Here is a 144,179-nt window from a genome sequence, read left to right on the forward strand (position 1 = left end):
TAATATGTCACCTCAATGTACAATAAATCTGTGACAATTGTTTCCCACAGGTATAACAACACAATCATATTTGGCCGATTACAAATAACCTAACAGTCCATGCCTTATGTTAGTAGCATATTTCCACATTCTTTACTGCTCTATAAACTCTAAATTTACTTCAGCACACATCCACATTTAAATTCTTAACCTTCATTTTAGTCTAAGTGTGCCTCACTCACACTCCACATCTGGTGTCTCTGCAGCATTTTAGGTCTCTCTGCACCTTCTTCCAGTTTCAGATTGAATTTAGTTCTGTATAAGGCTTGAGCAACTTCGTAAGTTCCTTCTCTCTAGTATTAATCTGCCACATGCTGTCATCATCATAGCAGCCTCCCTGCTGTGTATTCTTAATTTGCGTAACTGCACATACCACTTCTTGTTTTTGGACTTTTGTGCAGTATCATTCTCTGGAATAAGGTGGTTTCTGAAGGAAATAGTTAAAACATATTATGCAATCAGGTAATCAATTAACAGCTTTGGGATTTGCTGCTTGCACAGTAATTTTGCAATATACAAAAGAGTAGAGGGTAGCATCAAAGGATGACTTCCAAATGTGAAAGTGCAAAACAACCATCACTCCATTTTCTGCCAAACTGTAACAAGGACATCAAACACTCTGAAAATGCTCCAATTTGCCTACCAATTTTATCATTCAGATGACAGAGCTACAAACTTTCTTCCCTCCTCATCATTCCACAATTATCTGCACTTCAGCAGTTTACAACATTCAAGCTCTCTTTAGGATGGAAGCACATACAAAAATTCAAAATTGACAAAGGCTTTTCTTGCATATCTGATTATGGATGGTGTCAGTTAAATAGGTACAATATGTAGTAAAATAATGATTGTGCGCATAAAAGCCCTTTAATACACCACTACCCACAAAACAACTAATACTGGTGAATCTTCATAATTGGCACGGGTAACCAAGTGCTTTCAATTTTTCCACTACCAGATAAGGTATAAAGTTAATAGTCAATTCATTCTGTACTATGATAAGCAGTGTGTAAAATCAAGCAGAAAATTGTTCCTATATACAGCAACTTACCATGGCTACAGCATAGCTGGTGAAATTCTGTTGTGCTACCTTAACTGATATAACTGTGCAATTAAGTGTCTGTAAAGATAGTTGAGATGGAATGTGTAATAAGCAGAAAGATCTGGTATTATGCCACATGCATTTATTAGCCATACATCAGACTGTTAGCAAATTTCAAACTGGCAAAGAAAACAAAATTATAGGGATAAAAACCACATGTAAGCCAGTCGTCATATTTACATGATATCACAGTCTTTATGAACTCTGAAAATTCAGAGTAGGTAGGTACTTGCAATTACACTGCTGCATAGAATTTTATGGTGTGCAACTCTCAATGTTTTTATGCAACAGTTTATGGATTTACACAATGAACATAAGTGCTAAGCCAGTGTTTGAGGGGGATGCGGGTGGGGCTAGGGGAGATGGAAAAATAACCAACTGTTATGAGATGAGTTATCTTCAGAGTAGCAGCTAAACAAAATCTCTCACTTTAAAATGTCTTGTTTTGCTTCTCAGTTTACATACACAATGAACATAAAAAACTTGTCACCACAATATTTAGGCAGAGATAGCAACTTGCCTACATATTCCAAGGGATCTTAAAACGAATATATCTGATTACACTGTCCTTAAGCAGACTGCAGACATACTCTCACAAAAATGGCATACTGCAACAAAGGACAGTGTACTCATGAAAACATAGAAATATGACAAAAAGTTTCAAACATATCTATTAAAAAATTCTGAAATGTTATAGCACCTTCTACAGTTACAGGAAGGCACAACTGGGCCAAGAATTGGTGTTTTCCACAAAACAGATAAAGCTGGTAAACACTCTTACTGATTGTAAAACACACACACACACACACACACACACACACACACACACACACACCTCTTTACCTAGTCTTTTATTAATTAAAAATCGTGTCAAACAATACGTGAATGGTCTACATCTAAATTGTAATGGCAGTAATCTATCACACAGGCAGTATACATTTACAAATTTATTGTATATGCAAAAGTATTTATTGCAGTATTTAGAAATTCAATGGAGGCAGTTCTGTTCCACTAATTTTTCAACCATGTTTACACATGTATGTGATCTTAAAGTTCTAGATTTTTTTGTAAATAAATAAAGTAAAACAAAAGATATAATGTTAACATTGCAGCAGACTGCAATATAACATTTGTAGCAGAATAATGGCAATACATTTATGCCTCTGTCCTTCTGAAGACTATCTACTGCCTGTTAAATATCTCTAAAAGAAAACGATAAATACACAAGAACAAAAGCACAAACAGATTAGGCATAACAAAACTTTAATCAATATAACTATAAAAATATACAACTAAATATGCATAATTTTGGAAAGGAAAGAACAGATTTATAACATAAGGTCACTATATGATAAACAAACAACAGAAAACTGAAGCATAAACATATTAACAAAAGTGTATGGTGTTTGTGTTTTACTCAAGAGCACATACTGTTTGTCAACATAACTTTACCAACAATACCTCTTTTAAAATATCACAGAGTGGGTCACTGAATATAAAAACTTACAAATTCCAGTATAATATTACAGCAGAAGAAAATATAATTGTAATAAATCAACTGCAGTACTGAAATGAAAGGAAGAAGCAGAAGCTTATCTTCAAGCAGCCTGAAAAAATTATATAAGTGCTGAAATTTAATTTCAACTGAACTCAAGAAAATCAAATAATGCTCTCACTAATTAAAAAATACAATCAACTTTTTCTTACACCCCTCACTTCACACTTTTCAGAGGTATATAATTCAGAGTGTCTTCGATGTTCTGTTTCATTGGGTGAAATTTGAAATTACATACACGTGATAAACAAATTTAAAATACAAGTATCAGAAATTTATACATTATTATGCTGTTCATATTAATCTGATTACAAAATGATATGTCACAGAACTCCACGAATACAGTAGAAACAATGCTGGTGACTGAATTCGTAACTTGTTTCCATGTTTTGTTAGATAGTTATTACAAAAAAAAGTTGACAGACAACAACGTATTTTCTGCCAAATTTAACAACTTTTAAGTCACTTTTTTCTGTTTTAATGCACTTCACTCCACAAAACTGATTCTAAACTGATGTCTTCCCTATAACACAGAACCTGAAAATTGACAGGCAATCCTGAAAATTGACAGGCAACTTCATGCTTTGCCGAAATGTTACACTCTTAATTTTTTAAGAAAAGTTAAGCAAATATTATGCCTATAATTTGGCTGCAAGTCATAGCTAACTACAATATGTTGTTAACCAGTATTTACAAATGATTACCTTAAGAAAATTTTAAAAATTAACATTCAATTTGCAAATCTTACATAATACCATTAGGTACAAAAAGTATGACAAAATTATATCTGTGCCACAAAAAAAGATTAAAATGGTCTTTTTTACCACAGTGATGATTATGTCTTATACATATCCACACACGATAGATGCCTTGCTTCAAATTTATGAATTTACAAAATTTTCCATTAAGCTGAAATATATCACAGAAACTGATAAATAGAGGAAGATCCATACAACACACACACACACACACACACACACACACACACCCTAATAATAAACCAACTGTAATCCAGAACACCTTGAAACTGAAGGAATGTTTAAGAATTAATAAAAAAAATTGAGGAAGTACCAAAAATAAAAGTAATACACGACTGATACCTGTCAGAAGCAACTGAAGTGAGCAATATTCTGCTACAAAAATAGTGTAAAAATAAATGCGAGGTTTTTAAGTTTGCTGTCTAGGTCATTAGAGCCTTAGTGGAAGCTCAAATTAGACAAGAATGAGAAGGAATTGTTCATGGTTAAGGAATCACACCAGCATTCCCCTGGAATTGGGCGAGGGAGTCCCTGAAAAACCTGCATCAGACTGGTTGGATAAGAATATGGACACAATCTCTCTCAAATACAAGTGAAGGTGTGTGTGTGTGTGTGTGTGTGTGTGTGTGTGTGGGAGGGGGGGGGGGTGGGAAGATACAGGGACCATTAAGAGTAAGAACAGATTAAATGTGTCACTCTGTGCAGAAAGTGACAAAACTAGTTACATGTAGAACAAATATAATTTTTATGATATTTTGATGAAATCTTTCCACAAAACTCTCAAATCATTTGAAACTGTCCCCATAAGACCCACAGCTTCAGGTAATTGAGAAGAGAAAATATAAGAGAATGCTGTTTGACAATAGCGTGTATAGCAATGAGATCACAGGATAGCATAATTTCAACCGATACAGAACTGTGCTCTTGGAAAAGACAAAGACGACAGGGAAATATAATTACCACTGATGGAAGCAAGTACAGTAATTGTATAGAAAAATGCTAACTGACACGTTAATGAAACAGTACAAAGCGATTAGAAAGTCCTCTAAAATCATCCAGCTCATACAAAAACGAACTGAGAACAGTATGGTGAAATAAGTGACTATAGCTGTGGCAATATTCACTTTAGCACACAGCTAAAAGCAAACAGAACTCTATAAAGTCTAGAACCATGAAGTCTTACCTCTGTTCTCTGAAGTAGTCTTTATAAACAATATGAGGCAACTCATCCATAAATGGATATTGTATGAAGTTGTTACATCCACAAAGCTGCAACAACCTTTCAGGAAACTGGGGAACTGTTTGTACAGATGTCAAAGCAGGTTGCCATATTCCCACAACTACTTTTTTCCCCTCTCGCCCACAGCTTGTCCAACCTTCATCACTACACAATATCCCACCTCAACTGCAGCACCAAATTCTGTATCTTAGATGGTGCTCAAGGATAAACAGAAGGCTTAAAGATTGTTTCATCACACACTGACCTTCAAATTCTGTAACCTATGAATGTAATCGGCAAAACCATGGATCTCATTAACAGTGTCAGTCTCACTCAAGTACACAGACACAGCAATAGAATTAGGAACTGATCAATCTGATAATGACATATGCTGTTTACCTGTAAACAGACACTGACACAAGAATGTAGAATGTCAATTAACCACAGCACTTTTTGAATGCTGTACTTTTACAATTAGATAAACAAATTTAACTTAGATCAAACTTTACCAAACCACAATAATTAAAAACCGATATATATTTTTCAAATCGATGCTATTGCAAGGTACGTATACCAGTCAAAAGTGATACATTGAAATCTGAAAAACTTAATTGAATCACTGTATTATGATTACATTTCATTCTTCTTGTGACAAAATACGTGGAGAAAATATTATAAAAGACCAAATGGGAAAATACAGATAAGCATACAAAAAGGTAACTAAAGCATGTGTAAGGAACATTTACAGCAATAATGGATATACTGTAACGGAACAGATGTAAATATCCAAAGACATCTGATAGACTGAATTACAAGACCTCATACCCAAGCACAATGTAAAAGATTTTTAACTATTTACAGCAAACGAATGTCCCTAAGAAAGATTTAATTTAGTTGGGTAGAATAGTTGTGGCCTAATTTATCATGGCCCGATTGTCTCAGCACTACTGTGTGGAGTTAAAATGGTCAGAGGACCAATAAGCTATTAATATTTTGGGGAACCAGCCAGTAATTAACAAGACAATGATATAACAGAACCTGCAAAAACTCATCTAAAATCCTGGGCGAAGAATTCTGAATGTTGACAGTGCCCAACATAACAATACAGCAAGGGCTTAGCACCAACCGTGGGGACATCGAAAACCAAACACGAAATTTTGATAGATACCGGTCAATCATTACTGTGAGTTTTTTCAAAAATAAAGTAATTCCAGATTCTCTAGTATAACTGCCTAAACTTATTACTGCTCCACAGCACACATTAACTGAAGAGTGTTTAAAACATGTCCTACAAAATTCAACACTACTTATGAGAAACAATCAACCTGTTGTTAGTACTGTACACTTACCTATTCCTAATGACAACAACAAGCAAAGCACATTATAATATCAATTTATATTCCATTTTCTTCCTTCCTATCTTGGTGTCTATCTTCACATCATTCGATTACAAGATTCTTTCAGCAACAATTCTGAGTACTACATTCTTACCACCTGCCTGCTGTCATAAGCCTACCTACTTGTTTTACCCCTCTTTACTGGTTAATCTTTAAATTCACAGAAGTGATTGTGATGGTCAGTCACCTTCAATTACAGAAATACAGCCTGCACGTCTGAGTTTGTCAAAATTTTCTTTATTGCATTTCTTAAAAAGTAAATAGCTGATACTGATTTTTCATCACTGTGATTCATAACTGCCAGAATATGTAAATGAAACTTATAACAACAACATAAATAACTTCTAGTACTGACAAATATTAGCAATTTTATTAATCTGTGACTATTGCTTTTGAATGTATGTATTTATGTATGTAAGGTTTGCTTGGTACTTGAATGACACTTTTATCACAAAATTTTCTAATCATTATCTGGTAAACATGATTGAAAATTGCAGGATAATATGTGATCACAACCACAATGCTTTCTAAGCTTCCTCCAGACTTTTCGAATAACCCCTAGGGGTTTACTCTAAAGTTGATTCCTCAATCATGGCTAATTCATAATGATCAGATGATTATTTTCACAAATTATTCCTCTTATTTGAAAAGATAGCAAACTCTAAATGCAACTAATCGTTGCAGCATGATTATTGTACAATAAAGTTATTAGTCTTATACTGATTAGTGTAACCATTACTTCATATGAAATGATATGAAAGACTGGAATTGATGGATCTTCTTAAATGTCTGAAAGGGACTGGCTATCCCAGTACATCACAGTGACAAATTGTTTAAATCCAGAACACAAACCTATTACAATGCAAGTGATGAAAAAATGGTAATGTCTCATATTTCACTTAATTTGATCTGTTATTTTATGCATGTCACAACTCCTTGCAGGTTTTGTGCTCTGTTTCCGGAACTATCTACACTTTTGCACTATGCTTATCTGCAAAAACTTTTGCTAATATATTTTAATAAGGCAGCTGCTTTTTCAATTAGTTTTAAGTAAATGATTGAAGAATACATGTCTTTCTGCCACAACACACTTTCACATGCATGCACACACGCATGCTCACTGCTGACACTCTTACAATATGCTGAGTTATTTGTTACCGTGATGTCGATGGTCGGTTACTGTCTATAGACTCTTGATCATTCATCTCTTCTGGCCCTCGTTGTTTCTTTAAGTTATCCATGTATTCCTGCTGTGAAGTAGCTAATACTTGTGCCAAAATGTCAGCATCTTCCCATTCAGTCAGCCCTGTAACATATCAGTTGAATAAAGTAAAAAAGATCTGATATCAGATTAATAATAGTGATGAATAATTCAGACAACCATTATAGACAATACTTTGTACACCCTACATGATGTAACATGCTTTTGCCTCCATATATTCTCAGGCATATGAGCCACCGTCATCCACTCCCCCCCCCCCCTTTTCCTCAAACCACACACACACACACACACACACACACACACACACACACACCTACCTTTTCTAACATTTCACTTTTATCAACACACATAATTCATAATTGAATTACACATAATCTTCATTTTTACAAACCAAAAAGCTCAGGCGACAGATGATTCATGAACGATGCTGTCTCCAACAGCTGAAACCCTTGGTAATGTGCAGCCCGCTTGTGGTCACCACATGAGTTATTGCTCTCAGATGAAGATGCTACTGCTGCATCTAAATGAGTTTCACCAGTCTTTGGAGAATTGCGTGTTAAGTCTGAACGTGGTGGTGATCCGTGTCCTGGAAATCTGCCTCTAGGAGATGACCTCAGTTCTGATGAAGTTACAGTTGCCGAGCTGCCAGTCTCTGTAACTGGAAGCTGCAACAGATATGTCCAATTACACACACATTTTTTTTAAAAAGTTGTGTAATGTAACACTAGAAGACATATTTCTATACCAGAAAAAGTTTAGAACAGAAAAAACAATTACCTTTGATTTGTTTCTTTTCTCATTGTCTCGTAACCATTGTAAATAGCTCTCCCTAGCCACCTGCTCCTCTATAGCTTCATTTGTGGCTTCCCAGTCAGTAGCTCTTAGTTTATCCTCCAACATTGTCTGCAAATAAAAATTCATTAGCATCTGTCTAGTAACAGTTAGATATATATTGTGAATATTAAATTCCATACCTGCTCAATATGAAAATCTTCACTAACACTCACAGCTTCCTTCATTAAATTTTTTTCTGCAAGTCCTGGTGTGTAGCTTGGTAAACCCAAGCCAACACCTATTGTTGCTTTATAAGGATCAACAATGCTGTTATAGTGACTTCCACGGTGGTATGACAATCTTATAGGCTCATTATCTGTCTTATGTTTTCCATGGAAGATATTTATGGGTTCTGAAAATGTTATTAAAGTTAAGAGTTAATTTGTGAAAGCCTATGTTAAAATTGATTTGTGTGTGTGTGTGTGTGTGTGTGTGTGATACACTTTTTAATATATCAATTAAAATTTGAATCTTATCACCTACTCCAAGTCAAAGTGAAATTTATACCTAACAGACAAATCAAGAGAACCAACAGAATTTTAAGAACATATCCAGAGTATATAGAGTAAAAGAACAAAGAAACAACAGAAAAAAAATCAAGAAAATCTAGAGTAATGACTGGGCAGAACTGTCAAAAAATGGAAGACCTGATAAAACTGGAGCAACCACCACAAAAAAAGGAAACACACATGGTATAAAGTGATGTGTGACAAAGCCACAGAATAAAGGATAAAAGCCTGTAAAAATTTTAACAGCCAAAAAATTTGAAAAATGGGAAGAAATCATCAAGTTACGGAAGACTTCTTTGAAAATAATCTACAGAGAAAAAAAAAGACATTAGGAAAATAATAGGATTAAGGAGATGGAAGAGGATTTCAATAGAAACACAACAAAACTTAACAGAACAGTCAGAGAAAATATTACAGGACTAGCGAACCAGATAATGCTTCGTAACTGCTAAATCAGTGATATGTCCTCATTTTCCTGTCTCTGCCCCTCTCCCTGTTATCCTCCCTCCTCCTCCCACTCTCTCTTCCCACTTTATGTTCATTTCCTCCTCCTCCCCACCCGTCTCTCTCTTCCCCGTCTTCCCTGCCCCCCCCCCCCTCCCCACCCCTCTCGGACCTTGAGCCTTGATCACTGTTTTTGCCCATGAAAGCTCCATTGGGAAGTAAAGTCACTTAAAATGAATGGCTAAATCAGTTGGGATCATTGGTATACAGGGTAAGAGAGAGACCTGCTCTCGCTGGATCTGTGAGAATGGTAGCTTCAATGACAGTATTTTGCATAATTTTAATCTGCAAACAGGTAGGATTACAAAGTCAGCCACAAGTAGAACTTCTCCATTTTCAGTTACAACCAACCATGAGGAAGAAAATTAAACAACACATTGTTTTGCATATAACTTTAGTGTAAAATTATATATAAAGAAAAAATATAGATGGGAGAAGCGATATGTCTAATAGTTTAAATGCCCTACTATTATAATTAAAACTCAGTGAGAAAGAAAACGAAACTGCACATATCCAAAGCACAGCACAGCATTTTCTTTCTCACAGTGGGTTTTAACAGGAAACCTGTACATTGTTGTTTAAAAACTGTAGTCTATGTCTCTCTGAATGTCTGTTACAGTATTATGTAAAAATTTGAAGCAAACTGGTCAAGAACTATGAGATTTTTGGTAACACCATTAGAACAACAACTTACCTTTATATAGTAGTATAGATACTACTGAGATTATGCTTCAAAAGGACAAGATGGAACACCGGATATGAATGTGAAAAAGAACTGAGATATTGGCACAGTACTTTTATACAGTACTCAACTGTGATATGCCGACATATATGACTCAAAATGGCTCTGAGCACTATGGTTGTGGTCATCAGTCTCCTGGAACTTAGAACTACTTAAACCTACTAACTAACCTAAGGACATCACACACATCCATGCCCGAGGCAGGACTTGAACCTGCAACTGTAGCAGTCGCAGACAGAAATTTGTGCAAACAGAAAAAGAAGGAAAGCAATAGACAAAAGAGAGGAAGCAGAAACACAATGAATATATGAGAGGTTTTTGGGCAGAAAGAACAGAGGGCGGGAGAGGGAGCGTCCCATGAAAATTAACTGTGTGTTAGCATTCTGCTTACAGGGCAATTACTACTGATGCTGCGGCTGATGATGATGGTGATTCTAGTAATATGTAATATTTGTTGTACTTTAATAACTTGCTCTGCAAGAGAAATTCTGCACACTATTACACCTAAAAATGTGCACAATGACAATTTTTTGAATTAATCTCATCTTCCCTACTGCGACTACCAGTATTTGAGAAGTCTTTATCTCGTCTGTTCCATGTAAAAGTTTTCTGCAAGTCTAACAAATATAAACTGTACATTAAGTCTCCATAATTTGTCTATGTGAAATGAGTTTGTCATAATGCGTAGGACATGCAGGATACAAGAGTAAAACCCATATGGAAGCAACATACAGAAGACCACCGTGAGATCTACCATGTGATGTGAGCACACACAATTGTTCGTGTGGGCATAATGAATTGCAGATTTTGCATACATACCATCTCTGCAATGCCTTTTGTGCACGATACCCTAATACGATACAAGGGGTGGCACTCACTCTGCACGAGAGGGAATATCGACAGCCCTAGCTCATTCTCGACTGAACCTTCTATGTGATTAGCTTGGAGTTATATTCTCTTAACAGAAGAATGGAGACGATATTTGGCCAACTCTATAACTGTCTGACACACTTCTAATCTACTGACAGTTCTCCATCACTTGTTGATTAACTATCTGGTCACATTGCACTATTAATGGAAATAAACAGTGTAGCAACTTACAGTTCTGAAGCACGTTCAGACAAAGCAGTGGAGGTTATTAATGGCACCAGTATACAATTTTTTAAGAAGTAGTTAAAATAGGTAGCTAAGGATGAAGTACATATAGAACGATATGCTAATGTGAAATTAAATTTATTCCATAGTAAATTTGTATCAATACTTGAAAGTAGCAATCCTAAAAAGGTATCCAGCAAAGCCCATTACACTGATGTGCAAAACAGTCATCCTGGTGGGCCAGGTGTTACGGTCTGGGAAGGCACAATGTTGTGTGGGTATACTGACCTCTAAATCTTTGAGCCCAATACGTTTACTGGTCAACATTATTGAACTCCTTCCCCGTGTGTGCTTTGTCAGGGGTACACTAGGCACCGATTTCATTTTTAGGGATGGCACTATACTACAACTCCGAACAGCCCAGGAGGAGCAGCTATCAGAATGAGAGGATATTCAGCGAATGTCCTGGCCTGCCCATTCCTCCCCTCCCCCCCAAACTTAAATCCCATCGAGCATGTGTGGTATGCACTGGGGAGAGGTACTGCAATATGTACACAGACAGCATCAACTATCCAAGAGTTTTCACAACCACCCTGGTGGAGGAATGGAATAGCCTACCACAACTACTCCTTACCAATCTTGTGGCCTGCGTGGGAGCACATTGCTGAGCACACATTGTGGTGATTTCATCATGTCATGCTTTTTGTAATGCCCAAGGGACCATCATGAATTGCAGTAACTTCAGTATAATTGTTCTATTTTAATAAAACTGTTATTTTTGCTCATCTTATTGTATAGTTCTTTCAATTAATTTCTGTACTACACTATCTTAGTTCTTTGTATGTATGGTACCTTAATATGTACACACATTACACATCAGTGTGTTTGTCATTTCTGCTCAGCATCTAACAGCCTTCCCACAAACACGGCACAAACTTTATGACCTGGGTTTTCAGCACAGTCATAACTACACCTCTAAGCGGACTATGCCTGTCAGTTTGGGCTAGCTGTTTTGTGCCACACTTCCAAAACCTGACCTGCTGCCCAGGGAAAAATAAGCACTAATAGCTTGTTCTTGCTATATGTGCTTGGAAGTGCTAATCAACCTAAAAACATACTACTACTAATGGATATTATTGTTAGTCTGCAAATGAAGTAAATACTGCTATAATTTGTTCAGTGCACTGTCCTCTATCACCAATAAAAATATCTGCACTTATAACCCATGTAAGCTAAGGATAGCTACAGGGATTCAAAATCTCCTGCAAGAAGGGAAGTGAAATTTATATAAAGGTCAGGATCTGACACTGCAGTGTACAAAAAATACTGTATCATTTTAAAGAAAGTCATTAAAATGAGAGAAATCTGCACATCCTGACAAATTAATACTGCAGAGGGTAAGATTAAAACAAAGGAGAGGACAACCAGTCTCCATCACAAACTACACAACAAGGTTGTGACACATTCACAAGTTGCAAGTATTTTTAAGAATCACTTTCTAAACATAGCAAAAAAGGATTAAATTGTTCAGTTGAGAAAGCAACAGAATATGCAATGCCTACTTCTCATGTTGGCAGCTGTTCTCAATTCAAATTCTGGAATATTTACTTCGCCTTCTTTGGTGGTGGAGTAGTTTTGGAAGGCTTTGTTTAGTAACTCTGCTTTGGCAGCACTGTCACCAATAGCATTTCTATTGCTATTGCACAGAGAAGGCATTGACTGCATCTTGCTGCCTGCATATTTTAATATATGGCCAGAATCTCTCTGTATTATCTGCCAGGTTTCAAGACAAAGTTTCATTGTGGAAACTATTATAAGCAACTCGCATTAAAGTCCACGCTAAATTTCGAGTTTCTGTAAGAGATCATCAATCTTGGGGATTTCAGTGCATTTCAATTTGGCATGCTTTTTTTGTTGTTTCTGCAACAGTGTTCTGACCCATTTTGTGTACTAAGGGGGATCAACTCCAACATTTGTTAATTTATTTGGTATAAATCTCTCAATTGCTGTTGATAATATTTCTTTGCATTCAAGCTACATCTGGTCTACACTTACATTGTTATTTTGGAAGGCATGGAGATTGTCTCTCAGGAAGGCATCAAGCAAATTTTTATCTGCTTCTTTTGAATAGGTATTTTTTTTTTTTTTTTGGGGAGGATTTAGGAGTTACGGTATTCAGACTTGCTACAACAACCATGTGTTCACTACTCCCTGTACCTGTTTTGATGCTCATTATTAGCTCAGGATTATTTGTTGCTAAGAGATCAATGTGTTTTCACAACACATGAATGGATCGCTAGAAATTATTTCTAGAGAATGCATTTAGCACAATTCTGAATGATGTTTTATGCATACCTTCAGTTTTAAACATGTATTTTCGTCAACGTATCAATGGTAAATTGAAGTCACCACCAACTATAATTATATGAGTTGGGTACGTGTTTGAAATTAAGACTCAGATTTTCTTTGAACATTTCAGCAATTTTATCATTCGAGTTGGTAAAAGGATCTGATTATTATTTTATTCTGGTTGTCAAGAATGACCTCTATCCATATTAACTCACAGGAACTATCTACATCAATATCGCTCCAAGATAAACTACTTCTAACAGCAACAAACACTCCACCACTAGCTGTGTTTAGCCTATCCCTTCTGAACACGTGAGGTCTTCACAAAAATTTCAGCTGAACTTATCTCTGGCTTTAGCCAGCTTTCAGTGCCTGTAACGATTTGAGCATCATTGCTTTCTATTAGGGCTTGGAGCTATGGTACTTTCCCAAAACAGCTACAATTTGCAACTGTCATACTGATGGTTCCTACATCTACGTTCTTCCTTTGTTCGACCTACACCCTTTGAGGCTGAAGCCCTTTCTGTGTTTCCCCACGACCCTCTAACCTAAAAAACTGCCCAGTCCATACCACACAGCCCCGGCTACCCGTGTAGCAAGCTCCTACATGTAATAGACTCCTAACCTATTTGGCAGAACTCTAAGTCCAACCACCCTATTGTGCACATGGAGGAATCTGCAGCCTACATGGTAGCACAACCATTTAAGTCTCTGATTCAGACCCTTCACTTGGCTCTGTACCAGAGGTCCGCAATCAGGCCTGTCGACTATGCTGCAAATGGTGAGCTCTGCTTTCATCTCACAAGCAAGACTGGCAGCCTTTACCACCTCTGATAGCCGCTTGAAACCAGAAATAATCTCTTCCATTCCAAAGCGACACACATCACTGGTATCGACATGAGCCACCACCTGCAGTTGGCTGCATCCTGTGCTCTTCGTGGCATCTGGAATGATTCCACTGTGTACGTACAGGGAATGCAAACTGGCTGTCTTCCCCTGCTGTTGCTGTATAATGATATCCATACCTACAACACTAAAGCAAAAAGATCTTTATTACACATTATCAAAGCTATCACTGGCTAGGAAAGGAGTAGTTTTCAAGTGTAGTTGCATATGAATAGGGCTGACAAATATACTCATTAACATTGAAACTAATCATGTATACACATCCTGTAAAGTGACTTCTTCCACACCAGTCTAATAAAAGAATCATTCAAATGATGCATGGGTCATTAACTAATCTAAATCACTAACACAGCAACAAGTGCCATCCTATGCTCTAACTTATATTCATGCTACGTGTGGCTGGAGGCTTGTTTCTCATACATTGTATGTATTATTGAGGTTGCTACCTTTCCCAAAATCCAACCAGTTACACGAAGTGCACCTTTCTGCAGAAAACATCAATTTCAATCTTTGCTCTCAACTGGTATTGGTTAAGCACAAGCAAAGTTTCTAATGATAAATAGCAGGCAGTGTTTACTATTCTCCAGCTCAGGAACCCTGGGTATATGAAACCAAGGTAGAAATAACTGGTCTTTCAAACATGTTCATAATTTAGCATCTCTCACACCCAAACCTCCATATGTCAGACAGAGACTGATACAAAATGTTGTATACCAACAGAGTATCAACCAAAACTCCGATATAGTTTGTGCTACGTGCTGTCATCCAGGAGCGTGTATGTAAATGATAAATAAATAGTAACACCTGACTTAAGGAGCACAGGAAAAGTTCCTGTGAGAAAGTCAGTAGAGCATTAGTTTGCTGTACAAAGGGTAACGAGTTTGAGTTTTACTGTAGTACATGTGAAACTGTTACATGGGACAACATGTTCCTGACATGTAAAAGCAATGTTTTATTGGAAGTCCACTTTCCCTTTATTTATTTGAAAAGAGCGAACCTATAGAGTACATTTGTAGTTTCACAGAATAAACAAACAAATGGAACAGAAAAATAAAGAAACAATTGCATCACATATGTGAATTATTATTATTATTATTATTAATACTTCCACACATGATGTAACTGTTTGTTTATTCTTCTGTTTTGATTGTTTACATTTATTCTGTGGAACTATAAGTGTACTCTGTATGTTTCCTACTTTCAAATAAATTAAGCGAAAGTGGACAGCCAATAAAACATTGCTATGAACTCCAAACAGGCCTTTTACATGTCAGGAACATGTTGTCCCACATAACAGATTCACACCTACTACAGCGCAGAAACTGTCATGATCAGGGCTCAAACTCAGGACCCTGGGTACGACGATCTAATGCTCCACAGACTTCCCCACAAGAGCTCTACAGAACATATGCTCACAATTATGCATTTCCTGTGCTCTGTACTTCGGATGTTACTTATTAGTTATTGTTTATGCATATTCTCCTGGACGACAGCACATGGCACAAACTATATCGGAGATTTGTTTGATACTCTGTCAATATGTGACATTTACTACCAGTCTGACTGTTTGACATCTGAAGGTTTGGGTGTCAGAGGCACAAGCAGTGTAAGGGATACTACGGACATGATGAGCATTACATCACCATAGTTTTACAAGTGATAAAGATGTGCCCAGGATAAGTTTTACAGAGGGTGTTACCAAAAATCACAGTTCAAGGACATTGGTAGAGGAGAGGGTAAAAGGCTTGTTAAATTACTGAACTACTTTACATCCTCCCACGTGTTCACTTGTTATTCAAGTGCAGAATTACTTTACTAGTTTGTGTCAACTTTAGTAGATGTATATCTCTCTGCTGAGTAGAAGCTTTTGCTGTCATTATTTGATTGTAACTATATTTAGATTCTGTTCAGAGATCCATATTTCCAGGAACATAAAAATTAACAGGACAAAATAAAATAATCCCAATAAAGGGAAAAGCCAACAGCCATCAAGCTTCAACTTCCATTTACTATGTGGAGCCACTAACTAACTCTGTCGACAGTTTCAGGGAAAGAATAGTAATAATGCTACAGTACTTCTTCTGAAAAGGAAAGTTTAAGCAGCCAGGTCTTCCATTAGTAGAATGGCACAATAAATCATTCTGCGGATTGAGACTTTAGACAGAAATTACTCTTAATTTTAAAGAGATGTTGATGTCTTACCTGTTCCATAACAGAATACTTCGACAGTACGATTGTACATCTCACTCATTGCTTGCATCTCTATGTGATTTCCATGAACATAATCACGTCTCTTCCTGTTAACGTACCTGTCAAAATCCTCTGTGACGTAATGAGAGAAATAATCTCCGTTAGCAGCCTGGAAAAGAAAAAAAGGGGGAATTACTCTCTCTCTCTCTCTCTCTATCTCTATCTCTCTCTGTGCGTGTGTGTGTGTGTGTGTGTGTGTGTGTGTGTGTGTTTTTGTTTGTTTGGGGGAGGGGCAGCAGCACTAGTTTGCGCGCATGACCAGCACTGCAAGTGAGAATTTAAAAAACAGTGTTTATTTAAAGATTACAATTTAAGGAGTGCTGAAGATCAAAACAAAACGGTATACCTGAGCTGTTCTCCTCGCATATTGCCTTACTCAAATCCTTGGTGCACTGCCAGCTTTTCATAGAAAAAATTATTTAGGCTGAACTGGTACGTTTGTAAGCTATCTTGTTGTGACAATAGCAGAGAAATAAAAGTACAAACAAAACTATGGATGCTAAAACAAATTAATTATAAGTCATACAAAGAAATTGGCTCTAACCAATGGTTCCATTGACTCAAAAAGCAAAGGCTACTCAGAAAGTGAACTAAAATCAGTGAAATCACTTCACTTCTTTAAATTAACTTACACCACTCTCAGTTAATTCTACCATCTGCAACCATGATTCTTTTCTTACCAAGCTCTACATGTTCATCATCCAAGAACTGTAGGACCTGTTCACTAGTATAAAATTGCACTCTTTTTGAACTTCAGTTGCAGAAACACGAAGAAAATTATGTCGAACAAGGTCAAAAAAATAATTTTATGTTGCCTGACACTGATATTTAATGTTTTGAGGAGAACACAACTTTGCACCTTCTACATCCATATCCTTGTTTACAGCTACGCTTACATCTACCTCTACTCATATACTCCATAAGCCACCTTATGGTGTGTCACTTCCGTCCTCTCCTGCTCCAGTTGCAGCTCTAATTTTACTTTCATGATCTTTTTGCTAAATGTAAGTGGGAAGAAGCACTATGATGACTGATTTTTATACGAAAATACACTCCTGGAACTTCACAATGCCAAATGTCTCTCTTTCTGTGTCTGCCACTGGAATTGGCCGAGCCTCTCCATGACCCTTTCAAACTTAATAAGTGAACAAGTAACACAATGTGCTGCTCTTCTTTGGATCGCCTCTATTTCCTCCATAAATACTATGTGGCACAGATCCCAAACTGATGAGCAATATTCAGGTAACAGTCAAATGAGAGTTTTGGAAGATACCTCCTTCCTGGTTGGACTACACTTCCTGACAAATATTCCAGTGAATCTCTGTCTGCCACCTGCCTTATCTGCAATTAGTTTTATGTGATCATTCCACTTTAAATCAGCTCATATGCATACTCTTAGGTATTTTATGGATGTGACTGATTCCAGTAACTGTTCTGCATTAGTGTAATGATACAATAATGGGTCTTCCACATATTTATGCCCCAAATATTACATTTATGTTAAGGGTCAACTACCAATTTGTGTCCAAGCACTGACGATACTCTGCAGGTCTTCCTGCATTTCACTACAGTTAGCTTGTGCTGCGACTTCTTTGTACACAACAGCATCATCCACAGAAAGCCTCGTGGAACTTCCAATGTTATCCACTAACTCATTTATGTATACACATTCCAGTCACATCAGCATGACCACCAACTGATGTTCTATGTCAGTGTGCAATAATCACTCACAGACTGGAGGTGGCAGCACTACCAGTGGAGGGTATACAAAGCATGTCATGGAGCTGCAGAAAACATGCAGTCATTCTGAAATTTAAAACTTTTTTTGTGTACACTTTCTATAAAATGTCAAGAGGACTACCAGATGTCTATAACTTACTGGTACAACATTTCGGCACAGTCTTCTGGCAAATACTGACGAGCAATACTCTAAGATTCCCTATTTAAAATCCAGCCGGCACATGAGTGGTGTCCTAGTTGGTAATGTGCACGTTGCTCAAGCGCATGTACTTCTGCTGTAAGTCTGTGCACAGCTCTGTGGATCCTCTGTGGTGGAAGCTTGCCTCTTTGATATCAAAACGACTGTCTTCACATAATAAGATCTCAGGATGATGCCAATTATGCAGAGCACCGGTTTTTATATAATCAGGTTCCGTGCAGAATTTAACTGGAAACTGCCATCTTGATTCATAAGTGATTCAGACAGTCTTATTTCCTCAGCTGTTTGACGTATGGACCACAATTTTTGTTCCATTATATTTAATTGAATGACCAGTGGAAATACAGTGTTCAGCGATAGCAGACTTATTTGCGCGAAGAGGACGCATATGCCACTGATGTTCTATAATGCAATCCTGAAAAGAGTGTGTTTTTTGCCCTATGTAAGATCTGCTGCATCTACACAGAATCCTGTAAACACCTGCTTTGAGCAACTCTACATAATCTTTAACAGATCCCAAAAGCGCTGGTATTTTGGAATGAGGTCGAAAGATTACTTTAATTTTGTATCTTCTTAATATTCTGCATATTTTAGCTCATACATTCTCAATATACAACAAACAAGCAGTTGTTTTGAAGGCCTCATTCTCTTCCTTGTTAAGTTGTTTGTACATCGTCTGTAGCTCTCTCTGTACTTGTTAAGACAATTATCGGTTGTTCAGGAACACAGTTTACAGGTGTTCCAATTCACTTTCCAGGCTAAATACATCTGAAATAGTATGTGCTCATTGGTTCAAGGTCTTTAGAATTCCCATCCTGTTTTGTGCATAACGGTGGCAACCAGTACATTTAAATAAAGGTCAATATGAGTGGCCTTCCTAAACACTGAATGCCAAATTGTGCCCTCACTCTTACATCACATCAAGACGTCTAAAAATGGCAAGCAGCCATCTTTCTCCAGCTCCACAGTAAATTTCACTTTTTTCCAAGTATGGAGTTCAGAAAATGAAGGAACTCATGGAAACTGTCCATGTGGCCAAACTATAAAACTATCACCAACATATCGCCAAAGTAGTGTCGGTTTTGAAATAGCCAAGACAAATGTTGGTTTCTCCAGATCTTCGATGGAAGATTTGGGGCTCGGTTATCAGTGGAAATACAACCATGTGAATCCCTTATGAATCGAGACAGCAGTTTCCAGTTAAATACTGCATGGGAGCCGATTACAGAAATGCTTTGCGCTCTGCATAATTGGCGCTGTCCTGTGATCTTACTGTGCGAAGACAATCATTTTGATATCGAAGAGGCAAGCTTTCACTATGGAGGGCATGCAGAGTGGCACACAGATTTACAGCAGAAGCACATGTGCTCAAACAATGCATGTGCAATGCCAACTAATATACCATGCATGTGCCAGTGGGATTTTAAATAGGGGAGCTTAGTATTGCTCATCAGTATTCACCTGAGGATGGCCAGAACACTCTGCTCCAAAATATCATACTAGCAAGCTACAATCAGCCATTCTCCCAAAATTTTATAGAAAAGTGCAGTCATCATCATAATGCGTAAACAGAGTGAGTCATCTGACATCCAAATGGGCATGATCTTGGGCTATCGGGCCAAGAGTGGAAGCATTTCCAAAATAGCTAACTTATCTGCTGAGCCCGAGTTTGAATAAGGTCATGATATATTACCATCTTTATATTTTTAACTCAATTAGCTGCAATTTTTTTTATTTCTTCTTGATGGTTCACAACAAGCTTGTTTTGCCACATGTGCCATTTTCAAGTGTTCCTGTTGACATTACATTTATATATATTTTTATTCTATGTCTATTTAATAGTACTATGAGTTTCTATCTTACATGACATTTGTCTCTAGATGGGGTTACATCCATAAAACATCTTGGAACATAAGTTATTTTAGGTACTACATTGTTAACATAGGTCACTTATTTACTTTCTATAGAAATTTGTTTTTAACAGTTATCCATTTACTTTTTCTATTATGTCAATAAAGTTTTCCAGATAATTTTTGTGTTTGTTTAGGGTGTCATTTGGATCTACATCTGTGTGTGCATAAATTTCTAGATCTTCCAAAATGTTCACGGTTTGATCTTTCGGTAACCAGTGTAGAATTTTCAAAGCACTTTTGATTGTGTTCATTCTATGATTTTTATTTTGTAAGTGTATGTAAAAACTGGATTGATCACTTTCACAAGCTTTTGTGTGGTCTTCAGATCTACATCTACATCTACACTCAGCAAACCACCGTGAGGTGCACGGCAGACAGCATGTCCTACTGTACCAGTTATTAGTGTTTCTTCCTGTTCCATTCTTGTATGGAGTGCGAGAAGAATGACTGACTGAATGTCATTGTGTGTGCAGTAATTATTGTAATCTTATCCTCATGATCTCTATGTGAGCGATACATAAGGGTTGTTGTATATTCCTAGAGTACTCATTTAAAGACAGTTCTTGAAACTTTGTTGACAGACTTTCGTGGGATAGTTTATGTCTATCTTCAAGAGTCTTCCAGTTGAATTCCTTCAGTGTTTCTGACACACACTCCCATGGATCAAACAAACCTGTGACCATTTGTGCTGGCTTTCTCTGATACTAAAACTTCTCCCTGTTAGTCCAATGTAAAAACTGTTGCAGTCACCACAGGAAATGCTGTATACACCTGAATTAGGAAAGATAGGGATGTTCCTCTTTCCTAATCTCATCTTTCTTTGTAAGTTATTGATTGTGCGAAATGCTAGTTGTACTTTTTTGTATTCCTTAACAAAACAATGGTTCAAATGGCTCTGAGCACTATGGGACTTAACATCTATGGTCATTAGTCCCCTAGAACTTAGAACTACTTAAACCTAACTATCCTAAGGACAGCACACAACACCCAGTCAGTCATCACGAGGCAGAGAAAATCCCTGACCCCGCCGGGAATCGAACCCGGGAACCCGGGCGTGATTCCTTAACAATTTTTTTATTTTGTGAGATATGTTGGCTATATATGTTGTTGGTACATATGTCAATCTGGCTTTGGTTTTGCCCAATCTTTTCAATGTTACATCTTTATGTATGTTGTCTGCTTTAGGTTTAGTATGGTCTTTGTAGATTTTGACTACTATAGCTGGCTCGAAATTGTTTTTTGTGCTAAATATTGTAGTGATGTAATTTCATTTTTTATTGTGTGTTCTTCAAGCGGTAAATTTACGATTCTATTGATCATCAATTTAAAATATGCATACTTACGCAACCTGGGGTGTCAAGAATTTTTATTGATGATGCCTGTAGTTTTGGGTTTTCTGTCACTTTCAAATTTGTATTGATTATCATCATTGGTTATTTCTACATACAAACAAAGTTGAGATCAGGAAAGGGCAACATCCTTATCTAATCCATGTGTACACAAAATTTCCTGTAATGACTTCTATAGTTTTCACATTGGACAAACAGGGAGAAGTTTTAGTATCAGATTTAAAGAAGACACAAGAGATCATGAAAGCAACCAATCAAGTTTTTACCTACATTTAGTAAACAGAAACCATAGTGAAACATAATCGAAAACACTTTCAAAATTCTATATAGGATATCAAAAGATAAAGGTTTAACAGTCCGGAGGAACTAGAAATTTATCCACACAGAAATATGTATCAGAATGACTTTCTAAACAGACGGACATCAAACATAAAAAATACCTGTAAAACTTTATTGGCATAATAGGCAAAGAAAAGGGATGAACACTACACAAAAAACAACAAACAACATTATGATTGCACATCTAAGTAATACACAATATCTCTAGCAGAAAATATTTCTGACTACTTAAGATATAACTTACTAGTTAACATAAAACATCATTGGAATGCTCTGTCATTTTACAGCTGTCAAAAAATTTCCACTGAATTTAAGTGTGTGTCCAATGTTAACAGTAAAAGAACTGGCTTCCCAAGAGGTTTTAGGTTTTGTTTTGGTATAGGGTACAAAAACAACTAAGACCATACACGCCATTGTGAGAACCATAGAACACAAACACGAAGGAGGAGTTACAAGTGACTACATGGTAAGCCTAATCGACAGAAGGAAAGACAGCTGAAAACAGGGACTTTCTCTTGGAAAAAAGTCCATAAAATACACCATAGAGACAACAGAGGTCCTGAACTGAAGATTAAATGTCCTTCGCGATATTGTTATGATGGATAAAAAGTAAAACGAGGCTGATAGCTGTGAGTCCTTGCTAAAATGGCCGATAACTCAGACAGCAGACATAAATAAGAACCCACTGACAGACAGCAACACAGAAATTGGAAGGAATGGAAGAAGTAGCGGGTCGAGGTAGGACGACTGCAGCCTTGGCAGCCGTGTCAGTGGCCTCGTCTACCGTCAGACCAATGTGATTAGGGACCCACATAAACATCACAGTGGCGCCATCAAGAGTGGGCAAGTGAAAGTTCTCTTGGACCCATTGCATTAAGGGATGGACGGTGTACAGCACACAGAGACTCTAAAGGGCAGTGAGGGTGTCAGGGCAAATGACAAAATTGGAAAATACTTAGCAGTGTTCCGGAAGCCAATATCGAAAATCGTCGGTGCCAACGACGAAGGCACATCCGACACCCAACACCACAGTCAATTGGAGAGCTATCAGTGTACACAAAGGTACTATCGTGACGTTCCGTACGAAGGTCAAGAAACTTACAGGGATAGAGTGAGTCTGGAGTAGTGTTCTTAGGAAGTGAATAAAGTCCAAGGAACACAGGCCGCCGTGCGAAGCCAATGTGGGGAAGGGTTCGCACCCATCAGGAAAGTGGCAGGTAGCATGAAATTAAGCTTCTGGAGCAATAGCCGAAAGTGAACTCGAGGAGGTAACAGAAGAGAGATGCGCCCCATACCGGTGGTCAAAGGAGTCAAAGGAGGCGGCATAGGACGGGTGGACAGGCATGGCAGACCAACGGCATGCAAATCTGCTGATGGGAACATCACGTCGGTATGACAGCAGTAGTTCGGCAGCTTCTGCATATCGACTCTCAACCGGGCTAGTGTAAAGGTGCCAGTAGCCAAACAGATGCCACGGTGGTGGACTGTATTGAGATGGCATAAGGTGGACAGACGTGCAGACGTATAAATGAAACACCAGCGGAAGAGCAACAGGCCCAAGATGTAAAGACTGTGGAAGAAACCCACTGCACTGAAAGAAATTCATACAAGCAATTCTGTCAGTGGACAAGCAAAAAACATTGTTGATGCTCCACGAGTAAAGACTATCAAGACAACGCTAAAGACACTGCTCACGGACATAAGTCTGTGGAGAACTGCAACAGATGGCAAAATCGTCAATGAAAGTGGAGCCGGGGATGCCAGCGGGAGACAGGCCACAAGAGGGTTTACAGCAATACCAAATACGATGACCCTCTGGATGAGGCATTGAGGCACACCGTTTTCCTGGATAAAGGTGTCCAACAAGGCAGAACCCACTCATACCTTGAAAACATGGTCTTTTAAACATTCCTTAAGGAAATGGGGCAGGCAGCCTCAGAAGCCCCACATGTGAAGAGTACGGAGGATACTAGTCCTCCAGCAGGTGTAGTAGGCTTTCTCCAAACAAGAAACGTGGCCACAGTCTGGTATTTCCGCAGAAAACCATTCATGACATTGGTTGACAAAGTAACATGCACAGTGCTGTGCTCGAAATCCACATTGTGCATTGGTTAGTAAATTGCGAGACTCAAGCCAGCATACCAGGTGGGCGTGAATCATACATTCAATCACCTCACAAAACCAGCTGGTGGGAGAAATGGGGCAGTAGCTAGATGGAAGGCTTTTGTCCTTACTGGGCTTAGGTATGGGTATGACAACAGCTTCACTCCAGCATCTGGGAAATGTGCCCTCTGCCCAGTTGCAACTGTATGTATGAAGGAGAAAGTGATTGCCCGCAAGAAGAATGTGCTGCAACATTGGAATGTGAACACTGTCCGGTCCTGGGGCAGAGGATTGGGATGGAGTGAGAGCATCACGATCTAGGTTCCTAATAATAAATGCGGCATTGTAGCACTCACAATTATGAGAAAAGAAGGGAATTTCCCAAGCCTCCTCCACTCGTTTCCAATGGAGGGAGGCAGAGTGATAGTGGGTGGAGCTCAAAATCTTCGCAAAATAGTAGCCCAAGGTGTTGGAGATAGTAATAGAGTCCACTATGAAATCATCTGCTACGGTCAGGCCGGAAAGTGGGGAATCGATCTTGGTCCCAGAGAGCCATTCGAGTTTGGCCCACATGACGGAAGAGGGAGTGGAACTGTTAAAAGAATCAGCCAATGAAAACCAGCTAGCTTTTTTGCTATCCCGAAGAATGCAACAACACTGCACATGTAACTGTTTATGATGAATACAGTTTGCCATCATAGAATGATGGTTAAAAATATGGAGAGTACATCTCCATGTGTGAATTGTGTGCCACGTCTCAGTCCACAAAGGGACTGAGACACGGAATGGTAAAGATGAAGTGCAAAGAATAGAACATACTGCGGCGGTAAGGATAATGTTTGTAAGGTATTCTACTTGTCCATCACAACTGGGGAAAAGTTGTTTGTTATAGGCTGCCAGAGAGGGGTAAAGCCTCCAGTCGGCGTTAAAAAGCTGCCATTTGGGTTTGCACAAATGTAAGATAGGAATCAGCAAATGGATAGCACATAGGAAATGGTCACTCAAGTATGTGTCAGAGAACAGACCACTCAAGATGATGAGTAAGCTGGGCAGTGCAGAATGAGGGGCCAAATGGGAATGGGTGTACGTGAAGTCTGAAAGGAACATGGGTGCTCCAGTGTTAAGGCACATGAGGACGAGTTGATCAAGACGGTAAGCTAAGAGGACACCTCTCTGTCAGGTTCTGGGAGAGCCCCAAAGGGGATGGTACACATTAAGGTCACTGAGCAGCAAAAAGGGATGAGGGAGTTGATCAATAAGCCGGAGAAAGTCTGCCCTGATGACAACGAATGGCAGAGGAATGTAAATGGTACAACAAGAAAAGGTGAAACGAGGAAGAAAAATGCAGACTGCAACAGCTTTTAGCTGGGTGTTCAGGAAGATGATTTGATTACAAATGTCATCCTGAATGAGCTGCATGGCTCTCCCATGCTGTTCTCGAGGGGAAGGTCAAAGTGGACAAAGAAATGTGAGAGGTGAAAGTGATTTTCTGGATGCAATTTTGTTTCCTGGAGGCAGAGAACAACTGGATGCTGTGATTCCAAGAGCAGCTAGAATTCCTCAGTGTTGGATCTAAGGCCACGAATGTTCCATTCATTGGAGGTGAATCATGATGGGGAAAGGCAAGGGGGAAAACTGAAGGGGTGTCACCTTGGTGGCTGCACAGTGCCAGCCTTCTAAGACACAATGCTGCAGGGCACAGAGGTTCGAGGGTCTGGGTTCATGAAATCTATAGAGGTATTGGCATTCTCACCTGGTCAGTCTGTGTTGTCCTGGGCAGGAAAACTGTTGGCAGTGCGCACTGGCGATACTGAAGAGGGCCAGGAGACGTCATCACACGGTGACACCACTGAAGAGGACCTCTGAGTTGGCAAAAAAGAATACCGTTTGCCTTTGTTTGAATTTCTGGAGCCTTTACAGCTGGCACATGAAGATTCAGATGTTTGTTGGCTGGAGGGATGTAAAAAGTCTTTGTGGGAGTCTTCTGTCCATCCTGACCAACCTGCTGGCTGGGTAGCAGGTGATTTTGCTGTGCAAGGCAAAGATTTGGTGGCTTCTTGCACAGCTAGAGGAGAAGGAGACAGGGATGCTAATGTAACACTGGGCAATTTTACAACTGCAGTGCTGAACATGAGGACGAAAGTCTGTGTGGCCATGTCCTTTGTGGATGAAGATGTAGCAAGAACAGCACTGTAAGTGCCAGATGGCAAAACGCAGGATTTCCAACCAGCCAACAACTTGCGAGCAACAGGGTAAATCTTTTTTTCCTTCACCCAGATCTACTGGACAGCCCACTCATCAAGATACACAGGACATTCAGGTTACACATTTCGCCAGGTGTCAACAGGACATTTGAATGTGGTTGTAACAATGACACTGGTAGCAGCACATCGGGTTTGGAATGTACAGTCAGACTTTGATGACTTCATAACCTGCTTTTACCTTTTCACGGAAGCACTACTCTATCACACACGAGAAAAAGAGTGCATGTGGGCACTAAGGATGCATCTACCTTTTTCATCACCCAATGGACTGCAGTGACACACTGATTGGAGGGGTAAGTTAGGAGTTCTGCCTCAGTCAGACCATCAAGCAGCCTAGTGTAAATAACACCACCCGAAGAATTCCACATTCGATGGGCCTCGACAAACAGGATAGCCATGGAGGAGCAAAGCTGCAAGTAGTCGTTGGGCTTGAGACAAGTTTTCTCCAAAGGCAAAGTGTCATTGGGTAAAAGAGCAAGATTCCACAGGACCGGCAATTGCATCAACAACTTTCTGAATAATAAATGAATTTACCGTAGCAAAGGTCTGACCGCCTTCGTACGTGAAACCATGTGGAACCAACATGCAGCTGGCAGGGTCTTTGAATCATTAGCCTCAGCCTGTTCATGTTAAATAGACATATACTGAGATGATGATGATTGGCTCATTCCAAGAAAATCCCCCACGATTGTCAGTGTCTCCGATGGCATGCTCCTTCCAATGCCTCCGCCCCCCCCCCCCCCCTCCCAGATGGAGGCTAGGAATAACGCAGTACCTAGTCACCTGTTACACATCAGATGCATGGGCTGACCTTCAGGAGTGCATAGGAGGAAGAAGAAAAAGAGTACCCTCAAATACCGAAGTGGAGGAAGGATAGGACACGTAGAACGAAGAAAGAAAAAACAAACAAAAAACAATGGAGAGGCCGTTCAGATGTCAGGCTATTGAAAATACAGGAATATTCCCAAAAAATATCCCAGCCATGTTCCCCGAGGAAAGGAGAAAAGAATAGCAGGATGACAGACATGCAGCATGGAAGGGAAAAGTGCTGCAAAGTCTGGGTCTCCATGGTACCAAGCATGAACTCACCACGAAGAGGTGAGCCCACTGGCGGGAAGATGATTTATGTGCATCACTCCTCCTTGATACTAGTGTTATATAAAAAAAAATCTAATAGTACTATACATAGACATAGAATAAAACAATATATAAATGTAATGTCAACAGGTATATTTGAAAATGGCACATATGCCAAAAGAAGCTTGTTATGAACCTATGTAATCAACAAGAAATAAATAATTTGCAGCTAATTTTGTCAGAAGCATGAAGAAGTTTGTAAACTGTTCATGAGCTGCCATAATTAAAGTATTCTGTGCACAGTGAAACGCTGCTATCCTAAACTGGCACTGCCACAACTATGATGCACCGTGAGCCATACGTGACAGGGATGAACAACGGCTTAGAGATTCGCAGGGGCAAAGAGACATGCAACTGACTGCTCAGATGAACTGACGGGTTACCACAGTGTCTCCTCAATGACCATTCAGTGTGTGTGGGCGTTTGCAGTAGGCGCACAGTTCACGCACCCGTGCTTATTGCTATTCATCAATGATGAAGGGTGGAATTTGCTCACCAATACTGCTACTGGATGACCACCAAATGGCAACAGAAGGATCTTTCGAGATAATCACGTTTCATGCTCCATCAGCATCTGAAAGCAAACACTCTGCAAAAATTGTCGAAAGGGTCCAGGCTAGATGAGGAAGCATAATGATCTTTGGAATGTTTTTGTGTCATTCCCTTGGCAATCTTCTCATTTTGGAAGGCACAGTGGATCAACCGAAGTATGCACCTATCCTTGGGGACCATGTCCACTCCCACATGTACTTTGCTTTTCCTCAGCACACTGGTTTCTACCAGCAGGGCAATTCAATGTGTCACACAGCTCGCAGTATACATGCGTGGTTCATAGAGCATCAGGGGGAGTTTACTGTACTCCCCTGCCCACTAAACTTCCTGAATTTAAAGCCAGTCGAAAATCTGTGGGACCACCTCGATCAGGCTGTTCACACCACAGGTCAACAGGAAAACCTAGCACAACTGGCCATGGCAATGGAGTCTGTATCCTTGTTGGTACCTTCCAGAACCTCACTAACACACTTCCTGCATGTCTCACAGCGGTCTGTGCTGCAAAAGGTAGTTATTCAGGCTTTTGCGAAGTGGGCTTAATAATGAGACTGGACAGCGTATATTTTGGAAAATAATGGTCCTATAACACCACTATGGGGTACAATTGAAGTTATTTTTATGCCTTATGATTTTTCTCAGTTGAGAATGATAGGCTCTGTTTTTTTACAAAACTGTTAAGGCTTTCGTAGTCACTTGTTGAAAAATTGCCTGTTGGCTTCTGTCTAAGGTTCCTTGGCCAATGCTCATTTGACGATTTTTGATATTTTGCCAGTACAAGTGGCTGACTTTGTCAAAGCTTCAACCTTCATTGCTGGTGACACACTGGAGTCAAGCTCATGGCCGTAGGTTGTATGTACCTGTTACACCAAAGCCCCAGGGATTTTTTGTGGTAATTACTGATGTGATTCTCTCCTTGTTACCTACAATCGCCATTTGCTGAAGCACACGAATCCAGGATCCGTTCACCTTCAGGCTTTCCACTTTCTTGTTGAAACTATTGTCACATTTATGGATTTCTATAGCTTCATGGAACTAGCAGATGTTCAGTGATCCTAGTGTTCACTGATTGTCCAGTCATTCCAACATAGACTTTTTCACATGTACATGGTATGTGATACATTCCCGACATTGCAAGTAGGTCCCTTTGGTCCTTCACCAATGAGAGAAACACTTTGATTACCTTTGTCAGTTTATAAATAGTTTTTATGCCATGTTTGCACAAGACATGTGTGATTCTGTCGATCACTCTGGGAATGTATGGCAGAAAGGCCATACCCAACATTTCTTCTTCAAATGTGTCTCCTTGCCAAGAGTTTGAATCTGTGATACTTCTTATTTAGCTGATGAAGTACCCACTGCTCCTCAGAACACTTTCCAAATGCTGCATCTCGCGTCTAAAGTGCTGCGGCTCATATATTCACCTTGGGTGCGTTACGAGTATATTAACCATCCCTTTTTTCTGGTTCGCATGGTGATTTGACTGTTTGTGCAAGCATTGGTCCTTGTGTGTCAATTTTTGATACACAATGTGCCTCAGGTTTTCACCATTCCTTGTAGCCAGAACATCAAGAAAGTGTATCTTGTTCAACCTCCACAGTCAATTTTATGTTGGCATGTAGCCTGTTCAGGTGTCTTAGGAAGTCACTGAGCTGTTCCCCACCATGGCTCCACATAGGTCTCATGACATCTGTGCTACACCTTAGGTTTACAAGGTGCCAAGTCCAGCATGTGTTTCAAAATGTTGGCCACTACCGGACTAAGTGGACTACCCAAAGCAACACTTTCCAACTGTTCACAGAAGTTGCCATTCGGCATCTAATAGCGTGTGGTGAGCCGTGCAATAAAAAAGTTCTGTTTGCTTCAAACTCTTCAATTCAGTCTCTCAGCTGTTCTGGTGTTTCATAATCTCTTACTTTTGTTCATTAGGTGGCATTCTGGAGCTGCATCTAATACTTTCCAGAAGTCAAGGAACAGAGCATCAACCTGGGTGCTGGCATCTACTGCTTTCTAGGTCAAGTGGACATACACGATGAACTAGATTTCACACACCTGTTGTTTTTCGAACTGTTGTTAATTTCTACAGAGGAGATTTTTCTCTATAAATGTCATAATATGTTTATACAACATGTTCCAAAATTCTACAGCAGACTGATACCAGAGATATATGCGTCTATAGTTTGGAGCTTCTGTTCAATGACCTTTCTGGAAAACAGGAATGACCTGGGCTGTTTACCAGTCACCACAAATGCTTCACTCCTCCAGCCACCTATGGTACACGGCTGTTAGAAGATATCTAGCTCTTCACATACTCTGCGTAGAATCGAGACTGGTACCGCAGCAGGTCCAGTGGCCTTTCTTCAACTGAGTGGTTTCAGTTGCTTTTCTATCACAAGGTTACAATTTTGATATATGTCATTTTAACATTTGTGCAAAGATTTAGAGGAGGAACTACAGTACAATATTCGTCTGTGAAGCAATTTTGGAAAAAGATGTTTAGTATTGTGGCCCTCTCTGTATCATCCTCCCTTTTCGATGCCATTACAGTCACAGCATGTCTGGACAGATGGCTTCTATCTGTTTACTGGAACATAAGACCAAGACTTCTTAAGCTTTCCTGTCAAGTCAGTGGATAATATTCCTTTTGAATATGCCGAACACAGCACACAAGACCTGCCCTGATGCTAATTTTGGTTTTGTTCAATTTTTATCTGTGTGGATTTGGCTACATTTAAATTCACAGTGAAGCTCTCTCTACTTTCGTAGCAGCTTTCTAACATGGCTGCCAAGCCATAGTGGGTCATTTCCATCCATCAAGTTTGCTCGGCATATACCTCTTTGAGACCTGTTACACAATACTGTTGACCTTTGTCCACTGATACTCAACACTGTCAGTGTTGAAGATGAAATTTTCATGCTGACTGCTCTACTCCTCTTCAGCCCCCTCCCCCTTTACACATCTGCCACCCAATCCTGCCTCCCCAACCTCCTCTCAACTCCCACCTGTCTGCCTACTCCTCTCAACTCCCACCTGTCTGCCTACTCCTCTCCCCTCTCTTTATCCTCCTCCTCCTCCCCTCCTTTTCTCTTTCCAGGTCATCATACCTAGCACAACAGGAGGTTGTTGGTTCTTTCCTTCACAGTATTTCTTTCCACACAGTAAGTAGTATGCGTACCAAGATGGGATTTTTTTTTACCTCTGGCTTTGCTCATGTACACACAATTCATTCGGGAATTTAACTTCTCTCTCAGTACACATGCTGCCTTCTAATCTCTTCCAGAGACTAACAAGATGAATTGTTCAAGTCCTTTGAGTAGTTGATGGCACAAGAGCATGAACAAATTGCACTACATCTACATCTACATGGCTACTCTGAAAATCACACTCTAGTGCCTGGCAGAGGGTTCATCGAATCACCTTAACAATAATTCTCTGTTATTCCACTCTCGAACAGGATGCAGAAAAAACAAAATCTTTCTGTGCGAGCTCTTATTTCCCTTGTTTGCTTATGATGATCATTTCTCCCTATGTTGGTTGGTGTCAACAAAATATTTTCACATTCGGAGGATGAAGTCGGTGACAAACTTCGTTAGAAGCTCCCAGCACAATGAAAATGTCTTGTTTTAATTATGTCCACCCCACATTCTGTATCATTTCCATGACACTCTCCCCTATTTTTTAATAATACATAATGTGCTGCCCTTTTCTGAACTTTCTCTATGTACTCTGTTAATCCTATCTGATAAGGATCCCACACAGTGGAGCAGTACTCCAAAAGAGAATGGACAAGCGTAGTGTAGGCAGTACCTTTTGTAGATATGCTGAATCTTCTAAATGTTCTGCCAATAAATTGCAGTCTTTGGTTTGCCTCCTAACACATTTTGTGTGTGTTCTTTCCAAATTAAGTTGACTGTAGTTGTAATTCCTAGATATTTAGTAGAATTAACAGACTTTAGATTCAACTTATTTATCGTGTAACCAAAGTTTAGCGGATTCCTTTTTGCACTCAAGTGGTTGACCTCACATTTTGCATTATTTAGGGTCAACTGTCAATTGTCATACCATACAGATAGCTATCTAAATTGGTTTGCAATTAGTTTTGATCGTATGATTACTCGACTAGATGATAAATGACAGCATCACCTGCAAATGAAGACAGCTGCTCAGATTGTGTCTTAAATCATTTTTAGAGATAATGAACAACAGAGGGCCTGTAACATTATCTTGGGGAATGCCAGAAATAACTTCTGTTTTACTCGATCACTTCCCATCAATTACTAAGAACTGTGACCTCTCTGAACGAAATCACAAATCAGTCTGATATCTGAGACAATATTCCACAAGCATGCAACTTGATTGCAAGCCGCTGCGGTGTCAAAAGCCTTCCATAAGTCTATAAATACAGAATCCTTTTCAAATCCTTTGTCGATAGCACTCAACGCTTCATCTGAGTATAGAGCTAGTTGTGTTCCACAAGAATTGTGTTTTCTAAATCCGCATTGACTGTGTCAAAAGACCGTTCTCTCTGATGTAATTCATTATGTTTGAATACAATTTGTGTTTCAATATCCTCTTTGTATCTACGTTAATGATATGAGCTTGTAATTTAGTGGATTACTCCTATTGCCTTTCTTGAACAGTGGTGTTACCTTTGCATTTTTCCAGTCTTTGGGCACAGATCTTTTGTCGACTGAGTGGTTGTATATGATTGTTAAGTACGGGGCTATTGCATCAGCATGCTCTCAAAGGAACCTAACTGGTATACAATCTGGGCCAGAATACTTGCTTTTATTAAGTGATTTAAACTGCTTCACTACTCCGAGGATAACTTGGCAGCTGCTCTTGATTCGAGTTCTGGAATATTTACAACTGTGTCTTTGGTGAGGGAATTTTGGAAAGCTGTGTTTAGTAATTCTGCTTTAGCAGTACTGTCATTAATAGTATTTCCACTGCTATCAGACACAGAAGGCATTGATTGTGTCTTGTGGCTAGCATACTATACATACAACCAGTATCTCTTTGGGTTTCCTCTGCCATGTTTTGAGACAAAAGTTTCATTGTGGAAACTATCATAAGCATTTCATATTTATGTCTATGCTAAATTTCAATCTTCTGTAAAAGATCGCCAATCTTGAGGTTTTTGCATTCATTTCAATTTGGCATGCTTTTTTCCGTTGTTTCTGCACCAGTGTTCTGACCTGTGTTGTATGTCATGGGAAATCATCTCTGTGTCCTTTGTTAATTTATTTGTTATAAATCTCTCAATTGTTGCTGATACTATTTCTTTGAATTCAAGTCACATCTGGCCTACACTTACATTGTTAATTTGGAAGGAGTCAAGATTGTCTATCAGTAAGGCATCAACCGAATTTTTATCCACTGTTTTCAATAGATATCTTTTTCATCCATTTTTGGTGGATTTGGGAGTTGTGGTATCGAGTCTCACTATAACAACTCTGTATTCATTAATCACTGTATCCAGTTTGATGTGCATTATTAGCTCAGGAAAGTGTGATTTCACAACTGTTGACTATTCGAGTGGACTCGTGAAATAATTGCTCAAAATAGTGTTCAGAGAAAGCGTTTGGCATAATTTCAGATGATTTTTTATGCATACCTTCGGATTTTAACATGTGTTTTCGCCAATTTCACATGTATTTTCTCCAACATATCGTGGGAAAATTAAAGCTGTCAACAACTTATAAAATTAAAGTCAGATATGTGTTTGAAATTAGACTCAAGTTTTCTTTGAATCTTCAGCAATTTTATTACCCGAGTTGGTAGGTCAGTAAAAGGATTCAATTATTATTGTATTCTGGTTGTCAACAATGACCTCTACCCATATTAACTCATGGTATTGAGCTGCCACCATATTACAGCATTCTACCATATTCTCCTTAATATAACTGCTCCTGCAGTGACTCCCACCCTGCTTGCTATTCCAATACTGAGCGTGACTATATACTGATGTTTCACACACAGTTTATATAGTAGAAGACAATACAGCCACCCCAGCTGTCTATGTGCACTGTCCATGTTCCAGTGCATAAATTAATGACAACTTATATTTCTACTGTGATGAACTGTAATTTTTTAATCTCACTTGGGATTGTTTTATTTTAATTAAAAGTATTACTTTGTAATTGTCTTATAAATTGTTTACTTTTGTGACTTACAAACAAAACTATTTTATTATTGTGTCTATTTGGTCATTTGATATCGTTTTGTTGTCGGGTTGTTTTTACAATCTTTCTATTCAGTTAACTGAACTTAATTAACTCGCTTGTGCAATCACGTAAATTTTCGTCAAAGGATTCACCCTTCAGGTGTCTGTTGTAAATGATTCAATGCAGTGAGAAGCTTCATGTTTTGTAGTTGTCAATTTAAACTTTCGTTTGATGTATCTATTTAATTTCATACTTGTTGATGCTCAGCTATAATCAATCTGCAATTGACTTGGTACCTTCCACACGCTAATATATTTTCAATGTTGCAACTTTTCTTTGGTCAGTTGAATAGTTGCAATATTACTTATAGGATGTAATTTGTGGGTGTTAACAAACTCTAAATAAATTCTAGATTACAATGCTTCCATCCTTCCTGATTACGGTTAAAAAAAAATTGTGTTTCAAAACTCTGTTCTGTGGTTTTAACCTGCTTATCATCAGGTTAGCAACCAAGTGATGCCACCCTGGTGGTTACCCGGTCACCATAAGGATGTTCGCCACTGCCTGCACATGTGGTCTTAGAAAAAAACTGCAGTCTGACAAGGAGGCCATTCAACATCACATGACCCCTATTCTATTACAAATCACATTGGATCTGTTACCTCCTTTAATAACGCTATACATCTATCATTCATTTACTTTATTAATAAAAAAATAAAAACCCATAAATGTGGCATTGTTCAAAGAACAGTGCTGTAACTAAATCGGCAAAGCCACACCCTATCTCAACTTCGCAGAGCCACCGCACAGAGACACTGAAATATCGCTGAGCAGATCAACATATACCCCCAGTTCATGATCAACAATTAAGATGATGGTATCATCACGTAGGGCACTAGTGAATATTATGTCTCATTTTAAACTTTAATTGTGAGCATTATGTCTGTGGTGTCACTGCTAGACACCACACTTGCTAGGTGGTAACTTAAATCGGCCGCGGTCCTGTAGTACATGTCGGACCCGCGTGTCGCCACTGTGTATTCGCAAACGTAGCGCCACCACAGGGCAGGTCACAAGACACGGACATGACCTCGCCCCAGTTGTACGGACGACATAGCTTGCGACAAGACGTATCACGTCTTCCTCTCATTTGCCGAGAGACAGATTAAATAGCCTTCAGCTAGTCCATCGCTACTACCTAGCAAGGCGCCATGTGTATCATTGCTAATTGCTTACTACTATGCAAGAGATGTATTTCAACAAGAACAAGACTACATTAAAGTTAAGTATATTAAAATCTCTCTTCTTTTCTTTATAGTTTTTCATCCAGTCTCCTGTTTCAGAATTTACGCCCGTCTGCGTTAGTTTCGCGTGCACCTAGCCACTCATTGTGTCGAGACCTTAGGGAATCGACACAACAATGTCTATGTACTCCAAATGAAGAGCCTTGTAAATGTGTGTATCAAACAATACTTTTTGTAAATACTCAGAACATTCCAATGAAAATGGATTATATGAACATAAGTACATCTTCATACCTTCATTAGAATAACGTGAACTAATATTTTACATGTTCTATTTTCCACTCCTCCTCTAGGAACAAGTAACGAACCTACTGTTGTAATGACAACTGCATTTTCATCAGGTACAACAGTAAGCATGTATTGGTTATTTTTGTGTGATATCCTTATCCTTGTCGTACAAGTCTTTCAGTTGCTTGTACTCCTCAAAGCTGTCTCTGAAGCCAGCTTAATATGCCTTTATAACTCTGCTGCTGTCACAGTCCTGTTCTGACAATTATAGCACTGTCACCATCACGGTCCTTTGTCGACAACTGTAGTCACCGCATGGAAACTTAACAGTTACACTCGCATTCCAAGATTTGAATTGTGTGTGTGTTCTGCACAGTTGTGTACTCTGTTTAGACTGAAATAGTGAAAATTTACAGCAGTCACATACATGGATATAGAAGGCTGAAAGTCATTCCCAGCCCAGCAAGATGACATAAAACTGTTGCCAACAGATGTAAAGGTCTGGCTTACACATGCAACAAATGGACTTTACGATATTCTCAAAAACTAAAACATAGTGATGTATGATACAAAACAAAGAATCAGCAACTCACAATGTAATCCATACAGTGATTTCTCACGACTGCATGCATGTCTTGGTCACCATAAACTTGGTCAGCTACTGCACGAAACAAACATGCCCCATCTTCTTCCATTTTCTTGATGATGAAGCCTTTCCTCTTGATAATTTTTTCAAACCAACGGTCACGCTGTAATTATGTTATACCATTGAGTAAATGATTTATTAATTTATCTCAGAGCAGTTTAAACAGATAACAAATATGTGAACAAGTTAACTGTTTAGGTGTGTAGAAATGACAAGAGGAACATCAAGTGTATTTTCGTATGAAAATATAGGGTGTGTCATGCCATTGGAGTCAAAAATCATACAGACAGTAAAGCATCATAAACTGATTGAGATATGAGGAACCAATAGTCGGAAATGAGTATTTCAGATGATGTGATGTCTTGAATGAGCTATGCATGTGGGGTTACACATTTGTAAAGAGCTTATGTTTATGCACTGACATTGGTGACACAACCTTGAAAAGCAACACACAGTTTTCTGTAATGAAATGACTGAAAAAAATTGCAATAAAAAAATAATTAATGCACAGTAATGAAATTTCAGGAATACATTTGACTAGGTGACATATTTAAGTGATTAACACTGCAAGATCACACGTTAATCTATGTGCAAGATAAGCCATTACAATGTGAAATGCTGGTACACCAATAACCAGCGCAGCTGCTAAAATGTTGAATGCCAGCATACAAACATGCATGCATTGTGTTGTACAGGAGTCAGATGTCAGTCTGTGGGATTGAATTCCACGTCTACTGCACTTGGTCAGTCAATACAGGCACCGTTATTGCTGGTTGTGGGTGATGCTGGAGTTGTTGTTCAATGTGTCCCACGTGCGCTAAATTGGAGACAGAACTTGTGATCAAGTAGGCCAAGGGAACATGTAAAACACACTGCAGAGCATGTTGGGTTACATCAGTGGTATGTGGGTGACCATTATCCTGTTGGAAAACAACCTCTGGAATGCCCTTGATGAATGGCGACAAGAGGTCAAATCACCAGACTGATGCACACACTTGCAGTCAAAGTGCATGGGATAACTACAGGAGTGCTCCTGCTGTCATAGGAGATCACACTCCAAATCAAAGCTGCAGGTGTAGGTGTAGGTAAAGTGTGTCTAGCAAGCAGACAGGTTGTTTTCACACCCTCAACTGGCCTCCTCCTAACCAACGCAAGGCCATTACTGGCACAGAGCAGAATCACCTTTCATCATAAAATGCAAAAGACTTTCATTCTGCCCTCCAATGAACTCTCGCTTGACACTACTGAAGTCACAAATGGCTGTGGTTTGGGGTCAGTGGAATGCATGCTGCACGGCATCTGGCTGAGAGCTGTCCTTGAAGTAAATGATTTTTAATAGTTCGTTGTATCATTGTGGTGCCAACTGCTGCTGAAATTGCTTTTGCAGATGCAACAGGATGCATCAGAGCCATACTCTGAACACGATGGTGTCCCTCTTGGTAGTCCCATTTTAAGTCTGCTCTTTCTACGACTGTATGGTCTCATAACCACTGCTGCCAGCAATCGTGTACAGTGGCTACAATCCTGCCAAATTATTCTGCAATATCACAGAAGGAACATCCAGCTTCTTGTAGCCCTATTACTTGACCTTCTTCAAACTCGGCAAGGTGGTGATAATGACGTCTTTGCCCGTTAAAGGTATTCTTGACTAACATCAGCTCACCACATCTGATTTCAAAGGTAACTGATGCTCAGAACTATTACAGTGTATATTTAAAGCAAATCCGAGTTGCATCCTTATAGTGACAGTACTAAGGCTACTCTTACGCGACTGGTGTGAGATTTAAATAGACATCATGTAGAAACATGCGTAACATTTGTTTGTCACACAACTCCTCCTTGGTGTTGCAATTTTTTTCCCCATCAGTGTATGTCCATAGAGGAGCACTGCTCATTAAGGGAACTTCGCCTATGTGGTTAACAGATGGTACAGCAGGTGGTAGCACCCAGATTTAAGTTTTGTGATGGACGTGATACTAAGTGAAAGAAATTCATTACCATGATCAGAAATGGGCAAAAAATTAGGATGTTATAGCCAAAGAGATCTGGCTAAGGCTTTTTGACACAGGAGAATTTGAGATCACATGGGAGAAATCTGACCAATAAGTACATGTCAACTTGCCCCTGAAACACCCACATTAAAAAAATATAGTGTGGAGCAGTAATTACAAACTCAGCACTAACAATGTGTGCAAGCATTGGGAGTCAGTAGAGCTTAGTTCTGTCAATGCATGCGTTATATGCATTAAGACTGATGGTAACCACTCTTTATGAGCTTAAGTTATACGAGGTGTAAGTTGCTTACGTAGAAAAATGTAAATATTCACTTCTGTCCACGTGCTCATGATCTGAACACACTTATGATACAGGTTTAATTTTGACCCTTGAGGTATGGAACACCGTGTGTATTACAGATATTATATATTTGGTTGACCCGTAAGTTCACAGTGTTTTTCCATTAGTTTAATAAATAGCACAGATACAAGTAACACACACTTCAGTCATCAATAACATACTCTCTTTCACTATTTACAACAGTCTCCCAATGCTGGTGTAACTTTTTGATACTACGACTGTAGAAACTGCATGGTTTTGAGGTGGTGAACTCTTTGAGCCATATTCAAAACCCATTTTCATCTGGAATGTGAGTTCCTTGAAGGTTTCAGAATGAAATTTTTTCTCTGTAGTGGAGTGTACACTGATATGAAACTTCCTGGCAGATTAAAACTGCGTGCCAGATGGAGACTCAGATTTGGGACTTTGCCTATCGCAGGCAAGTGGTCTACCGACTGAGCATCTGAAGCAGGGCTCATGACCCGTCTTCACAGGTTTACTTCCACTAGTACCTCTATCTGTAAAGCACCTGCCAATGAAAGGCAAAGGTCCTGAGTTCGAGTCTCAGTCCAGCACACACTTTTAATCTCCCAGGAAGTTTCTTTGATGGTTGTTCAATAGCGTGGAAAAGGTGAAACTCTGAGGGCACAAGTTCAGTTGAATAAGGTGGTTATGGAGTGACTTCCCAACCCAACTCCTGTATAGCATTTTTAGTCGGTCTAGCAGAATGCGGGCAGGCCTTATTGTGGAACAGCATCATTTCACGCAGTCTTCTTGTTCATTGTTCTTGAATTGTATCTGAAAGATGTTTCAATTGTTGACAATGAATGTCAGCAGTGATGATTACACCTCAGGGAAGCAATTTGTAGTACACCACCCTGTCGCTGTTCCACCAGATGTGTAACATTATCTTTTGCGGATGTGTGAAGTCCCTTTACAGGGAGTTGCTCCTTTGTTTGGGCTCAACCATACCTTCATTTTACTTATGTTACCATAAAGATATGATACAGGATAGGAATGGTCAGTGTTGTTCATGAGCCAATTGATGACAAGCAAGCAGAGATGCGCATATGGCCGCCCACTGATTTCTGTGATTTTGGCTTAGAGGCTGTGGTACCCATACACCCAATCTTTGAATCTTCCCCATTGCAAGCAAACATCACATAATAGTGGAATGATCACAGTTCATCACATTTGCCAGTTCTCCAGTACACTGATGTAGATCATTGTGGATTAATGCACTTAAAAAATCTTCTTCAAACCCTGAAGGACTTCCTGAACACAAGAGTCACTATGCCAAAAAGAATCTTCTCAAAACGAGAAAACCATTTTTCTCGCCATGCTCCATCCAATGGCATTATCTGTATACACGGTGGAAATATTTCTGGCTGCCTGCACTGCTATAACCCCTCAATGGAATTCAAACAGAAGAATATGTCAGAAATGTCCCGCTTTCTCCACTTAGCACAGCATTTTCTAGTGTCCACAGCTCCTCTCACGATCCCCACATGACAAAATGACAATATGTACCCTCAAATTGTGGCAGTGAACTACAAATAAAAAATTGCAATTGATAAATAAACCCAGAGCAACCAGAAAAGCAATGTGCAAATGATCATTTGTGCCAGGTTAAAACTGTGATTGGAAAAAAGCTACATTCCTTCTATGTATATAAGTAACCGACATGCCTTGGACAATTATTTTTATTTCTTTCTGAAAATTACAGAAGATGATTTAAAATCTTTAAACTTTTGCCAGTTCTACTCCAAAGTTTTGTAATGTAAAATTAAAAAATGGTATAGTTCATTACATTGCTGTAGAACCTAGCAAATCTTCAGGATAACAGCATCAAATAGTGTTTCAAACTTTCTTCATTTTCTGTTCTACTGTTCTTTCATTTATACATAACCTTTCGTTTTTTTAAATTATCAAATAATTTATAATATTCTTCACAGCAATTAATAAGTGCTAACAACTTGTTATCCATTCCATATTCAGACTGTGTGTGTACCATAAAAGTAATAAAAATATACTTAAAACAGTGCAAGGGCTTTGTATACAATAATAAGAAAGAAGGATACATCAAGTTAATTGGTATATATTGCCAACAACTGCTGAACCTATACTCAAATTTTGAGGTGTTTACATCATAGACACTATAAATTTTTTATATTTAATGATTTTAGTGTCAGTTTTGTTTTAATTCCCGAAGACGGGTAATGTACATGCAATTGGTAAAAGTGAAATCCCTATTTCTGTATAAAAAGAAGAAAGAGAATTGATTAAAGCTGTGTGTTGGATCATGAGAAGCTTGGACCCTGTACTTTCACAAACAGAATATTACCAATTATGCTATCTGAGTAATGACTCAAAAGTTTCAACTTTGATATCATAGAGAGGAAACAGTGGCAAGTAGTGAGGGTGTCCACAAGGCTTATTTACACTTACCCATTTCAAATGGAAGTAAGGCTATGGTTGTGACAATACATACAATAAGATAGTTTGACTCAAGCACACCGATTTAATGACAGAAATAAGGTTTCATTGGCATGTTTCGAGATAAACATAATTCCTATCACTAAATGTATGCTCGGGGCAAATAATATTAGTTCACAAACCATACGACGCATTCAGAAACTGCAAATGATAGTTCACTGTCTGTGGAAGAATGGCAGCCAAGTTTGAAGTCCTGCCTCCAACACAATTTTAACTCTTGACAAATTTAGTTACACTCATGATAAGCTTTGATAATTCAGAGAGAAATGTAACCCTGGAGCTGAAGCAGGTGAGTTAAGGAATTAGCCGGATATTAATTTAAATAGCTAACATTCTAAAGTGTGTTTATAATACTAATGGCTGAGCCCACATACTTCTGACTACATCCACTATGGAATTCTGGAGATATCAAAACCACATAACTTTTACAATCTTTATCAGTGTGGCTATTTCCAGTTACTGAGAGTTATTCTTAGGGTCTTCATAATAGAAATTTCACTGGCAACCCCAAGATTAGGCCACACAAAACTTTATACACGATAGTGAATATTATAGCTCAGTATATGCCCAAGGTCTTACCTCCAACCAGTCAGTCTCACTCAGGTCTTGGTCATCACACGGTCCATACTCATCACCGCTGTTGTAACCATTAGCATGGTCATCAGCAGACTGAGATGGACCTGCTTTTGGTGAAGTGACAACAACTCCACTACAACCAGCAAAACTTGGTGGGGAGGCTGCATTTCTTTCGCGTAGCTTACTTCGACTGCTTCTGAAAATATCAAACCGAGTACATCTCATATTTCCAAACGTAGCAAAACTTGTTTGCTGAACAGGAAAATTTCCACTATGGAAAATGAAAAATTTTGATAATTTTATGTACCCAGGTACCTCAAAGCAAAAACTAATATTGCAGTGTAGATGTCACTCTCAGCAAGTACCAGTCTATGATTTACTGTAAGATGTGCTAACACTATTAACACAGAAAATGCATACACAAAATGCTGTGCTGAACATTACTTATTGTCAATTAAGTTTACACTTGACAACGCAACACACTGACCCCAGCCGAAAATTCTAAAACGCCTGAAATTCTGAACAGATTTTGTTAAATTGTTGAATTTACTGTCTTTGTACTTGTTGGTGATTCATCATTCCTATAATAGAATATTCGCAGTTATGTTTTGTATGAACATTGTGTGTTCATTTACAACTACCTGCAGATGATCTGTTGCTTTAGCATCTTGCTGCTTACAAACTGTAGACATGAGAGTGCTGATACAGCTGCCCCCCCCCCCCCCCCTTCCCCATACTACTGCGCATATTTTAGATGCAATATAGGGAGATTATGTGCCTTGAGTGCAGCTCAGCAAATTGTGGGAAGTAGTTGAGCAGTCAGGGATAGGGATGCAACACATTCAGTATCTCATGCACTACACACAACTAGATGGATGTATGCAATACAACTGCCCGAAGAACACATTTTATTTGTTCTAAATTACAACTTCACACACATTCTGTTGTAAGATACTAGATGACATCAAAATCACAAGGAATTAGTTGTGTTCTTCACATAATTATCTAACTTATACATAAAAAATTTCAAAACCCAAAATATTAATATTGACAAAGAAGAAGCTGAGTAGCACTGTGGTGTACTGGTTATGATACTAAACAGTCGTATGGATGGTTGCGAGTTCAAAACTCACCTGGACTGTACAATTTTAATTTCTATATTCGGTTCGAGTACATTCTCGAAGTATCCAGAAGTGCCAAGAATCATTGTACTGGAATGCTCTGTAGCTGTATATAGTGTATGTGTACTGGCCAGAGGCAGTTCGCTCCTTGCTCTTTTATGTGCAAGTGCTGAATAAACCTTCATTAAGTGAAGTTAGTGTTCGTCAATCATCTAATTCCACCTTCTTCTACGTGACAATGTATTTCTTCATTGGTATACTATTCGTAAGTGTCTTAAAGGAACACACATTTTCTTCTTGTTGCTACTACTGAAGTGATGCTAAGCATGAGAAAGTTTCTTAAAAATACTTACTTTATTACAAATGAAGATTAATCATTGAACTTGAGTGTAATTTTATTTGGATGGCTATACAAAACAATACTTGGATTATTCTATAAATTTAAACTTAAGTGCTTCAGAATTGACTTACAGTCCCAAAATACTATATAACCACAAACTTTTTGAGTTAAGGGAAACTGAACTTTAACCAGAATTTAATACTAATATTCATGTTAAAGTCTGTAGTGAAAAATTGCAAAGTTCACTTTGCTGTTGAAACATCTGACGAGTTCCAAGATTATTACTGAATGCTGACACTAACCTCATCTAACAAAGCCATTCTACTTGCTAGTAAATAAACATTATAAATGGGTTCAATGTTTGTGTGTGTTTAATGGAAGCAGTGGAATAAGGTTTGAATACAATCATGTGATTTGATGCATTTTTTCAATCTAGCATTGGGCCATTTTATGGTTTTTACAATGTTGTAAATGGAAAATTTTAAGATAATTTGAAGATGCCCTATGAAGCCAAAATGTGTTGTCAATGAAATAATAAATTGCAACCAAGACCATTTTTACTTCAATCCTACATATTGTTGCTGTACCAGACAACCTAATGGAGTGGAAGATATTTTAAGGAAATATTTCATTACGAAAGCATTTTTAAAGCTAAATCAATGAAAATTTGTATTTGACTTCCAAGTTAAAAATACAGACATAAGAGTCAGAGGATGAAGGTTTCTATCAAAATGTCACCACAAGAAATCAAAAGACAAGATTAACAAACACCACTGACTCTAGTTACCAGCATCACTTTTTGGTCACACACACATTTACAAAAGACCATTGCTGCAATGGCCTTAGTGTGAAAAGTTTAGAAGGTGTTGCAATTTGTGAACTAAATCAAAGAAAGCTATTTAACAGTCACCATGACAAATTGGTTCCGCCAGAATCACATACAAAAAGAAATGGCTCATTAATACATTAAATTTTCAATAAACCTAATATATAGTCATAAAATTATTTTTGTTGTGATTACTCCACAAACTAATCATTACTGATGACAAAATAGATACCATGTTCGAATGCAATTCCATATACAGGAATATCGATTTGAGATGACTAGGTGCACTGTTTCTAGATTGTTGATTTGTACACGTACAGTGTGTATTTAAATTAAAATTTTTATAAAAATTCCAAATCTTGTAGGAAGAATTGCTTTATTAAATTTTAATAGCCTATTTGAAGCTTAGGTTGCATAGACTAGATATACTATTTGCACTGTGTGTAGATTAACAGATGAGCAATGGATGTAACATACAAAATTTGATTTTAAAAAATCTATGGAGGCCACACAGTCTATGCGAGCGAAGCAGCAGGCGCTAAGCGAGTATATATAGTAGTTGTTCTGATATCAGTACCTGTGAGGACTGGATCGGTGTCGACGTTTTGTTGCTCCATGGCTTGGGCCACTATCATGTTCATAGTCATCATAATGTGGACTTCGTTTCTCTTCCCTTGACCAGCATGATGGTGAGTTTAGTCTTTCATGACTCTCACTGGCCTACAGGAATAAATTTTGAGTGGTTAAAAAAATTGATCCATAATATGACATAAATACGGTGCTGAAGCATTGTAATCAAGTTTCAGAACAGCTTAAGAGAAAGTGGTAGTCTATCAGTTGAGAGTCTCATCAAATGAATCATGAAAAATACAAATACAATTTGCACAAAGGAGAGATACAAGTCCTTACCAACAATCTGAATGTACTGTGATGTAATTCTATTTATAGTTCTTGATATGAATGATTCCTATAATGTCATAAAGCTCAAGGGTATTAAAACAAGAGCACTAATCTTGCATTGTTAATGGTGGCAGAAACCACTTCACTTGTCCTCCCGTCCAATTCTTCTGAACAGTTTATTCAGCTTCTCAACTTCTGACAGACCAAGGTTTATAAAAGCAAATTCTGAGACTTATTGTCAAATCATTGGTCTCATAATGACATCAAAACAAACAATGAATTCATGTCATGCCATGATATGCCATGCACAACAGTGTAGGTAAATAATTTAGTTTGTTTTCAATTTGAGAAGGCATTACTGAAGATCATTTTTAACAATCCACACTAATTTAGTGATTCACATTTGGTGTGAAAAACAATTTGAAAGGTCAAACATGACTCTGGTGATGGCTATGACTAAGACTGACTACAGGTGAAATTCACTGAGGGGTTAGGATTTTGTATGGATGCACAAGCCTGAAGGAGAACCTGCTTGTATTTACACTGACTTTTTATAACTTTTTCTGCATGTGATAATGTGACTAAATTATTACGATTTTTTGTTAGTGGTGAGTTATATCACATTTGTAATTTGATCAGTGTCTTGTTCATGCCAGACATTGCCATAAGAGAACTAGGTAACTCCCATTTTTAACACAGCTTAGGAGTCAACTGCAACGAACTGCACTACTTCCCAAAATTAACAACTGTCACTTATAATCAGCCAGTTGTGTAATCCCCAAATGTTCCACAGACAATATCACTTAAGAACAGATGAAAATACAAAAACTATCAGTATAACTTTGGAAGCTTAATACTTTAAGTTAGCATGAAGACATATAACATCACAACAGCCAATTATTGCAAAACAGTGCATCATTTTGTGGCAGGCCAAAAACATAGAATAATCTGCCATTATTTAGAATGCAACAATAGGCACTTAGCAATAACTACTCCATTGATTTACAGCTTACAAACACCCTTATCTTAAGGCACATATCCATCTAAGTAATGTGGAGATATTTATGAGGAACAAGAGGAATTCATCATTTTGTCTGTGTTTCACAGGGGCAAAATTGTATTTATTGTGGACTCCACTATTCACAGTGTATTCCCAACTTTGGTGTAATATACCTCACATTTTGATGTAGGCACAATTATTTAATCAGTACAACTTTGTTCACTCAATGGTCAATGATTATTATAAACACAATCGGGGGCAATATTCACCTTTAGGTTATTTCAAAACAAGCTACACTTTCTTTGCATGAATGTATCACATCTTGTAGCATACTGTTCTCAAGCATAAAATTAACGGGTAAGCTTTGATTCACATATTTCAATGGCGAATGTCTGTTGTCATTATTGCACTTATCTTATAGTGTGTTTTACACAATGTCACTTTCTTGCAATTCTTAATGACAAGTAGCATGGAGCCATCACTTTCAGTTGGAACTCCATGGTCTTTTCCATTCAATCCCACCAACACTTTAAAGATGAAATTTTTTCTGGAACTTTCTAGCAGATTAAAACTGTGTTCCAGACCGAGACTCAAGCTCGGGACCTTTGTCTTTCATAAACATGTACTCTACCAATTGAGCTACCCAAACACAACTCATGACCTGTGCTCACAGCTTTACTCCTGCCAGTACCTTGTCTCCTATCTTTCAAACCTCACAGAAGTTGTCCTGCAAACCTAACATTCCTGGGAGGAAGCGGTGAGGATGGATCATGAGTTCTGCTCAAGCAGCTCTGTTGGTAGAGCACTTGACCACAAAAGGTAAAAGTGACAAGTTCGAGTCTCGGTCCAGCAAACAGTTTTAATCTGCCAGGGAATTTCATAGCAGCACACACTCCACTGCAGAGTGGAAATTTCATTCTGATTTCTTCCCCTATTGGTTGCTTGTGCAATGATTATTTTACAAATTCAACTTAATCTCTAGCATAATTACATTAATTCAAAATATAACCTTTTGTTAGGAACAGACTACCGAGTCATCCTGTATTCCCTTTGTATGAGTAAGTCAAATGCTCAAATAGTATCAGAATTTATTCATTATTGCTGCTTGTGCTTTAAGTAGGTTCTAAGTGTTCAAACATTTTATTCATATTATAATAGGAGATCTCTGTTTATCTCAACCCTGTCAAATCCGGCAGTTTAACAGTGAAGTGCATTGCCAGAAACCGAAAGGTCGTGGGATCGAATCCTGGTTGTATCACTGATTTTTCAGTTTGTCTTTAATCTAGCATTCACCTCTCAACAGTGCGGACATCTCTCAGAAACAAATCAAGACTCTGATTTCCTGCTCAGATAACTGGGGTAGGTCGGAGAGAGAAACGTTGCCAAAGTGGCATTTGATTGAAATACTTGCACCGGGCCACTGAACCACACAAAAATCATCATATGTATCTCGATTCTTCGTTTTTCGTGAACTATAATTTTAAAAAATTCTCCATGTGTGAATTGGCATTATTAACTGTTGTAACACACGATAATTGACAGAACCTTATAACTGACAGATCGTAGGACTATCTACATTATTTTCCATAATGCTATGCTTTCTAGACACAGGCGTCCATAGTTGATGTACATACCCTTATTGCTGCTGTTACTACAATTTTATACTGCTACAGAAAATCTTTCCAAACAGAACACACCAAAAGCTTCATTTCATATCAGGATAATTACTTCTTATGAAATAACTTCCTGGGTACTTTGAAAAGATACGTTTAGAAACATTATAAAGTCAACATTTTCATTCCACACAGAAAATTGTTTGATAACTTTTTACTTATTGTTTTCTCAATAGAGTGAGCAAGTGAATGAGTGATTCAGTTACTCCCTTCACTTCATTTTCCCTTATATATGTATCGTGGCCAACACTTCTTTTCATACTTCAAGAGATCGTCTGAAAAGCGGAGTATCATTTGCCTCGTTCTGCCTTCCTCAGCACCTTTAAAAATTTGCCCACAAATTTTTGAATGCAAACATATCAATGTTATTTTTAACATGCAACTCACCTCCCACTCCCACAAGATCCCATTCAGCTGTAACTCATTCACACTCACTAGTCCGACACCCTAAGTCGCTCACCCACCCACTCCCACTTGCCTAATCTCACTCGTCCACTCAGCCAAATTCATTGTCAGTCTCTCTTTGTGACTGTCACTGTCCGGTCTCATAGCCATAGTCTCCTTTGTTCTGTCCTCCTAATACTGTCTCCTCTCACTGTCACGTTTCCCTCTTGCTCTCTCCTCCACCACCACCACCACCACCACCACCACCACCACCACCACCATCTTAGTCATTCCTTCCCACTGCTGCTCTCTCTCTCTCTCTCTCTCTCTCTCTCTCCCCCCCTTCCTTCATTGCCATTGACTGTCTCATTATTACTGCATCTCACCTATGTCCACCTTCTCTTTATCCCTCTCCCACTGGCACTATCTTCTTCCCTCTTTTCCTAGCACTGTTCTGTCACTGTCAACTATGTTCCACTGCTACTGTGTCCCTCCTTCTCTCAAAATACCACTGTTTCCATCACTCTTCCTATACCACAACAAGTGTCTACTACCTTCCACTATTTATTACTTATCTGTCTCTTTCCCACTGCCACTGTATCCTCCTCTTTCAGCATAAAAAGTGTGAATACGTTTGCAAGCCAAAATTATTGGGACAGTTTTCAAAGGTGCTGAGAAAGACAGAATGAGGCAGCTGGGACCCACTTTTTTCAGTCAGACTTTTACCAAACAGGAGCATATTCACATTTTTGCACTCCGATAGGAGCATTTTTCTGTCAGTTGCCTTCTTTTCCCTGCTACAGCCGGGCACATCACTCATACGAAAAGAAAGTTTAAGGGTCACTACAATATTTATAGTTTACTTATGCGAAGTTGAAATATCACAAAACTGTACAATTTTACACCTCAGACCGGATTTTATGTGCACAAAATGTTTGCGTGGGCTTCAGTACAACAACATATGGTTGCCTGAATCCTTCCGATGATAGAAGAGAGACTTTATAGCGTATCTCTCTGTGCTACATAGCTTTATAAATGTTTGTGCCTCACCCTGAATTTTACATGTAAAAGTAAGGTAAGTTTGAACCACTGTATTTCAGAAGCGGATAAAGATTCAAGAAAATGTTCACAGTTCTGCAAGATTGGGATCTTAGGAATACCTCATACAAATTTCAGCCATTTCTCATGAACTAAATGGTGCCTCCATAAACCCCTAATGTGCACAAAAGTAACCAGCTGATTTGCCCCATTTACCTAAGATGGAGGAAGACCCTGTACTGTAGGTTATTTACTGTAAGATGATCCTCCTGTTAGGTATGCAGATGGTCCCTACAGAAAAAAAGGCGTGGTGCAACGCAACATATTAGGTAGTCCATGCTGTTGCGTGTGTGTACAGACAAGCAGGGAACTGTGATAGTTAAGTTACAAATTAGTAATAGAAAAGATTTTAATCCAATTCCCTAGTTGTCACAGGTGTTTTTTTCTTTTCCTGGCACTGGATGCGACTTTCTCCTGCACGCGTTAATTTAGTCCGATACGAAAGTCATAATACAGACACATTCAAACAACTGCCTGGACAATGTGTGTGGCTGTGTCATACTAAGCCTCAACTGCTTATTATTTAGCTAAACAAACGCAAAACAGAAATGAACAATTAAAACAGAATGCAGTATTTAAGGATGTTACTATGAAAATAAACAAGTAATTTTTGCAGACTGAATCTTTCATTCTATAGCAGAGTACACACTACTGTGAAACTTGCTAACAGATAAGAACTGTGAGCCAGACCAGGCTCAAATATGGAACCTAACTCTTTCACATGTAATGCAGGAGACAACCTGTGTAGTTTGAAAAGGAGAGGCATAGTGATAGAATTGACACTGTGAAAGTAGATCCTGGGTTGTAATTGGATATCTCAGCATGTACAAGAATTTCCTGCAAAAAACCATATTTCAGGTTCAAGTCCCAGCCTGGCACACAGTTTTCATTTGTCAAAATGTTTCTCGTCATTATATGATGAGTTTCGTCTAGACATAATTAATCCTGTTTTTTCACTGATAAAACATCAGAACTTCTATTAGAGAAAGTAAAGGAAACCCTTAAGGGCGTTTACACTAATAGTTCTATATATAATCATGGAACGAGAGCCAGTTTGGAGTTACACTTATCCAGAAAAAAATAAAGAAAAACTCAAAACTGCATTTTATAGCAGGGGATAAAACTGTATAATAAACTGCCATAGGAAGCGAAAAAACTCACTGAAGCACATTTGTTTAAAAAAGGCAGCTAAAATGATCATGTTGTTGTTGTTGTCGTCGTCGTCATCTTCAGTCCTGAGACTGGTTTGATGCAGCTCTCCATGCTACTCTATCCTGTGCAAGCTTCTTCATCTCCCAGTACCTACTGCAACCTACATCCTTCTGAATCTGCTTAGTGTATTCATCTCTTGGTCTCCCTCTACGATTTTTACCCTCCACGCTGCCCTCCAATGCTAAATTTGTGATCCCTTGATGCCTCAAAACATGTCCTACCAACCGATCCCTTCTTCTAGTCAAGTTGTGCCACAAACTTCTCTTCTCCCCAATCCTATTCAATACCTCCTCATTAGTTACGTGATCTACCCACCTTATCTTCAGCATTCTTCTGTAGCACCACATTTCAAAAGCTTCTATTCTCTTCTTGTCCACACTAGTTATCGTCCATGTTTCACTTCCATACATGGCTACACTCCATACCAATACTTTCAGAAATGACTTCCTGACACTTAAATCTATACTCGATGTTAACAAATTTCTCTTCTTCAGAAATGCTTTCCTTGCCGTTGCCAGTCTACATTTTATATCCTCTCTACTTCGACCATCATCAGTTACTTTGCTCCCCAAATAGCAAAACTCCTTTACTACTTTAAGTGTCTCATTTCCTAATCTAATTCCCTCAGCATCACCAGATTTAATTTGACTGCATTCCATTATCCTCATTTTGCTTTTGTTGATGTTCATCTTATATCCTCCTTTCAAGACGCTATCCATTCCATTCAACTGCTCTTCCAAGTCCTTTGCTGTCTCTGACAGAATTACAATGTCATCGGCAAACCTCAAAGTTTTTCTTTCTTCTCCATGGATTTTAATACCTACTCCGAATTTTTCTTTTGTTTCCTTTACTGCTTGCTCAATATGCAGATTGAATAACATCGGGGAGATGCTACAACCCTGTCTCACTCCCTTCCCAACCACTGCTTCCCTTTCATGCCCCTCGACTCTATAACTGCCATCTGGTTTGTGTACAAATTGTAAATAGCCTTTCGCTCCCTGTATTTTACCCCTACCACCTTCAGAATTTGAAAGAGAGTATTCCAGTTAACGTTGTCAAAAGCTTTCTCTAAGTCTACAAATGCTAGAAACGTAGCTTTGCCTTTTCTTAATCTTTCTTCTAAGATAAGTCGTAAGGTTAGTATTGCCTCACGTGTTCTAACATTTCTACGGAATCCAAACTGATCTTCCCCGAGGTCCGCTTCTACCAGTTTTTCCATTCGTCTGTAAAGAATTCGCATTAGTATTTTGCAGCTGTGACTTATTAAACTGATTGTTCGGTAATTTTCACATCTGTCAACACCTGCTTTCTTTGGGATTGGAATTATTATATTCTTCTTGAAGTCTGAGGGTATTTCGCCTGTCTCATACATCTTGCTCATCAGATGGTAGAGTTTTGTCATGACTGGCTCTCCCAAGGCCATCAGCAGTTCTAATGGAATGTTGTCTACTCCCGGGGCCTTGTTTCGACTCAGGTCTTTCAGTGCTCTGTCAAACTCTTCACGCAGTATCTTGTCTCCCATTTCATTTTCATATACATCCTCTTCCATTTCCATAATATTGTCCTCAAGTACTTCGCCCTTGTATAAACCCTCTATATACTCCTTCCACCTTTCTGCCTTCCCTTCTTTGCTTAGAACTGGGTTGCCATCTGAGCTCTTGATATTCATACTAGTGGTTCTCTTCTCACCAAAGGTCTCTTTAATTTTCCTGTAGGCAGTATCTATCTTACCCATAGTGAGACAAGCCTCTACATCCTTACATTTGTCCTCTAGCCATCCCTGCTTAGCCATTTTGCACTTCCTGTCGATCTCATTTTTTAGACGTTTGTATTCCTTTTTGCCTGCTTCATTTACTGCATTTTTATATTTTCTCCTTTCATCAATTAAATTCAATATTTCTTCTGTTACCCAAGGATTTCTACTAGCCCTCGTCTTTTTACCTACTTGATCCTCTGCTGCCTTCACTACTTCATCCCTCAGAGCTACCCATTCTTCTTCTACTGTATTTCTTTCCCCCATTCCTGTCAATTGTTCCCTTATGCTCTCCCTGAAACTCTCTACAACCTCTCGTTCTTTCAGTTTATGCAGGTCCCATCTACTTAAATTCCCACCTTTTTGCAGTTTCTTCAGTTTCAATCTGCAGATCATAACCAATAGATTGTGATCAGAATCCACATCTGCCCCTGGAAATGTCTTACAATTTAAAACCTGGTTCCTAAATCTCTGTCTTACCATTATATATGTCTGATACCTTTTAGTATCTCCAGGGTTGTTCCATGTATACAACCTTCTTTCATAATTCTTAAATTGGTGTTAGCTATGATTAAGTTGTGCTCTGTGCAAAATTCTACCAGGCGGCTTCCTCTTTCATTTCTTAGCCCCAATCCATATTCACCTACTATGTTTCCTTCTCTCCCTTTCCCTACTACCGAATTCCGGTCACCCATGACTATTAAATTTTCGTCACCCTTCACTATCTGAATAATTTCTTTTATCTCGTCATACATTTCATCAATTTCTTCATCATCTGCAGAGCTAGTTGGCATATAAACTTGTACTAGTGTAGTAAGCATGGGCTTTGTGTGTATCTTGGCCACAATAATGCCTTCACTATGCTGTTTGTAGTAGCTAACCCGCACTCCTATTTTTTTACTCATTATTAAACCTACTCCTGCATTACCCCTACTTGATTTTGTATTTATAACCCTGTATTCACCTGACCAAAAGTCTTGTTCCTCCTGCCACCGAACTTCACTAATTCCCACTATATCTAACTTTAACCTATCCATTTCCCTTTTTAAATTTTCTAACCTACCTGCCCGATTAAGGGATCTGACATTCCATGCTCCGATCCGTAGAACGCCAGTTTTCTTTCTCCTGATAACGACGTCCTCTTGAATAGTCCCCGCCCGGAGATCCGAATGGGGGACTATTTTACCTCCGGAATATTTTACCCAAGAAGACGCCATCATCATTTAATCATACAGTAAAGCTGCATGTCCTCGGGAAAAATTACGGCTGTAGTTTCCCCTTGCTTTCAGCCGTTCGCAGTACCAGCACAGCAAGGCCGTTTTGGTTAATGTTACAAGGCCAGATCAGTCAATCATCCAGACTGTTGCCCCTGCAACTACTGAAAAAGCTGCTGCCCCTCTTCAGGAACCACATGTTTGTCTGGCCTCTCAACAGATACCCCTCCGTTGTGGTTGCACCTACGGTACGGCCATCTGTATCGCTGAGGCACGCAAGCCTCCCCACCAACGGCAAGGTCCATGGTTCATGGGGGGAGGTTCTTCAGAATATAAACCTGATTCTATAATATGTCTACGAGGGCATGGTCTAGAAATAAAACTAAAAAAGCCTGAATAGATGTAGTCATATTTTAAAAATGCGGTACATAGGTACTAAGTCACCACCAAGATTTGACTTAAGCTCCGGCGAGCTCCTTGTCTCCACGGACACCATGCAGTGGGCCTCGGGAGATCACATGAAACTCAATTTGACTATGCCTATTCAGGCTGTTTTAGTTTTATTTCTAGACCATGACCTCACAGAAATATTATAGAATCAGGTTTATCTTCTTCAGAAGGGTCAATTACTTGGGCTGAAACCTAGGTAAAGGTTTGATTCATTACCGCAATCGAGGCTGATAGTTTCTTATATATTAGAGTATCACGATTGGTGACTGGGCTGCAATGTTGAAAGTACTAAGATGTTTACAGATTTCACAAAGATCATCTGACAAGATGTATAATACACAATATCAATGCATGTCTGCTTAATTTTTTAGTTGGGCAGTAGCACATAGCTAAATATGGATTAAAGAATTGAGGCAAGGGGCACAGCAGCAACTTCTCAGTCCGGGACCATTGGTGGGTGTCTTACGGTGAGCGTCATCAGTGAAGAGTAGAACAGTGTTTTACATTACAAGTGACTGGAAATAGTCCAGGATTCTCCAGTGGGTGACCTCAGTGTGTGGACAGTGAGGAGGGGAAACTGTTTTATATTGAAAGTTATCTGAAACAATGTGTGTGTGTAAATGAAGAAACATTGAACAAAAGAGAATTACTGAATCAGCCAGTGCAGCTGTTAGGACACTGTCCTCATATTCGGAAGGATGGAGCTGCCCTGTCCGGCCATCCTAATTTGGGTGTTCTGTGGTTTTCCTAGGTCGCTAAGGCAATTGTCAGAACGGTTCCTTAATAAAGGCCACAGCCGACCATCTGTGCTATACCCATAGGCTACCTGTCCTATCCTCTTAAAGCATGTTATGAATGCTGTGTGTTAATTTTGTCCCAGTGGCTGGCATCCTATTCAATTGATCACTTGACTGTGAAATGAGAGTAGGGTATTGCTACTAGATGAAATTTTTGTTTTGTTACTTGAACAAGGTCTTCCATTTGTTTTCCAATCTGTTGTAAGCTGTTTGCTAAAGCTATTTCAACACTGATACTTATCACCTTATCTACATTACAAAATTTACTTCAAATGAGCTTAAGCCATTCATATAACAATGAGAACGACACTTTCTTCAATGAGATATACTTAAGCAGTAATGTATTTTAAAGAAATTGACTAAGATTAACAAGGCTAATATGTAACTACTATGAGCACACTTCTATTTTTGAATTTCTGTTTGAGGCATAGTCCCGCCAGAGTTCCTAACACGATTAGATTTCATGCAACACGGATAACAGGCTGTACATAATTTATATTTTGGCATGTCCCCTCTAAAGCAACGTGAACAATATTTGAAAAAGAACACAGTGATTTTTAGACAATTCACAAGGCAATAAGGTCAGGCATAAGGCTTTGGAGTCAATTTGAAAACAATAGTGCCTGTGGAAATTTAGCTTAGTAGCAATACATTTATTCTCTCTCCCTGCAACTAACAATACTAGTGTAGCAGGAATTTACACTTGAATTTTGAAATGGTGTCCGTCTGTTCTCATTATGTGCAATGCCACTCTCTCTCAATCAATAAATTCTTGGTAAAACCCTTTGTGCTGGATTTTCTTTTTCACTATTGAATTAACTATTTAATTGTTGCCACCCAATGCTTGAAATAGTACCACGAGGAAACTAAAACCATACTTACTTCTGATTAAAATTCAGTGCCATTCCATTCTTAATGCTTAGATTCTCCACAAGTGAAGACGCGCAACATTTTCTGACAACAATTGCCCTGGCCATTATGTTGTTAGGCAGAAACAAATGTGTGATTTGCAAGTGTGTGGGCACTCACTGTGAACTTGCATTCATAAAGTTAAGACATTTCATCCATGAATGCTCGTGTATAAACCATTAACATTTTATTTTTCATAAAAGAAATATATATTTTACCCAATATTGGATAGAGATTTATTTTCCATATGTGAACATGTAACATCAGTAAGACAACGATCTGGACGAATGACGACACAAATAGTTTGAAATACCCAGAAGAATAGAAAAATTAACACATGTAAATTCTTGAAAATTGTTTGCACTTTGTCATACTAACAATATCAAGCACCACTTACAATGATTAAATGATGCTGAAAGTTTAAAGATCTGCACAACTGAAAATTTCATTGCATTATAAATTAAGCCACGTACACTGAAATCATTTGATGGGGTATCTTAACTCATTAACACGCGAAAAACTTTAATGTTACGTGTGCATTAACTTACGTGTACTTTACAAGACACATCTCGATTTGACACTTTGAACTTCAGTTATCATCATGCTTTATTTACAAAACAAGTATCGAGCATATCCCATCTTCACTGGCATCTTAAGATTTTTTTTTTCTCGATCTGGGGCTTAATATAAGCAAACTGCAGAGCGCCCGCGACAAAAAAATTTTCACTTCGGTGCACAAGCAGTTCGCGATAGAAATGAATGCAGAAGATACCAGTGAATGTGGGGTCATTTTCGATACTGATTTGGAAAATAAAGTGTAATCGTTAGCAAAGATAGTCGAACACTAGGTATTTCGCACAGTACAAAGACGGAAGATATGGTAGGAATTGAACTGTGTCCTTTATGTACCGCCCCTACTTATGCTTGGAAGATAACTCCAAGAGTTCTTTTAGTTGCTATATCGCTTAGGGTCCTAGCACCTATCTCGTCTTAAAATTCCGTAGGAATACGTAGAAGCATAACAAATGCAGCTAGTGACGAGGTGAATACACATCGCGTTTGACCTTAGGACAGAGTAATCAAGGCGCTTGAAAAAGAACGCCATCTTTTCGAAAGGTTTCACACAGGAAAGAATTGTGCGGCATCACGTGACGACTAGATGCGCGGCAAGGTCGCACACTGCACGACGCAACAGGGCACACATGTCACATTTACACGCGACACGTGTTACGGAAGACGGAAACTGAATTTCGATGTAGTGGGCCTGAACAGGTATTGCTAGCGCGATCAAATCTCTGTTTTCCAATGTTAGTAGTTGCACACAGATATTGTTTGTAGATCAGCTGTTTCAGACTTCTTCAGCATCATGAAAGGAAGTTTGTCACTACCTTCGTAACAGTTTTTAATAAAGATGTAGTTAAACCCCCCATACAACTGTCCGTGAACTCTAAAGTGAGAGAGGGAGGAGGGGAGATGGTTCAAAAATTATTTTTAAAAATGTTATCCATGCCAATTAAAGCGCGCGAAACTGTTGCGGTGATACACCAATGCACAAAGTGATCCATGGTGTCACATCAATGCCTCCAACATTTGGAGATTTTAAATGCCTAGAAAACTTACGAATGATTAAAGAAACATACCTATTCCTGTGCTCAGAGTTAGCGAATGTTTTATCGCCAGCCACTGCCTGTGGACGAGAATCTTTTCACAAAAAGATATAAATTAGCCACCAACGCAGGAAAAGTGTGGTTGCCATACAACTCACTTTTGATAATTCAGCAAATATTTCATGATTTATAGGCAACTCTGAAGTTAATCATGACGAAAGTGGTTTCTTCATTTAAATAAAGGAAACAACTTACTCGTCAGTCCAACACATCTGCTTTCCCTTCACTCCATATGGATCACTTCTTCTACGACTCTACGTGAACCATCATTTTAAAAAGTAATTAGCAGCCTAACAACCTAATCACGATTTAAATACGGAAGAGTGAATACATGGAGCAACAATCTACTGGAAGCGAAACCCGCATTTCTAGACACTGTTTAACCCGTACTACACGTACACGCCCTTCATTATATTTGCCTGCATTTGTTTCCAAGGAGTTCTAACCAAATGGTAAAGAGAGCGGTTGGAGCCGTAGCCGCGAACCGAGACCATCAAATGAAGGTCACACAATTCGACAGCAAAAAATGTTCCATCGTCGAACAAAAGACGGTGGCCTGTTAACTTTTGACTTGACACTTCCGAATTTTTGAGAATATCGACGTAGAATTTGTGTGTGTGTTGCCTTAGTCATAATGAGCACGAATTCGCCGTGCAAGTCCCGTGGGCAGGCACCAGACTTGTGCACTAGCCTTCCGCCTCTTTGACGTCTTACGTAAAACAACCTTCTTCGGAAAAAAAACAGTAATTCAGTATTACAAATAATTTTATTCATTTCGTGTGGAAGAGCAACGAACTTTTACATTTTTATTTTGGGTTAATATTCATTTCACTTCAACATTATATGTTATAAAGAACCCGAATTGGCATTTCATAATAACGCTTATTCGAGGCATGCAGCCACGGGATGGTAGGTCCGCTACTGTTCAGTACCGAGGAAATTGGATAATTTTTTTTATTTCGTCGATCTCAGTTGCACTGATATAAAAATTCAGCTGTAGTGGTTACCGGTTTCGGGCTGACGTGCCCGTTTTCAAACCACGCACCTTGCTATTAACCATAATTATTCACACATTATGGTGGCAAAAGGCACGAAAAGCTTCTGTACAACGAAGTATACAATGGACAAGTCCTGTTTCTTCCTAGAGTCACTCAATGAAGACAATATCTGTACACATGTGTTGGGATTTGTCGAGGAAATAACATAAATACATGATTTTGCTGCACCAAGGGCTGGAAATGAATAGACTACATGGGCAGTTCTTCCATATCAAATAAATTAACAACAACATTTAAATACTAAATACTATAGGGCATTTTTTTGCCAAAAGGTGCATTTTATATGAAAAATTGAGTTTGTCAGCATAAACACATGTCTTATTAAAGCAGCTCACTAAGAGCAGATACGCGTATAGTACATAATACGGATGACATCTCGGGGGCAAACAAAACGTCCATTACAGAATGAGCATAAAATTGTGAGTGCAGTTCCCAGAAAGACAAGCCTTATGAACAGACTCTTCCCATCAATTTAACCAACGTGAAACGGCAACATCGTTAACTAAGTGAACTGACAAATCAGAATTATAACACGGTATTTTTCAAGAAAGCCACGTTTACAAGAAGGTCGGAGAATAAACCCTAGGTGAGGTTTCGAATCAGCACTTGACTGAAATGTAAGGTAAATGCTAGAATCGTGAACCACTCCTTCAAACACCATAAACAAGAAAAATTTGCAATCCCAAATTTCATAAAATTGAGTGCGACCCAACAGAATAACAGTACTAGAAAATTTTAAAAAATGCTTTTACGGTCGCTCCCATAAGCCAACGCGCTGAGTGTCAACTCATTTTGCGTGGACATGAGCTAGGGAAACAACTACGATTGGCTGGCGGTTGGTCCCAACAACTCAATCCACTAGAAAGTCAGTAACGAAGTTATTTTAATCAAGGCTTAACAGTACGATGCTGTGTCGTTTGAGTAACTGTGCTGACACAATTAGGTGACTAAATTTATTCCATTTTACGTCCTTTTTCCCACGGGGCTGTTCGTTTAAAATGAAGCGATTTCTGCAGCATTGTGTGAAAATATAGCGTTGTAATCGCCGTTGTTACACAGGGGAAGAGGGTTATTTATCACTGTCCACCGGGTTTTCCTTTATGCTACTGTGTTTCCACAGATTTCCGGTAGGATTAACGAATGAAAGTGTCACTATTCCACAGAAAACTTTCGTGCGATATAGAAGTAGTGACGATGATCACGATTCTCCACAGACGCACTTCAGGCTAGTTTCACATAATATTTTACAGTCATAACTACGCGGGCAGTGCAAAAAGGCCATAATATTTTCATTACTGAGTAGTCTGTTACATTTGAGACGAATAGGCGTTCCTTCAGAGTTACTCTTCCCATCCAAATATCCAAGCTTTATCGGTGATCAATATTAACTATACTGCTAATATGATACTTCCGACGCGTGCGGGGCTAAGACGGGGAGCAGTGACACGATATGCACTGTGTCCCTTCGATGAAGGAAGAAAGTGACCGTGAGAAAAATCGTGCGTAAGGATGTCATCGATCCGAAAGTTCATTGACCACCAACGTTCTGTTCTCAAATGTGAGTTGTTTTTGTATTTATTTGACCTCGAGCTGCCCATACCTTCCTTGGGCCTAACTCACCCACACAGCCGTAGAGGGACTCTCGCATTGTGAAGGCCGTTCACGAAAACTAGACAAGATGGAGCAAGAGGGAACAGAGCCGCAGGTGTACAGTTTATAGCCTGACAACACATCATACGTTCCTTAATCCTTTAATTGACAACGATTTCTAACATATGGTATAAGCACTAAGAGACCTAGTACTTTTATGTAGCAGTGTTGTATCCAGTTATCCATTGACTACGCACAGTTGGCAACACTAATCAGTTGTGTGCCACTAGATGACAACTGTGAGCTGCCGTGCGTAGTTTGATTATAGATGCGAAAACGCTTTCAAGCAAGCGTTATCAATTCATTTTTATGAAACTCATATAGGTAAATTAATACTTACACACAAAACAATGAAGCGTGTACTGGAAAGACAATTTCTTAAACCAACATCCGATATTTTTTATACAAATTAGTGTAAATGCTCTATTGCGTTCAGGACGCCCCGTTTATTCGAAAAAACGCTACATTAATTGTTTTCTGAAAACTTTAAAACAGTGTCAAATAAGGGGTAAATTATTAAACTTGCCTCAGCTGACGTGCAGATAACGCACTACACAGCAAATGCATAAAGACAGATCGTATTTCCCCTTTGCAGCTCTCTCTAAATATGGATAATGAGAAAGAACCCTATTACAAGATCTGTGGCGAACTGTTTGAGCTCGTCATAACATTTAAATGTTTATAGGTAATACTACAAAGCGATAATGAAACAGTATGAACACGTAAAATTTTTTGTACAGAAGTCTAGTGCAAAATTTAATTTATTGGAGGGGCTGTGGGAAAGTGCACTGCATACGTAACAGGATCAGTATATTTTAAGTTAGTTTCGACAATTCTAGAGTCCTTACACAGCCGAAAGCAAATACCAAACGAATGAAGATTCTCGTTAACAGAATCGTAAGCTGAGATGTACATTATGTGAAATAATTGTATTTGAAATGCAAATACAAAATGCAAAATACCTATTTTGACTTTTTCGAAAAGCATTTTCTATTTTATTTGAAATCCTTAAAATACTGATATTTTGTATTCATAAAATACAAAATGCTTCTCTCGTTTTTTTATTTCATACTTCGTTTTCATTCATTTAAGGAGCCATTTGTTTATAAACAGACGTAGGCCCACGACGGCTACAATGGCGCAACAAGCGCCAAAGGTGTCCCTGTCAAGTGAATATGGCCATGACCCTGGCTTGAGTACATACTATATGTTCACCATTATTGTTTGTTTAACGTAAAACGTACCGAAATCATCTGATAATTGGAATTGAATGGAGGAGGGAGCGAGATCACACACATTACATTTAATAGTTTCAAGAGATACCACGTATAAAGCCAGATCTCAAAGTAATTCACACAAAAAATTTTATGATGCAGCCATGTCAAAATAACAAGCACTTCGCAATCTGTGTTCAAGGTCTCATACAGCTTACGAAACCTATTTAGAAAACTGGAAAATCCCCTACTCACACATGTCCAACACAATGCAATTTATACTATAATTCTTGTCAAGAACTACTCGCTGTCAAGGACACACCAAAGGAAACATAAGTAAACTCGTATCAGCAGCTTTTAAAAGAATTGAAATACCTTTTCTTCATGAATACATAAGCTGTTCAAAACCTACTGCTGACAGCATAACAAGCTTAGGAGGGAAAAGGGTACCTACTATGCATGTCTTCTGCCAGAAATACTAACATAAGGACTGCTAAGCAGTTTGCAAATGGACAAACCTACATAATGTGGTGTGCTGATCGAACTTATAAAAAGAGGGTTGAATCTTATTATATGTTTGTTGAGGACTTACTCTTCTGTAGCCTGCGATAGTGGCAACACTACAATAGCTCTGGAAACATCACAATATTTAAAATATAGTGATAGTGGTCTAGATTCCTTGAAGAGATATCCAACTGTATAAAAAATTTTCCTTAAATATAATACTTGTTCAGCAAGCTGAAATAGAAAAAATAACCAAATATTTGTATTTTGAATTTAAATACTTTTAATAAACTCTCTTTTACATCTCTGATCATAACAAATCTGTTGCAGACATCGCGAATATGGGAATAAGGTAAGATAACTGGTGTACGTATTCAAGTTATTTTCCGCTCGCACCCATACGCTGATGTAATAACGACAGAAAGTCAGCGTGCAGTGCACAGTGGTTATTACTTTTTATCTGATTTAAAACATTCCTAAAGCTTGCTTAACTACAATAAGTATTATTCCTGTTACCATTTTTGTCAGTGTTTTCAATAATAGACAGACAACAATCGACTGTCAACAGTATCTGACCAAGGAAGGAAGGTGAGGATTTAAAGTCCCGTCGACATCGAGATCATTAGAGATGGAACACAATCTCTGAATGTTTTCAAGGATAGGAAAAGAAATCGGCCGTGGCCTTTGCAAGGAATAATCCAGAAATTTGCCTGAAGCGATTTAGGGAAATCACGGAAAACCTAAATCTGGATGGGCGGACGCGGATTTGAACCGTCGTCCTCCCGAATGCGAGCCTACCTCGCTCGGTCTGTGTCCGACCACAGTATATATCACCCACGAAATGTTCCACGCCATTGCAGATTTTAATAGTCCTGTTAAATTATATGTTCGACTGCGCTTGCTTTTACGATTAATTAATATCTCGTGAGTGTGTCCGCGGAAAAAAGAACTACACATAACAGAATATTAACACTCTTTTTCAGGAAAAAATGTAAGAAAGAGTCACGAAGAAAAGTTAACAGCTGATAAACTGAAGGGTGTACAGACTTTTTACAGTCTTACTTTGCAATCACGTCACCGAATACATCATATGCTGTGGGTATACTAAAGCAGTTCCCAGGCACCCAAAGGGAGCCAGACTAGAAGACGGAGTTACAAGCTAGTGTATTACGTAAGTACGTGACGGGCACGTGTGTGACCTCCATATCCGTTTTGAATGCCTCGCATCGCAGATTCATTCTTAGTAGTTCTCTGCCACTAACAGCTGAGGTACAAAAGTTCTAACGGCTAAAACCGAATATAATTATATTAAAATACTGACGTGTGTTATATTATCAAGGTCATTTCTTTAAAATTCAGCATTTGTGTATCATCGATGTTCGAAAGTTAACGCATCTAAGAGATTAAAACAGAAGCGTTAGTCAGTGAATACATGATGACGTGTGACGTGTTGATGGCCAACAGACTCACTAGAGGTGTAATTTGGCAGAAGGCTAAACGTTTGCCCGAGGCAAGACATGCAGTAGTTACAGAATCATATTTCCCAAAATAAAAGTTTAGAAGTTGCTGTGTTGTCCTACGTTCTTCCTCTATTCCCCACTGTAGTGAAAATATGGAGTTTCGACGAAGTGATTAAAACACAATCAAATAGAACAGCCCAGGGAAAGATGCGATCACTGTGACTATTGCACCGTGGACACATCGAAAATGCTGTACGAATAGAATGGCCACATGTTGCCCTTGTCAAGCGTACACAACTTCATTTCACTGAGTTTTAATCATTTCAAACTTCACATTTGCTCTTCGATAACGAATAAGGGAAGGATATACGATAACACAGCAACTTCTGTTTTGAATATATGACTTTATAATTACTGCAAGATACAGCATGTATTATTTATGGCTTTCTGATTGGAAGTCAAATGTACTATTTATACTAGAAAAACAATTATCTACCTCATCAATAAATAGAGATGTGTAAGAGTAATCATACTACGTCTACGAAGTGTCAGTATCATGCTGCCGCTTCAAATCCAAAGTGGTGTCTTGGTGAGAGTAACTTTTTACCAAATAATGCTTCACTTGTGCCTTGTTCATCAGCTGATCATAACTGTGTTATACGGTAATCTAAGGGGAGTTAGAACAGAATTTTTTTTTCACATTTTCGGATTTTTATCTCATAAAATTTGCAATTTTCCGAATAAAATGATTATATATATAATCACTTATAAACTCACATGGGAAGAATTTTATTTTATTTTTTTAAATATAATCTACCAAGCTGGAAAATGTTAAAATTTTTACGTGCATTACTTCAACATCTAATAAAATCGTTATTTTTTATATAGAAGGCTGGGGATAGCTGCGTTATAAAGGTTAAATCACGTGTTTGTATCGGTCATGCCCAGAAGAGGATGGGCACCAGGTTGAGGAAGTTGAAACAAAGTTTGATAGACAGGAAACTTTCTGATGGTAAAACCGTAAGACGCAGGCTGACAGACAAAATGATTGATGAACTACATCAGTATTATGGGATGGCCATTAGAAATAATACTGAGGATTTGTTGATAATGAAGCAGGCAGTATGGGCTACCCCCTTCCATAGACTGACAGCTGATGAAAAACCAGTACACCACCTTTGCCCGCCTGGACCTAATTCACGGTGCAATTACCGCAATGCCCAGTACTCCATCAGTTCATACAGCAGCATCCCAGCAGCAGTCGTGGATATAAAACCAATTTACAGAGACCTGGCAAATCCTGAACTGAAGTAGTGTCTGCATGATCAGACTCAAAATCCCAATGAGTCATTCAATAATCTTATATGGACTCGCTTACCAGAAAATGTTTTTGTTGGAATGAAGACACTGCAGTGGGGGTTCAGTGATGCTGTTATTGCCTTTAATGATGGCAACATTGGTAGGGTGAAAGTGCTACAGCAGATGGGAATTAATCCTGGAGCAAACTGCATCAAAGAACTTGAACGGATGGACAAGGTTCGCTTTGATAAAGCACAGTATGCTGCACAGTTGGTCACTAAGGAGTCCAGAAAGAAGAAAAGAAGAAAAAACTTGAAAAAGATAAAAAGGATGATATACAGTATGGTGGAAAGTGCTTCTGAGTGACTAAAAATAAAAAATTAAGCAATTATTGAGTTACAGTCTTTTGAAACTTTAGAAACCGTTCCTGAAAATTTACATTTTCTGTTGCATTTTTCACTACATCTCAGAAACCACTTCGAGTACAGTATTCAAATTCTCAGGGAGTAATTACATATCCTGAGTCTACTGAACTAAAAGAAGAACATAATGTTATGTATAATTAAAATTATTTAGGATAACGTACGAAAAAAGTACACAATTTTAACTGTGTAATTAAAAAATTATATTTCCGAAAGCAGTGACTGAAATGCAATAATTGTAGTTCAGTAGACTCGGAACATACAGTTTAATGTCCTGTAAAAGTTTCACGTCAATGGCTACAGTGGCTCCTGAAATACAGGGAAGCCAAATCACTAAATTTAACATTGTCGGGATGAGGCGTTCCAACTCTCGTTAAATTCTCGAATACACTGCATTAATGTTCCACAATAACATTTATTTGGTAGTTCGTTATGAACCGGCTTTCTGCTTCCTAGGGCATCGTCAGGTAACTTAATACTAAAACATGTAATCTACACAACTTCAGCGAGAGTTAATAGCTGGGAAAAAAAAAGTATTTCGAAAGTATGGGACATTTTACGAGTATGTAGATATAAAAGCACAATCAAATTGTAAGATCCGAAGAAAAAAATAACGCAACACTTGCAGTCCGGCTACAGGTGCCGGAGATAGCTTTCATGTGTGAATGTATTTTCCGTTCTTTTCTGAAGAAGGCTTTGGTCCAAAGCTTACTGTGTAACAGTCTTTTCGTTGTGCCTGTCTGCAATTCAATGTGCAATTACAAGTGCAGCAGTCTATCCTTTTCATAACTGCAAATGTTAACTACAGGTATATCCAAAAGATTGAAAGTATAGGAACGTAAAGCCAGAGTGTTTAGTCCTACAAGTGAGTAGTGGCACAGAAAATTATGTTATATGGGCGAAAATATTATACAATACTGTTTCTTCGGCGACCTGTCTTTAACCTTGACGTATCGATTGTACAGAAATACAAAGTCTTGTACGAAAATGGCCTTGTTGGATAGCAGAACAGACGCTTCCATATTTTAAATTTTTTTAGCATTTCGAGCTGGGACACTTCCAGGATAATTTGCGCTCCACCTACACTATGGAACATTTCCAGAAAAATTTATACACAAATTAACACACGTCACGGTACATCGGAACAACATGATACTTCTGTAAGAACATCTCTATTCATGACAATGCTACTGGATAAAAATACCAATAAATTTGTCAGAATTACTCCTATTGACAATACCGGCGTAATTTCAGTCCTCGGAATCTGAGCCTCTGCCGACGTGAAAAATGTCTATTCTGAGTGTAGGAAACTACGCTAGCGGGGCGGTCAAAGTTAATTTTCATGGCATAACTACGTTATGAGGCGGAACAGAGGGTATTTTCCGAAGAGTAACATTAAACGAATGCACAACTAATATGGCAGAATTCAAAACGTCACAAACGTGTAGTCAGCAGTAAAACTGATCCGACGTTTCGTGCTCATATTTTTATTATATTGTTTAGATGCTACTGTTCTGAAATGAAGCTCCTAAACACCATTACCAGTGCTACAAACGTAGGGTGTTTTCACAAGGGAACATGAGTACTCTAAGCGTGTGCTGTGGACAATTCTCAAGGGAGCCTACCAAAAATATTTCCTCTATTCTCGTCTACTTCCTAGATGCAGTTATGGTAAATTGTCGAGGATGCAATTGGATCAGGCAAGGGTAACTTACGAATTGTTCTGTATTTTATTTTTAAAATTCCATACACCATGGGTTCTAAACGCTACCATTACTTGAATAGGAATGCATTTTTCAGTTCGTGTGTGTGTGTGTGTGTGTGTGTGCGTGTGTGTGTGTGTGTGTGTTTGTGTGTGTGTGTGTGTGTGTGTGTGAATAGTGCCGAAGGTAAAAAGCTGTACTTTGAAGGCAGGCCTGGGTGGCCGAGCGGTTCTAGGCGCTACAGTCTGGAACCGCGCGACCGCTCCGGTCGCAGGTTCGAATCCTGCATCGGGCATGGATGTGTGTGATGTCCTTAGGTTAGTTAGGTTTAAGTAGTTCTAAGTTCTAGGGGACTGATGACCTCAGATGTTAAGTCCCATAGTGCTCAGAGCCATTTGAACCATTTTATTTGTACTCCGAAAGCCATTGGAAGTCAAAATGGCGTTTTTACTTGTGAACAGTATACTGCCACCTCTTAATGTCTGATATCTGTTCATTTCGCCCAGCCCGGCGGAGGTTCGGATCCTCCCTCGGGCGTGTGTGTGTGTGTGTGTGTGTGTCCTTAGGATAATTTAGATTAAGTAGTGTGTAAGCTTAGGGACTCTTAGGGACTGATGACAGCAGTTAAGTCCCATAAGATTTCACACACATTTGAACATTTTTTTGATTTCGCCCAGTTTTCGAATGCCCAAGTAAAGATTACTGCCACGACTGTAATGAATACACTCTAAGACAAGAAAAACGACGCACCACGAAGGAATGAACCGTATGGAACGGAAATAGGTAGATGCGATGTACATGTACAAGCGAACACGTGATTACAATTTCAGAAAAATTGCACTATTTATGCAAGAAAAAGAGCTTGACAAATTGAGCAAATCAATAACGCGTTGGTCCGCCTCTGGCCTTATGCAAGCAGCTATTCGGCTCGGAATTGATTGGTAGCGCTATTTGACGTCTTCCTGAGGGGTATCGAGCCAAATTCTGCCCTACTGACGCGTCATATCTTCAAAATCCCACGATGGATGGAGGGCCATGCGACCTTGCTGGCCAATGTAGGGTTTGGCAAGCAGTAGAAACTTTCGCTGTGCGTGGGCGCGGATTATCTTGCTGAAATGTAAGCCTAGTATGGCCTGCCATGAAGGGCAACTAAACGGGGCGTAGAAAATCGTCAGCGTGCCGCTGTGCTGTAAGGTGCCGTGGATGATACCCAAGGGAAAAAGGAATGGCACCCCATACCATGACTCCTGGTTGTCGGGCCGTATGGCGGACAACCGTCAGCTGCTGTCTGGGACGTTTCTGGCCGAGAAGCTCATTGACTGTAGTAGAATTGTCTTCAGTGAAGAGTCCCGCTTCGAGGTGAGTCCTGACGATCTGCGAAGACACTCCGGAGACGTCCCGGACAGCGGTGGGATACCAAGGTGATTGTCGCCAACCATACGGCTGGACAACCAGCAGTGATGGTCTCGGGTGCCATTTCATTTCGTAGCAGGACACCTCTGGTTGTCAAACGCGCCGTCCTTACAGCACAGCGGTATGTCGACAATATTCTATGCCTCATTTTGTTGCCCTTCATGGCAAGCCATCCTGGGCTTACATTTCAGTAAGATAATGCCCGCTAGGCACACGGCGAGTGTTCTACTGCTTGTCTTCGTGCTTGCCAAACCCTAACTTGGCCAGCAAGGTCACCGGATATTTCCCCAGATGATAATGTCTGGAACATTATGGGCAGTGCCTTCCATCCAGCTGGGGATTTTGACGGTCTAACAAGCCAATTGGATAAAATTTAACACGATATCCCTCACGAGGACATCCACCAACTATCATCCAATGCCAAGCCGAGTAACTGCTTGCGTAAGGGCCAGCAGTGGACCAACGCGTTGTTAACTTGCTCATTTTGTTAAGCTCTTTCTCTTGAGTAAATACTCTACTCTTTCTGGAACTGTAATCATTAGTATATTTTGCACATGTACACCACATCTACCGATTTCCGTCCCATTGGCTAATTCCTTTATGGTGTCTGTCTTCTTCTTCTTATGGTGTATTTCAGCGGGAGCAACTTAGCTTCCGCAAGCTGTAGATGCGAGGGTGAATCAAATGAAAATCTCAAATTTTTTAAAAATATTATTTATTGTGCAGAAGTGGTACAAAGCTGTATCACTTTTCAACATAATCTCCCCCACGCTCAATGCAAGTCCTCCAGCGCTTACAAAGTGCATAAATTCCTTTAGAAGAAAATTCTTTTGGTAGTTCGCGCAATCACTCATGCACCGCGTGGCGTACATCTTCATCAGAACGTAACATCTTCCTCCCATTGTGTCTTTGAGTGGTCCAAATATATGGAAATAACTTGGGGGAAAGGTCTGGTGAGTATGGTGGATGAGGAAGACACTCAGAATGCGGGTCTGTGATTGTTGCAACTGTTGTACGGGCAGTGTGGGGCCTTGCATTGTCATGTTGCAAAAGGACGCCTGCTGACAGCAATCCACGTCGCTTTGATTTGATTGCAGGCCGCAGATGATATTGTAGGAGATCTGTGTATGATGCACTGGTGACAGTGGTCCCTCTAGGCATATTTCGTCCCAAAAGATTCAGCATAACCTTCCCTGCTGATGGTTCTGTTCGAAACGTCTTTGGTTTTGGTGATGCTCGGTCTCTTCGCTTCCAGTTGATAGAAGTGAACCCAGGTTTCGTCTTCAGTTACGATTCTTGCAAAGAAGCCATCACCTTCTCGTTCAAAGGGCCGAAGAAGTTCTTCACAAGCATCAACACGTCGTTCTCTCATTTCAGGAGTCCGCTGTCGTGGAACCCATCTTGCAGACACTTTGTGAAATTGGAGCACATCATGCACAATGTGGTGTGCTGACCCATGACTAATCTGTAAACATGCTGCAATGTCATTCAGTGTCACTCGGCGGTTTTCCTTCACTATATGGCTTGAACCGCTCAATGTTCTGTGGAGTCACAACTCGTTGTGCCTGACCTGGACGAGGAGCATCTTCCACTGAAGTCACACCATTTGCTAACTTCCTACTCCATTCGTAGACTTGCTGCTGTGACAAACATGCATCACCGTACTGAACCTTCATTCGTCGATGAATTTCAACAGGTTTCACACCTTCACTACGCAAAAACCGAATAACTTCCCTGGTGCAAGTCGCAAGTGGGGCGGCCATCTTTATACTCATACTGCGACGGTATGTGTGCATCTACACTATGCTGCCATCTACAGGCCATTTGCACGCTGTTTGTAGCACGCTTACCAACTTACAGGATAACGGCGCGAAATTTCGATTTGTTATAACAAATTTAAGGTTTTCATTTGACTCACCCTCATACTAAAGAGTGAGTACTAATTTTGCGGCACGCAGCACCTGCATCTCGCAGCCCCGTCATACTGACACGAGGCAGACAGACTTATCAACGTTAGTCGTAGACAGCGCTGCCAAGCTGACACCAAAAAGAATAATCATCTGCTTTCTCGTGAAATTTGATTCTTATAAAGCTAAAGCGCAAGTTCTCTACTTTCCGTTAAATGATTATCACCATGTTTCATTGACAATTTACATGTATCCTGTGTTGTAAAATCGACAGCCAGGTCTATTTGCGAAAAAAAGAAGGAATACTACGGTTTAACGTCCCACCGACAACAGTGTCATTTAGAGACAGGACACAAGGTCGTGTTTGGGAAGGACGGAACGGAAATCGGCCGTTCACTTTTCGAAAGGACCATCCTGGTTTCTGCACTGAGCGATTTACAGAAATCACCTAAATATGGATGGCTGGAAAAGGATTTGAACTGCCGTCTTCCCTAATGCAGATCGCGTTTCTTACCAATGCGTCACTTCGTTAGGTGTATATTTACGAGGGGGTGAGGACGCCAATCCTTTCAAATCCAAACTATTTTTCTACATAATCCGCAATCCTAGCTATTTTGTACCCCTCCGAAAAGAAAATAGAGATTGTCACGCTTTTTCAAAATACGCATCTGACTAAGATGTTCACCTTATTTGAGCAGCCCCTCTGTTTTATCAGTGAGCCATGTCTTTGTGTTTGGGGATAAGAAGATACGGTAGGTAGCGAGATCACATCATCAATACGGAGAGTGCGGCGAAAATGCAGCAACTCCTGCTGAATGTACAGGGGCGTTGTGCTAAGACAGCACTTTCTCCGTTACCAAAATTTGCAATATGTCCTTCCATTTATTGACTAGGCGGTCTAGTATATCATTGTAGTATTGTTGAGTGGTCGTTTCTCCATTTTCTTAGAAACGTACTCAAGGCTTGCAGAGATGCGTATACTCGCAGTAGTAATTACTTTGCAGATAAAAACCCGTGCAAATGCCTAGGTCTGGGCGATTCCGGTTTCGTTTGCAGTAACAGCTGTCAGTTACGTAAGTGAGATATAGGCTACTGTAGGATACTCAAATCTTTGGAACCCTTCGCTCCACAATCTGGCTGCTGTTTATTATTTCACATACGACAAATAACGGACAGTATACAAACAGTCAATCTCTCAATATCCTCTTAAATGTATTTACAAGTACACAATGCAACGCTTATTACATTGAGCAGCAGGAAACATTTACACGTTTAACATTACGGTGAATTAACGTACATTTGATAAACGAACAACACTAAAAACATTTTACAGTATGTATTATGCGACTACTTGTAGCGATTTCATTTGACTTTCAAACATTACGGAAATACTTCTCAGAAAAAATTGAAACCTCAGTTTCAGTAATTACGACAGGGAACTGCAATTTACATTACGTATCAAGAATATGAGTCAATGATTTATTATTTGTGGTCAATGGAATGTAAATTACGAGGTCAGACTGTCAGTAGACGAAAATTAGGACTAAGTGCAAGCTCAAGCGTAAAGAACACATTACAGGGGTTTAAAACTTTTAATATCCGCTCAGACTTGCGTTTACGAGTATAGCGCCTTCGCATTCGGCTGACGGGACGGTCTTCGCCTTCTCTCGAGCAGATTCAACAGGAGCAACGAATTGTTTTGACTGTTCCTCTCTGGGGCACAGTGGTGTAACCAGATCTCATCTTCGGTGAAAACGCGACGCAAAAGTTCCTCGGAGTTCGCTTAAATTGATGCAATGACGGCTTCAAAGATTAAAACCGACGCTGCTTGTTGCTCAGCGTCAGCAATACTGCCACACATCAAACCGACATATTTTGCACCCTCACCTTATGTAAAACTAACTATACGCCCCAGCTTCGCAACGGAAGTTAAAGAAGGGTTTTTGTATGCAGTCACTTTTTAGGGATCATTACACCAGTCGGTAAAAACGAAACCTTTACAAGATTATTTTGTCAGTAAATTCGCTTTTCCTAGCCAAGAAGTCAAATATGAAACATATCGAAAGATGTTAAGCAATTCCAAACGCTAAACAGCACTTTTTCCTTTTACGCGAAGACGAAGTAGCCCAACGTACTGAAAAGGCTGCCAAACTGAAACTAAACTATGAATACCATCATTTCTTAGCGCTGTCTAACATACAGCAGCAGACTTGCGCTAGCAGAATTCAAACGCGGGTACTTCCTCTTGCAACGGCATGTAACGGACCGACCCACTTCTATTTTCTTCGTACTTGTACCGAATTTGAAGGTCGTTTCCCTGACACGAATTTGCTGTAGCAGTGCGACTTACTTCTCAGAACATTCGAAAAAATCCACTATGAAGTGTTACGAAGAGTAATAATTGTAAGGCATTTCAAATGTCTTAATGGAGTCGCTTCCACGGTGTAGTGTTCTTGTCTTGCAATCACGTATTCGCAGTTTCGATTGTCACTAACAACATTTTTTTTATTTGAATTCCATAGTATCAAACTGAAATTAACAAATTTTCGATGATATATTTTATACAAATATGATCTTTTCATTAGCATTAGGGATCAAAACGGGCACAGCTGTAAATACTAGTATGGGCACTTTTCGCCAGGGGGTCATGGGAGGTAATATAGACCGGCGTCCAGGACTTCAAACTCTAGGTACCTTTTGGTGAGTGGCAACGTTTAATCGAGCGAACGAGTCCGCAGAAAACTTCCTGTCACTTCCCCCCCCTCCCCCCCCCCCCCCCAGCCAATCACAAAGCAAAGAAACGATTACACTGCCCGCCCTACTGGAGACTCACGCTGCGGGGCATTCTTCAGTATTCTCTCACACTGGGAAGCTCAGAGTGAGAAATGAGTTATGTTATAAATGATTAACAGTTCTAGAGAACGTGGTACTACGAAAATGAGAAACAATGAAAGAAACAACAAAACGTGTATGTTGGAGGGGGACAAAAAACCAGTCTTCATTTGACACGTTTATAAGATAAGGTGTTACTACTAAATGCTTCTTTTCTACTAACATTTCTGAGCGGACACCGAAAAAAGCCAGATTGAAAGGAAACAGTAATTCATTAAGTCCCCCAGTGGGTAACTGCATAATACTTACGGTATTCGTAAATTGTTAACAAAACGGTAGGTTATACACCATCTGATCAAAAGTATCCGGACAGCTGTTAGTGAACATTAATATAAGCTGTACCCACGCTCCAGGAGACTTTCACTGATGTGTCAATCTCTGCGGGGGGAATGGCAGCCCATTCTTTCTCGAGATCCGAAACCGGAGAAGGTGGTGATGTTTGACGCTTGGGTCTCGAGCGAAGTCCACGTTCTATTCCAAGGGGCAATCCAGTTCATTAACGTATTGTCCACAAATCTCTGTCTTACAGATGTTACTTCATGACAGAGTGCTTTGTCATGCTGATACGTGTTGTTGTTGTTGTCGTCGTGGTCGTCGTCGTCGTCGTCGTCTTCAGTCCTGAGACTGGTTTGATGCGGCCCTCCATGCTACTCTGTCCTGTGCAAGGTGCTTCATCTCCAAGTAACTACTGCAACCTACATCCTTCTGAATCTGCATAGTGTATTCATCTCTTGGTCTCCCTCTATAGTTTTTACCCTCCACGCTGCCCTCCAATGCTAAATTGGTGATCCCTTGATGCCTCAGAACATGTCCCACCAACCGATCCTTCCTTCTAGTCAAGTTGTGCCACAAATTCCTCTTCTCCCCAATTCTATTCAGTACCACCTCATTAGTTACGTGATCTACCCACCTAATCTTCAGCATTCTTCTGTAGCACCACATTTCCAAAGCTTCTATTCTCTTCATGTCTGAAATAGTTATCGTCCACGTTTCACTTTCATACATGGCTACACTCCATACAAATGCTTTCAGAAATGACTTTCTGACACTTAAATCTATACTCGGTGTTAACAAATTTCTCTTCTTCAGAAACTCTTTCCTTGCCATTGCCAGTCTACATTTTATATCCTCTCTTCTTCGCCCATCAGTTATTTTGCTCCCCAAATAGCAAAACTCATCTACTACTGCAAGTGTCCCGTTTCCTAATTTAATTCCCACAGCATCACCTGATTTAATTCGACTAAATTCAATTATCCTCGTTGTGATTTTGCTGATGTTCTTCTCATATCCTCCTTTCAAGACACTGCCCATTCCGTTCAACTGCTCTTCCAGGTCCTTTGCTGTCTGACAGAATTACAATGTCATCGGCTAACCATAAAGTTTTTATTTCTTCTCCGAGGTTTTTAAGTCCTACTCCGAATTTTTCTTTTGTTTTCTTTACTGCTTGCTCAATATACAGATCGAATAACATCGGGTATAGGCCACACCCCTGTCTCACTCCCTTCCCAACAACTGCTTCCCTTTCGTGCCCCTCAACTCATCTAACTGCCATCTGGTTTCTGTACAAACCGTAAATAGTCTTTCGGTCCCTGTATTTTACCCCTGCCACCATCAGAATTTGAAAGAGTATATTCCAATCAACATTGTCAAAAGCCTTCGCGAAGTCTACAAATGCTAGAAATGTAGGTTTGCCTTTACTTAATCTGTCTTCTAAGATAAGTCGTAGGATCAGTATTGCCTCACGTGTTCCAACATTTCTACGGAATCCAAACTAATCCTCCCAGAGATCGGCTTCTACCAGTTTTTCCATTCGTCTGTAAACAATTCATGGGTAATTTTCACGCCTGCCAACACCTGCTTTCTTTGGGATTGGAATTATTATATTCTTCTTGAAGTCTGAGGGTATTTCGCTGTCTCATACATATTGCTCACCAGATGGTAAAGTTTTGACATGGTTGTCTCTCCAAAGGCTATCAGTAGTTCTAATGGAATGTTGTATACTCCCGGAGCCTTGTTTCGACTTAGATCTTTCAGTGCTCTGTCAAATTCTTCACTCAGTATCATATATCCCATTTCATCTTCATCTACGTCGTCTTCCATTTCCATCATATCGCCCTCAAGTACATCGCCCATGTATAAACCCTCTATATACACCTTCCACATTTCTGCTTTCCTTTCTTTGCGTAGAACTGGTTTTCCATTTGAGCTCTTGATATTCATACAAGTGGTTCTCTTTTCTCCAAAGGCCTCTCATTTTCCTGTGAGCAGTATATATCTTACCCCAAGTGATATATGCCTCTACATCCTTACATTTGTCCTCTAGTCATCCCTACTTAGCCATTTTGCACTTCCTGTCGGTCTCATTTTTGATAAGTTTGCATTCCTTTTTGCCTACTTCATTTACTGCATTTTTATATATTCTCCTCTCATCAAATTCAAAATCTCTTCTGTTGCCCAAGGATTTCTACTAGCCCTCGTCTTTTTACCTACTTGATCCTCTGCTGCCTTTACTATTTCCTCTCTCAAAGCTATCCATTCTTCTTCTACTGTATTTCTTTCCCCCGTTCTTGTCAATCTTTCTCAAATGCTCTCTCTGAAACTCCCTACAACCACTGGTTCTTTCAGATTATCCAAATCCCATCTCCTTAAATTCCCACCTTTTCGCAGTTGCTTCAGTTTTAATCTACAGTTCATAACCAATAGATTGTGGTCAGAGTCCGCATCTGCCCCTGGAAATGTTTTGGAATTTAAAAAGTGGTTCCTAAATTTCCGTCTTGCCATTATATAATCTACCTGAAACCTTCCAATGTCTCCAGGCCTCTTCCACGCATACAGCATTCTTTCATGATTTTGAAAGCAAGTGTTAGCTATGATTAAGTTATGCTTGGTGCAAAATTTTACCAGGCAGCTTCCTCTTTCATTTCTTACCCCCATTCCATATTCACCTACTACGTGTCCTCCTCTTCCTGTTCCTACTATCTAATTCCAGTCGCCCATGACTATTAAATTTTCGTCTCCCTTCACCATCTGAATAATTTCTTTTATCTCATCATACATTTCATCAATCTCTTCGTCATCTGCGGAGCTAGTTGGCATATAAACTTTTACCACTGTGGTGGGCGTGGGCTTCGTGTCTATCGTGGCTACAACAATGCGTTCACTATGCTGTTTGTAGTAGCTTACCCGCACTCCTGTTCTTTTTATTCATTATTAAACCTACTCCCGCATTACGTCTATTTGATTTTGTATTTATAAACCTGTATTCACCTGACGAGAAGTCTTGTTCCTCCTGCCACCGAACTTCACTAATTCCCACTATATCTAACTTTAACATAACCGTTTCCCTTTTTAAATTTTCTAACCTGCCTACCCGATTAAGGGATTCGACAAAAAAATGGCTCTGAGCACTATGGGACTCAACTGCTGTGGTCATAAGTCCCCTAGAACTTAGAACTACTTAAACCTAACTAACCTAAGGACAGCACACAACACCCAGCCATCACGAGGCAGAGAAAATCCGTGACCCCGCCGGGAATCGAACCCGGGAACCCGGGCGTGGGAAGCGAGAACGCTACCGCACGACCACGAGATGCGGGCTAAGGGATTCGACATTCCACGCTCCAATCCGTATAACGCCAGTTTTCTTTCTCCTGATAACGACGTCCTCAGGAGTAGTCCCCCGCCTTGAGATCCGAATGGACGACTATTTACCACCGGAATATTTTACCGGAGGGGACGCCATCATCATTTAACCATACAGTAGAGCTGCATGCCCTCGGGAAAAATTACGGCTGCAGTTTCCCCTTGCTTTCAGCCGTTTGCGGTACCAGCACAGCAAGGCCGTTTTGGTTATGTTACATGGTCAGATCAGTCAAGCATCCAGACTGTTGCCCCTGCAGCTACTGAAAAGGCTGCTGCCCCCTTCAGGAAGTACACCGTTTGTACCCTACGTTGTGGTTGCACCTACAGCACACGGCTATCTGTATCGCCGAGGCGCGCAAGCCTCCCCACCAGCGGCAAGGTCCATGGTTCATTGTCCATGGCGGAGGAGGGGTGGGGGGGGGGGGGGGGCATGCTGATACAATCAATCACAATTTCGGAATTGTTCCTCGACACTACGCAGCACATAATTATGTAAAATGTGTTCATATTCTTCTGCATTTAGCAATTTCAAATCTTAACCATGGAAACAGCCCCATACCGTACGACCAGCTCCTCCGTACTACACACGTTCCTCTGGCATTTGCCGAATCTATACCCTTCCATCGGATTCTCGGAGGTATAGCGTGATTCGTCACTCCACATCACTCTACAGTCTTGACTACAGAAATGTGTGAAGATGCTCAAACATTGTACGTCACTCTTTACCTCCCCACGCACATTGTGCTAGCTGAGCTGCTGGTCGCAGTGCGAAACGCACGAGCGATTCCTTCTGCTAGTTTCATGTGATGATTTTGCAACGACCATCCCCAGTACTCGACGGTTCCTATCCATCAGTACATAATGTTGTTTAGCTGTGATTGTTCCTTCGCATTTCTACTTCACAGTCACATCACCGAAAGTCGATTCGGGCAGCTTTAGAAGCGTCGGCGAGACATCCAGTGACACCAGGCCGTCAATTACACTGGGCTGTCCGAATACTTTTAATGAGATAGTGCACGGTTTTCTGATTGGTGTAACCTAACAGCGAGGTTATTACTGCCTATAAAAGTTTTGGTTTCTAATCTTAACGAAACAAGTACTATCTGAGTAAAAAGCACTACTTTTCCCGCAGACACACTCGGCTGGGTAAACACGAATACAAAAGAACTGGAGAAAATTAGTAACAGCAAATGATCTGAGAGCATTCTATGAACCTAAAGCGTCCCATGAACCTAAAACGGAAAATTCTGATAGAATTAAGAGGAAAGTTAGATGCCAGACATTTATTTGACGACTCTTAAGAAAATTTAATTCACCCAGGGAGATGGTGGTTCACTAAACTTCCGTTCGATTAATTCTCCCTGATCCCGGTGGAGGTTGGAGTCCTCCCTCGGGCATGGGTGTGTGTGTGTGTGTGTGTGTGTGTGTGTGTGTGTGTGTGTGTGTGTGTGTGTGTGTGTCCTTTGGATAATTTAGGTTAAGTAGTGGGTAAGCTTAGGGACTGATGACCTTAGCAGTTAAGTCCCATAAGATTTCACACACATTTGAACTTTTTTTTTTTATTGATTCTCGAGTATGTCGTGAAGGGTTTGTTCAGTAACGGAACGGAGATGGGCACTGAACATCCTGATTTGCTGTTAAAATTCCGGAAACACGCGTTCGAAGAAGAGCGAAGAGACATGTTACTATGTCGCACACAAGTCTCGCGAAATTGTGATAGTAAGAAGAACAGGTGCAGAATGCGGCACACATTAAAATCTGCGCTTACAAAACCTAGGTAGGAGTCAAGATTCGTCACAAAATTTTGGGACCCGTGCCACAGCCTAGCAATGGTCTTTCCGAATAGAATAGAGGACATGTCTTGACAAGCAGCCTCACGCCCTCTAGGCGGTATGCAAATACCTTGTCAACATATGGCCCTGGAAAGAGGTTGCGACACGCGTCACACCCTTGATCCTCTTCGTGAGACGGTAGGAAGTCGGGGGTTAGGCAGTGCCCCTACACAAAGGCGAGCGACAATTATCTCGTTTCGTCTGAGTGGGTGGAGGTACTCCAGGGACAAGGGCTCAGTTTAACTGTTAAGTTTACTAACCATTCACTCTCACCCACGTCCCCACGAATGCCCTTAGCGCCGATGACGTGTCTGGCGGCAAGGCGAGGCCAACGATATATACGGACCCTGTGGCGTACGTCACAGCGTGTGACACAACGGGTTTTACGAGTTACAGCGACCGTCTCCAGCGGAGCGCAAGTTACTAATCGACATCACTTTAACAAATGGCTCTGAGCACTATGGGACTTAACATCTATGGTCATCAGTCCCATCACTTTAACACTTCGAAGCTGTGCATTTAAATAAACACACGCTATAAATAACATACGACAATAAATAACATACGACAAAGTTAAGGGCTGATGGATACCGTTACACTGACATACAGATTTCCCGCCTGGCCTAGGACGTAGCCGAGCGTACGCGAGGAATGTCGGGCTAGTACTGTGACGTCACTTAGTCGTTGCGGGGGCCCGTGTTTCCCGTGCGAAAGGCGATGTCGCCGCATTATCTCGAAAAGCCTCAGCGATCTCATTCCGTCCTGTCCCATCACACAGAAACTTTTTACTCTGTCTCTGCAAATTCTTCGGATACTCTGAAGAGCATTCTGCGAGTCGTACCGGATGAAAGTACTTGTATGGACACGTCACCTGCTTAATAGGTGAGAGGGCCGGAGTGGCCGAGCGGTTCTAGGCGCTTCAGACTGGAACCGCGCGACCGCTACGGTCGCAGGTTCGAATCCTGCCTCGGACATGGATGTGTGTGTCGTCCTTAGGTTAGTTAGGTTTAAGTAGTTCTAAGTTCTAGGGGACTGATGACCTCAGATGTTAAGTCCCATAGTGCGCAGGGCCATTTGAATAGGTCAGAGGACTGTATATACTCGGCATCGACGACGCTTAAAGTCTACCAATAGATGACTCCTCAGGACCTTATCTGAGGAAAGACGGAACAGCAACTGCTTTCGTATTGTGCCGGCATAAACTACTGTACCGTTACAGCGTGTGTTTAAAATCCGGCGGAATGTGTGCCATATTCGGCCTCTCATACGAAAGTAATTAAAAATTTATCCGAGGCCTCGTCATCAGTAAATGTGTCCGCTTGTTCCAACACTGCAGGAGATGTCATCTACCGTGCCTTGTTTCGCCCGGATACCTAACAGCTTTGTTGCCGCTCTGCAGGGCTGTTAGCAAAGACGGGCACTAGCAACACCGACTCAAAGGAAGGCCTCGGCGCTTGTTCGTGACGTCACGTCAGCTAGGCACGGCGAACGCCAGGTCTGTTGCAGGCATACTCATAATGGTGGTGTCTCCCTCTCTGACACAGGAAAATGTGAAACTATTGGCGGTAGTTGACAAACACACATTGTTCTGAAAGATTTCTGCGATCAATTAATTGTGCAATTCATTACACTTCTTAACAAATAGTGTACTCCTGAACTTAAATTTCCACCTGTTTTAAGGATTGACATACAAAAACAACTTTATGGTCCAGCAGCAACAGAATTCGTGCTTCTTTACCTTATTTGTAAATCTGAGGAAGTCACGTTTGTACTGGGTTGCTTTTACAAGAAACTGAACATATTGGTGCTCTTCTTTAGGTATCTCGGTTGACTATGGGATGAGGAGCACTGAATGTCAATGAAATATCTTGCGATTGTACACGTTGGGGGAGGGGGTGGGGGACAGAAGAAGAGGAAAAAGAGAGATACTTGTTTTATCAAATAAAATTTTTTGATCTTATAAAGTTTCTCCTTTCAGTTGCAAGAGGGGAATATTTATCTTTTCTAATGTGCATGTTTAACAAAGTTTAAGCTCAGCAGTATTTTCGATGTATGAAGATATTTTGTTTCCTGTTTAGAATTCCTTTCGTTGAAAACGACTGTAATCTAATGACTGGCAACAGTTGGACATTTACACATGTAAATTAGTTCATATTTCCACTGACGATGTCAAACGAAAATAAATAAAAGAAACGAGTTCATTGTAAGGGGGTTGGGGTAAGTTTCGATAGAAAAATAGATCAAGTAAATATAGTTTCTTGAATGTAAAATTTCCAAAGCTTGCAATGGGGCAAAGCTTCTTCTCATATTGATCTACGTTTGTTTCGACAGGATTCAGTAATACAGAACTATGATCTTCATTTGTAGCTTTACTATAGTAAGAAAATCCTTCATCCGAATAAAACTGCAGAATCCAAAACAATAACAAACAGTTTGTCCAAAAATAAAAGATTTATAGTGATAAGCACGTCCAGGAGTTTCTGCCTGCAACAGACCTGGCGTTCGCCGTGCCTAGCTGACGTGACGTCACCAACAAGCGCCGAAGCCTTCCTTTGAGTCGGTGTTGGCACTAGCCGAGTTGGCTTCAAAGGCGTGTTGCACAGTCAAGAGTCGCCGCCGAATAGTACGAGGTGGTTCAAGTACACAGACAAGTAAGAACGCCGTAATTGCTGAACAAAGACACTGAATAAAATGTGTTCAAGCCTAAGCTGTTTTAAGGAGTTCCAGACACTTTTAGATTTTATTTGAGGCTGCTGTTCGAAGGTAACACCGGTTCCCGTCAGATCACCGAAGTTAAGCACTGTCGGGTTTGACTGGGATGGGATACCTTCCGGGTCTGCCGAGTACTGTTAGCAAGCGTGTTGCACTCAGCCCTTGTGAGGTCAAAATGGTTCAAATGGCTCTGAGCACTATGGGACTCAACTGCTGAGGTCATTAGTCCCCTAGAACTTAGAACTAGTTAAACCTAACTAACCTAAGGACATCACAAACATCCATGCCCGAGGCAGGATTGGAACCTGCGACCGTAGCGGTCTTGCGGTTCCAGACTGCAGCGCCTTTAACCGCACGGCCACTTCGGCCGGCCCCTTGTGAGGTCAACTGAGGACCTACTTGATTGAGGTAACGACACCGGTCACGAAAACTGACAACGGCCGGGAGAGCGGCGTGCTGACCACATGTCCCTCCGTACCCGCATCCGATGATGCCTACGGTCTGAGAATGACACGGCGGCCGGTCAGTACCGTTGGGCCTTACGGGCCTGTTCGGACGGTGTTTGTTTACTGTTCGGAGGTACACCAAAGAAGAACGACTGTAGTTTATATTTCAGTCGACACTTTCGCCAATAGAGACGAAGCTCCGAACATTACTGCTGGCTGCCACACATTTTATTTTAACGAGCAGATAAACCAAAAAGTTTTATAGTTGAGTATTGCATTACTCCTGCGTCAAATTTAGAAGGAAGTGCAGATCACTTTTTCCTTCTAGTATTCTATTGCTGCATATCTCTATTACTATTTAGATTTTTGTTATTTATCGTGTAACCGAAATTTAGCTGATTCCTTTTAGTACTCGTGCGGATGACTTCACAATTTTCATTATTTACAATCAATTGTCACTTTTCGTACCTTACAGATATCTTGTCTAAATCATTTTGCAGTTGGTTTTGAATCAAAAATGGTTCAAATGGCTCTGAGCACTATGGGACTTAACGTCTGAGGTCATCAGTCCCCTAGAACTTAGAACTACTTAAACCGAACTAACCTAAGGACGTCAAACACATCCATGCCCGAGGCATGATTCGAACTTGAGACCGCAGCGGTCGCAGATTTAAGCGCCTAGAACCTCTCAGCCACTCCGGCCGGCCGGTTTTGAACCATCTGATGACTTTCCGAGACGGTAAATGACAGCATTATCCACAAACAATTTAAGAGGGCTGATCAGTTAGTTTCTTAAAACGCTTAGGCAGAGCAGAAACAGCAGAGGGCCTATAACACTTTGGGAACGCCAGGTATCACTTCTTTTTTTACTCGACGAGTTTCGGCCAGTTACTACGAACTGTGACCTTTCCGACTGGAAATCACGAGTCCAGTCGCACAACAAACTATATTCCACAGGCACGCAATTTGATTAGAAGTCATTTATGAGAAACGGTGTCAAAATGCCTTCTGGAAATCTAAAAGTTTGGAATCAATTTGAGATCCCCAGTCGATAGCACTCGTTATTGGCTCTGAGCACTATGCGACTTAACTTCTGAGGTCATCAGTCGCCTAGAACTTAGAACTAATTAAACCTAACTAACCTAAGGACATCACACACATCCATGCCCGGGGAAGGATTCGAACCTGCGACCGTGGCGGTCGCTCGGTTCCAGACTGCAGCGCCCAGAACCGCACGGCCACTCTGGATAGCAGCACTCGTTACTTCGTGAGAATAAAGAGCCAGTTGTGTTGTACAAGAACGACATTTTCTGAATCTGTTCTGACGATTTGTCAATAGATCGTTTAATTCGAGGTAATTTACAATGTTCTGACACAGTATACGTTTCAAAATACTACTACAAATAGATGTCAGTTATTTGGGTCTGTAATTCATCGGATTACTCGTATTTCCTTTGAGTGTTGGTGTGACCTGCGCAATTTTCGATACTTTCGACGAGTGACGGATTGTATATGATTGCTAAGTATGGAGCTTTGTATCGGCATAGGCCTACGCTGAAAGGAAATTAATAGGTCTACTGTCTGGACTGGAGGTCTTGCCTTTATTAAGTGATTTAAGTCGCATCGCTAAACCGTGGATATCTACTGCTAAGTTATTCAAATGGTTCAAATGGCTCTGAGCACTATGGGACTCAACATCTTAGGTCATAAGTCCCCTAGAACTTAGAACTACTTAAACCTAACTAACCTAAGGACATCACACACACCCATGCCCGAGGCAGGATTCGAACCTGCGACCGTAGCAGTCCCGCGGTTCCAGACTGCAGCGCCAGAACCGCACGGCCACCGCGGCCGGCCTAAGTTATTCATGTTGGCAGTTATCCTAGATTCGAATTCTGGAATATTTACTGCGTCGTCTTTTGTGAAGGAATTTCGGAAACCCGTTTCGTAACACTGCTTTAGTGGCACCGTCATCAGTAACATTGCCGTTGTTATGGCGCAGTGAAGGTATTGATTGTTCCTTGCCGCTTGTGTACTTCCCATACGGCCAGAATACATACATATTTTTCATGTAAAATAAAGAGAAATTGTTTCTGTCTTCGTCGTTATGATCAACTATAGGACATGCACACTTATCACCAATCAAGTTTTTTTTATTCGCAGGGTTTTAATTGCGTCTGCTTGATTTAACGCTTCGTTTTTAAGAAAACTTTTAAGCATGTTTTAATTGTAGTGTAAGAAAGATATTCGAATTTCCTGCAAAAATAAAACATGACTTAGGGAGGCTCTTTATTTTTCAAGTTTTTTTGGTAGGTTGGTTAGTTGTGGTACCCCTAGTTTGGTTGGTTGATTTTGGGGGCGAAAGGGGTGGGGGTGGGGGGGGGGTGACCAAACAGCGAGGTCATTGGTCCCATCGGATAAGAGAAGGAAGTCAGCAGTGACGTTTCAAAGGAACCATCCCGGCATTTGCCTGAAGCGATTTAGGTAAATCACGGAAAACTTAAATAAGAACGGCTGGGTGCGGGTTTGAACCGTCGTCCTCCCGAATTCTTTTGACAAAAGTATCTGAATCTAAAAGTTACAGTAGGTCTGCTCTCTTTTCCTCCAATTTAAGTTTTCACCAATATGCACAACCACGAACTTAGGACTTGTTACCCTTGTTGGAGGCAAAACAGAATTTGCCTGAAGAGATTCTGGAGAATCGAAAGCACGATGGCAGGATGGGCGATTCACTTTCTGAAGACCGTTCATACGGAATAAGAACGGAAGGAAGAGTGGAGTAGAATTTCCCGTCGACGAAAATGTTATACAAACGGATGGCGTAATGTTCGAAAATCGGCCACGTCCTTTTCAAATGCGCCTTTCCTACATTGGCTCTGATAGATTTTGGGCAACCTCGGAAAACTAAATCTGGATGACTGGACGGAGTTTTAAACCACGCTCTTCCCGTGCGACAAGTCACTGCTTTCAGAAATCAGTGTCTTAACCACTTCGCTAATTCGCATAGCTGTGCAAAGAAAAGTGGACATATTCGCAGCATGTTCCCTCATCGTCAAAACACTGACCACCACGCTAGCCTATCCTGTGTGGAGGTCTCTACTGCTGCATAAATACTGCAACCTACATTCATTTGACGTCGTTACTTTCATCTCCGTCTGCAGGTTGTAACCTCACAATTATTACTCGATGCCTCAAGGACGTGTCCTTCGAGCTCATCCCTTCGATTACTCAGGTTGTGTCATACAGCAGTTTTCTCCCCAATTCAAGTAAGTTACTTCATTACTTGAAACTTTCTGACATATTAAAATTATGTGCGCCTTTAACCGCACGGCCACTTCGGCCAGCCCCTTGTGAGGTCAACTGAGGACCTACTTGATTGAGAGGTAACGACACCGGTCACGAAAACTGACAACGGCCGGGAGAGCGGCGTGCTGACCACATGTCCCCCCCGTACCCGCATCCGATGATGCCTTTCGTAAGAAAGTGAACGACTAACGTCACAGGTTCGAGTTCTAGTCCCGAACACAGTTTTGACCTGGCAGGGAGTTTCAAATCAGCACAAACTCCGTTGCAAAGTGAAAATTTATTCTGGATACTTCATTACTAACTCGATCGGTACAGCAATCTCCACTACATTACAAAGGCTGCTATCCTCCTCTTGCATGTACTGTTCATCGTTCATGTTTCACTTCCATATGTAGCCCAACTGCAGACAAATACTTTCCTCAAAAGCTTCCTAGCACATTTTTATTCGAAATTAACAAGTTTCTGTTCTTCTGGAAAGATATACTTGCTGTTCTAAGTTTACATCTCATATCTTCTTTACTTCCACCTTCGCCAGTTATTTTGCTGCCCAAATATCAAAACTCGTCTGCCTCTCTCAGTACTCATTTTCTGATCTAATTCCCCAAGCATCAGCTACAATGTACTATCATTGTTTTACTTCTACTTCATAACCTATTTTTCAGGAACCTCTTCCACGCAAAACGGGTCTACATTTTTATTAATGGTTGTGTGAGTCCACCGTGATAAATCAGTGCGGCATCAATGACGGAGATTCTTACTGGTAACTGGGTGAGGTAACCACAAAACGACGTAACTAAATAAGTACACCTCCCGTCTCCCTACCTCTCTAGACATTGCCAATCACTTTGCCGACACTTATCTACAAAATAACGCTTCGACCTTGGCATTACTTTATTGCAACGATATCATTAAGGAACGACCCAAAAGGTCAGATCATCTCTTAAATAATTAACAAAGATCATGTATTGCTATGTTGCTATGTTAAAGAGAGTTTTATGCGTTTGGCTTTTTATTTCCAATAGCATCGGTGGCCTAGATATACCATACGCAAAGTATACGAACTAACTACACAATATGCTGTTCTGTACGAATGGGTTTCATATCCCTATCTAGCAAAACACTTAGGTCTTCCAGTGGCTTCCTGAATTATTTTGAGCAAATTCCGGGAAGGCCCCTTCATCGCGGGCGCACCTACTTGCTGTTCGATCTTTGTCCATCTGATGCAGAGGATAAATTGGCAATATGATGCTTACATATAATTTTCGTTTCAGCGTCCAAGTAATTAGGTGCATTAGTACAACTTGCTAACTACATCTTTTCTGTGCTTCTATGCATACACTTTTTCCTTCATTTGGTGTAGTTCCATCACGTACCATTGTACATCGATTACTCTCTACTACTATCACTGTTACTTCATTCCTGTGCATTTTTCTTCTTCTTACACCTGGCGTTTGTTTCCTTGTGTGTATTTTCACTGGTAGGTGCAAATAAACATAGCAAATATCAATCGCGGAATACGCAAGAACGTAAACCTAGTGAATTAGTACAGAGCTAATTGACGAGCACAAAATTCAACACACGTCACAATATTTAATCCTTTGTGCAGGTGTTCGCTACGAAACAAATTGACATTCTCCTCCGGCATAATAATTGCGACAAGAATACCGGCTTCATGGACAACCTCGAGTCGTGAAACGTGCGAATTTCGAAGAATTTGCATTCTACATCTTTCTGGACAAACAGGTGAAGTGTCAGTGTCGCTGAGAACATTCAGATTCACTCCCGCGCCTTAGCTGCGATCGATCTGCTGCGAGTACGTGCCGCATAGGAGGAGGGTGAAGCTGGCCTAGAATAAAACGTCAGTTCAAGGGTGGAGCCATCTATGGAACAGTCCGTTGAATACAAAATACTAAACCACAAACAGCGAAAGTATAGGGTGTACATGAAGTCCAGGAACTTTCAATTATTTATTGCACAAGAACCAAACATTGTACAGATATATGTCACAATGAAGAGAAACCTTGAAAGGTTTTTTTTTTTCCCTCCATGTATACCGCCACAGCGTAGTTTGATAATTCGCCGATAGTCAGCGCTAGTGGCAAAAATGGCGAGTTCAGCTGCGGAGCGAGCTTTCTGTGTGTTGGAGTTCGACAAAAACAAGTGTGCAACAGCTGTTCAACGGTAAAAATCCACCAACAAAAAAGGCCATTTACCGCTGTCACAAGAAATCCGTTACGACGGGTTGGTTGTGCCTGGCAAAGAGAAGCGGACGTCCCAGTGTGAGTGAAGTGGATGTGGAGCGCGTACGAGAGACATTCATAAGGAGTCCAAAGAAATCGGTGCATCGTGCATCCCGTGAACTCGAAATGACTCCAATGACAGTGTGAAAACTTCTGCGACAGAAACTGTCTATGAAACCATTCAAGTTGGAGATCGTGCAGAAGCTCAATGACGACGACAAAGACAAGCGTTTTGAGTTTTGTGCGCGAGCAAGTGAATTTCGTCCTAGATAATAGCTGTCGATAGCTCAGAAAGAAGTGCAATACGAGCCACAAAAATCACAGGTCATTTGCTGAACAACATAAAACGTTGGGAAACAAACAAAGTCCAATCCGAAGTTGTTTCTTCCGGGGAACGCCTGTACTACAGACGAATTTTTAATTAAAAACTACCACAATGTGTAGTACAGACGATAAAGTTGTTTAGTTTTGTTGTTAAATTGAAATATGTTGCACTAGGCATGGCAGCAATTGGAAAAAAAACGCTACGCTCATTTCTACTAAATTTAAGCCACTACGCTAATTAGTAACTTGTTAACGGCCAACATGTGGCCATACAAACAAAAATATGTATACATGGTAAGAAACCTTGCCAATGGTATATGAAACACAGAATTATGTGATACTCCGTTTTGTAAATGACCACAATGCCAATGATTTCAGTTCATTTAAATTAATACCAGCGACCATTTTTACTTTGTGGACAGGACAAAAAGGCTCGGGACGAATCTTATGGTCAAGCCTTACCAACTGCTGCATCCACCCACATTTCCAGTTTACTTCAGTCGGACGAATGCACGTAGCTCTAACCTCAGTAACACTTAATGACGTTACAAATTTCATTCGTTCGGTTGTCTTGATTGCTGCTTGCACTAATCCGATTTTCGTTTTTATATTTTTAGACAAAGTCACATGAGAAGTTCACAATGCTCTTACCAGTTCAGACAGACAGAATATGACTTCTGGCTGGTCGAAACCACTAGCGGCATTCTGAAATGCTCATGTGATTGTGTCGAATAATATACAAATAAAATAAAGCAAGCCAACTGCTTTACCTCCAAAACGTGTCACTAATCCAAATGTTGCATCTTAATTTCTGTTCATGTATTTCCGCCAAAGACCTTTGACCATTTGTTACGCCCAACTTTCTTCACCTCTGGCAATGTTTGACTGTTGTTGGTTTGATGCAGCTTTATCCTGTGCAAGCCTCGACGTCTCTGCATAAAACTGCAACCTTCGTCCATTTGAGCCTGCTTACTGTATTTACGCTTTTGTCTACTACTACTTTTACCCCACACACGTATTTCCATTCCTCTTGGTCAAGTTATGCCGTATTCCTTTTTTCGAAATTCGATTCTGTACCACATTTGTTATTCGATCTAGCCATTTAATCTTCAGCATTCTTCTGTAGCACCGTATTTTAATAGCTTCTTTCTGAATTGCCTGTCGTTCATGTTTCTCTTGCGTAGAAACCACCACCTCGGTCAAATACCTTCAGAAAAGACTTCCTAACCCTACAATTTATATTTGATGCTATCAAGTTCCTTTGTTCACACACGAATTTCTTGCTATTGCCAGTCTGCATTTTATATCTTACCTACTTCAGCCAACATCTGTAATTTTGCTACCCAAATAACGAAACTCATTTACTCCTTTTAGTGTCTCATTTTCTAATCTAACTCCCTCAGGATCACTACAGTCGGTTACCCTTGTTTTACTTTTTGTGTTGATCTTGTCATCTCTCTTCAAGACAATGTATGTTTCGATCAACTGCTTTGTCACGTCCGCGGTCGTCTCACAGAATTACTATGTCATCGGCAAGTCACAGAGGTTTTATTTCTCCTCCCAGAACGTTCATTCGCTTTCCAAATTTCTCCTCTGTTTCCTTAACAGCGTGCTCTATATACAGATTGAATAACATGGGGTATAGGCTACAACCCTGTCTCACTCCCTTCTCAACTATGGCTTCCGTCTCGTGTGTTTCGACTCTTGTAGCTGCAGTATGGTTTCTGCGCAAGCCTCAAATAAACCTTCGGCCACTGTACTTTATTGCTGCTGCTGCTTCAAAAATTTCAGAAAGTGCAGACCACATTGTCAAAAGCTTCCTCAAGATACGTCGTAGGGTCAGTATTACCTCGCGTGTTCCTACATTTGTCTGGAACCCAAACTGATAGTCCCAAGGACAGCTTCTACCAGTATTCCAAATCTCCTGTATATAAATCGTGTCAATATTTTACAACCATAACTTATTAACTAATAGATCGTAATATTCACACCTTTCAACACCCGTCTTCTTTTGATTTTTAATTATTACGTTGTTTCTTAAGTCTGATAGTATTTCTCGCCTGTCCCATATATCTTGCACAACCGGTGGAATAGTTTCGTCGTGGCTGGCTCTCCAACGGATTTTCTTCTCAAGGAATGTCGTCTAATCCACGGGCCTTGTTTCGGCTTAGGTATTTCAGCGCACTGTCAAATTCTATTTGCAAACCAACCTTCGAATAGTTGACAGTCTTTTTTTGTCTTATTTAACGTCCCGTTTGTACTGTAGTCATTTCTTCAAATACCCGATTTATCTGGAAAAAACATCAACCATTCTCTCTCCCTTCTTATAGTGGTATCTTACTTCCTACACTAACGTTTCTCTTCGTTTACCATTTTTTAAGATACGAAATTTCACTGTCGTGAAAATAACAGATAAAACACACTCCCTTAAAATCAACATGAAAAATTTTACAAAACTATTGTCTGAATGCAGTCACTCATTCTCATACTGTCCAAAGTACCGAGAATATGACCGCTGTGCGATACGGCGTGATGCTTCACGTAAAGATACCGCAAGTGAGTCAGCAGAATGCAGGAACTGTTAATGAAATCTGTCTGTGCTCTGGCACGTTCAGACACGCAGTTTTAGCATATTTACGAGTCTGGTCGTCTGCCCGCCAGAGGTAACAAGTCACTGACGACCAGTTACGGATTCGTGTGTGTGTGTGTGTGTGTAGGAGCAGCCGTTAATTATAAGGATGAATAGGGTTTACCTTCAAACTGACGAGCTCCATTATAAGCGAAACACAAACTCGGACTGGAAAGAGCTGGAAAAGAAAAATTATCCGTGTCCTCTGCCACGGAACGGAGACAGCATCCGACGGGACTTTTGTACGGTAACCACCCAAGAAAGTACATTTAGTTGCCTTGACATGACATGACTTTGAAGCCGGTCCTGCTGATTACGAGTCTAGGTCACTAACCACTGATGACAACACAAACACTAATAACAAACCCGTTACTCCTCAGATCGCAAACCTTTTCCTAAGTTACACAAAATACACACGGAAATGCGTCGCTATATCGAACGCTAACAAATCGGTTAAAAGGCGCAGTCAATCTCCGACCGGAGACAAACGACTTCCTGTGACATGTTACTAGTCAGAGCGACTTTGAAAGCGTTAATAACATTGCAGACTCTGAATATGTCGTAACATTTGCGCAGACGAAACACAAGAAATCATAGCTATTCTAAAATGAATGATTCTTAAATTTCAGCATCGGCAATATCTTGTGAAAGTGCAAAGAACACAAAGGCAAAGTTGGTGGGTACGATGCCCCGTTTTATCTGTCACTTAGCACTTTCATCTATGGTAATATTCGTCGAGTTGTGCCGTGGTTCGGAGCGCACGTTAAACTGTAGTTTCCCCTTAAAACTGGCTGGCTGTCACATCAAAGGTTAAGCAATAGGACCATGCCTAGTACAGCAATGTCGTGTTCTTCATGAGCTCTTTACTTAATCGCAAATTGCTTTGTATGAAAGATGTTACTTGACTAACATCTATATGCACGTGACTACACTAAAGTTTACAATTAGTGTCTGGCAGAGGATTCGTTGAACCATCTTCACACTATTTCTCTGCGGTTCCACTCTCGAACAGCGCGCGGAAAAGCACTTAAATCTTTCCGTGCGATCTCTAATTCCTCTTAATTTACTACAATGGTCATTTCTCCCTATGTAGGTAGGCGCCAACAAAATATATTCGCATTCGGAGGAGAAGGTTGGTGATTGAAATTTCGTGCGAAAATGCTGCCGCAACGAAAAACGCCTTTGTTTTAACGATTGACACCCCATTTCGCCCATATCCGTAGCACTCTCCCCCATTTTGCGATAATACAAAACGAACTGCCTTTCTTTGGACTTTTTCGATGGTCGCCATCAATCTTGCCTGATGCGAACCCCACACCGCGTTGCATTACTCCAGAAGAATATGCACACACGTAGTGTTGACAGTTTCTTTAGTAGACCTGTTCACCTTCAGATAGACCGCAGTTATTTGTTTCCTTTCCCTACAACATTATCTATGTGATCGTTCCAATTTAAGTTATCCAAAATTGTACTCCCAAAGTATTTAGCTGAGTTCACAGCATTTAGATTTTTGTTATTTATCGTGTAACCGAAATTTAGCTGATTCCTTTTAGTACTCGTGCGGATGACTTCACAATTTTCATTATTTACACTCAATTGTCACTTTTCGTACCTTACAGATATCTTGTCTAAATCATTTTGCAGTTGGTTTTGAATCAAAAATGGTTCAAATGGCTCTGAGCACTATGGGACTTAACGCCTGAGGTCATCAGTCCCCTAGAACTTAGAACTACTTAAACCGAACTAACCTAAGGACGTCAAACACATCCATGCCCGAGGCATGATTCGAACTTGAGACCGCAGCGGTCGCAGATTTAAGCGCCTAGAACCTCTCAGCCACTCCGGCCGGCCGGTTTTGAACCATCTGATGACTTTACGAGACGGTAAATGACAGCATTATCCACAAACAATTTAAGAGGGCTGATCAGTTAGTTTCTTAAAACGCTTAGGCAGAGCAGAAACAGCAGAGGGCCTATAACACTTTGGGAACGCCAGGTATCACTTCTTTTTTACTCGACGAGTTTCGGCCAGTTACTACGAACTGTGAGCTTTCCGACTGGAAATCACGAGTCCAGTCGCACAACTGAAACTATATTCCACAGGCACGCAATTTGATTAGAAGTCATTTATGAGAAACGGTGTCAAAAAGCCTTCTGGAAATCTAAAAGTTTGGAATCAATTTGAGATCCCCAGTCGATAGCACTCGTTATTGGCTCTGAGCACTATGCGACTTAACTTCTGAGGTCATCAGTCGCCTAGAACTTAGAACTAATTAAACCTAACTAACCTAAGGACATCACACACATCCATGCCCGGGGAAGGATTCGAACCTGCGACCGTAGCGGTCGCTCGGTTCCAGACTGCAGCGCCCAGAACCGCACGGCCACTCTGGATGGCAGCACTCGTTACTTCGTGAGAATAAAGAGCCAGTTGTGTTGTACAAGAACGACATTTTCTGAATCTGTTCTGACGATTTGTCAATAGATCGTTTAATTCGAGGTAATTTACAATGTTCTGACACAGTATACGTTTCAAAATACTACTACAAATAGATGTCAGTTATTTGGGTCTGTAATTCATCGGATTACTCGTATTTCCTTTGAGTGTTGGTGTGACCTGCGCAATTTTCGATACTTTCGACGAGTGACGGATTGTATATGATTGCTAAGTATGGAGCTTTGTATCGGCATAGGCCTACGCTGAAAGGAAATTAATAGGTCTACTGTCTGGACTGGAGGTCTTGCCTTTATTAAGTGATTTAAGTCGCATCGCTAAACCGTGGATATCTACTGCTAAGTTATTCATGTTGGAAGTGATTTAAGTCGCATCGCTAAACCGTGGATATCTACTGCTAAGTTATTCATGTTGGCAGTTATCCTAGATTCGAATTCTGGAATATTTACTGCGTCGTCTTTTGTGAAGGAATTTCGGAAACCCGTTTCGTAACACTGCTTTAGTGGCACCGTCATCAGTAACATTGCCGTTGTTATGGCGCAGTGAAGGTATTGATTGTTCCTTGCCGCTCGTGTACTTCCCATACGGCCAGAATACATACATATTTTTCATGTAAAATAAAGAGAAATTGTTTCTGTCTTCGTCGTTATGATCAACTATAGGACATGCACACTTATCACCAATCAAGTTTTTTTTATTCGCAGGGTTTTAATTGCGTCTGCTTGATTTAACGCTTCGTTTTTAAGAAAACTTTTAAGCATTTTTTAATTGTAGTGTAAGAAAGATATTCGAATTTCCTGCAAAAATAAAACATGACTAAGGGGGGCTCTTTATTTTTCAAGTTTTTTTGGTAGGTTGGTTAGTTGTGGTACCCCTAGTTTGGTTGGTTGATTTTGGGGGCGAAAGGGGTGGAGGTGGGGTGACCAAACAGCGAGGTCATTGGTCCCATCGGATAAGAGAAGGAAGTCAGCAGTGACGTTTCAAAGGAACCATCCCGGCATTTGCCTGAAGCGATTTAGGTAAATCACGGAAAACTTAAATAAGGACGGCTGGGTGCGGGTTTGAACCGTCGTCCTCCCGAATGCTAACTACTGCGCCGCCCCCCCCCCCCCCCCCCCCCCCCGCCACCACCGCTCGGTCCTAGTTTGGCTGTGCGTGATTTCGGCTCAGGCTCAGTAGGAAAAGGGGAGCCTCTCTATTTGAAAGATCACAGAATGGAACAGAATCAGAAAATATTGTTCACAATTAGCTTTTAAACGAAACACTTTTTTACTTTCAACTTAATTATTAACACCGTACTGCCGGGTTAATTTTGATAATACCACTTGTAAACCTATTATTTATTAAGCGTGCGAGCCAAATATCAGGATAAAATCAGATTTTAGTTTATACATGCTTATTCTTCAATAAAGCATATTTTTTCCTCTGGAATCTCATCGGAATACTCAGATACAACCTGAAGTATGTATAGCTTCTTAATTTTTGAAAAACAGTTTTGTTACAGTATTCCAGGAACTTGACGCGTGCCTCAGACGGATAATTTAAAACTTTTGCTCAGTAACTAGATGTCGAACGTTGACATCTTCATTTTCACGCCGCTGTGAAGAATCTGTATTAAAAGGAACTCGCCACTCAAAATATGTTTAAAGATAGTTTTATTTTTATTAGTGACGAACTTTTCCATCCCATTAGTCGCAATTTTTGCGATTTGATCGATTCCTATTTGATTCCTTATTTATTTTTGTCTGTTGGTTCTGCCTCATGGGTCAGTGTAGTCACTGATTCAGAAGATTAAGGCGACAGGAACCATAAACGATTTTTCAGTTTATATAAAGTTTTGAAAGAGTTCTGAAATCAAAATATGGTGCTTTGCCTATCGAAGCAGCACAAGTTCATGCTTCGACTAACATCGTGATACGGAAACTTGCAATCTCTTCTTGTAGTAGTAATTCAATTTCTTCACAAAACATAACTTTTTCAATATATATTATAATATGGCTTTCGCCATCCACCTTGTATGATAGATCCCCTTGGAGCATGGAAAGATACTCCAGGAGATGGTTCTTCGAGACGACAGTTCGCAGTTGATTAAAAAACTATCCTCATGTATCTTATGCCTGCAAGTTAAACACAGGAGTTCTTTTTCCAAAACGTTTTCAATCAAAACACAGGCACCACCGAAAGTGGTCGTATTTTAAGGTGTTTCGACAGAAACTAATGATTTAATTAAAAAGTCATTCTGTGCGAGTTTCATATACATTCTCCTGCTCTTTTCCGTACTAAGTAAAATGATCGAAATATGCATAAAATTATCAGCATTGAACTAGAAGTGAACTTTAATTTTCTTTTATTTTTAAATACATTTGTGTGTAAAATTTGTATTTTAAGTACACTAATACATATTTAATGAATCGTTGAATTTCGTATTCGTTTCACTCTCGTCTGTTAATGGTTGCCTGTGTTGGCTCAGACGTTCCTTCCCAAACACCTGACGACTGATTCCGTGCATGAACCAAGGGGTTCCACTCACCCGATAACCGAACAAAAGTTGGTTATGTTTTCCATTGTAAATATCTTCAAAGCACTGATGTGTTCTATGAGTTTAAGGTTGTGAAAAAAATAATCTTGTTTCTTTTCACTTTCCGAAGTTCCGACGATTTCCTGGTATTTTCATACAACTGCCCCTTTAATGATGCAAAGCTGCTAATTATAATACATAGTTTCTCAGCTACAGTGTCGAAAGTTACGATTTTTCCAAACAAATTTTCGCTCCCCACACATGCGATATGGCACTTGGATGCATACTTCATTTACGCAAACGCATATCGTGAATGAATAGTATTCTGTTGGTTTCACAGATCATAGATTACTTGCAGTTATTTCGTGCTAGTAATGCTCATGTACGTTTACATCATTTTCTTTAAACGAAGCGAAAACGAGGACATTGTACTTGCTACGATTATGTTCTCCTCTCGAAAGTGAATGACAAGTGGGGTGATGCGCGCTGCGTCGTAAACAGTTCCATCTTCCGTAGAGCCTGCGGTCACTGGCCCGACAAGTATGATTTTTTCTAAGGACGCATTCAGCTAAGGAAATAGAAGTAAACACTCTGCGCAAGGCAGTCAACGAATGTATCGTGCAGAAATAATTCTTGCGCGTACTTGGTATGTTTTGGAAATTTATCTAAAATCCACATAGAATGCACAATTAAATAGAAAAGGTACGGCGAAGGGGTAACGATGAAGGGTTCCCAAAAAGGAAGGATTACCAGTGAACTGCTTCCCACATAAGAATGAGTTTGCTCATCTCTAGGTGCACTGAATGGCAGAGGATACTTCATTGCCAATATCAGTCACCCTGTCCTATTGTGCTCGCGTAGAGTGTTTGGGGTAAATGAGTCTTATTCGATGATCCTTACACAAGATATATATGACACAGGTAGTGGAACTGCTGTACCGCCTACGTGTACACAAATTTGTGGCAACAACGGCTTCATGCAAGCATCCCCCTATAAGTTCTGTCAACATCACTATGGGATATAGTGTCATGTAACGAAGCCAACGTGTGATGTCAAGTCTGCTTCAAACATTTCACTTTGAATGTCAGAGTTGTACCCTGCACCATCAGGAACAATCACTCGTAGGACCACAACTAACAAAATCCACCGAAATTTTAAGTATGGCACCTTTAATCTGCAAAGTTTCTGGTTATCAATTTTAAGTTGCTGTACTAGACGAGGGGGTTACTGAAAAAGATACGCCTGATCTGTCAGTCATCAAGGTCATTTGCGTGTAAAATTTTAGTTTTGTGTATAATCACATTCGAAATCTAAGGATTTCACAAGCACAGAAACAATGCCGTGGAACAGACAACAACCAAGAGCAAATGCTTCAAACAAGATATGTCCACACTTTCAATACTTCCAGAATATTTTCTGGGACTGAAGCTGGTGTCTTTTACGCTATTTTCTTATTAGTACTAGACGCGCGAAGCGAGTCTGATGTCACTTCCAGTGACTTACCTGTAACAGACCGTGCTGTGCTCCTCCATGTGGCTATACTTTTACTCGCAATTACTAGCTTTACGTCAATTCCAATGTTTTTAATATTAACTTCTCAATGAAGTATTTTACGTAGCGAGTACAGTATATCTCTTAAATTTGTTCGTCAATTAGGAAACTGAGGATTTACTGATGAAGACATCTATAGTATGTGTCGAAACCTCGTATAAGTAAAATTTTGTTCCTTCCGGTTGGCTGTTTTATACCCATCATATTCTTGTACGGTTGCTGTCTCACAGTCATGTTTAAAATTGCGATCAAAACAGTTCATGGTTAAGATCTGAACAACGTGAACACTGTGGCTTTAGATACTGGTCTACTGTAGGGTGGATACACTCCTGCTGACGACCATGTTGGTAGAGAACAGTCGAAGCTCGAATTAAGCAAGGATGGGACAGAAACTGACCACGACGTTTTCGAATGAACCAGCGCGACATTCGAATTTAGAACACTGAAAGCGTAAGTCTCGATGGCCCGTCGAATGTTTGAACCTCAGTCCTCCCGAATGCAAGTACAGGGGACTAACCGCTCTATCACCTCGCTGGATGGGAAAAGAGCCATACTTTTTAAAGTACTATGATGTTCTAAATCTCGTGAATATTTTGATACAATTCTGCAGTTTGAAACTAAATTCCGGAAATTTTTCCGAAAGTCATTATTTTCAGTGTCACCTTCATGGAGGTGAAACATGGACGATACACATTACACACAAGAAGAGGATAGCAGCTTTGAAAAGCGGTTCTGCAGAACAATGCTTTAGGTTAGATGGGTAGATGGGTAGATGGAGTATCTAATAAAGAGGTACTGAAGAGAAGAGTTTTATAGTACAACTTGGCTAAACGATGAGTGGGCTTGACAGCACAGAGGCAGCCAGAGATACTGTGGACAAATTTAATAACGTATTGGAGCGAATGTATAAGAATAAGGGTGGCGGGCGCCGAGGCGGGAGAGGGGGGGGGGGGGGGTGGGGCAGGTAAAATTGTAGAGGGAGAACAAGTCTTGAATACAGCTTCAGACTGGTAACTGTAACAACTTGTGATTTATTGTAAATCTGTAAATTTCTTATAATAGCTCGTGTTCAAATGTCCCTTCGCAAACCTCAATGCATTTTACTCACGTTCTAAACAATTGGGTACACATTAAAGTTACACCAACACCAATTAACATATAGCATTGATCAAAAGGTATAGCAAAACGGTCTGTAATTTGTGGTGGCACTTTCGAATGTGCTGTGAAACGACATTTCCAATAAACACACGTCACCATCATCAGCTCAGTACTCATTTTTCTCGACCTGAAAAAACTGTGTTGACAACAGAGCACATGTGACAACAGGGCACATGTTAACACGACGATTCCCACTCTGAATGACACTTGGTATCACCTAACCCCTAATCAGCATGCCGGTTTCCTCTGGAAACGCACTGTACAAGCCTCTGTTAATTGAATAGCCAGTACACCCGGCAGTGTGTGAGACATCGGCAGTATTTGGAAAGCGCACTGTGATGTACGAAGAAGAGTTTAAACTTGGCAAACATCCATTAAAACTATTTATTATATTGGTTATACTACCAACGATAAGCTTTTTGGCATAAACAATTCAGTAATGATACCGCCAAACACCGTTTCGGCACGGCGATGTTTTACAAGCGCTCTGCCGTTGCCTTTAACCTGAGAATAGCTTTGCCAGCCAGTTCTGCATCATACACTATACAGAATCTTTCCAAATGACTTCGGAAGAAAGCGTGCAAATGATCACTAGAACAAAAAAAAAAAGGGTAATACACAGATTGAAGCACAGACGCACCATTTTTTTCCGTATACACGAAATACCTTATTGCCAGATATTCAGCCAAGAAATAAATCCATAGAGGAAAAAAGTTTAACCCCAGTACTTCTGATATGTGGTCTGAAAATCACATAGCCTAGTTAATACTAGTGGGTCTTTTTGCCTCCTTTCAGACAGAACAAGCTAATTACAACACATGTTTTGTTCCAGCGAAATAAGAAACGAGGTTTTCTGTCGTTAACTGGTAAAGCTTTCCTCAACCCGAAGTTTGGCTAGAAAGATAGGATGCCTTACAAGACACTCCCTATTGCTGGTTTGACCTTGACTTCATACTTTCGAAATGACTTACCAGCGAATTATAAAGGGGCACAAAGTTTAACGTGCACTCCGAACAATGGTACAGCTTATTTTTCATACTTTTTAATTACCTGAGGTGATAAAAAACAAATGATTGGCCAAAAAAAAATGTAAGGAACGACTGGGTATCGAACCCCGGACCCCAACATTGGTAATCCAGCACTTACACACTACGCCACGATGTAACACCTGTATTCGTCGACGACAATGAAGCTACATTACAGATGTCGTACAAATTTCATGTCAGATAGTTCCATTGTGCTACTAGTGAACAATTCTCGATTTATATTCTGTTTCAAGTTGTCTCACATGGTATTTACGCGATATCTTGCATTCTGTATCAATTGTTTCTTAATTTGAGGTGTTATTTGAGTGACAGTTTTTATCAGCTTTCGTTAACAAGGCAGTTCAAGTTATCGCATTATTAAATTATTCATCTATACGACCATAATAAGTCGCAATTGCATAAATGCTTTCAATACTAATGCATTTTTTCACAACAGTCGTGTTTCGTGATTCGTCAGTTTCATTGACAGATCGCGTGTTTACACTTTTTAACTTCCACGTAGCCTTGGATTCCATTCACGCAAATCAAAAATATTCTTACTTGTACTCATCACATCGTTATATCTCACACAAAGAAGTTTCTCTTCGAGAACAAAGTGTGTTTACTAACCCTACTTGCTAATTTACTTGGTTTTCTCTAATGCGTTCACTACTCTTCTTAATCACAGGCCAACTAATAAAATCTGTAACATCTGCATGCATTTATTGTTTTCAGTAAGAACAATGACTTTCATCTCTAAGCTTTTAACATTGTTTATCCTCTTCGAATGTACTCATGTTCAAGTTTCTTTCACTATAATCACTTTCAGGAACAGTGAACAGCAACAGTTATCTAACACTTCCACTGTTACTAAGATTTTTCTTTGTCTGAACAGACGTGATGCACACGCTAGCTTGCGTAGCAAATGCCACTGACGAAATCGTCTCCTGTTATCACCAACGCAACAGCTTCGCCATTTCGACGAGTTTATAGTAGCAGCCGGATTTCTTCGGATAGTCAGCAAAGCTACTAATTCAAGTTTTTGTTTCAGGGCGCAAAAACAACTAGGGTCATACGCGCCCATTAATTCAACGTTTCCCGTATTTGTTTACACTTGAAGAAACTAGCGATGCATCAGTCACCTAAGGGGTCAAATAAATAAATGGCCCCACCCTCAAGTTACTTTCATTTATTCAATGCCTATGGACATAAAAAATATTCAAGACGTACGCAAGTAATACAACGTAACACCTCCATATAACCAAAATACAAAGATGGCTGGAACAAATAATCAGCTGTTTCACTATAAAACTATGGATGACAGGGACGTTATTTAAGATACAATCATGGAATTTCAGAAAAAAGGCAATAATTAACTCGGCAAAGAAAGAGACGCAAAGAAACAAGAAAACTAAATATTGGTAAAAAGTTATCAAATTATGGCATTCATTACCTAAGGATAACAGATGACTGGAATGAGTAATCAACATTTTCAAAATTCAGCCACACACAGAATGTGTGTTGTTTACAGCAAAAAGGTTAAGTACCACAATAAAAGCCAAAAGCAAACACTGCAGAGAACAACAGATATAAATATTACATGCTAATAACATATACACAACTTTGATACAATCTGCTTTTCAAAAACTCTACAAAAAGCATAAATTAGATGTGCAGGCTGAAAAGAACTACACAATACAAGACAGAAGAAACTTTTCTCGCGACCATATACCATGAATTTCGAAATTTATTGGGACACAAACTACAAAAGTTTAATGAACTGCAAGCAAATAATATTAACTGTTAATAAGCTCAGCCCCGTCACTCAACTGAAGCTAATATCACCTTAGATAGCAGAACAGCAAAACATTAAGATGAATTTAGAATTCACTGACCCCCGACTGCTTCACACGTCAATTTTGAACAAAATCTTATTACAATGGCCATATCTTTATTATTACGAAAACGAACTAGGAGAGAACGGGGGAGGGGGGAAGGATTAACTTTGTTTTGACGAACAGTAAATCTAGGGAGGTAGCAATCAAATAGTAATGTCACTCATAAAGCAAATACTAGTGTTTGGAATTGTTTAATGACTATCAACAAGAGATACTGAAGCAATTACAATGTAAACTGATGGAAAACAAAAATCAAACTAACTGTGGTTATTACACGACACAAAATTACAAAGATTATGGAGGAAAAGAGAGGCACAGTATTTTCAGGTTACGATTTTCAGTGTACTGTTTGTACCTACAGCTAACTGTTGGTGCAACAGCATCCAAGCGCTTGTGCAGCAAAATGTGCTTTATATTAAAATCTTTGCCTTGACTCTTACGCTAACTGTGTCAACTAATACGCACAACAGCGATGTTATCAGGATATACAACTATTATTACCAATCTCGTCAGTCAAGCAATAAACATACCTAACTTTTCAAAACCTTGTTGAGGAAACAAAGTTAGAAAAACAAGCTACTGCCTCGTAACAAGTGCGTCGGAATATATGACGTATTTCTCGGGCAGTTTGTCCAAGTTTTGTCTATACGCAATACGATCCACTTGCACATCATCGGAAAAGGGGAAAAACAAGTCTATCAAGTAACTTCATGCGAAGCTGTAGAAACTGATTTCTTGCTGTCTCTACGTGTGAACCATTATTTAAAATAAAGCCATTGCATCTCACCTGAGAATGGCTCTGTATCGACGCCAGTGAAAGAGAATGAGTTCCTCCATGATGGTTCCCCGAGTCATTTTGATCTTCCGATTTTCCTGGCCCACTGGACTTCTTCTTGGATAAAATAGTCATATTTACAGAGACTGAATCTTCTCTGGATACTAAATCAAGAATCCGTCATGTACCCCACGTAGCACCAGTTCAATAACCACAACAGCCCTCACTCGGTCACGCACACCAACACACACTACGCCAAACACATTAATAACTCTACCTCCCCTCCACCAGAGAGCAGCACTGTTGAGTCACTCCACGTCACATGGTTTCCTTCTCTGAAACACATTGACCAGAGAATATCCTAGTGGCCACGCCCGTCTGTCGTCTAAAAATGTCCCAACAAAATTTTATTTAGCTTCGGAAAAGATATCTACAGTAAAAGGCGCTCTGTCTTAGTTCCCTTTCGCCTGCGGGAAAGATATAAGCACTAAAAGCTGTTGCGTCACAGTTCTTTTTCACCTGCGGGAAAGATATAAACAGTAAAAGATCTTATGTCACCTTTTGCTTTCGTTTACGGAAAAGATATACACATTAAAATATGCCAATTGTTGTAACAGTAGAATACAGAGTTCAAAGCGCCACGGTGCTATGCTCTAGTTTTCTATTTCACATATTTTAATTTTAATACCTTTTCTTTACGCCGTGCTTTCGTCATATTTGTAAAGTGTAAATTCCACAGTGTAGCCACCGATTTCAGTAGCTTCCGCTTTTCCCTTTCGCCTGCGGGAAAGATATAAGCACTAAAAGCTGTTGCGTCACAGTTCTTTTTCAGCTGCGGGAAAGTATAAAGAGTAAAAGAAAAAAGGCTGAAAAAATTGTTTAATTGTTGTACATTTCACAGTTGCTGACACGCTGCAATATGTTAAAGATTTGTAAAAGAGTAAAAGATCTTACGTCACCTTTTGCTTTCGTTTGCGGAAAAGTTATACACATTAAAATATGCCAATTGTTGTAGCAGTAGACTACGGAGTTCAAAGCGTCACGGTGCTATGCTCTAGTTTCTATTTCACATATTTCAATTTTAATACATTTTCTTCACGCCGTGCTTTCGTCATATTTGTAAAGTGTAGATTCCACAGTGTAGCCACCGATTTCAGTAGCTTCCGCTTTTTTCATTCCCATGAGAAAATCGATTAAAAGTCTTTCACATTTTCTAATAACTAGCACTCGAAACTTTACATATTAAATTCCATTTCATCTTAAATGAAGGTAAGCATCAAAAGGCCAAACGTGGCAATCAAATGCCTCTACAGATCACCTGCTACAGGAGTTGTAGTCGCATAAAGCTTCACAAAAACTTGAGAGAATTTCGTGAGTTACGTTTTCTGACCATGCAGTTAAAATCTGGAGAGACTTCAGTTTTCGAACTATACGTTGGCAGTGTCGTGCGATTGAAACTGGTTCTAGAGACAAGGCTTCAGTTATAATTGCTGTCAAAGTTTTTCCCCGACAAGTATTTACTGGCGTCTTACACTTCCCAGTAAATAACGTACCCAGACTTTTTAATTCAATTAACGTAGAAAATGATGTTACCGGATCAATGACTACAACTGCTACCAGGAATGTGGAGAAAGCTAACTTTTACTTAGCAAATTGCAGAGTATCTGAGTAGCCAAAATCAAATATTCAACTCTGCGAACGAAGATGTGGAACACATATGGATATTATTGGAAAGATTATACAATACGCCTTATATGCTGAGCATTGTTGTCAGTGGTATGGAGTCCCAAAGTGATTCAATAGCCTTGTTAGAAAGTTGTCACGAAAGCAAAGACAGCGTGTTCATAGACTTAAGTGAAGTCAAAATCTTGTTGACAAACGAAATCTAACGAAGCCAAAATGAGAGGAAGAAGAAAAATACAGGAAGCGATCAATGAATCGGAAAGTAAAATTTTGCCAACCTAAATGATCAGAAGTCTTAAGAAGTTAGGGTTTAACGTAAAGTCAGTAAGCTTTAGCGGTCAATTATTCAGTCGCTCAGTGACCATACAGGAACCAGAACGAATAATGTCAGAGAGAAGGCAGAAATATTGAATTCAATCTTCAGTAATTGTTTTACTGAGGAAGATCGTAATACGGTTCTTGCTTTCAATTGTGGCACAAATGGAGAAATAACAGCTATAGAGGTAGGCGATCACGGAATATAAAATCGACTAACATTACTTAACAGAAGAAAGGCATCTGGATACTTGTAAGATTCTACCCAGATTATGCAAAAGAACTTTCCCTGCTCGAGACAGCAGTTTATCGTAGGCCGTTGAAGCAACGCCAAGTACCAAGCCGTTAGAAAAAAAGTTCATATCTTCCCCATTTTCAAGAAGTGTCACTAGACAAATACACATAATTATAGGCCTATATCGCTTATGTCAACGTGTTGCAGAATTGTGGAACGTCTTTAATGCTCATGCATTACGACTTTTTTGAAAAATGAAAATCTTCTCCATAAAAATCAACACGGATTTCTAAAACAGATATCTTACCGAACACAGCTCTCCCTGTTCGTCGATGAGTTTCAGAGCGTCGCAGGCAACGACGCCCAAGCCGATGACGAGTTGCTAGAATTCTGGAAGGCATTCAATACAATCCAGGTATGTCGTTTAGTGAACAATATACAAGTATGTCAAATATTCGGATTAGATACGTTACTGGTTTCTTGACTTTCTAGATTGTAGAACTCAATATGTCGTTGTTAACACGAGAAATCAACAGATATAGAAACTGTTTCTGCAACCCCAAAGCCGGCCGGAATGGCCGTGCGGTTCTAGGCGCTACAGTCTGGAGCCGCGAGACCGCTACGGTCGCAGGTTCGAATCCTGCCTCGGGAATGGATGTGTGCGATGTCCCTAGGTTAGTTAGGTTTAAGTAGTTCTAAGTTCTAGGGGACTGATGACCTCAGCAGTTGAGTCCCATAGTGCTCAGAGCCATTTGAACCATTTTTTTGCAACCCCAAAGGAGTTTTAATATCTTGCTCTTTACAATATATAGGGTTAATCCGTGATGATATTACAGACTTTCAGGTATGTTGGAGAATGGTAAATGTCTCAATTTGAGGTAAAGGGCCCTGGTCCAGAAACGACTAAGTGAAAAGTTGAGAGTTAAAATCGTTTCCATACTTCTGACAGTGGAATACATCTACCGGCACTGCTGTTGCTAAGATAGTACGCTAGGCAATTGCCAGAAGTGGTAGTACGAACTAAACAAGAAAAATCTGTCTAGTAAAAATCGGCTCTAAGATGCATACCTTAGCAGCTATGAGCACTTTTTCGTCTGTAACCGCGAGACCGCTACTGACGCAGGTTCGAATCCTGCCTCGGGCATGGATGTGCGTGATGTCCTTAGGTTAGTTAGGTTTAAGTAGTTCTAAATTCTAGGGGACTGATGACCTCAGCAGTTAAGTCCCATAGTGCTCAGAGCCATTTGAACCAACCAGCACTTGTTCATCTGCCATTGTGAAACATATCTCTTCTACTGAACAAGTGTCCATAGCTCTCGACGTAAGCATTTTAGAGCCCATATTTACTGGACATTTTTTTCTTATTTTGATTCGTACTGCCACCCAGGAAAGTTGCCTACCATGCAGTCTCAGCAACGAAAGTGCCACTACACAAGCATTCCGCTGTTAGAGGAATTAGAACAATTAAATTTTCTCTCATAACTTTCGAGTCGGTCGTTCCCGGATGAGGGTTCTATGCCTCATATTGATATATTTACCCTTCTTCATCATCACTGAAAGTTTTTAACGTCACCACAGAATCATCCTTATGGTCACCACTGCTCCAGAATCTAGATCATTTAGTGATCTAGATTCTGGAGCAGTGGTGACCAAGACTACCATAGAGCTCAGCCTCGCTGTGCATTTCCCCCACCGCTGTCTGGACGTGAGGAGGGGCAAGATGGAGAAACGCCGAAGGCGCTGTATTTAAATGGCAATTTAGTCGCAGTCAGATTTCTAGACCTGAGTTATCGGGTGAGGATTTGTAGGACCCCCCTTGATAGGTCTGGGGTGCACTACACCACAAAGGAAGCAGCTACTCGTGTAGCAAGGTACCTGTGAGTGCACAAAGGGGCTTTTTTTGGCTAGGCGGTAGTTTGAGGTACTCTCAAGAACACTCGCCAGTCGATAGGCCTATAGGGAAATCAGAACGCGTTCAGAGTAAAGACAGTTCAACTGTCAAAATTTTATCACTAAATTGTCGAAGTATTCGTAACAAAGTTTCAGAATTTAGTGCCCTCCAGGAAAGTTCTCAACCTCAAATTATTCTTGGGACTGAGAGCTGGCTAAAACCAGAAGTAAAATTCTCCAAGATACACTCCTGGAAATGGAAAAAAGAACACATTGACACCGGTGTGTCAGACCCACCATACTTGCTCCGGACACTGCGAGAGGGCTGTACAAGCAATGATCACACGCACGGCACAGCGGACACACCAGGAACCGCGGTGTTGGCCGTCGAATGGCGCTAGCTGCGCAGCATTTGTGCACCGCCGCCGTCAGTGTCAGCCAGTTTGCCGTGGCATACGGAGCTCCATCGCAGTCTTTAACACTGGTAGCATGCCGCGACAGCGTGGACGTGAACCGTATGTGCAGTTGACGGACTTTGAGCGAGGGCGTATAGTGGGCATGCGGGAGGCCGGGTGGACGTACCGCCGAATTGCTCAACACGTGGGGGCGTGAGATCTCCACAGTACATCGATGTTGTCGCCAGTGGTCGGCGGAAGGTGCACGTGCCCGTCGACCTGGGACCGGACCGCAGCGACGCACGGATGCACGCCAAGACCGTAGGATCCTACGCAGTGCCGTAGGGGACCGCACCGCCACTTCCCAGCAAATTAGGGACACTGTTGCTCCTGGGGTATCGGCGAGGACCATTCGCAACCGTCTCCATGAAGCTGGGCTACGGTCCCGCACACCGTTAGGCCGTCTTCCGCTCACGCCCCAACATCGTGCAGCCCGCCTCCAGTGGTGTCGCGACAGGCGTGAATGGAGGGACGAATGGAGACGTGTCGTCTTCAGCGATGAGAGTCGCTTCTGCCTTGGTGCCAATGATGGTCGTATGCGTGTTTGGCGCCGTGCAGGTGAGCGCCACAATCAGGACTGCATACGACCGAGGCACACAGGGCCAACACCCGGCATCATGGTGTGGGGAGCGATCTCCTACACTGGCCGTACACCACTGGTGATCGTCGAGGGAACACTGAATAGTGCACGGTACATCCAAACCGTCATCGAACCCATCGTTCTACCATTCCTAGACCGGCAAGGGAACTTGCTGTTCCAACAGGACAATGCACGTCCGCATGTATCCCGTGCCACCCAACGTGCTCTAGAAGGTGTAAGTCAACTATCCTGGCCAGCAAGATCTCCGGATCTGTCCCCCATTGAGCATGTTTGGGACTGGATGAAGCGTCGTCTCACGCGGTCTGCACGTCCAGCACGAACGCTGGTCCAACTGAGGCGCCAGGTGGAAATGGCATGGCAAGCCGTTCCACAGGACTACATCCAGCATCTCTACGATCGTCTCCATGGGAGAATAGCAGCCTGCATTGCTGCGAAAGGTGGATATACACTGTACTAGTGCCGACATTGTGCATGCTCTGTTGCCTGTGTCTATGTGCCTGTGGTTCTGTCAGTGTGATCATGTGATGTATCTGACCCCAGGAATGTGTCAATAAAGTTTCCCCTTCCTGGGACAATGAATTCACGGTGTTCTTATTTCAATTTCCAGGAGTGTATTTAGGGACTCTTGGAATGTTTACCGGAAAGACAAAAATGGTTCAAATGGCTCTGATCACTATGGGACTTGACTTCTGAGGTCATCAGTCCCCTAGAACTTAGAACTACTTAAACCTAACTAACCTAAGGACATCACACACATCCATGCCTGAGGCAGGATTCGAACCAGCGACCGTAGCGCCTAGAACCGCTCGGCCACACCGGCTGGCCCGGAAAGACAGATTAGACGCCTAGGAGGAGGACTGTTCATTGCAATCGACAAAAATATTGTTCCTACTGAGGTTGAAATTGAGTGACAGTGAAGTTATATGGTCGCGCATAACAGGTCTAGGTGAAGCCAAATTAATTGTTGAATTTTTTGCCGACCACCCGATTCCGCTGTGACAGTTCTAGAGTCGTTCAAAGAAAGTCTATGGTCAGTTGTGCATAAATACCCATATCATACAACACTAGTTGGTATTGACTTTAACCTGCCGAGTATAGACTGGGGCGTGTATGGATTCGTTGCAGAGAATACAAATAGACAGTCTTGTGAGTTACTTTTGAACACGTTTTCCGAAAACAGTCTTGAGCAGCTAGTTTGGCAGCCAACACGCAATGGAAGTGTCTTGGATCTTGTAGCAACAAGCAGGCCGGACCTTACCGACGACGTCAGTGTGGAGACGGGGATTAGTGATCATGATGTCATCATAACGACTATGGTTGCGAAAGTTGATAAATCAGTCAAGAGGGCTAGGAGAGTCTTTCTGCTAGAAAGTGCAGATAAGCTGTTGTTAGTTCCAGAATGATGGCCATAGAGGAATTATGGGCAAAGTTGAACCAGACTGTAAATCGTGTTCTGGAAAAGTATGTTCCTAGTAAGTGGATTAAGGACGGATAAGACCCACCGCGGTTTAATAAAGAAATTCGGGAAATGACGAAGAGGCAAAGGCTGTTGCAGTCTCGATTCAAAAGAGGACGCGCAAATGACGACAGGGAAAGATTAGTAAAGATTCGTGCGTCTGAGAAAAGATCTATGCGCGAAGTATACAACGGCTACCACCATCATATCTTGGGTAAAGATCTGACAGAGAACCCGAAAAAATTCTGGTCCTGTGTAAAATCTTTAAGTGGGTCTAAGACTTCCATTCAGTCCCTCGTTGACCAGTCTGGTTTGGCAATAGAAGACAGCGAAAGGAAGACCGAATTTTTAAATTTCACATTTAAGAAATCGTTCACGCAGTAGAATCGTACAAATGTATCGTCGATTGACCATCGCACAGAGTTCCATATGGATTATATAGTAATAACCACCCCTGGCATAGAGAAACAACTGAAAGAGTTGAAAACAAATAGATCGCCAGATCCGGATGGAATCCCAATTGGGTCCCTCAAAGACTACTCTACGTCATTGGCACCTCACTTAGTTTGCAATTATCGCGGATCTCTCGACCAGCGCAAAGAGCCAAGCGACTGGAAAATAGCGCAAGTGACACCTGTGTATAAGAAGGGTAAAAGAACAGACCCGCAAAATTACAGACCAATATGCTGGAGAATGCTACAGCATATTCTGAGTTCGAATATAATAAATTTCTAAGAGACTGAAAAGATCATGTCCTCGAATCGCTCGATCTAAACCCGGCTTGCTTGTTTTGCAAACTATGGATGAAGGGGAACAGGCAGATATCATCTTTCTACATTTCTGAAAAGCATTCGGCACGGTACTCCACTGCAAACTGTTAACGCAGGTAAGTGCATACGTAATAGGCTTCCAGATATGTGACTGGCTCTATGACTTCTTAATAGAACCCAGTATGCTGTCCTCGACGGCGAGCGTTCATTGGAGACAGATGTAACATCAGGAGTGCCCCAGGAAGTGTGACAGGAGCGTTGCTATTTTCTATATGCATAAATGATCTGGCAGACAGGGTGGTTGCTCGCTGATGATACTGTGACGTACAAGAAGGTGTCGAAGATAAGTGACTGTAGGTTGATACAGGGTGACCTAGACAAAATTTCTAGTTGGTGTGATGAATGGCAGCTTGCTCTTAATGTAGTAAAATGTAAGTTAATGCGGATGAGTAGGAAAAATTAATCCGTAATGTTCGGATACAGCATTAGTAGTGTCCTGTTTGACACAGTCACGTCGTTTAAATATCTGGGCGTAACTATGCGAAGCTATATGAAATGGAAGGAGCACATGAGGATTGTGGTAGCGAAGGCCAATGGTTGACTTCGGTTTCTTGGGAGAATTTTAGGAAAGTGTGTTTCATCTGTAAAGGAGGCCGCATACAGGACGCTAGGGCGACCTGTTCTTGAGTACTGCTCGAGTGTCTGGGATCCGCACCAAGTCGGATTGAAAGAAGACATCGAAACAATTCAGATGCGACAGCTAGATTTGTTACCGGTAGGTTCGATCAGCATGCAAGTGTTACAAATATGCTTCGGGGGCTCAAATGTGAACCCTGGAGGGAAGAAGACGTTCATTCCGAGGAACACTACTGAGAGAGCTTAGAGAACCGTCACTTGAGGCTGACTGCACAACGATCCTACTGCCGCCAACATGCACTTCACGTTGGGACCGCGAAGATAAGATACGAGAAATTAGGTCTCATACGGAGGCATACAGCCAGTCGTTTCTCCCTCGCTCTATCTGCGGGTGGAACAGGAAATGAAACTACTAGTTTTGGTAAAGGGTACCCTCTGCCACGCACTGTACGATGGCTTGCGGTGTATGTAAGTAGATCGAAATCTACATACATCTACATATATACTCCGCTAGCCACCAAGCGGTGTGTGACGGAGAGCACAATTCGCGGCAGAGTCATATTTCCCCCCACCCCCCTCTGTCACACTCGCGGATCGCACGAGGGAAAAACGACTGTCTGAACGCCTCAGTACGAGCTCTTATTTCCCTTATCTTTGAATCATGATCATTACGCAATTTGACAGTTGGTGGTAATAATATATGCTCTACATTCTCGGTGAAGATTGGATTCCGGAATTTAGTGAGCAGCCCCTTCTGTTTAGCGCGTCGTCTATCTGCAAGTGTGTCCCACTTCAAACTTTCTATGAGATTTGTAACGCTCTCGCGATGGCTAAATGTACCAGCCACGAATCTTGCCGCTCTTCTTTGGACCTTCTCAATTTCTTGAATCAGACCCAACTGGTAAGGGTCCCATACAGACGAACAATACTCTAATACTGGACGAACTAACGTATTGTAAGCTATTTCCTTTGTTGAACGACTGCATCGCTTCAGGATTCTACCAATAAACCGCAATCTAGAGTTCGCCTTACCCGTTACTTGTGTAATCTGATCATTCCATTTGAGATCATTTCGAATAGTCACACTCAGGTACTAGACTGATGTTACCGCTTCCAAAGACCTATCATTTATTTTGTACTCATACATTAATGGGGATTTTCGCCTTGTTATACGCAGTAGGTTACACTTACAAATATTGAGAGATAGCTGCCAGTCATTACACCACGCATTTATTTTCTGCAAATCCTCATTGATTTGTTCACAACTTTCGTGTGATACTACTTTCCTGTACACTACAGCATCATCGGCAAACAGTCTAATGCCGCTGTCAATACCATCAACCAGATCGTTCATGTAAATCGTAAAAAGCAGAGGACCTATTACGCTGCCCTGGGGCACACCTGAAGTTACTCTTGTTTCTGTTGAAGTTAGCCCGTTCAGGATGACATACTGCTCCCTGTCTGTTAGAAAACTTTCTATCCAACCGCATATGTCACTGGATAGACCGTAAGCGCGCACTTCTTGTAGCAAGCGACAGTGCGGAACTGAGTCGAGAAATATGGCATCAACCTGGGAGCCGGTGTCTAGAGCCTGTTGTATATCATGCACAAAGAGGGCCAGCTGTGTCTCGCATGACCGCTGTTTCCTAAAACCGTGCTGGTTTCTGCAGATGAGCTTCTCAGAGTCTAGAAAGGTCACTATGTCTGAACACAAAATATGTTCCATGATTCTACAACAAATCGATGTCAGTGAAATTGGCCGGTAATTATGTGCATACGATTTTCTACCCTTTTTATAGATTGCTATGACCTGGGCCTTCTTCCAGTCCCGTGGATCTTTCCGCCGTTCCAATGATCTCTGATAGATGACGGATAAGAATGGTGCTATATTTGTAGCATAATCAACACAAAATCTTACGGGGATACCGTCTGGGCCAGATGCCTTTCTGGTGTCTAAGGATCTTAACTGTTTTACAATCCCAGATACACTAAACACTATGTCAGCCATCCTTTCGTTTGTTCGATAATTGAAAGGGGGAATGGTGCTGAAGTCCTCTATCGTAAACTAGTTTTTGAAAGCTGTGGCTGTATTCTTTCACATTTCGCATCAATGTAGATCAAAACCAAAAAATTTTCAGTGTTATTTAATTCTTTTTGCCGCGCAAACGGCATAATATGATTTTTATCTGTTACAAACTGTCGGCAGACGGACAGACGCTGACAATTTATACATCTACATCTACATCTACATGATTACTCTGCAATTCACATTTAAGTGCTTGGCAGAAGGTTCATCGAACCACAATCATACTATCTCCCTACCATTCCACTCCCGAACAGCGCGCGGGAAAAACGAACACCTAAACCTTTCTGTTCGAGCTCTGATTTCTCTTATTTTATTTCGATGATCATTCCTACCTATGTAGGTTGGGCTCAACAAAATATTTTCGCATTCGGAAGAGAAAGTTGGTGACTGAAATTTCGTAAATAGATCTCACCGCGACGAAAAACGTCTTTGCTTTAATGACTTCCATCCCAACTCGCGTATCATATCTGCCACACTCTCTCCCCTATTACGCGATAATACAAAACGAGCTGCCCTTTTTTGCACCCTTTCGATGTCCTCGGTCAATCCCACCTGGTAAGGATCCCACAAGGCGCAGCAATATTCTAACAGAGGACGAACGAGTGTAGTGTAAGCCGTCTCTTTAGTGGACTTGTTGCAACTTCTAAGTGTCCTGCCAATAAAACGCAACCTTTGGCTCGCCTTCCCCACAATATTATCTATGTGGTATTTCCAACTGAAGTTGTTCGTAATTTTTACAACCAGGTACTTAGTTGAATTGACAGCCTTGAGAATTGTACTATTTATCGAGTAATCGAATTCCAACGGATTTCTTTTGGAACTCATGTGGATCACCTCACACTTTTCGTTATTTAGCGTCAACTGCCATCTGCCACACCTTACAGCAATCTTTTCTAAATCGCTTTGCAGCTGATACTGGTCTTCGGATGACCTCACTAGACGGTAAATTACAGCATCATCTGCGAACAACCTAAGAGAACTGCTCAGATTGTCACCCAGGTCATTTGTATAGATCAGGAACAGCAGAGGTCCCAGGACGCTTGCCTGGGGAACACCTGATATCACTTCAGTTTTACTCGATGATTTGCCGTCTATTACTACGAACTGCGACCTTCCTGACAGGAAATCACGAATCCAGTCGCACAACTGAGACGATACCCCATAGGCCCGCAGCTTGATTAGAAGCTGCTGCAAAGTACGTTGTTTGAGGCAAGGGGCATGCCTGCAACGATTTTTCGATTTAAAACTCGCTATTTTAGAATTGATGAAGGAAAATGAGTGCAGGAACGAAAATTAGAATATCCGGAATGGATTCTGAACATTGCACTTTAAGAGGACTTGACTATACACTGCCCACAGTAAGACATTGCAAGGTGAGAAACAACTTCTTTCTGACTTGATGAAGACACATTTAGAAATAAAATCGCGTTATAGAAAGGACACATTCTCACAAATACAGTTTAGTTTCCTAAGCTCACTGCCGTTAAAGAAAACGCTAGGTTCGAATAATTCCGCGTGGCCTTGAAAGAATTACAATGGTAGTTTTCTAAACGTTTTGAGGACGCTACCAATCCTACATCTGTTTTCGAGATACACACATCAAAAAAAGTTTTGCATCACCCCGGTTCCCAGAACTCCTGAAGATAGACGTTGACTGTGGATATTGTATCACAGTCCCTTTGACTGTTCAGAGATGTCACTAAACCAACCCAAAGATGTAAACAACCATTCATGAGTAGCGCCTATTAGACGGAGGGGGTCCGACAGCCGATCAGTTCCAGTCATTCCACCAGCAAGGAGGTTCACGGCTCGTGTTGTCTGTAGTTCAGCCATGCCTAGACGGTCAATATCGCGGTTCGATAGCGTCCAAATTGTTACTTTATGCCAGGAAGGGCTCTCAACAAGGGAGTGAACCAAAGCGATGTTGTTCGAACATGGAGGAGATACAGAAAGACAGGAACTGTCGACGACATGCCTCGCTCAGGCCACCTAAGGGCTACTACTGCAGTGAATGACCGCTACCTACCGATTATGGCTCGGAGGAACTCTAACAGCAACGCCACCATGTTGAATAATGCTTTTCGTGCAGCCACAGGACTTCGTGTTGCGCCTCAAACTGTGCGCAATAGGCTCCATGAAGCGCAAATTCACTCCCGACGTCCATGGCGAGGTCCATCTTTGCAACCACGACACCATACAGCGCGGTACAGATGGGCCCAAAAACATGCTGAATGGACCGCTCAGGATTGGCATCACGTTCTCTTCACCTATGAGTGTCGCATATGCCTTCAACCACACAATCGTCGGAGACGCGTTTGGAGGCAACCAGGTCAGGCTAAACGCCTTAGACAAACCGTCCAGCGAGTGCAGCAAGGTGGAAGTTCCCTGCTGTTTGGGATGGCATTATGTGGGGCCGACGTACGCCGCTGGTGGTCATAGAAGGCGCCGGAAAGGCTGTACGATACGTGAATGCCATCCTCCGACCGATAGTGCAACCATATCGGCAGCATATTGGTGAGGCATTCGTCTTCGTGGACGACAATTCGCGCCCCCATCGTGCACATCTTGTGAATGACTTCCTTCAGGATAACGACATCACTCGACTAGAGTGGCCAGCATGTTCTACAGACCCTATCGAACATGCCTGGGATAGATTGAAAACGGCTGTTTTATGGACGACGTAACCCACCAACCACTCTGAGGGATCTACGCCGAATCGCCGTTGAGGAGTGGGATAATCTGGACCTTGATGAACTTATGGATTGTATGCCACGACGAGTACAGGCATGCATGAATGCAAGAGAACGTGCTACTGGGTATTAGAGGTACCGGTGTGTACAGCAATCTGCACCACAACCTCTGAAGGTCTCGCTGCATGGTGGTACAACATGCAATGTGTGGTTTTCATGAGCAATAAAAAGGGCGGAAATGATGTTTATGTTGATTTTTATTCCAATTTTCTGTACAGGTTCCGGAACTCTCGGAACCGAGGTGATGCAAAACTTTTTTTAATTGTGTACCTTCGAGGCTGTTTGTCGTTTCAGTTGAAAGCGCCGCTTTACATGTGCAAGCGTAGCTGATTGACATGAAAGGCAGTTCCCGTTTTAATTGCAAATTCTTTTACATTAAAACTGTCCGGGAGCGAGAGCACCAGCAGCAGCGAGTACTGTTTGTATAAAGCGTTTATTTTGCATTTTGTTTACGACCTTCCACTAAGGAAGGGATTCTATTTGTGTTTATCTGCTCTGCATAGAAACTAACAGTTCTTGATCGTTAGGAGAGAAATTTATTTTGTACTTATTTGCTGCGCTTAGCTTTTAAATAGTTTTTCTGGGAAAACCTAGCGTAGTTTTCGCGTCTCGTATTTCAGTGAGTGTTTCTTGATTATCAGAGTAGCTCATCAGAAGATTATCTTGGGAATTTGTCACCGTATAGAGTAGGGTAAACATAGTCATGTGTAGGGACTGTGGTTGTTGTGAGCGGACGCAAGGAGAATTGGCCACTCTTCGGGGGCAGGTGGAGGCTTTGTCTGTTAGGCTCATCGAGCTCGAGGCGCAGGCGTCGGCTCGTAGTGGCGTTGGGGCAACTGTGGTGAGACCTATGCCTACTTCGGTGGCCTTGGAATCACATGGAACCCCTGATGTCGCTGCGTCTTCCGGCAGTGAGCATCTTACCGGTCAGCCATCACTCCAGGGTGAATGGCGGACAGTGGTGGGCTCGCGCGTGCCTGGCCGAAAGGCGAAGGTGGGATCTGGCCGCGTGGCAGCTGCCTTACCCCTTTCCAACAGGTACGGGGTGCTTCCTAGTGGTGATGACATCGTTTCCGAGCCACCACAGGATGCCTCGCCTGTTGGGCCAGTGGCCGATTCTCCGGCAAGGTCCCGACAGTCACAGAGGGCGGGCCTATTAGTTATAGGGAGCTCCAACGTTAGGCGGGTTATGGAGCCCCTCAGGAAAATAGCGGGTAGGTCGGGGAAGAATGCCAGTGTGCACTCGGTGTGCTTGCCGGGGGGTCTCGTCCGTAATGTGGAGGAGGCCCTTCCGGCAGCTATTGAACGCACTGGGTGTGACCGGCTGCAGATAGTAGCACATGTCGGAACGAATGACGCCTGCCGCTTGAGTTCTGAGGCCATCCTTGGTTCCTTCCGGCGGCTGGCTGATTTGGTGAAGACAACCAGCATCGCACGCGGAGTGCAAGCTGAGCTTAATATCTGCAGCATAGTGCCCAGAGTCGATCGCGGTCCTCTGGTTTGGAGCCGTGTGGAGGGTCTAAACCAGAGGCTCAGACGACTCTGCGACTATAATGGTTGCAAATTCATCGACCTCCGTTATTGGGTGGAGAACTGTAGGGCCCCCCTAGACAGGTCAGGCGTGCACTACACACCGGAAGCAGCTACTAGGGTAGCAGAGTACGTGTGGCGTGCACACGGGGGTTTTTTAGGTTAGAGGGACCCCCCCCCCCCCTTGGGCGAAACGATAAAATACCTGACGGCTTACCAGAGAGAACATCAGCATCGTTGATAAAGAACGTCCGTCCTCAGAGACCAAAAACAGGAAAAGTTAACGTAATATTGGTAAACTGCAGGAGTATCCAGGGCAAGGTTCCTGAATTAGTATCGCTTATTGAAGGAAATAGTGCGCATATAGTATTAGGAACGGAAAGTTGGTTAAAACCGGAAGTGAACAGTAACGAAATCCTAGACACAGAATGGAATATATACCGCAAGGATAGGATAAACGCCAATGGTGGAGGAGTATTTATAGCAGTAAAGAATTCAATAATATCCAGTGAAGTTATTAGCGAATGCGAATGTGAAATAATCTGGGTTAAGTTAAGTATCAAAGGTGGGTCAGATATGATAGTCGGATGCTTCTACAGACCACCTGCATCAGCAACCGTAGTAGTTGAGCGCCTCAGAGAGAACCTGCACAACGTCGTGAAGAAGTTTCGTGATCATACTATTGTAATAGGGGGAGACTTCAATCTACCAGGTATAGAATGGGATAGTCACACAATCAGAACAGGAGCCAGGGACAGAGACTCTTGTGACATTATCCTGACTGCCTTGTCCGAGAATTACTTCGAGCAGATAGTTAGAGAACCAACTCGTGAAGCTAACGTTTTAGACCTCATAGCAACAAATAGACCGGAACTTTTCGACTCCGTGAATGTAGAAGAGGGTATCAGTGATCATAAGTCAGTGGTTGCATCAATGACTACAAGTGTAATAAGAAATGCCAAGAAAGAAAGGAAAATATATTTGCTTAACAAGAGTGATAGGGCACAAATCGCAGAATATCTGAGTGACCACCATCAAACGTTCATTTCTGAGGAAGAGGATGTGGAACAAAAATGGAAAAAATTCAGAAACATCGTCCAGTACGCCTTAGATAAGTTCGTACCGACTAAGGTCCAAAGCGAGGGGAAAGATCCACCGTGGTATAACAATCATGTACGAAAGGTACTACGGAAACAAAGAAAGCTTCATCATAGGTTTAAGAGTAGTCGAATCATAGCTGATAAGGAAAAGCTGAACGAAGCGAAAAAGAGCGTAAAGAGAGCAATGAGAGAAGCATTCAACGAATTCGAACATAAAACATTGGCAAACAATCTAAACAAGAACCCTAAAAAGTTTTGGTCATATGTAAAATCGGTAAGCGGATCTAAATCCCCTATTCAGTCACTCGTTGACCACGATGGCACCGAAACAGAGGACGACCGAAGAAAGGCAGAAATACTGAATTCAGTGTTCCGAAACTGTTTCACTGCGGAAAATCGTAACACGGTCCCTGACTTCAGCCGTCGCACGGACGCCAAAATGGAAAATATTGAAATAAACGATATCGGAAATGAAAAACAACTGCTATCACTTAGTAGCGGAAAAGCATCCGGACCAGACGAGATACCCGTAAGATTCTACAGTGATTATGCTAAAGAACTTGCCCCCTTTCTATCAGCAATTTATCGTAGATCTCTGGAAGAACGTAAAGTACCTAGCGACTGGAAGAAAGCGCAGGTCGTTCCCATTTTCAAGAAGGGTCATAAATCAGATGCGAATAATTATAGGCCTATTTCGCTTACGTCAATCTGTTGTAGAATAATGGAACATGTTTTATGTTCTCGTATTATGACGTTCTTAGATAATACAAATCTCCTTCATCATAACCAACATGGATTCCGCAAACAGAGATCATGTGAAACTCAGCTCGCCCTATTTGTCCAAGAAATTCACAGTGCCGTAGACACTGGCGAGCAGATTGATGCCGTATTCCTGGACTTCAGGAAGGCATTTGATACGGTTCCGCACTTACGTTTAGTGAAAAAAATACGAGCTTACGGAATATCGGACCAGGTTTGTGATTGGATTCAGGATTTCCTAGAAGAAAGAACACAACATGTCATTCTTAACGGTTCAAAATCTGCAGATGTAGAGGTAATTTCGGGAGTACCGCAAGGAAGCGTGATAGGACCTTTATTGTTTACAATATACATAAATGACTTAGTTGACAACATCGGTAGCTCCGTGAGGCTATTTGCAGATGACACGGTTGTCTACAAGAAAGTAGCAACATCAGAAGACTCGTACGTACTCCAGGAAGACCTGCAGAGGATTAATGAATGGTGCGACAGCTGGCAGCTTTCCCTAAACGTAGATAAATGTAATATAATGCGCATACATAGGGGCAGAAATCCATTCCAGTACGATTATGCCATAGGTGGTAAATCATTGGAAGCGGTAACGACCGTAAAATACTTAGGAGTTACTATCCGGAGCGATCTGAAGTGGAATGATCACATAAAACAAATAGTGGGAAAAGCAGGCGCCAGGTTGAGATTCATAGGAAGAATTCTAAGAAAATGTGACTCATCGACGAAAGAAGTAGCTTACAAAACGCTTGTTCGTCCGATTCTTGAGTATTGCTCATCAGTATGGGACCCTTACCAGGTTGGATTAATAGAAGAGATAGACATGATCCAGCGAAAAGCAGCGCGATTCGTCATGGGGACATTTAGTCAGCGCGAGAGCGTTACGGAGATGCTGAACAAGCTCCAGTGGCGGACACTTCAAGAAAGGCGTTACGCAATACGGAGAGGTTTATTATCGAAATTACGAGAGAGCACATTCCGGGAAGAGATGGGCAACATATTACTACCGCCCACATATATCTCGCGTAATGATCACAACGAAAAGATCCGAGAAATTAGAGCAAATACGGAGACTTACAAGCAGTCGTTCTTCCCACGCACAATTCGTGAATGGAACAGGGAAGGGGGGATCAGATAGTGGTACAATAAGTACCCTCCGCCACACACCGTAAGGTGGCTCGCGGAGTATAGATGTAGATGTAGATGTAGACGTCTACATTGCTTCCCTCAGACAGATTTTCCATGGCTCCGTAAGAGGTTGCAAAAGTGCTACAATATTTCGATCGACACATTTGTATGAGAGACCTTTTTTCGATTATGAAACTAAATAATTCACGATTACGTGGTAATTAGAGTACGATCCATATTGTAAAGCGGGTTGCACCACAGGACGCACAACTACGTGTTGACTTTGCTCTCCACTTTCTCGCAAGGACTAGAATTGACGAGGGCTGGTGCTGCACCATACTATGGACAGACAATGCTTATTTTTCTCTGAAGAGTGAGGTAAACACACAGAATTGCCGAGTGTGGGGATCTTCACCTCCAGTCACTGTGCATGAAGTTCCTTTGTATGACAAACGTGTCACCGTATGGTGTGGCTTCACGGCTATGTCCATCATTGAACAGGTTGCCGCTCAAGGGCCAAACACGTGCAGTGTGACTGGCCAGCTTTACTGCAATATGCTTCGCCAGCATGTCATACCCACACTACAGACGCATTGAACTCATCAGTTGTCATGCAAGATCGTACATCGCTCGTGAAGTTCACCTGCTTCTCCGAAACACATTAGGAAACGATCAAATTATCAGCCGATCGTTTCCAAATGCTTGTCTGGCAAGATCTCCTGATCTCACACCTGTGATATTTCGTTGTGGGGCTACCTGAAGGACAGTTTTACCAGGAGGGACATGCTTCGTACTGCTGTGCAGAATGAAATGCTGCACTTTCAGATTCTTCTGCTTACTGATGGGCGCCATACTAAGCCCCTTTTGTAGCAATAATGGTACCGGTATGTAATGGTATGATGTACCGTGTCAGCAGATTAAAAGTGTTTCATCTGAACTGATTCTGCATAATTTCTCTTCCCCATGTCCTTGTCATTAATGCTACCAAGTTTGGTAGTCGCACAGTAATTAGTTTTCTTGTTATAATGTACTAAATAGGGAAAGTTTAATTATTACCACTCGCTATACTGAAAATTCTCATCCCTCTCTTCTGTCATTCCTACTCATTTTTAAAGGCTCATGACGATAGACCGCTAGACTCCCTCTTTTTGTGAGAACAACACCTGGGCCTATGAACGTTCGTCATGTGTCGTTGTTGTGGTCTTCAACCCGAAGAGTGGTTTGATGCAGCTCTCCATGCTAGTCTATACTGTGTGAGCCTTTTCATATCCGACTAGCTACTGCAACCTACATCCTTCTAAACCTGCTTTCTGTATTCATCTCTTGGTCTCGCTCTATGATTTTTACCTCCTACAGTTTCCTACAATGCTAAGTTGGTGATCCCTTGATGTCTCTTCTTTTGGTCCAGTTGCGCGACAAATTTCTTGTCTTCCCAATTCTATTCAGTACCTCCTCATTAGTTACATGATCTACCCATTTAATCTTCAACATTCCGAAAGCTTCCATTCTCTTTTTATCTAAACTGTTTCGCTACACTCCAGACAATTACTTTTAGAAAATACTTGCTAATACTTAAATCTATATTCGATGTTAACAAATTTCTCTTCTTCAGAAATGCTTTTCTTGCCATTGCCAGTCTACATTTTATAACCTTTCTACTTCACCCATCATCAGTTATTCTGCTGCCCAAATAGCAAAACTTATCTACTACTTTAAGTGTCTCGTTTCCTATTCTGATAGTAGGGGGACAAGGGCGCCATCATCCCACTCTGCAATGTTGCCACATCTATTCAAGATGGCGGATCCAAGATGGTGGCCATAGATGTAGTAACATCACAATGACGTCATGGTGGGAAGTTCAAATTTTGGCTCAAAAATAGTTAGTTGTGCTACCTCCACTAACCTAATCCCCCTCCCCTCCCCTTCTTTTCCCTCTCCTCCCCCATCTGGATATCTGGAAATTGGCAGGAAAAGGACTGACTCTGTGGCTAGCTGTTGGACTGGCAGGACAGATGCAGTTGTTTACAGTATTCAATGGATGAGATGTTTGTGTTAGAGAAGGAGGAGTTTGACGGGTATATTGGCTGCAATCATGCAGCTGAGGACCGTGTCAATAGCAATAATATTTGGTGAAGATGACTACGCTTCATCAAATAATGAAGATGCAGCATGACGGAGTTAAGTTACACTTCCAAATTATGCTGATAAATGCGTGTGCTGTAACTGTAAATCATTCGATAAAGTCCAGTCAGTCTTCCGAAGTGCAAGGGCTAGATATTCACTACTGTGCATTCGCTCTTCGTTCTCCCTCCCCCCCCCCCCCCACCCCTCACCCCACTCCCCAGAGGCCACACGCTGAGCTCAAGGCGGCTGCGAACTTCCTGTCGCGTTGGAAATACCAACAGCCTTCCTCCTTAACATACCCGGCACACGGATACTCTTTGTAGTTGAACACGAACTGCTTTGGAAGTTATTACATCTCGTGTTGTGGAATTTTGTCACATACATAACTTGAAGATGGCACAGGACCTAAATCTACAAGTGTACAGAGAGAGAGAGACAGAGAGAGAGAGAGAGAGAGAGAGAGAGAAAGAGAGAGACAGACAGAGCTTTGCAGATGACGTGAAAATATTAAAAAAAAACTACAGGTTTTATTCCGAGGAATACCACCACAGCCACACTCGAACACCGACTCTTAAAAGATCGCGACACACTTGTGAAACCGTCCCTGAGACACTTCGCGTTCTCCTATGGGAAATACCATTGTCTTTGAGCACGAGCTGCTTCGGGACTTGCTAAATCCAACAGAATATTTCTCTAAATACGCTTACAGAAAGATTACTGCACAGTAGTTGCCTCAATTTTGCGGTGTATTCCACCACACTTCAACACAAAGTCTATAAAAGATCGCGACACACTTGTGAAACCTCCCATAGACATTTCGCGCGCTTGCGTGGGAAATAACCGTGTCATTGAGCATGAGGTGCTTCAGGAGTTACTAAATCCAATTGAATATATCTCTAAATACATTTTCAAAAAGATCGCTACACAGTTGTTTGCGTCAATTTTGTGGTGTATACCGCCACACTCGAACATGACTCTAAAAAGATCGGTGCACACTTATAAAACCTTCTTGAGACGCTTCGCACGCATTTGTCTGAAATAGATGCCGAAACCGATGTCTGCTGCAGTTTTATTGGGCTTTCGTCCGATCGCGTCTTGACTATGGATGCACCGTGTATGGGTCAGCGCGGCCTTCGTATCTGAAGATTCTTCACGCAGTACACCATGAGGCTATCAGGCCGGCCACTGGTGCCTTCCGTACCAGTCCCATCCCCAGCCTCTGTGCTGAGGCAGGGGAACCGCCGCTCGCCATCCGGCGGAAACTCCTCATGGTGCGACGGGTGTGTCAATTCCTTGCCTGTCCTACCTCCCCTGCGTACCCTACCGTTGCCCGACCGCCTATGGAACGTCTCTTTTCCAGTCGTCCCAGGGCAATGAGACCATTTGGGATTCGTGCCAAGCATTTGCTTGAGTCCCTTGGTGTGGAGCGTGTGGCACCCCAACTCCAGGGTATTACCCGCCTGCCTCCCTGGTTGGTCCAGAGGCCCAGCGTCCTTTTAGACTTGTCAGAGTACAGGAGGAGCTACACTCCTGCGTTTGGTTTTACCTTCTTATTTTACGATATTTTAAACCAGCATCCCGACCATGTACCAGTATTTACGGATGGCTCTAAACAGGGAGACTCTGTTGGTTGTGCTGTTGTTTTCCCTGATCGAGTCGTCAAGTTACGGCTTCCTGCGGCGTTTACCATCTTTGATGCCGAATTGTTTGCGATCTTGCGGGCATTGGAGCAGATGAGATGTGTTCCCAGTCTTAAGTTTCTCGTCTGTTCTGACTCCCTCCTGAGTGCCCTTCAGACCATGCAACACTTGTACCCAGCGGATACGGTCGTCCAGAACATCCATGATGCCCTACTCCACCTGCAACGGCAGGGGAAGGAGGTTTCTTTCTGCTGGGTGCCGGGGCACGTGGGTATCAGGGGAAACGAACTGACGGATGTGGCTGCCAAAGATGCATGTTCCCTCCCTCACGTTGTTGAATGTGCCGTCCCCCTCCATGCTGTTACCTCCCTTTTGCGTTTTCGTGTTATGCGTCAATGGGAAGAGGAGTGGCTGTCAGTCGGTGAAAATAAGCTGCGTCTGGTCAAGGCCACCACGCGGCCATGGCGTACGTCCTACCAGTCATGCAGGCGGGATGAGGTTCTCCTCACTCGCATCCGCATCGGGCACAGTCCCTTAACGCATGGTTTTTTACTCCGGCGGGAGGACCCCCCAATCTGCAGTGCTTGTGGCGTCCAGATTACTGTTCGCCACATTTTACTTGACTGTCTTTTATTCTCTGACCAGAGGGCGGTGGTTTCCTTGTCACCGGATTTGCCCTCTATTTTGCAAGACGACGCAACGACTGTGGTTAAGGTCTTACCGTTTTGTGTCCTGTCCAATTTGTTGCCTCGGATTTTAGGGGTCTGGATATGCTCTAAAGCCACAATGGCGGGTGAGGGATAGCATCCAGCCTCGTTGAACCAGAGGAAGATGGTCTGCTTGGATGTGTCTTTGAACACTAGAACAAAGAACATATCACGTGACCCTCAGATGCAACAGAACTGTCCGTAGATACCTTGCCCCCATCTTGTTCGAACTAGTCCGTAGAGGCTCCTATACCCCAGACAAAGGATGTCTTGTAACACTCTGATGTCATGGCACTTCTTTTGAATGAAGCATTCGGACTGGTCCTTACTGAATTTACTCACCAAACTGCTGCTGCTGCAGGTGTGGGAGCACTGTCCGCCATTTTTGCAGATGGACCAATCACTAGACTTTCAGCGGCAAAGCTATTTTGTAGAGATCGAAAAAAGAACATAGAGCTGTCGTAGTTCACTAATAGTTAAACCCTGCAAAAGTGGTCAGCAGATCATGAAATATGGAAACTGTGCCAAAGACACTTCCTCAGTTACACTGCTCTGCTACTGTCGAAGAATTTTTCACCTTGAAACCGATCTCCAACTGGGCTATATCACCACATACCATATCGACGTAGTAAACACAATTCGTATCGTGCACCATACAAAATCATCACTTCTGTGCCCTGCATATGGCTATCGACCACTAGACACGCGTATACATATACCACAAAGACATACAGATCCCAAAAAACGTAAGCGTGCGCACTGTATATAGTCCTCGCAGTATTAGATATTTCCCGTGAGGTCGGCGGCCATCCACCACGGCAAACAGTCATGCTTGCCTGATAAGCATCAGAGTGCCATCAGCGGACCGTGGTCACTCTCCGAACTGTTGTACAAAGGCTGGGCTGGTTCTCGTCGGCACAAAGGTGTTACTTTTTCTGGCCCCGACCTGCTTGCTGCCATGATTTCAACAGACATCTCCAAGCTGTGGGATTAGAACAACATATGTATTTTCACCTCCCCCCATGAACCGTGGACCTTGCCTTTGGTGGGGAGGCTTGCGTGCCTCAGCGATACAGATAGCCGTACCGTAGGTGCATCCACAACGGAGGGGTATCTGTTGAGAGGCCAGACAAACGTGTGGTTCCTGAAGAGCGGCAGCAGCTTTTTCAGTAGTTGCAAGGGCAACAGTCTGGATGATTGACTAATCTGGCCTTGTAACAATAACCAAAACGACCTTGCTGTGCTGGTACTGCGAACGGCTGAAAGCAAGGGGAAACTACAGCCATAATTTTTCCCGAGGGCATGCAGCTTTACTGTATGATTAAATGATGATGGCGTCCTCTTGGGTAAAATATTCCGGAGGTAAAATAGTCCCCCATTCGGATCTCCGGGCGGGGACTACTCAAGAGGATGTCGTTATCAGGAGAAAGAAAACTGGCGTTCTACGGATCGGAGCGTGGAATGTCAGATCACTTAATCGGGCAGGTAGGTTAGAAAATTTAAAAAGGTAAACGGATTGGTTAAAGTTAGATATAGTGGGAATTAGTGAAGTTCGGTGGCAGGAGGAACAAGACCTCTGGTCAGGTGACTACAGGGTTATAAACACAAAATCAATTAGGGGTAATGCAGGAGTAGGTTTAATAATGAATAGGAAAATAGGAATGGAGGTAAGCTACTACAAACAGCATAGTGAACGCATTATTGTGACCAAGATAGATACAAAGCCCACACCTACTACAGTAGTACAAGTTTATATGCCAACTAGCTCTGCAGATGATGAAGAAATTGATGAAATGTATGATGAAATAAAAGAAATTATTCAGATAGTGAAGGGTGACGAAAATTTAATAGTCATGGGTGACCGGAATTCGGTAGTAGGAAAAGGGAGAGAAGGAAACATAGTAGGTGAATATGGATTGGGGCTAAGAAATGAAAGAGGAAGCCGCCTGGTAGAATTTTGCACAGAGCACAACTTAATCATAGCTAACACCAATTTAAGAATCATGAAAGAAGGTTGTATACTTGGAACAACCCTGGAGATACTAAAAGGTATCAGACAGATTATATAATGGTAAGACAGAGATTTAGGAACCAGGTTTTAAATTGTAAGACATTTCCAGGGGCAGATGTGGACTCTGACCATAATCTATTGGTTATGATCTGTAGATTAAAACTGAAGAAACTGCAAAAAGGTGGGAACTTAAGGAGATGGGACCTGGATAAAATGAAAGAACCAGAGGTTGTAGAGAGTTTCAGGGAGAGCATAAGGGAAGAATTGACAGGAATGGGGGAAAGAAATACAGTAGAAGAAGAATGGGTAGCTTTGAGGGATGAAGTAGTGAAGGCAGCAGAGGATCAAGTAGGTAAAAAGACGAGGGCTAGTAGAAATCCTTGGGTAACAGAAGAAATATTGAATTTAATTGATGAAAGGAGAAAATATAAAAATGCAGTAAATGAAGCAGGCAAAAAAGGAATACAAACGTCTAAAAAATGAGATCGACAGGAAGTGCAAAATGGCTAAGCAGGGATGGCTAGAGGACAAATGTAAGGATGTAGAGGCTTATCTCACTAGGGGTAAGATAGATACTGCCTACAGGAAAATTAAAGAGACCTTTGGAGATAAGAGAACCACTTGTATGAACATCAAGAACTCAGATGGAAACGCAGTTCTAAGCAAAGAAGGGAAGGCAGAAAGGTGGAAGGAATATACTGTAGAGCGTCTATACAAGGGCGATGTACTTGAGGACAATATTATGGAAATGGAAGATGATGTAGATGAAGATGAAATGGGAGATACGATACTGCGTGAAGAGTTTGACAGAGCACTGAAAGACCTGAGTCGAAACAAGGCCCCCGGAGTAGACAACATTCCATTGGAACTACTGACGGCCTTGGGAGAGCCAGTCATGAGAAAACTCTACCATCTGGCGAGCAAGATGTATGAAACAGGCGAAATACCCTCAGACTTCAAGAAGAATATAATAATTCCAATCCCAAAGAAAGCAGGTGTTGACAGATGTGAAAATTACCGAACAATCAGTTTAATAAGCCACAGCTGCAAAATACTAACACGAATTCTTTACAGACGAATGGAAAAACTAGTAGAAGCCGACCTCGGGGAAGATCAGTTTGGATTCCGTAGAAATACTGGAACACGTGAGGCAATACTGACCTTACGACTTATCTTAGAAGAAAGATTAAGGAAAGGCAAACCTACGTTTCTAGCATTTGTAGACTTAGAGAAAGCTTTTGACAATGTTGACTGGAATACTCTCTTTCAAATTCTAAAGGTGGCAGGGGTAAAATACAGGGAGCGAAAGGCTATTTACAATTTGTGTAGAAACCAGATGGCAGTTATAAGAGTCGAGGGACACGAAAGAGAAGCAGTTGTTGGGAAGGGAGTAAGACAGGGTTGTAGCATCTCCCCGATGTTATTCAATCTGCATATTGAGCAATCAGTAAAGGAAACAAAAGAAAAATTCGGAGTAGGTATTAAAATCCATGGAGAAGAAAGAAAAACTTTGAGGTTCGCCGATGACATTGTAATTCTGTCAGAGACAGCAAAGGACTTGGAAGAGTAGTTGAATGGCATGGATAGCGTCTTGAAAGGAGGATATAAGATGAACATCAACAAAAGCAAAACGAGGATAATGGAATGCAGTCGAATTAAGTCGGGTGATGCTGAGGGAATTAGATTAGGAAATGAGACACTTAAAGTAGTAAAGGAGTTTTGCTATTTGGGGAGCAAAGTAACTGATGATGGTCGAAGTAGAGAGGATATAAAATGTAGACTGGCAACGGCAAGGAAAGCATTTCTGAAGAAGAGAAATTTGTTAACATCGAGTATAGATTTAAGTGTCAGGAAGTCATTTCTGAAAGTATTCGTATGGAGTGTAGCCATGTATGGAAGTGAAACATGGACGATAAATAGTTTGGACAAGAAGAGAATAGAAGCTTTCGAAATGTGGTGCTACAGAAGAATGCTGAAGATTAGATGGGTAGATCACATAACTAATGAGGAAGTATTGAATAGGATTGGGGAGAAGGGATCGGTTGGTAGGACATGTTCTGAGGCATCAAGGGATCACCAGTTTAGTATTGGAGGGCAGCGTGGAGGGTAAAAATCGTAGAGGGAGACCAAGAGATGAATACACTAAGCAGATTCAGAAGTATGTAGGCTGCAGTAGGTACTGGGAGATGAAGAAGCTTGCACAGGATAGAGTAGCATGGAGAGCTGCATCAAATCAGTCTCAGGACTGAAGACCACAACAACAACATGTATTTTCACATGGTTTGCCAGAATATCATACCATTTCCGCAATAGTTCTCGATATTAAGCACTTAGTAGTATTATACTGGGGGCTTGCACAGTATCATCCTGAAGATCCACTGGGGTCCGAACCACACAATAACCCTGGGTTCGGTGTGGGGCGACATTGGGGTGAGTGGACTGCTGTAGCCTGTTGTGGGTTTGTGTACCACTGCGGGCTACGGCATGGACGAAGCCTCTCCATCGTTTCTGGGTCCCAATAAAAAATGTTCAAATGTGTGTGAAATCTTATGGCTAAGGTCATCAGTCCCGAAGCTTACACACTACTTAACCTAAATTATCCTAAGGACAAACACACACACCCATGCGCGAGGGAGGACTCGAACCTCCGCCGGGACCAGCTGCACAGTCCATGACTGCAGTGCCTTAGATCGCTCGGCATTCTGGGTCCCCAGTTCCATACAGTACAGTCATTATTGTAGTGTGTAAATTAAAAGTATCTCTGCATTGGAACAGCAGACTCAAACTATCCCTCAAGAACTATATTGTATCTCAAGAACTGAACTGTATCTCAAGGACTGAATTGTAATCTCAAGAAGTGAATTGTATTTGTGTGAACGGAATAAACGAAAAATTTCGTTACCATACGTCTTTGTTGTTGTTGTTATTTATTTATATATTTATAAAAAGAACGTCTCCCCTATTGCATTATCTACATATATATAAAGGCTTTGCATGATACAAAAGACATTAGTTTTTCTGAAGATGAGTGCTATTAAGGAGACGAAGTTTAAGGAAGAGAATAACAAAATATATACAATGGGTGCATGGAATTACGCCTATCACGCAGCACAAATTGGGTTATTGCAGCAGGAGGGACGTGGCTGCATCTGCTTCCAAAGACATATAGCAAACATATCTGAAATTATATCTACTGTGCTTGAAGAGAACCACAGACATAGTATCTGAACGAAAAGTGGGAACAGGTTGAAAAGAAATCATAAACATTTCATGAGGTGAAAATTCATTTATTTCTCATCCAACTTAAAAGTACACTCCTGGAAAATGAAAAAAGAACACCATGAATTCGTCTATCCAGCAGAGGGAAATTTTATTGACACATTCCTGGGGATGTATACAACACACGATCATAAAGACAGAGCCATACCTGCCGGCCGTTGTGGCCGAGCGGTTCTAGGCGCTTCCGTCCGAAACCACGCGGCTGCTACAGTCGCAGGTTCGAATCCTGCTCGGGCATGGATGTGTGTGATGTCCTTAGGTTAGTTAGGTTTAAGTAGTTCTAAGTCTAGGGGACTGATGATCTCAGATATTAAGTCCCATAGTGCTTAGAGCCACAGAGCCATACCCACATGAGTAAAGTCAACAGAGCATGCGCAATGTCGGCGCTAGTACTGTATATATTCTCCTTTTGCAGCAATGCAGGCTGCAGTTCTCCCATGAAGAGGATCGTAGAGGCGCCGAATGTAGTCTTGAGGAATGGACTGCCATGCAGTGTCCCCCTGGTGGCTCAGCTGGGCCAGATTCCGTGTTGGTCGTGCAGACTGTGCAAGATGATGTTTCATCCAGTCCCAAACAAGCTCAATGGCGGAGAGATCTGAGGATCGTGGTGGCCAGGGTAGTTAACGTACACCTTGAGGGGCACGCTGGTCAGGACGGGAGACATGTGGACGTGCATTGTCCTGTTGGAAAAGCATGTCGCCTTGTCGGTGCATGAACGGTAGCAAGACCAGTTGAATAATGGTTTCAATGTACTGTTCACTGTCCAATGTTCTCTCTACTATCACCAGTGGAGAACGGCCAGTGTAGGATATGGCTCCCCACACCATGATTCCGGGTGTTGGTCCTGTGTGCCTTTGGCGTACACACTCCAGATTTTGGAGCCCCCCTGCACGACGCCATATACGCATTCGACCGTCATTGGCACCAAGGCAGAAGCGACTCTCATAACTGAAAACGACACGTCTCCATTCGTCCTTCCATAAACGCCTATTGTGACACCATTGGAGGCGGGCTGAGCGATGTTGGGGCGTGAGTGGAAGACGCTCTAATGGTACGCGGGATCATAGCTCTGCTTCACAGAGATGGTTGCAAATGGTTCTCGATGATATCCCCGGAGCAACTGTGTCCCTAAGTTGTTGTGAAGTGACAGTAAGTTTCTGTACAGCACTTCGTAAGACGCAACGGTCTTGGCGTGCAACTGTGTGTCACCACTGTCTGGATCCAAGTCAAAAGGCGTGCACACTCTCTGCTGACCACTGCCAACAACATCGATGCACTGTGGAGACCTCTTGTGTTGCGCAATTTTGTGGTATGTCCATCCAGCCTCCCGCAGGTCCACTATACGCCCTCGCTCAAACTCTGTCAGTTGCAAAAATGGTTCACATATATGCTGTCGCGGCATGCTGACAATGTTGAAGACACACTGTCTGGATCCAAGTCAAAAGGCGTGCACACTCTCTGCTGACCACTGACAACAACATCGATGCACTGTGGAGACCTCTTGTGTTGCGCAATTTTGTGGTATGTCCATCCAGCCTCCCGCAGGTCCACTATACGCCCTCGCTCAAACTCTGTCAGTTGCAAAAATGGTTCACATATATGCTGTCGCGGCATGCTGACAATGTTGAAGACACACAAGGATCTCCACATACCACGGCAAACTAGCTGCCACTGGCTCTGGTGCTGAAGAACCGCTGAGCAGCTTGCAACATTCCACGGCTCATAACGCAATTCCTGGCGTGTGCGCAGCGTGGCGCATTTGATCATCGTATGCACTGCCCTCTCATAGTGTCCCGTGCAAGTATAATAGGTCTTATTCACTAGTGACAATGTGTTCTTTTTTCATTTTCCAGGAGTGTAGTTTTACATTTTTAAAAGCAAAAGACAGCAACACTATTTTCACACATCTTCTTCCTCTTCTTGAGTCAATGGAAGGTAGGCCACCCGTAGAATTCCAGGTCTCGAATAGCAGCAAACTCGAAGATTCCACGCAGCCATGAGATCTTCTCCTTCTCCTTCACGTAGACGGTATCAGTGCGGTCGAATAATCGGAGCGAAGTTACCATATCTCTATAGGATATGCCAAGATCATCCCAGTGAATTCCATGGTGCAAATGTGTTAACCATTTTGCATTCTTTCGTGTTTTAGTGCACTTCACATCCTTGAGAGTCCCCAGTGATGCAATGATTGCCGAAGTGTCTGTTTTATTCGGGCATCCCCTGTGTACGCTACAAATGCAACATCTTTAAATATGAACTTGTGAGGTAACGGGCGAGTTGTGGCGCCCTGAAAATATTCTAAGTTCAGAGTTGGCGGCCACCGCTGGGGCTGCTCGACAAGCCGCGGCTCGTTATCAACCGCGTGATGCCGCACAACGGCCGGACCACGTGGTCCATCAGCCCCGTGGCTGGGAATTCCACGGTGACGCTGTGTCGATAAAGGAGACATGCACGGAGTGCCAAAGATGGCGGACTTTGTGAAACCTTAATGGCAGACATTTCACAGTTCATATAGAAATTAATAGTAGCCAGGTGAATCATTACCATTATTTGCACTACCATTCTGATGGTGTAATCAGATTTTCAAAATTTAGTATCTGTAAATTATAAAAGTAGCACCCAGCAACGAATTTCCCAAATCTAAACGGTTCATCCGATTTTATTGATCGACATGTCTTTAGAAAGCTATTACTGTAAACCTAAATTGGTATAAAGTATAGGCATCTAACTTGAATAGTACATGAGTTGTTGGAGGTCAAAGTGGCCGATTACTATCGATCGCGTCAGGCCACCACAGTTACACGAAAAAACGGTAGCATCATGCTTATAAATATATTTATTCATATACGTCATTCTTTACATCAGATATATACTATTCATGAACAAATTTGTCGATTGTTTACTGTGTTTTAGAAAGCACAGAGACATTAGGCTACTGGCTTACTGGTGTTCTATTCCTTTGATATATGTTTATTTAATTTGTTTATGTATTTAATAATGTGTGATAGGGCGTGTTTATGGTCCAGCTGTAGGAATATTTATTTAATTTCACGTTATTTAAATGTAAGTCCAGTATTTCGAATGTGTTTCAATATTTTTGTGAATGTGCGTTGGCTCGGAGTCATGGAGGGAGCGCTCTAGCCAATCACAGCGCTCGTTACTACGGTAGGCGACTACCAAAATGAATGGAAGTGGCGGAGAGTGGTGATCAGTGCGGCGAGCGGGAGAGTCGCACAAGACTCGGGGAGTGCTGGACGTGAGGGCACGACGGACGCAGAGTCGCGGCAGAGACTTGGAGAGTGTGAGGCAGTTTGCGGGTAGTCGCGGCAGATATACTACTGTCCATTAAAATTGCTACACCAAGAAGAAATGCAAATGATAAACGGGTATTCATTGGACAAATATATTACACTAGAACTGACATGTGATTACATTTTCAAGCAATTTGGGTGCATAGATCCTGAGAAATCAGTACCCAAAACAACCACCTCTGGCCGTAATAACGGCCTTGATACGTCTGGGCATTGAGTCAAACAAAGCTTGGATGGCGTGAATAGGTACAGCTGTCCATGCAGCTTCAACACGATACCACAGTTCATCAAGAGTAGTGACTGGAGTATTGTGACGAGCCAGTTGCTCGGCCACCATTGGCCAGACGTTTTCAATTGGTGAGAGATCTGGAAATGTGCTGGCCAGAGCAGCAGTCGAACATTTTCTGTATCCCGAAAGGCCCGTACAGGACCTGCAACATGCGGTCGTGCATTATCCTGCTGAAATGTAGGGTTTCGGAGGGATCGAATGAAGGGTAGAGCCACGGGTCGTAACACATCTGAAATGTAACGCCCACTGTTCAAAGTGTCGTCAATGCGAACAAGAGGTAACCGAGACTTGTAGCCAATGGCACCCCATACCATCACGCCGGGTGATACGCCAGTATGGCGATGACGAATACACGCTTCCAATGTGCATTCACCGCGATGTCGCCAAACACGGATGCGACCATCATGATGTAAACAGAACCTGGATTCATCCGAAAAAATGATGTTTTGCCATTCGTGCAATCAGGTTCGTCGTTGAGTACACCATCACAGGTGCTCCTGTTTGTGATGCAGCGTCAAGGGTAACCGCAGCCTTGGTCTCCGAGCTGATAGTCCATGCTGCTGCAAACGTCGTCGAACTGTTCGTGGAGATGGTTGTTGTCTTGCAAACGTTCCCATCTGCTGACTCAGGCATCGAGACGTGGCTGCACCATCCGTTGTAGTCATGCGGATAAGATGCCTGTCATCTCGACTGCTAGCGATACGAGGCCGTTGGGATCCAGCACGGCGTTTCGTATTACCCTCCTGAACCTACCGATTCCATATTCTGCTAACAGTCATTGGATCTCGACCTACGCGAGCAGCAATGTCGCGATACGATAAACCGCAATCTCGATAGGCTACAATCCGACCTTTATCAAAGTCGGAAACGTGACGGTACGCATTTCTCCTCCCTACACGAGGCATCACAACAACGTTTCACCAGGCAACGCCGGTCAACTGCTGTTTGTGTATAAGAAATCGGTTGGAAACTTTCCTCATGTCAGCACGTTGTAGGTGTCGCCACCGGCGCCAACCTTGTATGAATGCTCTGAAAAGCCAAGCATTTGCATATCACAGTATCTTCTTCCTGCCGGTTAAATTTCGCGTCTGTAGCAAGTCATCTTAGTGGTGTAGCAATTTTAATGGCCATTAGTGTGCACTTGTGAGATTTCCGTGGCTTCTGCAGTGTCGACCCCTATTCAATAGTCTGGTAATTCTGACATTGCCCTCACAGTATACATTTTCTTTAATGTCGTTTGTTGTTAGCAATATTAGCTTATTCCCAAGGGTTAGCAGCTTTCACTCAGTTAATACTAGGCAGAAATCAAATCTGCGTGTGGAATGCACTTCCTTGACTCTTGTGCAGAAAGGAGTGCAGTATTCTGCTGCATCCATTTTCAATAAGCTACCACAAGAACTGAAAAATCTTAGTAGTAGCCCAAACACTTTTAAGTCTAAACTGAAGAGTTTCCTCATAGCTCACTCCTTCTATTGTGTCGAGGAGCTCCTGGAAGAGCTGAAAAATTAAGCAAATTCTAGTGTTACATTGTTGATTTTCTTTATTTAAACTTACGAATTGTCGCCTGAATATGTTACTTATATTTCATTTTATCTGTTTCTACTATCGTGTTATAATTTCATGTATTGATTCGTTCCATGACCATGGAGACTTCTCCTTAACTTGGTCCCACGGAACAATATAATAATAATTAAAAAGAAGACGTAGTGTGCGTTTAGAAGTAAATATCTCGCGAGCTATGTTGTTCTTCATAACTAATTATGTGCAGTAGGAATCTATTGTTTCCCTGTTATTAAACTTATATTTTATTTAATTGCTGGTCCATCGACACCAATAAATGTTTTACAGTATTAAAGGGCATTCTTAAAGATACTTCTGCTATCGTAGTCATCATTTAAAGTCATAAAAATAGTTCCTGCAGAATTTATTTAATTGCAGTCTTTCATTTAAAAATGTCAATATTAGTTCAAAATTCGCAATTGCCGAGTGATAGGAACCTTCGACCATTCGATTCATATGTATATTCATATTGTATACTGTGGTCTCAGCAGTATTTGGCTTGTAATGTGGCAACTACATATCCCAGACCCTAGTCAACGAAACCAGCCAAAACTTTTAATATTTCAACTCTGAGTCTGAGAGTACATAGTTGAGGGCCTCCACACCATTATCACATTTCATTATTTGAAAGCCCGCAATTGGGGGCTCATCCGGGATTTGTGCCCTGCAAGGCGGTAATTCCTTTGCTCTCTGTTATTCAGCGTACTATGCAAAGTATAAAAACCTTTGCAAAACCAGTAGAGAGTTCTGTAGAGTGAACCTCTCACAAAATACAGTGCGAGATCGTGTTTTTTTTTTTTTTTCGCAAGTAGTTTTCTGGAAATAGTGAAATTACACAGTAATTTTCACAACTAACACACGCTATCGATAGAGGTCCTAATCTATCACGTTATAGGCAAATTGCGTTGGGGCTCAGAGTCTAAATAAGTTGAGTGTAGGGAACAGTAGCGGTTAGAGCGTTTAACGGACAGCGGAATACGATACGTTTGGAACACGCGGTAACGGGTGGCAGTGGCAGCTGCTATTACATCAGTGACTTCTCCAGTGGCGGACGCAGTACGACGGCAGCTTCTTCGGGTACTCCATGGCAGTCTTCAGTGGCGACTTGCACTACAACAGACGGCATCACCATGGCAGAGGGAACCATCTCAGTTCAGATAAGTGCCTGCGCAAGTAGTGAGATAGTGTTTAACTCTGAAATTCAAGTTCCACTTATAGATCTCGCGGATAGAAAACAGTCACGTAATATGAGTAATTCTGAAAACGGAAGTGAGCCGGTTAGTCCGAAATCAGAGCACGAAAGTGTAAGTAGTAAGAATTCAGGCAAGGGGAATGAATGTTGGGGAGTTAGCTAGTTAGTTACGTGTTCCATTGATCAATAGCACGGAAAAACCGTTATGATGTGGAAAGTGTCAAATGCACAAGAAATGCGCAGAGCAAACAAGTTTTTTTTAATTTTTTTGTTTAAATTATAGTGTTATACCTAAATATTTCTGTTATCCATCCCATTCCCTTAAATGGCACAAAATGTACACTCCTGGAAATGGAAAAAAGAACACATTGACACCGGTGTGTCAGACCCACCATACTTGCTCCGGACACTGCGAGAGGGCTGTACAAGCAATGATCACACGCACGGCACAGCGGACACACCAGGAACCGCGGTGTTGGCCGTCGAATGGCGCTAGCTGCGCAGCATTTGTGCACCGCCGCCGTCAGTGTCAGCCAGTTTGCCGTGGCATACGGAGCTCCATCGCAGTCGTTAACACTGGTAGCATGCCGCGACAGCGTGGACGTGAACCGTATGTGCAGTTGACGGACTTTGAGCGAGGGCGTATAGTGGGCATGCGGGAGGCCGGGTGGACGTACCGCCGAATTGCTCAACACGTGGGGCGTGAGGTCTCCACAGTACATCGATGTTGTCGCCAGTGGTCGGCGGAAGGTGCACGTGCCCGTCGACCTGGGACCGGACCGCAGCGACGCACGGATGCACGCCAAGACCGTAGGATCCTACGCAGTGCCGTAGGGGACCGCACCGCCACTTCCCAGCAAATTAGGGACACTGTTGCTCCTGGGGTATCGGCGAGGACCATTCGCAACCGTCTCCATGAAGCTGGGCTACGGTCCCGCACACCGTTAGGCCGTCTTCCGCTCACGCCCCAACATCGTGCAGCCCGCCTCCAGTGGTGTCGCGACAGGCGTGAATGGAGGGACGAATGGAGACGTGTCGTCTTCAGCGATGAGAGTCGCTTCTGCCTTGGTGCCAATGATGGTCGTATGCGTGTTTGGCGCCGTGCAGGTGAGCGCCACAATCAGGACTGCATACGACCGAGGCACACAGGGCCAACACCCGGCATCATGGTGTGGGGAGCGATCTCCTACACTGGCCGTACACCACTGGTGATCGTCGAGGGGACACTGAATAGTGCACGGTACATCCAAACCGTCATCGAACCCATCGTTCTACCATTCCTAGACCGGCAAGGGAACTTGCTGTTCCAACAGGACAATGCACGTCCGCATGTATCCCGTGCCACCCAACGTGCTCTAGAAGGTGTAAGTCAACTACCCTGGCCAGCAAGATCTCCGGATCTGTCCCCCATTGAGCATGTTTGGGACTGGATGAAGCGTCGTCTCACGCGGTCTGCACGTCCAGCACGAACGCTGGTCCAACTGAGGCGCCAGGTGGAAATGGCATGGCAAGCCGTTCCACAGGACTACATCCAGCATCTCTACGATCGTCTCCATGGGAGAATAGCAGCCTGCATTGCTGCGAAAGGTGGATATACACTGTACTAGTGCCGACATTGTGCATGCTCTCTTGCCTGTGTCTATGTGCCTGTGGTTCTGTCAGTGTGATCATGTGATGTATCTGACCCCAGGAATGTGTCAATAAAGTTTCCCCTTCCTGGGACAATGAATTCACGGTGTTCTTATTTCAATTTCCAGGAGTGTATATATTATATCTCCAAATTTATATACTCATGTTCAGGAATTCCTCTATGGTATAGAAGAAGTTGTCAAGGAGCTATGATTTCAATTTGTTTTTGAAACTATTACTGTTGTCAGTTAGGCATTTTATTTCATCTGGTAATTTATCAAAAAGTTTTATAGCAGCATATTTTACCCCTTTCTGTGCCAAAGATAGGTTAAGTAAAGGATAGTGTAGGTCTTTCTTTTTGCTGGTATTGTAACCATGTATGTCGCTGTTGATTTTAAACTGGTCCATGTTGTTGAGAAAAAATTTCATTACTGAGTAAATGTATTGTGAAGCAGTTGTAAGAATTCGTAACCTTTTAAACAAATGCCTACAAAATGTGCGACTATGAACCCCACACAATATTCTAACTACTTTCTTTTGAGCAGTGAATACCTTTTCAAAAATGGCTCTGAGCACTATGGGACTCAACTGCTGTGGTCATAAGTCCCCTAGAACTTAGAACTACTTAAACCTAACTAACCTAAGGACAGCACACAACACCCAGCCATCACGAGGCAGAGAAAATCCCTGACCCCGCCGGGAATCGAACCCGGGAACCCGGGCGTGGGAAGCGAGAACGCTACCGCACGACCACGAGATGCGGGCTGAATACCTTTTGCCTAAGTGTTGAGTTGCCCCAGAATATTATTCCGTATAACATCAGAGATTGGAAGTATGCCAAGTATGTTAGCTTACTAATTTCTACATCCTGAAAACTGGCAATTATTCTGATTGCAGAAGTTGCTGAACCTAGTCGCTTGAGGAGATCCAAAATATGAATTTTCCAATTAATATTCTCATCTATATGTACACCCAAAAACTTAGTATGCTCTACCCTGGCTACTGACTTCTTTTGATGTGTTATTGAAGGAATTATACTTTTTTCAGCAGAAAATTGGATGTTCTGTGTTTTTTCAAAGTTCAGAGCAAGCCCATTCGCAGAAAACCAATTAATAACTTTTCCAAAGACCTTATTGGTATCATTTTCTATCGGACTTTCTTTTACTGGATTAATAATTATGCTTGTATCATCAGCAAACAGTGTCAGTTCAGCATCTTGTTTCACATAAGAAGGGAGGTCATTCCCATATATCAGGAACAGGAGGGTACCCATGATCGAACTTTGTGGAACACCTAATGTAATTTCACCCCAGTTAGATGAAGTGGCAAACTACTCTGAATCACTTGAAGCATATAAACAGACTTTTTGTTTCCCGTTCTGTAGATATGACTTAAACCTCTCATATGCTGTTCCATTTATACCACAGAATTGTAATTTCTCTAACATAATGTCATGGTTCACACAACCAAATGCTTTGGATAAGTCACAGAATATTCCTATTGGTGACATTTTACTATTTAAACACTCTATTAAGTGGACAGTGAAATTGTATATTGCTGTCTCAGTGGAACAGCATTTCTGAAATCCGAACTGTGATTTACTAAGTATCCTGTTACTGTTGAGAAGCCTAACCACTCATGAGTACATTACTTTCTCAAAGATTTTTTAAAATGCTGTAAGCAAGATTACTGGCCGGTAATTATTGACGTCTGTGGTTTCCCCCTTTTTGTAGAGAGGCCTGACAATGGCATATTTTAACCTGTCTGGAAAAATACCCTGAGGCAGTGATGCATTACATATGTGACTCAAAACATCAGCTGTAATAGCTCAACATTGTTTCAATAACTTGTATTGGGCAAATGTTAAATGTAGTTCGTGCCAATCGTACGAAGAGTTCGAAAAGTGTTTTTTGAATAAATTTTGGAGCGAGGCAAAACAGACGCGGATCTAAAATGAATTATTAAATGGGCCGAGTTACAGGTACGGTAATGGGACGATGAGAGATTTTTGCAAGGACGAACTTGGTAAGCTTATGCATGTGAGGCATCCGTTGGGGTTCTTAACGGAAATCACCACATTAAAAAGGCGATTCCCCGAAAATTTGCAGTGGGATCTTGTCCATAGTCCATGTGATTCCGTGGACGAATTTCTAGAATTTGTAGAAAAATTAGAGAGGGCTTTGAAGTTCAAACCTCAGAGCAAACCGGGTGGTAGTTATCAAAATGGGAATCCAAATAATCACCACCAAAATAATAATTGTGAGAGAAATCAAAGAAATTCTCAGGGAGATAGTAGCTGGAATAATCAGAATGGTCGGAGAACGAACAGGAGGGATAACTTCCATGAACAGGATCCAAGTAAAGGACGGAGATTTGACTGGGGAAATTCCCGCAAAGTGCAATAGCGCAACAACTGGTCGGGAAACTGATGTTCGCCACATCTCAGGTCTGGAGATGGCCATCTGAACAGGCGATGACAAGTACTGGAGATAATGGTAATGGTAGAAATGTTGATAAGTTTTGAGAAAGGCAACAAATATGTAATACGGAGTATCAGTCTGAAAAGCAAGTATGATGAATCTAGGCGTCTCTAGCTGTGAGGAAGTTTTAATAGCCCATGTTTGTTTGTTTGCAGTCGGTAGCACTGGGTATTCTAAAATCTCTGAAGAGCGGAATGTTGGTGATAAGTATGTACCAGAATTGAGAATTTTTAGAAGCTTCAAACGCTGCTCGTCTGATGCACTGATGTGACGCATTTTCCATATTATCTTGTTGACTGTGATCATATTCTCCCCTTGAGCTCCTTGAATGTATGTGTTATTGTCCGTCGCACTCCATATGAGAGTGAGTTCCTGTTTACCATTCATAATAATCTGCTTCATATCCTCAAAGTAGCTCATAAGCATTTTTAGAGGTATGCATGCAGTAAATCGTTTGCACTCTGCAACTGTTCTATCCGTCGGATCGTCTGTGAAGCATTCCGCATTTTCTAAACCATTCAAATCTGTGTGTGATTCAGAGAGGTATGTTTTAAGGGTTGAATTATGCCGACATTGCGTGTACGGTCGATCTCAGACCCACTGAGTTCATAGTGTGTCTCTTGAAACAGGAATGCTAGAGCGTTACGTTTAAGCTTGGATCCCACAGTAGCGCTGCCATCGGTTTTCTCGAATGATCCCCCCAAATATATGAAACTCTCGCATGGAAGCGTCAGCTCGTCTTGGCGCTGAATGAGAATCATAGTTTTATCATTCTTGTTAAATGTGGTTGAAGTGTCAGGTTTCTGTGAGAAGTATTCCTGATGTATAATTCACTCATCGTACTCTACTGGGCTGGTTATATTGAGTGAGGGTGACATTGCGAGGTTTCAAGCCAACTGATTTAAGAAAAAAATGGCTCTGAGCACTCTTGGACTCAACTGCTGTGGTTATCAGTCCCCTAGAACTTAGAACTACTTAAACCTAACTAACCTAAGGACATCATACACATCCATGCCCGAGGCAGGATTCGAACCTGCGACCGTAGCAGTCACACGGTTCCGGACTGCGCGCCTAGAACCGCGAGACCACCGCGGCCGGCAACTGATTTAAGAGCCTCATAGTTGACATGTGGTATCACTTTGGAACCCAGTACGCGCCCTATTGAACCCTTCTGGTTAAAGTCAATCGTTGCATTCGCAGTCCTTATTTCAGATTATGTGTGCTGATGCATGCACGTAGCTCAACACCTTTTCCAGATTGTTTTGAGACTTCTTTTAAATCGTCAATATTGTACGCACCAGGTTCTATTTCCACAATATCTTTTTCACCATTAATATCCAGATGCAGTTTGTTGTTAGCCTCGGTGATATTTGGGATGCTGTTATAGTCCTCAGTCCAATCAATGCAATACTCCATTCACCAATGCTCGAATCAATAGGCGGGAAGTAATTTTTAAAGTGAAAGTGTACGACATTACACCTGAACCTCAACTGATGAAGGAATGTTTAAAGCTCTTCATTATATATACTGCTTCTCGTTCTTCTTTGTAAACGTCGAGAGATACATGACGCATAGACATCCGCAGAGGTGTGTATTAAAGTCCAGATAGAGGCGAAAATTGTAGAACTTACGTCTCCAGCGAGTGAAGTATCTCTGTAATTGTTCTGGCGGTTCCAGGTCACCAAATGAGACGAAATAGTAGACGGTATTTGCATTTTTCATAACACATGATATCCAGTGGATGCTGGGACCTCCAGCAACATCTAAATTCACAATACTACATTCACCAGTTCTCCACATAGTCTTCGCTAATGTACCCCGCATAAACACACCACGCAATCTTGAAATGCTGAACTTTTTTCTTGCAAACTTACGAAGATCAGTATTTGTGAGTAGCCGATCTGGTATGATTGCTAAAGGGCGTTTTTTTTTTAAATTTATGAACAGACCAAGCCCTTCTTTTCAAGTATGGTCCTTTTTTGGTGGCTGCGGTTTCCATCATGCGGTTATGTGTCCTGCTTCTTCTAACTGCGCTTGGGAATTTAGCGTGTTCTTGAATGTTCGAGCAATAGTTGCAGCACCACCAGCGACGGACCCTACCGCCGAGAGAGCGGAATGTCCTGGGATGAGGAATGGAAGAAAACCACCAGACGTCCTGGGTATTGGTGGAACTCGAGGTGGTTTAACCGATTCTCTTCTTCTGCCCACACCATTCTGCTTCAGAGCTTTTTCTGCTGCATACATCGCTGTCAGGATACAGTTCTTCAAACACCTTTGCTTTCCACCCTTCTTCTTTAGTGTACAACGTGCAGAATTCATAACTCGCTTGAAATTCATCACTCCTAAATCCAACATAGCTTTTCCATGCATTGCAAATTCTGCAATGCCTTGACCTATACTAATATCCTTTCCTCTGCGTATCGCCTTAGCCTTATCAGGTAAAACCCTGTCTGCTATGTGACTACTTGGAAGATCATTATTTGCAGCGTATGCAATGTCGTATTTCATACATGCGGCGTCGAGCAGATTAATCCTGTTATCAGCTCGTGTCAAGCGTTTCTGAAGCTTTGTTCCTGGTCGACAGTACTTATATCCCGGAATGTGCAATTCCACTGGCAGTTTGTCTAGAACATCACCACCTCCTCTAATGGCTCTCCTAGCACGCATGTTATACTGCGTTCGTTGTGGAGTGCGCACCCCATTATACAGCAAATCGTTAACACCAATCCAACTGTTTTGTACTGCAGGAAAACCAAGCCATTTGACTATCGCTCTATTTCCCTGACGTCTTATGACTCTCTCCGCGAGAAAAACATCCGGTTCTGATCTTTTCTGCAACTCCTCGGTGTAGAAGCAACCTGCAATTTCTTCATCTTTACAATTCTTCAACATATAAGTTCCACGATTCGTTTCTTTGCACCTTTGAAACTGTACATATCTCTGTTGACCAGTTTGGTAGGTATGATTTCTCAAATGCCGCCTTGTGATTTGAGATACGTACCAAATCACGTACATTAAATTTTTGTTTGCGTGGATCCAACATTTTAATGCGGTAGTACACCGTATCCATGAGTCCATTATCATGAACATCGATGGGTCTCATTTTTACTGTGCTATGTTCGGTTTGATTGTACTGAGCAATGAATTCTAGGAGGATATCTGTCCATTTGTATGAGCCGCGAAGACTGAAATGCATCCACATTTGGCCTTTTATTGTTCTGTTCAGACGTTCCACGATACTCGGCTTCAGGTGGGTGAATGTTGAGTAGTGATGTATTCCATAGCGCTACACCATTTTCTTGAAGTACTGATTGTAGAACTCTCCACCGTGATCGGTTTGGAGGTTTTCCGGGCATCGATTCATATCTGTCTGCAGCAATCGCTCAAACACATCCGCAACATTTCTCCCCGTATTTGTTTTAACAGGTAATGCCCAGGTAAATTTGGAGTATGTATCAATAACCATTAAAATATATTTGAATCTGTTATTCTCAAGCCGGCCGTGGAGGCAGAGCGGTTCTAGGCGCTTCAGTCTGGAACCGCGCGACCGCTACGGTCGCAGGTTCGAATCCTGCCTCCGGCATAGATGTGTGTGTTGTCCTTAGGTTAGTTAGGTTTAAGTAGTTCTAAGTTCTAGGGGACTGATGACCTCAGATGTTAAGATCAGCTTGCCATAAGTCATCCAAACCGTTAATCATAACACGCCGACCAGGGTATGTTTTGCGTGCTGGTTTGTGCAGTTCTCGAACTACCTTCTCCATACTTATTCGATGATACCTCTCTCTCCAAGCTCAGAGATTACTGAAACAACCTCATTCGAATGAGGTGTATTACCAGCAGCAGCTGATGCCATGAGCAGCCGTAGTCGATCTATTAGCTCGTTGCGGTCGTCATAATTTATATACTGTGGGATTCGATTATTCGCTGCTTTATGCTCAGTGTCAATACCATCACCGCTGCTGCTGCTGCTGTTGTTGTTGCTGTTTTCGCCATCAAGTATTGGTTATATAATGGTTTTATATTTCTTGTTGCTCAGGCTTTTCGCGATCGTATGTACATCAGTCATGTGCAGTATTTCACGGTGCGTTTACCCCTCATTAACTGAATAATTTATAAGTTTTTTGGTAGGTCTCAGGAAAATAAGATTCATTAAGCCAGGTGTTCTCTCAAACCGCCCATCACTAATCTGTTTTGTGTCATCAGTCACAGTTATAGGATGCGTGCGCAAATGTACGGTCTTCCCCTGCTAACGCCGAATGTTCTATCTATCTGACCAGGGGCGTGACAGATAATGAATTCGTGAATGGCAACACCATCGTAATCGTGTGCTTTTGTTTTTTCTGAGATCTGGTGCAGAGATTAAATAAACGACTTGAAGGTCTCTCTTAGTGTTTGCTGTCGATCTATATGCCCTAAGCTCAGCAACCGTAATTTCTCACGACCTGCTTCCTGCGCTTGAATAACTTTTTGCTTCGTTGGCATGTCGGTGTATACTAATCAGACATCTCCACAGCGTTAGGCTTTATATATCTGCTCATCTTCTTCCTCTTACTATATACCTGATCCCCCTTCTCAACAACAAGGAACTCTACACCCACCGACCCTCAGATGCCGGCGATGCTGAAAACAATGGTGTGAGAGCTGGGATATGAAGCGATTCTGAGAGAGAGAGAGAGAGCGAAAGACAAGGAGAGCTACTGTCATCAGATACAACAGTATCAGGTTCCTGTGATGGTGCATTCACAGGGGTTGCACTTAAACGTATCCTCATTCATCAGTCCTAAGTAAGTGTTGAAAATATAGACAGACACATACGCACACACACTATGTAGAAATGGTGCTTATATTCAAGATTCTCATCCTCTCCAACACATCACACTACAGCAGCAAACGTTTCATCATTGAAGAGGTTCAATGCAACACTGTCCTTATGGATAACCCCCTCAAAATGAGGACGCTTGTGGCTGCTGCTGCTATTTGAATGTTTCATCGTGATAATGATGGAGGCTAAATCACTTGTCAATGCTAGTGGTAGAGTAGGTGAAACTATGCCTGCTGAGCTGCCTAAAATACGAGCAGCTGGTCCACTGGGAGTAGATTCGTGCCATAGTGGCTTTTTGGGAGGTGCTAGTGGCTTGTTCATGAAATAATAATACATGAGAACTAGTTTTAAAATAATTTGTTGATAATCCATTTTAATAGTAGAGGGTTTTCCACATAAAACTAGCAAGTATCACGCCCAAGATTCAAGTAACAATGAACTAACTAAAAAGAAACAGATGATAGTAACGTTAAAAAACATGAAGTTATCTGTTTGTAAGAGATGCTAGAAGTGATGGCCATGGGCATACA

At 41.3% G+C, this 144,179-nt stretch overlaps 1 protein-coding gene across 2 annotated transcripts; it reads right to left on the bottom strand.

The window, feature by feature from the left end:
- Positions 1-1,564: 1,564 nt before the first annotated feature.
- Positions 1,565-101,466, bottom strand: LOC126248818 (OTU domain-containing protein 5). 2 transcript variants are annotated; one of them, XM_049950230.1, is made up of 10 exons: positions 101,215-101,466; positions 44,691-44,833; positions 41,830-42,019; positions 36,368-36,523; positions 16,434-16,590; positions 8,267-8,478; positions 8,070-8,195; positions 7,684-7,957; positions 7,229-7,376; positions 1,565-3,233 (listed from the first exon to the last, which is right to left on the bottom strand). In XM_049950230.1, exons 1-10 carry the CDS (start codon positions 101,335-101,337, stop codon positions 3,203-3,205), a joined length of 1,560 nt encoding a protein of 519 aa, XP_049806187.1. In that variant the 5' UTR covers positions 101,338-101,466; the 3' UTR covers positions 1,565-3,202. The 2 variants fall into 2 exon arrangements, with proteins under 2 accessions (XP_049806187.1, XP_049806186.1); XM_049950229.1 differs by having other exon boundaries at positions 41,830-42,022.
- Positions 101,467-144,179: the final 42,713 nt, after the last annotated feature.

The sequence above is a fragment of the Schistocerca nitens genome, chromosome 3 (genome assembly GCF_023898315.1).
Source record: "Schistocerca nitens isolate TAMUIC-IGC-003100 chromosome 3, iqSchNite1.1, whole genome shotgun sequence".
Taxonomy (NCBI): Eukaryota; Metazoa; Arthropoda; class Insecta; order Orthoptera; family Acrididae; genus Schistocerca; species Schistocerca nitens.

What these genes read in the sequence shown, in the direction of transcription:
- LOC126248818 (XM_049950229.1), bottom strand. Translation starts at nt 101,337, where the DNA reads ATGACTATTTTATCCAAGAAGAAGTCCAGTGGGCCAGGAAAATCGGAA. An exon ending in CGATACAGAGCCATTCTCAG is followed by an intron (nt 44,834 to 101,214) that starts GTGAGATGCAAT and finishes TTATTCCTGTAG; the next exon opens with GCCAGTGAGAGTCATGAAAG. An exon ending in CACCGATCCAGTCCTCACAG is followed by an intron (nt 42,023 to 44,690) that starts GTACTGATATCA and finishes TGATATTTTCAG; the next exon opens with AAGCAGTCGAAGTAAGCTAC.